Below are 121896 nucleotides of genomic sequence, written 5' to 3'. Positions count from 1 at the left end.
GACTTGTCTTACACCCATTCCAACCCTTGATGCTGAGTGACAAGCAGGGAGGCACTGGGTAGTACCATTTTATTAGCCCGATTATCAGACTGAAGCTGGCAGTCCACTCTGAGAGTGAGCGGGGTCTATGGTCAGGAACCAGGTTACCATCTTATAGTTTTTGGTATGACTCGGACATGGATTGATCCCCAACCTCCCAATGTCAGGGCGGACATTCTAACCACAAGGCCACTGAACTGGTCCTGCACCCATCGCAACACACCTGTTAGTTTGTCTGTCCCACCCATACATACAGTATGTGTTCATTGAAAAAGTTTACATGTGTTTAGTGCTGCTGTGAAAGCCGCCTGTTGCATACAGAGAATGTGGTCCGTATTTATGTCATGGAAAAGTGGAGATATTTTACTGAATACATTTTATGCCAGAACTTAAAAAAAGGTGCCCAGATGAACCCCCCCCCACGAAAATGCATTTTGTGTGCCATCTATGACTCTGTATGTGGATGGAATACATTAAATGTATTGAATATCAGTCATTCTAGGGCAAGTACAGGTACAACAAAGACAAGACATTCATAGTCAGCTGGCACGAAATGGCTGTGATGAAAGCGAGTAGAATTGGACACTTTAAAAAAAGGTGTGATATTGACACAATGACACCCCAACCCTTAGCCTGCATGCACATTACATGGTTTAATGAATGAACGTTATACCATCAGGAGCATATCGAAGAGGGGGTCTGCTTGGTTTTCTTCACTGTCAGGCAGTGTTGCTGGGTCTGCTCCCATCAATATGTTCCAGTCCAGAACAGCAGGCATCCTGGCAAATCTGTGTCACTCTGTGGGGATGTTTACAGGGAGCTGAATAAAGGAGTTAGTTGTCTGGCAAGATGATCAGCTCCAACATAGTAGGCTATATCTATCGATTCCATTCTTCATGTTTACATTAGCGTCAATAGCTAACCTTTGGTTTCTGATTGAATTATTAAGTTCGTATAACGTGATATCTTGTTATTTTATTTTACCCAAGTGCCGATCGAGTGATCTATTGCAAATTATACTTTGAGCTGGAGGGCACTTATATTATCAAATATTTTGTTTATACTCCTAAGTTACAAAACATTGAGCTAAATCGACATAACTTGGCACTGTGGTGGCTGCTAGGATACCGTTGACAACAATCGTAAAGCGTTTTTTTGTAGCACTTTCTGGCTGTCGTGAAAAACTATGACGAAGCCAAGCGATTATCTCGATCGTTGTTTTTTTCTCTACCCACTCTCAAATGTATAAAAAAAACAAAACAATCAAACAAACATACTCAGACAGTGGTTGAAACAAGTAACTAAGTACATTTACTGAAGTACTAATACTAAGTACACATTTGAGGTATTTTTTACTTTACTGGAGTATTTCCAATTTTCATAGCCATGGTTCACATGACGCTTGTATACAAGCGTCATGGTGCCGAGTCCCCCTGGTCTAAAGTTGTGTTCGATTTTTTCACATTGCCATCTCTCACATAAACATAAACGTTCAGATTTCAAATGTAAAGTGCTTACCACCGAGCCACGGATGTTACAAGGCGATGCGGACCGCCATGAGTACTCGTATCTCCCGTATTGTTAAATAAAAAGCATTTTAATCCCATCGCCGGCCATTTTCTCCAAATTGTCTCCGATACTTTCAACCATGCGACACTAATGGTTGGGAGGTGTATTGCACTCTGATACATTACAAAACCAAAATTTAAAAAAAAAGAAAATGGCCGGCGATGGGATTAAAATGCTTTTTATTGAACAATACGGGAGATACGGGTACTCATCGTGGTCCGCATCGCCTTGTAACATCCGTGGCTCGGTGGTAAGCACTTTATATTTGAAATCGTAACGTTTATGTTTATGTGAGAGATGGCAATGTGAAAAAATCGAACACAACTTTAGACCAGGGGGACTCGGCACCATGACTGTCATGGTATGACAGTCATGTTTCAGGGCTACAATTTTCAGTACTTTTACATCTACTCCACTACATCTCAGAGGCAAATATTGTACTTTTTACTCCACTACAATTACTTTTTCCACCACTGTTTGTGTCTAATAAAATATTTAATCAATCAAAAAATGAAAGTTCATTTCAGTTTTGTATGTTTCCGACAGCGGACACTCTTCAACTAGTGTTGCCATGTCGGCTTATTATAAGCGACTTTGGGCTTCTTTCTCTGTAAAGTTGCTTGTAAATATTGGTAGTTGCGGGTTGCGGTTTTTTGGGCTGGTTTATAATAGCTCCAATCGGAACCTCTCCCTCCGCTGTATAGCTCCGCGGAGGGAGAGGTTCTAAATGGGGCTAGGCTGGTTTCTAAAGTGTACTTGCTTATTTAGGCTTGTTTTCCCCCAAAAAAAGAAGTTTTGTGACAGGGAGCATTTGTGAATATTTAAAAAAAATATTCAAAATATTCCATATTTTATTGCAAGAGTTGGCATTGGCTATTTCAAATAGCCAATGCAGGCCTGGGTTTAAAGCAGGTTAAAAGCGCTCATGTGGCCTTCTTTTGGGCTTGTTTCCATAGACCTGGTTGCTTATTTCTCTCGCTTAAATCCGGCAACTCTGCTCTTCAACTCTGTACCGGAAGTGGTCGGTCGTCGTTGAATGTGCCAGCTTTAGCATTAGCATTAAGCACTAAAGTGGAATATCGACTGCAGATTTAATGCACTAACGTATGTTTTCTATACATTACATCATTCATATTTAAACTCCGATTCACTCATTATATCTTATGGAAGAAAGTGCGTGGCTAAAGAGAAACACAGATACGCCACATATGGGCAAGAAATGTTTGCTGTTAAAGTAACGGGTGTAGCTTTAAAGTCATCGTTAGCTCGCTTGCTAATTTGATATGTTAATGTGACTATTTATGTAATACATGTATGCAATAAGTTATAACGTACTTAATGTGATGTAATACCAGTTAACAAATGTCCAATGTTAGTTTGTACATTAGCTGGGTGGATACCAACTACGTTAGCTACTTATTACTATAGCAACCTGAACCTAGGCGTGTCAGGCTGCTAGCAGTCCAGCTGTCATTCCTGTCCATGTAGTCTTGTTTGATTGAATACTGTATTAACAGCAGTGGTGTAAAGTAACTAAGTACATTTACTCAAGTACTGTTCTTAAGTACAATCTTGAGGTACTTTTACTTTACTGGAGTATTTCCAATTGTCTATACTTTAACTTCTACTCCACTACATCTCAGAGGCAAATATTGTACTTTTACTCCACTACAATTATTTGAAAACTTTAGTTACTTTTCAGATATAAATTATTATATTATAAAACATACATTAACCACTTTAGCCCTATTTGAAAATAGCCGATCTACAAGCTCACAACTGCGACGCGTTGTGAGCTTGTAGATCTGCTATTTTCAAATATTTTAGTACTTTTACTTTTGATACTTTAAGTACATTTTGATGCCAATATTTTTGTACTTTTACTCAAGTAAATTTTGAATTCTGGACTTTTACTTGTATCATTCAGAATATTTTTATATTGCAGTATTGGTACTTTTACTTAAGTAAAGAATTTGAGTACTTTTTCCACCACTGATTAACAGTTTGCAAAAAAAGCACAGGAAAGTACAGTTCTATACAATAGGATGCTAAAAGGATTAAAGCCGGCTTTGACTTTTTTACAAGGGCCAGTCTCAGACTGGCTATAACTATGCACTTACCAGTCACCTGTAAGCTGATTGTATGACGTTCTGTATAGTAGTGTATATATATCTGTCTGTCTCTTATATGTCATCATGATTTGTGTGCGTGGGAACTCATTTTAAACAAGCTTAGTGCTTTATGAGTCATCCAGTTTAGTAGACCTTGTATTGTGAATTGTACTTCCATGTACTGTTTCTCATGTCTTACTAAATAAAGTGCATCAATCAATTATGCAGTGGTGGAAAAAGTACTCAAATGTTTTACTTAAGTAAAAGTATCGATACTGCAAAGTACAAGTACTCTGTTAAAAGTAAAAGTCCGGAATTCAAAATTTACCAGAGTAAAAGTATAAAAGTATTGGTATCAAAATGTACTTAAAGTACCAAAAGTAGAAAGTTGTCATTATGCAGAACGTCCCCATTTCACAAGTTTTCAAATGTATAAAATGTATATATTGTATATGAAAATAGCAGATCTACAAGTTCACAATGCATCGCGATGCCACATTGTGAGCTTGTAGATTGGCTATTTTCAAATTGCCGAAATGTATGGCTGAAGTGGTTAATGTATGTTTTGTTATAATATCGAACTCTACAAAGTAACTAGTAACTCAAGTTATTATTTCGTTTCTTGTAAGAAACTTACTTATGCGATGATATCCCATAAGTAAGTTTCTTACTACGAAACTAAGAAAACTGGGTTTACCTATTATTCTTTAGTTTCTTGTAAGAAACTTACTTATGGGATATCATCGCATAAGTAAGTTTCTTACTACGAAACTAAGAAAACTGGGGTTACCTACGACGTAACCCCTAGTTTTCGAATACTTTTAGTGAATTAAAAGTACAATATTTGCCTCAGATGTAGTGGAGAAGAAGTAAAAGTACTGAAAATAGGGATGGTGCTTTTTCCCCCTCACATGATCCATGTTTGTGATCAGTCTGCATTTGTAGTGGCATTCTGTTTGACTTTACAATGGAATTGCAGACAACATGGCTGCTGTGGCACTGAGACTTGTTATTCAGTAACTTCTTTTCTCTATTTTTGGACAGTGATCAATGAGGCCCTTGGTCTGCAATGGCTGTCGTGTCATGGAAGGAGATCTTGCTTTTGACTGGACTGGTGGTGGGGTGCTACTGGAACAGTTTGTCGTGCGGCTTTGTGTTTGATGATGTCTCAGCAATCCTTGACAATAAGGACTTGCGGCCCACAACCCCTCTTCGTAACCTGTTCCAAAATGACTTCTGGGGGACGCCTATGACTGAGGTAAACTACTTTCCCCTATGCATCATCATCACCAGTGCACACAGAGTCATAAGATGAAATGACTTGAATAATATTGTTTAGAATGATTATGGGACATTTGCATTAACGTTTTTGGTGCAAACTGTAAAGTATTGTACTATAACTAAAATGCATTTCAGAATGAAACTCATCACATAATTAAATGATCTCAATATGGCTTTGGAAGATATTCAATTAACCTTTTCCATGACGGCTTCAGAATACAGAAAATACTAGTGCAGGGCAGACCCATACTGTGTGTGTGTGTGTGTGTGTCCTAGAAGTTGCATGGCTGTGTAATGTGTTTGTGTTGTGTAGATGTGTTGGTGTTATAGAGTTGTGTTGATGTTGTGCTAGTGTTGTGTTAACAGTAAAGTACCACCCATTTCGAATACTGTCAGTGCACTGAATTGGACATTATCACGTTTAATCAGGCTATTGATTGGTCTAATCAAGAGATACTGACCTACCGACAGGGCTCAGTAGGTGTTTTGTCCGTCTCAAGCAAACTTGAGCCACGAGAGGCACCACCAAGCGAGCTAAAGCGAGCAAGTTGCCGCGACGAACGTTGTGAAGTTCGCTTGAGCCGACTCAGCGCCGTCCGAGTTACGTACTGATAGGCGTAAATCATGTTTTGGGGTGAGCGTTAGAGATACCGCAATCCGATTAACAGATCGGATATCGGCTCGATATCAACAAAAAAGTGTGGATCGGACTGCAGCGAAAATGACCGATCAAACGCTCCGATCTAAGTACTCCATTCCAGTAATCCGCTCCAGCACTTTGATCCTTCCCACTCCCAGCACGTTGGCTCCAGCATGCAGCGGCATGCAGAGGCCATGTGATCACACCACTGTTTGTTATTAGCACGGCTGGAGGCTAGCTCCAGCTCATAGCAGAGCTACAGTACGAGCAGAAAGCAGCGATGTCAGCCGTGTGGGAGTATTTCGTGTTAAAAGCCGACAAGGACCCAACAGCCCAGCGCAAATCGTGTCTAAAAGACGTCCCACGCGGTGGCAACGTCAATGTTCGGTATAACACGATCAACCCAATTAATCATCTTAAAAAACACCATAAAGACCTATATTCGGAATATCAAAAAGCTACAGATAAGAAAAAGCGACCACACGCTGACTCCCAACAACCAACGTTGGCAGAGACACTTGAAAAGCGTGAAAAACTCCCAAGAGAGAGCAAGAAGGCAAAATAAATAAAAGTGCTGTATGACCAACCACTGTCGGTGGTGAATAATGTCAGATTTAAACGCTTAATAGAGCACCTAGAGCCTCGCTACGATATGCCCAGCCGCAGTTATCACTGATACCGGCAGCCCCCAGATTCGTAAAGATGTGCGAGGTTTCCTGGCTGCATATGTGGAGAGTGCAGATGCAATTAGTTTCACGACCGACATCTGGAGTTCAGATGTAAGTCCGATGTCCTTATTGAGTCTGAGGGTTAGGGTTAGCTCACCCTGAAGAGAGCGGTGTTACATGCACCCGAGTTCAGAGGTTCACACACAGCTGATGCCATCACGGGTGCCATAATTCAAATGCTGCTTGAATGGAAGATCGACAAAAAGAAGGTCCATGTCATTTTAAGAGACAATGCCTCTAATATGAAAAAGGCTATGGATCAGTTAGGTGTGGGAAGCCTAGGATGCTTTGCTCACACTCTACAGCTCATAGTGCATAAAGGCCTTTTGTCACAGCGAGCTGTAAGTGAGTTAAATAAATATAAATATAAATTGCCATGCCATATCGGATCGGTATTAATCAAATCGGATCTGTTTTAATGCTGCCTGATCGGAATCGGATCAGTATTGAAAAATCTTGATCGCAGCACCGTTTAGCGTTAAATGTGGTGGGAACGTAAGCCGGTTCGTGTCCGGTTTGCTAGAAAGCACCAAGGTTCCAAGAATCTTGAACAGCACTGGTTCTAGTTTGGTGGAAAAGGGGCCTTTAAAACAGTGGATGCCATCATTATGAAATGGAAGGAGCTTGGAACCAGTCTCTTCCTAGAGACTTGATTCAAGACTTATGAGCTTGATACAGGGTGTTCCAGAAGTTTATACAATGTTTAGCTGGGTGGAAATAGCAGGCAGCTGGAAATAGTCGGTTGGTATAACGGGAGGGTGGACGGACTGGGGTGTTCCATAATGGCTAAAACGGTTTATCACGCGTTTTATTACAGATTTCTTGAAATTTGCAGCCAATCATAATAAACTAGTAAACATAATATGCTGATCACTGAACAACTTGGCCTCTATTGGTTTAAATGGGACTAATGGGGCAAACACAGTAACCTATAGCAGTAAGCAAATTATGTCATGTCCCATTTCCATTTTAGTTTTCATTGTTCTGTTGTAGTAAACACAAAATAAGTTACCCAGAAATGAGCACAGAGCATTTAGGCAGAGTTAGACCTGCCAAAATGCTTGAATGTGTCTTTGAACTCTACTGTGGCCAGACACATGCAACATTTGTCAACTGTCAAATACAAGCACAATGAGTCAACATTTCAACAAGACAGACAAACAGGTTCTAACACTCCAAATCAGCACAGTGAAGCAACTTGTAATAATCCCAAAATATAAAGTCATGTACATGTCTGCCATTGGATCATCAAACGTAACTTATTTTTTAAAGGGTTTTTAACAGTAGCCTCATGATGTGGGCAAAAGCAAAATACCAATGGTGTGGTCATGGTGAATAACTAAAACGAATAGGTCTATTAGAATTGTTGTAAATCTCTAGTGTGATTAAGCCACTCCTGAGTAAACACAATGCAGCACTTCTGGAGTTTATCAAACAGCATTTAAAGGACTCTTAAGCATGAGGAAAATATTATCTGGAACTCTTGGACTGAATGCCAAGCACTACGTCTGGTGAAAACCTGTACTGTTTATCATCTGGCTAATTGCATCCCTTGGGTGAAGCTTGGTACATCATACTGTACTATGGGGATGTTAATTGTTTCTCAGCAGCAGGGCCTGGAAGACTGGTCAAGAGTTAAGAAAAATGAACAGCCAAATACAGAGAGGTCCTTGAAGAAAACCTCTGTCAGAGTGCACACTACCTCAGACTGGGCAGAACATTCACCTTTTTGCACGACTATGACCCGAAGCACACAGCCTAGCCAACGCTGGAGTGTGGGACTTAATTCTTGGAATGTCCAATGAGTGGCCCAGTCAAAGCCCAGATTCTAACCCCACATTGAACATCTGTGGCGAGACCTGAACATCACAGTTCACCAAGCTGACAGAGCGTGAGATGAAGCATTTGAGAAACTTAACAAATGAAGGTGTGCAAAGCTGCTAGCTGCCTACACAATAATACTTGAAGCTAAAGGTGCCAAAAGTGCAGAATAAAGGGGCTGAGTACCGTTTTTTTCTTTTGTAAATTTGCAAAACAATTATAAATAGAGAAGCCGTCTGAATACCTTCTGAAGCCACTATCTATCACATATAATGCACCTTTCAGAAATCTTGAATGCATTGTTCTAAAAGTGACCTTGTTGAGGTAAATGAAATCTGGGCATGGAGGGTTGGGTGACTTCAGTCCAGACAAAATGTATGACTCCTGATAAACATTCAGTGGGGTTACCATGCCTCTGATAAGCTATGTTTACGAATCTCTACAGGAGCGCAGTCATAAATCCTATCGACCTCTGACTGTGCTCACCTTCCGGCTGAACTACGTCTTCAGTGAGCTGACCTCTGCCTCCTACCACTTGCTTAATGTGGTACTTCATGCCGTGGTGTGTGTGCTCTTCCTGCGGGTGTGTCGCCTATTCCTCGACAGGACCTCCAGCCTGGTGGCGGCGCTGCTGTTTGCTGTTCACCCAATCCACGCTGAAGCAGTAAGTGTTCATCTGATATGAAATGTTAATAGTCTACTACAGGCAACTTCTTTTGTCCTACAGCCGGGCACAGTGGCTGATGGATTACGGCAGTGGTTCCCATACTTTTCCGGGGTCAGGTCCCACTTGAAAATCTTTAAAGTATTCCGGCTTGGATCAATACATAGTGTACTTTAAGTTTCTATTGATCGGTATCGAAATGAACACCCATTTTAAGGTTTTAAAGAAAAAATACTGTAACATTTGTTTTACATACATTTGTTTTGTATTACTGTTATATTATCATTCAAATCTTACTGTTTTGCCAATTATTTGGGGTCCCACTGGCATCGTCCTGCTCCTCATGGCTCCACCAGTGGGCCCTTGGCCCATAGGTTGGGAATCGCTGGATTACAGAATTCACCAGCCACTTTCCAGGCCTATTTCTAGTCCAAATAGGCCAAACAGGACCCTTGGAGTGAGTGCTGCTGGTTACCTGCATAAGTGGTTTGTAACTTACTAGCAAAAAATGGTGTTTGGTTGGTGGCTAGTGGTTAATTTGGTCATTTCCCAACCTGTTTGTGACTGAACTTGGTCTGAACTCAGCATTCAGGTTTGTTTGATTATTGGAACTTGACCTTGTTCTCGTCCCCACGTTTCCCCACGTTTCTCTACGTTTCTCCCCCCCCCCCCCCCCCCCCACACACACGCACTTACACACTACCCCCAATTAGTACTTGTATTTCATCCCATTCAAGTCCGCTGAATTGATAACCAGACGGGCCCTGACCAGAGAGTTAGAAAAGACAAAGAAAACATTCTGCTTCCCAGGGGTGGAGCGCTATTCCTTTACACAGCAGCTTGTACAGCTTCGACACCCCACCCCACACCACCACCTCGCCCTGCCCCCACCCATGTCGTTGGTCTAATCTAAGTGCAGTCTCTCAGACCTTGAAAAAGAGATCATTTGCCTAACAAATGAGTCCTTAGACTTGTTCCAGCGAATGTCCTTCACATTATCTCCGTCTGGAATCTCGCTCTCAACGGATCATTTGTTTTTCATTTTATGCACAGAGCACTGAAGGTCCCTTCATGATAAAATACGGACAAAGAGCCTCCTGTGTGTCCCCCCACCACTCCCCCTCTGTCTTTTTTTCTGAACGGTTTTTGGTCGTCTCTCTGACTGGTGATGTTAATGTTAATTGTACTGACATCCTGAAATGCAATTATTTTGTTTACGGTATAGTCTCATAATCCAGAATGAGGAATGTGCTGATTGTGAGGTCTAATATCTAAATGATGCAAAAAACAGAGAGTGAGAATGTCATTTGCGGTCAAAATAATTTGGTTCAATTGATCACTCATAGTCGTCGGTGGGTTTCACATGCTCTTTCAGACTTATCATTATAACATTTTCCGACTTCCCTGGAAGTCAACCTGGAATAATGTCTATTGAAAAAGATGAGAGTTTGATTGAGTTCAGTCAAGCAATTTCACTGTAACATGGCAGAGATGGAATGGAGAATATCGTTGCTGTCAGATACAAACCTTGTATGCACATATTTCAAGTTATTGTTTTTTTCTAAACAAATTAATGCTCTACTTCGTCGTACATGAGTGTTGCAAAAAAGTTGAGATCTGTATTTGCCATGCAGTGAGAGTGAATGGAATCGCTACTTCTAGCTTCTCTCTCATGGAGAACAGAACAACAGATAAAGATGATCGACAGAAGTAAATTAAATTTGGCCCTCAAGAATCCATCTCCCCCTGAACGATGCTCGTGGCCCACTGTCTGCTAATGTGCATGACAAAGTTAAGAACCGTGGTGTCTTTTTGGACTCCTCATTGAATTAAAGCAAACCGATCAGTAGTGTTGTGGAGGGCAGCTTTTATCAACTCAGAACCATAGCTAAATTAAAGCCGATCTTACCACTCCAGGACCTAGAAACAGTTATCCATGCCTTCATTACCTCTCGATTGGACTACTACAGCTCCCTATACCTGGGAGTGACTCAATCCACTTTATCTCGCCTACAGATGGTTCAAAACGCAGCTGCTGGGATGTTAACTGGGACAAAAAAAAGTCTACACAGAACCCCTGTTCTAGCCAATTTGCTCTGGCTGCCAGTGAATTATAGAATCGATTTTAAAATTCTCCTTTTTCTTTTTTAACCCAAAATGGATTAGCTCCACAGTACATCGCTGACCTGCTAAAGCCATATCCTGCCCCCAGGGCACTCAGGTCATCATCTAAACAGCTCCTCTAAAGGCCTTTGCAGACAGGGTGCGATTTTTCGCACGGAAAAAACGGACATTTTTTGGGTGGTGTAGCCGCCCCTATAAGTGGGGTTGGGACACCTCATTAGTATTAGTTTCCTGCACTGTGATTGGCCCATTAGTAGACCCCTAGCTGTACTGTGATTGGCTGACTCTATTGGCTGACTCTATTCAGCACTGTGATTGGCTAGCGACACATGATGACATTAATAACCTATAAATAGGATTATGCACTTCCAAAAATTCATTTTTCATTCATTCACTATGATGACCACTGTGATGACCACACCGCCCACTTCACACTGGGTGTGATTTTTTTAAATGAACACATGGTTCTCAATGACCTCATGCACACCCCGTGCGGCGATGCGATGCGGCAAGGCGATGCGATGCGGCGAGGCGATGCGTTTTTTTTTCAATCGAACCCAGTTCGATTCGTGCGTCTTTTCGCATGCGGTAAAAACTGATTGACTAATCGCACCCTGTGTGCAAAGGCCTTTAGTCCCTCAAACTTGACTAAAAACAAAAGGCTTTCTCTGTAGCCGCCCCCAAACTTTGGAATAGTCTCCCATCCCACATTACACATTAACTCTAAAGACCCACCTCTTCTCCCTTGCTTTTAGTTCTGTGAAGATCCTTCCTTGGTTTATGTATTGTCCTTCCTCTACATACATTGTAATGTGTTTTCAATAATTCTTGAGAGATTTGTTCTGTCTGTGCATCTGTTTTTTATTGTTTTTTAGTTACTTGCTTACATTTTGCTTGTTTTCATGGCTATCATGATGATGCTGGTCATGCTTGATTGGAAAGCACTTTGGGTCAACGGCTGTTGTTTTTAAATCTGCTATATAAATAAAGATGAGTTGACTTGACTTCACAACATTTGGACTTACAGTATGATTATCATTTGGCCAGGTAGCTATACAACCCAAGATTCTTCTAACACAGTTCAAGACTGCTTTAAAGAAACATTTTCTGTGCATGTATGCTTCATTGTAGATAGGTGATATATTACTGGCCCAAAATTGAGGTATTGCGGTTAAATGGTTGATGCTTGACCCATTAAATTATAGGAATGACATTCCAATTTATGAATTTCATAAAAACAGGTGAAATTCTCCTTTTTAACACCATCCCTCCTTGTCCTCCTGCACTGTTTTATTCCACTTTCATCTCACAAGTGAACTATTAAAAATGTAATGTTTTATTTTCTTTGTTTACTGGTCAGTAGCAAGTGTTTACCTATACATTCTATACAAAGGCTACAGTACACAGATGCAAGAAAACGCATACGAAGCCCTTACGAGGTTTTATACATCAATCAATCAATCATGCAACCCAATGTTACAGATCATACAAAGAGATACGAGAGACAGTGTTACGATTATTCAGGGGAGAGACCTTTATCCAGGTCATTCTTCCTAACTATACAAGAATATCAGTCACCAGCTATACTGTATCTGGTAAAACATAAATGGAACATTTTGAAAATGGCAGTGGTCCAAAAGATGTAAAACATTAACCACTTGAACCCTAGCATCGCTATTTTGGGGGGAACGTTTGCCAAAAATAACAGATCAACAAGCTCACAGCACAACACGTTGTGTAGATCGGCTAGTTTTGACAGAGATTTGGTGGATTTGGAGTGAAACAAGAAATGACAAAGTCATAATATACCCGCTTGCGGCAGGCTGTTTTTGCCCCAATCTGCAGCACAAAATGTAAAAGTTGTCATCAAAATAAAATCTCAGCCATTCGAATGCAACAAAAATAACTCCACAGAGGTTCATTGGTTGGCTACCAATATAAAGTGTGTGTGTGTGTGTGTGTGTGGTGTGTACAATATCAATGATAGTGAAAATAATTGATCTACAATCTGACAGATCTGCTATTTTCACCAGCTGATATAGTTACTTCATAATGTAGCCTACCCTTACCCAAGTCAAAACTACAGTGTTTCACTTAGAAATGTATGAACAACTAAAATGACAAGACACACACACACACACACACCCAGGAGGACTGGTTGATAGTGTTGTATGCATTGTTCCTGGACAAAAGACCGGTGGTGACCAGTTAGTATTCATTTATGTATGAAAGAAATAAACTATTTTCACAATAAACTAAGTGAGTCCATAGAATACAGGTAGCGTAAGGGCAGTCATGTTAAAAACATCAACAGTGGTGGAAAAAGTACTGTAATGTTTTACTTAAGTAAAAGTATCAATACTGCAATGTAACCCTAACCCTTTATAAAAGTGAAGCTCACAACGTGTCTTTTGATTTCACTGTTTGAAACAGCTAGGCTTGAGTTGTAATGCATAACTGCAAGTTAGCCCTTTTGACTACTGGCTTAAATGAAAGAAAAACCCAAATGGGTCCATTTGGTTTCATTAATGTCTTTTGTAAATGAAGTATTCAATAAAACGTCATAATAAAAAATAGCAGATGTACAAGCTCACAAGGCGGCGATGCGTTGTGAGCTTGTAGATCTGATGATGATGTTGTGGGGACTGCGTTTGCCCCAACTCGTTTCACTCAACTCGCCGGTCTCTCCCCGCACCCGCCCCGCCCCCCGCTACTGAGACCGGGGGTAAAAAGGCAGGTCGCGTGAAAGGCAGTATTATGTTGAGAAAATAGGAAGTCATTACAGCACCATAACATGGTGAATAAATTTTGTTTTGGGATGTACAATACATGAAAATTACGAGAGTAATAACGCGACTTGCGTCGATAACTAATGGGGAGCGGACAGTAGCGCGCTTGGCTAAAAACAGTTAGTTAGTAACATCATACAAGCTAACTATTAGCCAAATTCGGCTAGCGCTCGGAGGACTGCATAGTCCCATAGCTTGGGAGGACGAGGCCGCCCGTTCAGAGTATGGGAAAGTATCCCATTGGCTTAAACGACAGCCAATGACGCAAATCTGTCGAACAAATCTGTCGAATGCAAATGAATCTGTCGAATGATGAGTCATAGGTCTGCCTCTGCATAGACCCGCCAGCTTTCAGCAAGCGGGTAAAAATAGTACAGTTGCAACTCAGGTTTGTTTTAGAGGGTTTAAGTGGTTAAATTCTTAATTGCAAACACTTGTTGATGGTAGCATTTTTTAACTAGCAGTTTCTTTACATTTACTTGGGTCTAATACCTGATGTATTATCAGTGGAGCAGGTCTGCATGTTTACAGTGTTCTTTTCACTTCTCAGTTGTCCCTGGCCCACACCTACGCAGCGCTTCCACTGCTACAAAACACTTTCAGTTCTGAACATTTCTGCATGCTTTTTCTGGAACTACGGAAACGGGTAGTTTTTGTGTCAAGTTCTTTGTAGAGTGCTCTGGTTGAAGTTGAGGCACATCGAACAGGGAAAGAAGAGTGCCTCTGGCAATTGGCTTTGGGAATAACAGTTCCATATTCAACCACCTGGGGGCAGTCCTCAAGTATACAAATACATGTGGCTAGTAGAAATTAGAATGTCTACAGCTATTTAGTTACCTGGCACCCTTATTTACCAACCTGTCTTCTTAGCTGGAGCAAAGTGTTTTATGGAAATTCGACTGAGATACATTGACTCAGATCATAGATTTCTGTTATCATTGTAATGGCTGTAACAGGTCACATTTCAAGTACTACTGACAGTACAAACTACTTTGCCAGTAGTTTGTACAATTAATTCTGTTTTACTACTTACAATACATTACTCCTACGCTTGCTATTATTGGTTCCACTGTTACCACTACTGCAACCATAACTAGTACTTCTATCAATACTGCTTCAAACACCACATCACCACATCTCAGCACCATCACTACTATTATGTATTACTCCTTCCACAACTTATACTACAGTACCAATTCTATTACTAGTACTTGCCACCCACCACTACTGTTACTTATTAACACATTCCATGCCAGACGTTAATCTCATAATGTACTCACCAGTGCCAACGTGTTATTGTTGTTTTTTTGTTTTTTTCACGTCGCCATAGAGTAGACCTTGTTAAAATCCATAAGATTGAGCTGTGCACTGTCTGTTTACATCGGCGACATCTCACTGAATCTACCAGTGAAAACCACATGTCAAACGGAGCTCCATGGTTGTAGTTAGAGCGGTTCACGTTAAACAGTGATATGCGAGGAGAAAAAACTACAGGAAAATAATTGAGTTTCAGTTTCGTCATTAGAACGAGGGCCGACGCGATCGGCAAAACCGGATCCCAAATAATTATGTTTACGGTCGTCAAACCGGAACCGGAAATGGATCAAAACATTCCGAAAGTGCACCTGGGGGGGGATCTACCCGAACCGCCGGTTCGCGTAGATCTATGCGATTGGCACGCTGCGGCTTTAAATATGTTCGCGTAGATCTACGCGATTGGCATTCAATGTGTTAATATTATACTACTTTGTATCCTTAGGTAACTGGTGTTGTTGGCCGAGCTGAGCTCCTCTCCTCTATCTTTCTGCTGGCTGCTTTCCTGGCCTACACCAGATCTACAAGCACAGACCACTCTATTGGTAAGTCTGTCTCCTCATCACTGCCATCTGTCATCAGACAGCCGTACCAACCATGCACCCTTGAATGCCAGTGCATACAGTAATGGCGAATCCACACAAGTAGCGGCAGTGATTTCTACCGTTGTTTTTTTCACTTCTTTTTTCGCTAAATAGTTGTGTAGTAGAAAGTGTCTGAAACACCACGTCACCTTCATTTGAATGCCTAGTTTACGGCTATTTCAGACCAAAGCGCTCTTCTGGTTGGCTGCCGCAGCTGTCTTTGAACTTCTCTCAACTTTGAGGAGGAGGTCGCTTCATCACCATAGACAATTGCACTGAACCTTGCCACATCCTCAAAACACAGAATGTAGGGATGGGTACCGACTAGAACCAGTTGCAATTTGGTACCGGCTCCTGACTGGTTTGAGTCAAATACTAAGGTCCTGGACAAATGGTGCTGCTGCTGTCTGTATTTTACAGATTCATTCAAGTGTTTAACAAACAAAGGCTTTACTGCGGTGTGACGGTCTGGTATACTAACAGTTTCCAAGGTGTATTTGAAGATCCATTTGAACAAGTTTCTATTTCTATCGTCTGTCCAAGAAAATCACACTGCCAACAGAGTTGAATCCAAAGAGATTGCGTCATAACGCAACAGTAGATAAAACCAACAATGGATTCTAGACGGCAATAAAGGAATATTTCACACCAGAAATAGCTTTCTATTCATTTCCCACCCAGTGAAGCCTTGAATTCATGGATAATTCCTTTACAGGGAATGGAGAAAATCAAAAAACGAAGAAAATGCTTGATGAATTGAAGAAAATAGGGGTCCAAGATGAACAACAGCAAAACTATATCAAAAATCAGTTTATAAACTCCTACACAGCTCTTACAGGTGTCATGTATCCAGTCATATCCTCAGTACTTCCATATTTCTTTTGCTCAAACTTTACTAAAACACTTCCGGTATAAACGTACATGACACATGGATTATACTGTGACAGTTGTGTGGGAGTTTATGAATGTATTATTATAATATAGTTTTACTGCTGTTAATCTTTTAACCCTGGGGGGTTAAGTATACTTTTAAGGTTCTTACACATGACCTGAACAAGCTTTGAATCATAGTTTTGCTACACTGAGAGCCTTGGTGCCAGGACTCGAGACTAACGGTGTCTTCTCGTCCAGGGGACGAAAAAATATATGTATTTGCGAGGAAAATGTGATGGGATGCAGTCTGAATGAAGATGTTTTTTTTTGCCGAAACTGTGCACATCATTGTCACTAAGCAAATAATGCACAACTCGAGACATGACCCTTGTTGAAGAATGGCATGTTTACAGAATGCTTAATAAAAGTTACTGCAGATGTAGTACTGGTCATACATTGAAGAGGATAAACACAGGAGAAAAAGATGAAGAACAACAGACAGACTGACAAACTTAGAACTGTATTAAACCCAAGTATGGCAACCCCTGAGTCTAAAGTAAGGACATATTTAGATCACAGAGGAGTAATGTTCTTCTATTGTTTATATAGTCAGCTGCTACTGTAGTTGGAGTTCTTCTAGTTAGACAGTGGGCTGCTTGGCAGCCAGCACCTGTCTTTTAGCCCCAAGACACGGCGCTCCCCTCTCTGTGTGTCTTTCGGGGTGGCACATGTTCCAATCAAAGCCAAGTTGAGCCGGGTTCACAATACAGGAATTTTAAAATCATAACCGATTCAAAAGTTGGACAGTTAAGTCATTGAGTAACGTTGCTCCATCAATAACAAAACAACATTCACAACCACCTGTAGGAGAGTTATGCTTTACTGTAATGTGATGATGTATTAAGGCTTAGGCTTTAGCCAACATGCAGGTTATATGGAAACAAATAGGCTAACGGCTATCTTTTGGTTCGTGCCTTTTTCAACAGCTACCATCGTTAGGTTGGCTCATCCATTACTTACCGGACCCTCTGCCTTCTGGGCATGTCCAAGTGAAAAAGTCACATGATATTTTACAGTTTATCCCCATTACATATGTCAAATGACAGAAACCACCAGTGGGCTCTACTTTCCCTAAGAGTTCTGTTTCCCCTGAGGGGTTTGTAATATACAGGTACAGTATATGTATCTCTCAGGCCAAGTAGGCAGAGCTATGAAAGCTCTGCCTATGCGAGACTAGAAGAACCAGAATAATAATACATAAATTATATATATATTTATATATATATATATATATATAAAAATACACACACATACTGCCATAAGGACCTGCCATAAGGAAGGGACTGCACACTCCAGAGAACAGAGATGGACAACTTGCTACTGCATTAAGTGATTTCGCCGTGGGCTTCGTCAGGTGCTATAGCACCTGACGAAGCTCAGGGCGAAACACATTGTGCTAATAAATCACTAAAAGCAGTAGTAAACTAAACTAACTGGTACCTACCTTGACGATCCATACTTAGAAGTACCACGATATATCGTTTTTTAGTTTTTTTAAAAAAACGGCATGGAATTTTACCCTCATACACACATGATTTAGTGCATTGCATCATTAAGCTGCCAATTTTGGCAGATCTGTCAGCTGATAGATTTCACATGCCATCTGGCTGTGCTCACGCAGACCAGCTTGTTTGAGTCGCTAAACCATATATTGACTACTTTAGTTTAACATCCTCACTTCACTGGCTCCCAGTGAATTTCATAATCATTTTAATCACATATAAAACATAGTCTGGCTCCTGACTATATTTGTGATTTATTGTTCCCTCTAGACTATACTATAGCCAAGTAAGACGTCTTAGATCCTCACATCAATGTATGCTTCACAATGAATTTCCCATTGGGTTAAATAAAGTCATCTGAATCTCCTGTTAGTCAATTCTACTGCTTAAGTCCAAGGTTGATTGTGCAAGGCACGTTTATTTGTATATCACATTTCAACGCCAAGGTAATTCACAATTCTTTACACAACATTAAGACAGCATGGGTCTGGTTGGCTGACACTCTGTCTCGCTGCATGGCAGCAGCAAAAAATGTAACTTCTCTTAACTTTGCCGCTCCACATTTAGCTGACTCTGTCTCCTGACGCAATGGGGAAAATGGTGGTCACTCCTCGCCATACTGTGTAGCTAATGCAAGGTGCTTTTTCAGAACGTAAAAGCAGCATACTGCTTCTTCAGTGAATTTGGCCATGTCTGTAGAATCAGCATCAAAGAATGTGTAAAGAACGTATGTGTGCAGACTACAAACTCATAGCACAACAGTTGTCCAATTGTCTTCAAACTTGCCACAAACATCGCTCATGGCTCTGGCTTGACAACCATTTACTTTCCCACCTTTACGTGTGTCTCCACTTCTAATAATCAATAAATGTTTACAATTTTCTCCCACATTTAGCCCTGTAGGCGGTGCAGACGCACAAACAGGTTTTCATTTAGCCGCCGAGGCGATATACTCTTGCCCTCTACTACGCATGCACCGGACTCGCACAACACACAGAACAAGCACCACTCAGCCATAGTAGTTGCGGTAGCTCCGTCTTCTACTGTTACTAGGGTTACATCCGAGACGTTGTGTGTGCTGGAAGTTTTTATTTGACTTTGTTAGCCTACTATTCCCACTGAGCCGAGGCAGCCAAGGGACATAAAATGCATGAGGAATTTTTCAAAAGCACGCTGTGCGTGTTGAACCGTGTTTGTAGAACCGTATAAATGATTTGTAGAACATTTAGTATCTCATGTAACTGTGTACATGGGCCCCGATTCACTAAGCAATTTACGGCATTTAAGACAATATTTTGCACGAAGAAAATTGTCTTAAATGCCGGTAAGATCAAAATATGGTCGTAAATTGCTTAGTGAATCGGGGCCATGGTCTTTTAGAAACATTAGCATAATATCCAGTTGTGTGCATAACATGTTACCATGAGGCTGGGTAAAAAATAAAAGTACAATTTCTTTAAGGTGCTGTTTCAAAGAACAGTTTGTGCAACATGGAAAGGTAAAAACTGCATATTCTCAATGGTTAAAAACCACCTCAGGTGACGCCACGCCAGGTAAATCTACATAAGGAAAGGTGAACATAATCTACATGAGGGGAGATAATCCAACATAGGAAAACTAGGCCAACATGAGGAAAGTATTCCAGCCTGTTGGCAGGCAGTGTTCATGCCTTGTCTGATGGTAGCCGGGTAGTGGTAATTGTATGTGGGTGACTGCGGATGGGTGCATGCATGTGTACATGCTTTCACCCACTGGCATGTCTTTGCATCTGTGTACATATCAAAGTAGTTAAATCTGGTGTCTGATAACATTTTCTGTATGCTGGCTCCTGATCCGTTCTGTTCTTTGGAAGTGTCATACTGTTCTGTATTTTGAACATTACAAAAACACTCGTGTTCAGGTGTGTTTGGAGAAATGCTTTGACTTGGCTCAGCGAAGCTCCTCGCAGGCGTTCTACAGCCTGGGAGTCGTGATTTCAAAGGCCGGGTCAGGTTTTGTTATTGGCTTTCTAGAGTCTTTGGACCAGCCAAAGTACCTCAGGAAATGTAAATGCATGTTTATGACTATGTATCCCTCAGAAAGAAAAGGGATTCCTAGAATAACTTTTCCTCATGCAAATTTTGTACAAAATATTGTGACTATAACATTTAACTGAAATGTGTCGTTGGTGGTGTAAGGTGGTGTAAAAGTGCTTGGTCAAAACTAAATGTTAAAAAGTTCTATATTTTGATTGTAATCATTGCTATAGAGGGCCCTATCTTCAGCGGCCATTGCGCCTTGCAACATTTTTGGGGTTAAAACAACTTAACAGTTTTGTGCAGAAATGTACAGTGCTAATGTTTTTCTCTGGTGTCCAGGCTGCATACTCACGTGTTATAACTTTTTTCTTGTCATTTTTCAGTTTGGACCCCCATCGCTTTGACTGTGGTCCTCGTGGCTGCAGCCACATTATGCAAAGAACAGGGAATCACAGTTGTTGGGATCTGTTGTGTTCATGAGGTGTTCGTTGCACAAGGGGTAAGGTTCATAACCTTAACAGTTTACAATGCTCACACTTTGCCATGTCTTCAACAACACATTTCAGAGGACCTTTGGGCTATACGGGGTCATTCAGAATTTTCACAACTGGCTTCCAGTACAATGTTTGTATTTATAAAGCACTGATGGCAAGCAGCTGTGTCTCTAGTTCCTGCTGCTGTCGGCCTCCAGCTTCTCAAACCAAACATGTCTTGGTGTTACATTTCACCACTATTTTCACACTCACTTCATGTGAACCTATCGCTGAACACAAAATAATCTCCGTCCCTGTGATATATCAGTTCATTTTTGTTTACGCATGGTACTGCCATTGTGCCAATTAGAGCAGTTTACCCAGCTTTGGTCTTGAGGTTCACGATGCAAGAAGTGTCTGACAGGTCTTCAGAAAGGACCTGGATGAGCCTTGCTTAATATGATGTGATTCAGTTACCCTCCTCCTAACTTGCATTTCTTCCCTTACAACATCGTCATCTCTGAATCCCTCTTATACTTCTGCAGCTGAGCTGGAATTATCCCCAAATAGATCTTTCTTTTCTGTACCTCTCCTAGTGTGCTCTCAGCTGTCTGTGGCAATATGAAGTGGAATGAACTAGCTTTCAGTTTCAAAACATACAGTAACATAAAATAAATCAAAACACAGGCTTCGATGAACACTGACTATTATGTATTTCTTGTCCTAGTTTACCCTGCCCATGCTTTTGGACACGCTTGTTCAAGTCCTGCGGGGTAAAGACGGTTTCCCCTACGCTGTTTTGCAAACACTGCTGAAGCTCATCGTACTTGTCATCAGCACCCTCCTGCTGGTCATTGTGAGGGTCCAGGTCATCCAGTCACAACTTCCTGTCTTCACCAGGTGGGCACCATCTTTTTATAATATCTCACTTGCCCAAATGATCCAAATGAGTGTTCCTCCTGCTCTAAACATTTTGCTGCAAAGTTTTAGGATTGTGTAACTGCTGTACACTCACCGATTGCTGTTTGAGATCTCATGCTGACTTTTGTTTTATTTTAGCTTTATATTGTCACATTATCTCACCTGTATTGTACTGATTTGATTCTCATGATTTTGTGATTGTTACGGCATGGCTCATCTGTAGGAGAGGGTCTGTGAGTGAGTCTGTGAGTCTGGGCCAAATCTCGCAAACTGCTGGACCGATCGGTTCCAAATGTCTTTTGAATTCTGCCAATAGGCCAAAGATGTAACTGTGAATTTCTTTCCACATATGTTTTATATTCTATTTAATATTTAACATTTTTAAACTTTAATTTTATAATTAAAGTCAATGGCAGTCGAATCGGGCTGAAACCTTTCCCAAATATAGAGTCATACGTCATACAGTACATCATAGATGACTGCATAGACAGGCCACATTATGTCCAAGATCCACATGGATGCCACGCTCTTGATTCCGTCTTATTACATCACTGCATCACATTATTTATGGTTATATTCCATCTTCCTATCTTTTGCTTTATACAAATAAACTGCACACAGCCTGTCAGCATATTGGCTGACTAGCTTGTGTACATGGTTGCTTCAAGTACATGGTTGCTTCAAGACCTGTGCTACTCGGAGCACAGGCCAGATAGAAAAAATTGACCTCATGTTGGCACTATACCAGGACAATGTAAATACTTTTGAATGGAGGTCCTTCTTTGGCCTACTGGGAGTGTGCGTTCAAAGTTTCTCAATGATGGGTCCAGCAATGCTTGTGGCATTATGTGTAAACATGCCCCTCCTGCAAAATTTGAAAGCCATCAACCATGACTACAGAGATAATGTGTGCCAATTTGGTTGAGGTTTGGACAACACTTGTAGGAGTAGCAGCAAAAACTGTTATGCAAAGAAAACGCAACATGGTGGAAAACTTGTCTGGTGGAAATGGGCGTGGCTTATTTGGGGAGTTCTGTAATGACCCAAGAAATCCAAGGGAAATATCATTTTGATTGTATGACCTACGGTTAAAAACATGAATTGTCCTGTTATAGTGCCACCATGAGGCCAATTTGAAACATGTAGGGCATCATTTCTTCCTTGGCCTAGTGGGAATTTGCATGCAAAGTTTCACGCCAATCAAACGCTGCATTCATGATTTGAGGCATTTTGCTCAAGACGGCTCACTACTGCAAACTTAAGATGCCAATCTTAGCCAATCAGGATAGAATATGAAAAATCTGACGGATCCATCTTGATCACATGACTATAGAGTTAATGTGTATTGTGTACTGATTTGAGTGATGTGTTTTGCACAGTATAACCTTACAAAGTTTTAAAGGAGAGACTGCAGGTTTCCCAAAACAAACTTATACGACTTACTCTAGGGCTAGCCTCTAGAGAGCATGTGCGTAAAGAACACTTCCAACAGCTGGGCTTGCTCCCCCTGGAAGCTAGGTTTGTACAACTCCAGCTCAATATGGTCCAAAACATCTACACTCACAGGGCCCCTGAGTATCTTATGGATTTCTTTTGTAGAAGTGGTGACATGCATGCCCAGAGCCAGCATTGCAGATCTGTACCCACCCAAGTGCAGAACGAATATGAGTAAATGCTCTTTTAGATGCAGTGGAACAGTTAATTGGAAGATGCTACTACTGCCCATAAAGGGCATCAGTACATAACTGGTTTAGGAAAAAGGTCAAATCATGGCTTCTAGATAGCGTTGCCGATTAGCACAGTTGTCTGTTTAATTTATTTATCTATGCTGTTATAAGATAGTTTTATAGGGCAGAGTTTTTAGAGTGGGCTTAGGGATGATGTATGTTCTTTGTTGTTATGTCTGTTTGTACAAGACCAAGGACCACAATAGAAATAAGTCTGACTTTATTATGTTTTCTTATCCTTGACATGTTATTTCAGTGAATGCATTGTATTGTACTTCTCTCTTTTAACATGGCCCATTACAACTGTGATTTATTGTGAAGCAAATGTATGTTGCACAAGGAAAACCTACGTTGTTTTAGGTCAAATTGTTTTATTTAAAATAATTTAGATTAATATTTTGTCTGAATTTATCTTTTGAATTTCTTCCCCCAGTCAATTAAATTGAGGCCTTAGATTTCGAACATGTTTACATACACATTTTAAAGGAAGGGTAAGTGGTATTTTTTGGTTAAAGCTAAAATGTTTTTGTTAAAAGGTTAAAGCACTATATTGTGATAGTAATCATTGCTAAAGACTTTTTGTTCGGTAGCATGGGTCTCTCCAGCGCTTTAATAAACAGAAAATGTTCAGGTGAGTGGCAAATCTTCAGCCAATCAGGATAGTGCCCATTTATCAGCTTAAATTTGATAGTGTTCCAGTTCCAATTTTGTATGCTCATTTCTTTGTCATCACTTAAAGGATCTACACCATGAAAAATAATAATAATATTTAATATCATATTGTTTATGTCCCTCAAACGTTTTTCAAAAGGTTTGAGCCTAAATCAAGCCTCAGATATACTCATTCCAACTAACTCCTCTCTGGCTTATAAAGCACTTTCACCTGCAATACCACATTGTCCTGTTTGGCACGGGCGCTATTGAGCCAGTTTGTATGCATGTTATCTCCTGGTTCTGTGTGGAAAAAGTAAAAAATAAGAATACGAAAAAATTGTACCGTGACGTGACGTCAGGGTGCAAATGAGTTTGGCCTGTTTTGAGACCAATTTACAGAAAACCCCAGATATGCTGTGAAAGCCTGAGTATTCAAACTGGTGTATTTTTGGGGATTGAAGAAACACACAAACACACAAAAAAGAAGAACAAGTTAAAATTCATGGTGTAGTCCCTTTAACTTGTTGTCTCCGCCAGGCCGAAAGGCATGGCGAGAGAGTATGTTTTACCCCCTGTCCGTCCGTCCGTCCGTCCGTCATTCTGTCATTCTGTCATTTTGTGTACAGCTAATCTCTGGCACAGTTGGCTTGATCGCAGCGAAACTGTGCACACACACTCCCTGGATGCCAGAGCAGAACCTCTGCCCCAAATTCTTCAAATGGGCCTGTTATAGCGCCACCAGGAGGCCGCTTTTTGCAAAACAATTTTTTTGACAGTACTCCTACAGATTTTATCCAAACATCACGCAAATCGGTACACAGTATCTCTATAGTCATGTGATCAACACGGATCTGTCCAATTTCCCATATTCCATCCTGATTGGCTAAGGTTGGCTTCCAAAGTTTGCAGGAGTGGCCCGTTCTGAACAAAATGCCACAAATCATTAATGCAGTGTCCGATTGCGTTGACACTTTGCACGCACATTCGCACTACGTTGAAGAACAAATGCCACCCTTTTAACATTGCCCTATTATAGCGCCACCAGGAGACCGATTTTGCAACACTTTTCTTTTTTATATTACTCCTACAAATTCAAACATCATGCAAATCGGTACCCATTGTCTCTATAGTCAAGTGATCAAGATTGTTCCATCCAATTTTTCATATTCCATCCTGATTGGCGAATTCCGAACATTGCTGCCCCACAATAACCTACATGACCTGTGTGAGTTCTCTCTCCTGATTGGATAAAATTGGTATCCCGACCTGAAAATGCATTTTCTGTTTAATCAAGAGCCGGAGGGACGGCGAGACCCCTGTTACTGAACAAACACTATACCAATGAGTACTATCAGATTCAGAATATAAAGGAATTTAACACTTATTTTAACAACAAAAAAATCACTTACCATACTTTTAAATGTGTATATGCATATTGATGAATACACCTGGTTCATATCGGGTAACATTTCAAAACCATTGTCTCTGCAGGCCTCTACGGTGCTAGCATTTCATGGGCATATGCCAGGAGGAATTCCTTTGTGCTAATGTGTTAAAAAAAGAAAAGATGCCATTGTTGACGTGTACTTGTGTACTTTGTAGCACGTACTTGTTTTTTTTTTAGCACTGTAATTCCTTTTCTCACGCGTTATTATTTCCTGATGAAATACTTTTGATTGTGTGACCCAGAGACGTAACTTAATCCCATCCTCTGAATGGCCTGGATTTAATTAATAATCAAACCAAGTTTCAAGTTGACTTTTTCCATGTTTTAAACATGGGAAAATGTACAGTATGTAACTAACATACTGGACCAGAGCTCCAGCAAAATAACTTTGACGAAACAACTTTTAAAAGCACTCTGCTTTAGCCAGGAGAAAATTCTTACAGATTGCAGCTTTAAATCATAAAACGTACAGATTGCAGATTTAACTCAAATGCACAAATACTAAGGTTACATTTAGTTACTATCTCAATCCTGTGTCAGACGTCAGCACAGTGCTGGCTTAATGCCAGGACATTACGTGCTGCAGCACTGGGAACCAAGCGGCAGAACAAACGTGAATAAAGCCTCAACTACCATGGAAAGACAGGCGAAATATTGAAACAATGGCTGCTGAGGAACCGGTAAAACAGTGAAACACTTTGGCACCCTGAATGTCAGGATCTCCATTGAAGTGTATCTTTATTCTGTGTGACAGCAGATTCCACTTACGCATGCCATAGCATTCCACACAGACACATCCGGGTGGCGTTTGAGATCACTGATCAAAGATGAAAGAGATTTACAATAGATGACCTCCCTAGATAATCTCTTATCACTAATCCAAAGGATGTCTTCAGATCGTATCAATGTTTGGAATTAGAGCAGTATAGTCATAACAGTGAGGAACGTTCAGACTGCCACCATCTCCATTGTGATTGATATCGATGACTTATGAAAAGGTCTCCAGACAGAGGTTGGGCTTGCTTGCTTCATGGTACGTCCTATAGTTTTGAAGCCACCAAGGGTCATCATTGTTGCAGTTTTTCCATTTACCACTAGTGTTTGTTTAATGTTCAAATGTGATACTCAGTTGTGGTTAATTCGTTTTCATATTGTTTAACTGGCGTTTCTTTAAATATATACTGTAAATAGTTTGTTAAAGTGCTGTATTTCTATATTGTCTTACCTGACAATGAAACAACCATGAAAGAACATTCCCCTACTAAAGCTGTTCTGGTAGTTACATTTTTTAAATCTAAAAACAGATGTATTTATTTATTTTTCATTCCCAGATCTATTTTTTATTTGCCGTATGCCCCCAGGATAATTTGGAGTCAGTCTGCCTTTAACCCTCTAAGGGCTGTGTCCACAGAAAGCGTGTTTGAGCTGCCTACTTTTGTGCCATTCATTTCTATGGTAAAGATACGCTGGAGCACTCCTCTTTGAGCGCCAAGCATCACATTTAAGAACTCTTAAGGGCGTCCAGAGTTTTTTTGTGGAGCATTTTGGGGGCATCAAGCTAAAAATGATTCAACTTTAGGGAGAGAAGCATCAATAGAGCACCGAAGTCTGCTCTACACGCACCCGAGCCCCCCCCCCCCCCCGTTCTTAATTTCTTAATTCACATAGACGTGATTGCTATCGCGGCATATAAGAACAGTGTTCCAGGGGCCGCCCTAGTGTAGCAGTTGGAGCACATGCCTTTCGTGCGGATGGTTGTGGGTTTGAGCCCTGCCTTGGGTCGACGTTAGCAAGGGCATGCGGTCGCAACGGGCTCCTAACGTCAAATCAAATGGGTTCAGATCAGATGTCCTGGACGGGAGTCTCTAGCCATAAAAACGGATGATGATAAGAACTGTGTTCCAAAAATAACAAATAAGCCCTGCGGTTTGACTCGTATGACTATGAAGCATCCACTGACGGTGAGAAAACGCTCATGTTACCGCCGCCAAATTAATTAGATTTTCGCCAGAAACACTTTTTTCGCCACCTCCCTGACATTAGAGCAGGACAATTTGTTTATTTTTGGACCACAATTCTCAAAATACACTTTCTGTGGACGCGGTTCCTTTACCCTATACATTTTCTACTTACATGTCCATGTTTTACAAGGCAAATTGACGGTTATTCTCTTGTGTTTCTTTGCTGTTTGAAGATTTGATAACCCGGCGGCGGTCAGCCCCACCCCCGCCAGACAGCTGACTTTTAACTACCTGCTTCCTGTAAACGCATGGCTTCTCTTGAACCCCTCGGAGCTCTGCTGTGATTGGACAATGGGCACCATACCGCTGGTGGAGTCACTGTCGGACCCCCGTAACCTGGCCACACTGGCCTTCTACACCATGCTGGGACTGCTGGCCTTCCACAGCCTGCGCTACAGACACAGCTCTGCTAAAACTGTCATCATGGTGAGAGAGGACGCCTCTTTTTACACATATCATTGATTTTATCCCCCTGTAACCGATACTCTAGTGAGGTAGTTATTTTAAATGAAATAGTTATTTTATAGCATTTCAAAGTCTGTTAACCCATTTAGGGCGGGAACCCCTATTTGTAACTATACCTTTCAAGACAGCCCTTTTGGGGTTGTTGTTGCTATGTACAGTATATAGCAACATACATTTTTTGTAATTTTTGAATAAATATTTGATGTTTTTTAGAAAACTTAGGTCAGGATTTAGAAGGCGTTTTTAGCATCTGCCTTAGTTCTAAATAGGTTAAGAGGCTCACCGATGATGAAAACCTGATTTTTCAAGTAGTTATAATAGGAATGTGCAAAAGTTAATCTTTCTAATGTACATTAATAGTAAGTGGGTTGTCTGAACCAAGGGTTCCCAAACCTTTCCATGCCGAGGACCCCAAATAGCCGTAGCCTCTAGCTGTGGCCCCCTATTGCGAAGTTACTTACTGTACATGTAAAAGATCAACACACACACACAACAAAACATTTAAATTACACTGGCAAATATGAAAAAAACTAACATACAGCTTCACATTTTTCATTTTTTATTAATGCAATTTAATTTACACCTGTGATGCCATGTCCAGTCTGCTCATCTGATTATTTTTCAACCCCCCAAACACGTTTCTATTATATTAAGCAAGTTTACATCCGATTGATCATGTTGAATTGGTGGTGGTGAGGAATTAAATGGGATCGGTTTGCTTTGCCCGTTTGCATATCCGTTCTAGAGAACCAGTGAATATGGAAACGGTCTGTGTGCCTGCGTGTGCATGTACAGTAGTGTGTGAAAACCAGGATTTCCACAGGTACTGCGGGAAAACCTGTTGATGCGAGCCGAGGTTAGGTGAGAGAGTTCTCTGTTTGGCTGTTCAGCCTCAGCAAATCAGCAGGGGAAGTGAAACGGAATTGAACAGTAAGCACAGGCAGATAGTAGTAATGGGCCGTGAAACAAAGTCCATGGCAAAGACCTTATTTCTATATAAAAGGTTTATAATATTTAACATTGTATTTTAAACTGGCATAATAATCATGAATTTAATTATTTGTGTGTGTAATTGTCTCCGCCAGGCCGAAAGGCATGTCCGTGTGTGTGTCCGTCCGTCCGTCATTCTGTCTGTGGACAGCTAATCTCCGGCACCGCTGGCTTGCTCGCAGTGAAACTGTGCACACACACTCCCTGGATGCCACAGTAGAACCTCTGCCCCAAATTTTTCACATGGGCCTTTTATAGCGCCACCAGGAGGCCGATTTGTGCAAAACATATTTTTTGACGGTACTCCTACAGATTGTGTCCAAAAATCCCGTAAATCGGTACACAGTATCTCTATAGTCATTAAACGAAACGGGTCTTTCAGATTTTTCATATACCATCCTGAATGGCTAAAAATGTCTTCCAAAGTTTGCAGGAGTGCTCCGTTTTGAACAAAATGCCTCAAATCATGAAGACAGCATGCAATTTCCTTGAAATTTTGCATGCATATTCCCACTATGCAGAGGAAGAAATGCCACTTGAAAATGTTCAAATCAGCCTCATGGTGGCGCTATAACAGGCCCATTCGTGTTTTTACCTATAACTGCACCGATCTGTGTAAAACTTTGTAAGCGCACTCCCTAGAGGTCAAGGAAAAACCATTGCCCTGCATTCTTCACATCTGCCTTTTAGAGCACCAGGAGGCCAACTTATGTAAAACACATTTCTGTATATTACTCCTTCCGATTTTATCCAAATTTCACGCAAATCGGTACACATGATCTGTATAGTCATGTGATCAAGACGGATGTGTTTGATTTTTCACATTCCATCCTGATTGGCTAAGATTGACATCTAAAGTTTGCAGTAGTGGCTTGTTTTGAACAAAATGCCGCAAATCATGAATGCAGCATCCGATTGCGGTCAAACTTTGCACGCACATTCACACTATGTTGAGGAGCAAATGCCACCCTTTTAACATTGGGCCACCAACATATAGCGCCACCAGCAGGTCTAATTGAGCAAAACAAGTTTTTTGAACAAAATGCCTCAAATCATGAATGCAGTGTCCGATTGCCGTGCAAGGCCTAAGAAGAAATGGCACCCTTTTCACATTGGCCTATTATAGCGCCACCAGGAGGCCACAATAACCTACCTGACCTGGCGGAGACCTGTGCTCCGAGGAGCACTTTTTCTAGTTGCAACTGCATTTAGATGCATTAGACACATAACCAATTGCGTGTTGCTGTGTTCAGCAACAGTGTTGTGTTTTGTTGTTCTGCTCTCTTGATTATGAGATGGAATCTGATTATTAACAAGACTAATGGTACTTCTTCATACATCACACGGTAATGGGAAAGCATGGCACCCTTTTTTCACCCTCTCCACTTCCATCTGACCCGCACCGGTACCACAGGGGTCTTTCCTACGTCAGCAGTACGAGGTCATTTTGGTAACCTTGCTTAGGTCTGTCAACAGCTGAAAGAAATGGAGCACTGCGACGGCTCAGCAAAAAAGAACTAATTTGAAATAGATGAGAGATAGACATGTTTTGTTCAGAATAAACCCTCAGGTAATCATAATGTTACAAGCTGTATAGCTGTGAAGTATAACAAAACACACCTGTATTCTTTGTTTATGCAGACGAACAAAACAAAACATTATCACTCTTTAGCATTGCCTAAATATGTTTCTTTCTCTTTTCAGCTATCCTCTTTCATTTATTTTTTCTCCTCTTTCTCGCCGTCTTCCACTCTTTGTGTGACTAAATTAACAGGTCTATTGTTAGACCTGTTAATCATCAACCTATATTTTTTACAGTGAGCCTTACCTCCTCCGATGTGCTTTAAAGCATGTCATTTCATCCACAGAGATGAAAATAACGTGTAAGATGATCACTGTTTAAATATAACTGGATTTAGAAGTTAGGTTGCTGGTAAATGGTCTGCCTTTTAAAATAGCATGTTTAGTCAAAGCATTACATGCACCCATCCAAAAGATTCACACAGCTTATTAGGCTAATAGTAGACCAGGATCAAACTCTTTTGTGTATTTGTATTCATGTTAATTTCATCCTTGGAATTCACAACTTGGAAAGTACTGTATGATCAATCTAAATGTTATAATTGTGTTATATGCACATATAACACAATTATAACACAGCATGTTGTAAGCAGGCTATTTTAATTATCTTTTTGAAAAGGCATACTTGAATGAATTGTCGTGACTGCATCATGCACACTACTGACCATATAGGCTATTTGTCTGGCCCCTGGCAGGCTGTCAATGTTTATTTAGTTTTAACTTTATTGTTTTATTTTGTGGTTCATTGTGCAGCAGCTTGTAACTATGTTTTGAAAGGTACTCTATAAATAAAGTTTACTTACTTAGAATGTGCTTCTTCAGCACCATGGAGAGAGGTATGAAAACTTACATATTCAGTAGTTTATATAATCTGCATTATATGAAACCTTTTTAGAAAATACATGGTTTACTTTTTCCACCCTCTATCATTTGCTGAAATGATGCTCCTAAAAGTTTAACCAAAATGAACCCGCGATTAATAAGGAAAAACACTCTCTCTCTCCCCCTCCTTCCCTCCCTCCCTGATGGCTAGTCAACTATTCTGACATATCCTTAAATGACACATGGAAGAAAAATACGAGTAGTTTCCAAAGATGTGGGAGATTATGTCTGCTATAGGGAGTTACTACGAAGCCCTTTAGGGTTTCTGGAAGTCCATACCGTGAAGCCTCAGAATTCCAGCCAATCAAAATTTCTCATGCATACTGTGTAGAAATGTGTATTGCATTGCATTCAGGCCCTGGAAAATATTTTGCTTTGCAGAAACATGTATTTGAAGATGTTTTGCCAGGTTGTAAACTGATAGACCACAGACAGTATGTAATTGAATAACCCTTCAGTTTGCTCCATTTTAAGGAGCTGAAAATGACCCTAATGTCACCTAATCAAATTTGTTTTTAAGCAAATTGTGCAGAGCATTTACCCTGATATCAGTGTGTTGCTTCCTTTACAATTAGGTCACCACAAGGCCTCCTTGTCTTCCTTCTCAACTTTCCCAATGTATGTTTTCTTTTTATCTTAGACAATCCCTCTTTCTTTTTCCTAACAACTTCTTAAATAATCATTCTAGGACTACAGCAATAATGTCCGGACAGTACTGACCCTCATATTTAACCACTTAGACCCTCTCTATTTAGTAAAACACACCTGAGTACTTGATGCAATCTTTTTTCCCTCTACACAAAATCTTTGCCAAACATACTCAATCTACAGTACAAGCTCAGCTTGTAGATCTGCTGTTTTTGGCTAATGTTCCCCCCAGAATATGGATGCTGGGGTTCAAGGGGTTAAAGGTTCTATGACATTCATTTTCACTTTTTAATTTTTTTATGTTCTTTTGGGGGGTTATATGACCTCAATTACACCCATTTTTGGGCGGTGAAACCGCCCCTATAAGTGAGATTTGGAAAAATGTACAAATATCTTGGGCAGTGAAACCGGCCCTAAAAGTGAGGTTTGGAAATTTGTACAATTATCCTGCGCTGTGATTGGCCAATCACAATCTATTCAGGACTGTGATTGGCCAGTCACATGACACATGTGCATAGCCCTATATAAGCAACCATAACTTAAAAAAAACCAAATTATTGTTTTTTTTAAGTTATGGTTTTGTCCATCATAAAGTGTGTTTTACAAAAGATAAATGTATTTATCTTTTGTACATGATTGATCGACTCCATTCAGTATTGTGATTAGCTAGCAAGACACATGCTGACACTAAGTGGCTCTTTCAGATCAAAGCATATATATTGGTTGACTCCATTCAGTATTGTGGTTAGCTAGGAAGACACCGCCCACTTCACACAGGGTGTGATTTTTTTTTTACTTTGAACATCCAGTGGATTTTCTGTGGTCTGGGGTTTTCTGAATAATTAGGCTGAAAAGTAATCTGAGCTTGGCCCTTCGGCAGTGAGGTCACAGCCGATTAATCCCGCCCACTCTCCTCCTCGCCCCTCCCCTCCCCTATCCTTTCCTTTGGGGGGGGGGGGGGGCGGAGCTCAGGCGATGATTGACAGGCAAAATCCCTCACCAGCGACACCCGCAGGCAAATATTTCTTTTTTCATTGCAGTTGAAAAGGCTTTAGAAATGTGAGAGAAAAACACCTGCTGATGGATCAATGGAGTGGAATTGTTTGTTAAAACTTTCTATACACGTTTGAAGGACCATGACAGAGACTTTTAATGTGTGGTAAAACTGAACGTCATGAAACCTTTAAAAGCCAGATTTGTTTGGTTCGGCCGATATATTGACCATTATGTGACTTGTGTTAGACCCGACCCGGCCCGGCCCACCCCGCCCCGCCAATACGGGCCTGGTTAGGGCCGTTTCTGTATTTGACCATCACAGACACATTTTGCACAGTGAATTTCACCCTAGACCATTGTGAGCATGTCTCAGCATGTGCGCTAGGCTAGCCTCCTAGCCTGCAGCTGCTGCATGCTGCTAGTCACGTGAGAACAACACCACACACACAGCACAGCAGCGCCAGCGGTGGAAAAAGTACTCAAATGTTTTACTTAAGTAAAAGTATCAATACTGCAATGTAGAAGTACTCTGTTACAAGTAAAAGTCCGGAATTCTAAATTTACTTGAGTAAAAGTACAAACATATTTGTATCAAAATATACTTAAAGTACCAAAAGTAGAAAGTACTCATTATGCAGAATGTCCAAAATCTTTTGAAATTTTCTATTTTCAAATAGCCAAAATGGGCTGAAGTGGATAATGTATATTTTGTAAAAAATAATCTAAATCTACAAAGTAACTAGTAACTTAAAGGGATATTTCACTTTCAAATAAAACTAGAAAATGTGCTCCTCGGAGCACAAGTCTCCGCCAGCAGACTATAGCAATTATATTATCATAGCAATAACTAATGAGATACAGTAGAGTAAAAGATATATACTGTAGTTAAATAAAAAGGTGTATTTCGTCATGGGTCCCTCTAGCCAATCAGAGACATTGATGTCAACATATTGACACGTATTAAGAGTTCGGCTTTGTTGTGGGATCATTTCAACTCTAGTCCTCTTCTAAGTTACAATTGTAGATGAGTATGCTTTCTTAGCTTTGGCCTTCTGCGCCTTTGCTTGACCAATGTTAGGTGTTCTCAGAGGGAAACACATACGCACAGACGGGTGACTTGGACTTACTGAAGGTACTGTTCCAATCAAGTCTGATTGATCCTGTTTTACCTCACTTTTGCCTTTGCTTGACCAATGTCAGGTGTTCTCAAAGGGACACACACACGCACGGACGGGTGATTTGGACTAGAAGATACTGTTCCAATCAAGACTGATTGATCCTGTCTTACCTCGCTTCAAAAACGTAAACGGCTTTTTGAAGTGACACACCTTTTTATTATAGGATTGTATTTCGTCATGCGTCCCTCTAGCCAATCAGAGACATTGATGTCAACATATTGACACGTATTAAGAGTTCGGCTTTGTTGTGGGATCATTTCAACTCTAGTCCTCTTCTACGTTACAATTGTAGATGAGTATGCTTTCTTAGCTTTGGCCTTCTGCGCCTTTGCTTGACCAATGTTAGGTGTTCTCAGAGGGAAACACACACGCACAGACGGGTGACTTGGACTTACTGAAGGTACTGTTCCAATCAAGTCTGATTGATCCTGTTTTACCTCACTTCAAAAAGTAGGGGCTTTTCGAAGTGACACACCTATTTATAGAATTTTATTTCGTCACGCGTCCCTCTAGCCAATCAGAGGCATTGGTGTCAACAAATTGACACGTGTCACGTGGAGCTTGCCCAATGTTAGCTTGGCTAACAATGTTTGCTCACACAAAGCGAAAACATATTCTCCACCTTCGGCGGAGACAATAAACATTAAAGGAATATATAAACTAGAAAAAGTGCTCCTCGGAGCACAGGTCTCCGCCAGGTCAGATAGGTTATTGTGGCCTCCTGTTGGTGGTATAATAGGCTAATGTGAAATGGGTGCCATTTCTTCGTAGGCCTTGCACAGCAATCGGACACTGCATTCATGATTTGAGGCATTTTGTTAAAAAAAATTGTTTTGCTAAATTAGACCTGCTGGTGGCGCTATAACAGGCAAATGTTAAAAGGGTAGCATTTGTTCCTCAACATAGTGTGACTGTGCGTGCAAAGTTTGCCCGTAATCGGACACTGCGTTCATGATTTGCGGTATTTTGTTCAAAACGGGCAACTGCTGCAAACTTTAGATGTGGATCTTAGCCAATCGGGATGGAATATGAAAAACTTAAACAGATCCGTGTTAATCACATGACTATAGAGATCATGTGTACTGATTTGCGTGAAATTTGGATAAAATCGGAAGGAGTAATGTAAAGAAATATGTTTTACATAAGTCGGCCTCCTGGTGGCGCTATAAAAGGCAGATGTGAAAATTGCAGGGCAAAGGTTTTTCTTTGACCTCTAGGGAGTGCACATACAAAGTTTTACACAGATTGGTGCAGTTATAGGTAAAAACACGAATCGGGCTGTTATAGCGCCACCATGAGGCTGATTAGAAAAATCTCAAGCGGTATTTCTTCCTCGGCATAGTGGGAATGTGCGTGCAAAGTTTCACGGAAATTGCATGCTGTGTTCATCATTTGAGGCATTTTGTTCAAAACAGAGCAGTCCTGCAAACTTTGGAAGCCATTTTTAGCCAATCAGGATGGAATATGAAAAATCTGAAACACCCGTTTCGTTTAATGACTATAGAGATACTGTGTACCGATTTGCGTGATGTTTGGACAAAATCTGTAGGAATACTGTGAAAAAATGTGTTTTGCAAAAAGAGTCCTCCTGGTGGCGCTATAACAGGGCCATGTGAAAAAATTGGGGCAGAGGTTTTGAATTGGCATCCAGGGAGTGTGTGTGCACAGTTTTGCTGCAATCAAGTCAAGGTGCGGGAGATTAGCTGTCCACAGACGGACAGACGGACGGACGGACAGGGGGTAAAACATACTCTCTCGCCATACCTTTCGGCCTGGCGGAGACAAAAATAAATGAAAAAAGTAATGGAAAAATCTCGGCCCCCCACGCATTAGAAGGACATTCTAATCCTTAAGGGGGCAGTGTTTTTTCCATTACTTTTTTCGTTTATTTTTCATATATATTTTATATATTTATTTTACAACAAAAGCCACACACAATTGTTGAATGATGGACAGCCAGAAGATAAAGGAAAATTTGCCTTGCGCTGCTTTATTTTGTCGTGCAATTTAATAGCTACCTAATATTTGTAGTTAGTTTTAATAAAACTACAAGTCCTTTTTAGTTTGATAGATGTGTGTTCTTGACTTCTTGTGGGTTTGTTTTTATTAGAGAGCAAGAGTGCAGCTGTTTGTGCATCAGAAATACATTGTAGGAGAAATTGAAGAGAAGCAGGGAGCGGTTTCAGGCAGAAAGATGCGCCGACCTTAGACAGCTCTTTGATTACGTCCGCTGCAATACCCCCATTCCCTGTCTGTATCTTCTATACAGAAATGAGGCAGAAGTATACTGCAACATTTCCACCTTGAACAGGCTGTGTAAAAGGGGATTTTGATTGTGGAACTTCATTAGCACCTTATGCATCAAACAGAGAGCATACAGATACATTTGGAGCAGACACAAATGTAATCTTTTAACGAATCATGAGCAGCTATTTTCAGTCAACCAGTCCTTGGAACAAGTGGACTGATTAACAAAAGAATCTCAGCATTGACGTGTGTGTGTGTGTGTGTGTGTGTGTGTGTGTGTGCGTGTGCGTGTGCGTGTGTGCGTGCGTGCGCAAGGAGTGAGTCGTGGGTGTTGAGATTAGTATCTGTTGTATAACAGGCCCTTGACTTTCTTAACAGTGAGGTCATTAAACTTTCTTGCACCAGTGCTCTGAGGCCTGCCTTTGAGAAAATTACACCACAAATCAACATAGAAATCAATTCTAATATTGACCTTGTCAGAGAGCCTTCCGTAAGGCATCAGTCTACTAAGCCTAGTTGCATGGGCCTACAGTACTTAAGCGAGAGATGTATACAGATGACTGAGATCACACATTCTTTCCTCCGCCTTATTTTCTTGATAGTCAGTGTGCCAAATCAACATTAAGTTTAATTTTGACACCACGTCAAAATAAAATATTTCCAACATATCTTGATTGTCCATCAACCTATAATTCCACTAACCTCTGTCTTGGTGTCTGTCTTGGTGTCTGTCCGTCTTGGTTGGGTCGACCGGCAGTTAGGTTTCGCTTTCGGTTTGCATGCTGCAGTTAGGTTTCGCTTTCGGGGGGGGGGGGGGGGGGGGGAACCGCGCGACAGGACGTGCAATAACCCCAAGTTTGCAACTACTTTCGCCTGCACCCTTCACCGGGTATGGTCTAGTATACATAACAACCTTTATTTTTTCCCTTCTTATTCTTTTGAAATATTTTCATTCACATCAGGATGTAATGATCATTAGACTCAGCAATACCCCGCCTATCTCCCAGACTCCCTCCCCAGTCAGAGTTCAGAGTTTGAATGAATGTAGAATTATGTGCAGGATATAATTAGCATACAGATGTGAGGAGACTTAATTAAATTGACTACATTTTGTTTTATATTTTATTTTAAAAGACAAATCCTCTCAAGAGCTCCAATGCCAGTGTTTACCCTCCCTTGTGCCAATGTTGGCACCCGTGCCTAAGGTTGCCTACCCCTGGTCTAACAGTATGCCAGTCATTGTATCTGACAAAAAAAAATATCCATTATTGCGTGTGAGATCTGACTGAGATCTGATTGATATAAGATTTACCACCTAGATCTCAACTCTTCTCAGAGAGGTGTTCTTTAACAAGTCCTTGCAGGATTGTTCACTCCCTAATGTGGTATTCTGCCATTCTTTTGTTGCAAGTTCGGAACACAGCTTATACAGCTCGATAAATTGTTGACATTAGCTTATTCACTGGTGAAGTGTTTTTAAAGCCAACTCAGTCATTTTGGTTTGAACTCATTTCAAACAATCCTTGTGTTCCAGATGGGTGACGACTGGTGGAAGAGGGTGTGTGTGAATTAATTATTTAGTGTAAAAGAAGCTAATAAAACTGAGTACTTACCTAGGCCTACTGTATGCCATGGTCATGTGTTCTATGTTGTTTTTTTTATCCAATCATTTTTAATAGCAGTAGAACAATCGATTTTGGTCAGTCATGCACATTCCTTCTAGTTATTAATACAAAATTGTTCACGTTTCGTCAAAACAAAATATTTATGCTGTGTAAGTGTTATTGTGTTGAAAAGACGTTCATGTTCTATAACACGTTTTAACAACTGCATGGAGCGGTATCACCGCTGTGGAGAAATATACTGAATGAAGGGATACATTGTTTTGTCCTGACTGATCGGCGTGATGACAACTAGGACAATGGGACAAAAACACACCCTATCCTTTAAGTATTTTATGTAGACTTTGACTAATCTTTATCCACAATTCTTTAAAAGAAGAATTGTGGAAGAACCTTCATACCAGTTCTTGTACCCACCTTTATTCTGCATTACTTATGTTATGGCACAATGACAAAACAAACTTTAAAGAAAATGGAGGTGGTTGTGACACGGTTGGCTCTAGTTTGAGGGCGGTAACTGTAGTAGGCTACCTAAGAGTTCCTAGAAACAATAAACTGAACTGGACTGACAACTCTGAGGCCCTCTATAGCACTGTTTCCCAAACAGTGGGTTGGGACCCATATGTGGTCGCAGACCAATTTTTATGGGTCGCGGGTAAATTAAATACCACTTAATTTTTATTTTCCTACATTTTGTTTTTAATATTTCAAAAGATTTTCAAAACATTCCCCCCAAAATTCTAAAAATATTGTACGGTAAAAACAAATTCCATTAAATATACAAATAATACAATACAAAGAATTCCATTAAATGTATATATATATAACGAAAAAACATCACATGGATGCACCTGGGACGTATCATCAGTGTTGTAGCCTGGGGTCATAGGATGTTTCGGGTCTCGCAACATACACCCTCGCCCAGGTGACCCAGCCAGGGTTGATCAAGCCCCGACTTACGTCCCAGGTAGCTACCCACGGTCAGTCCTAAATAGGGAAAGACAGGGCCACTCAATACGCTTGTCCGAAACTACTCTGCCAGGAATGGGGGAGAGGAGAGGCTCTGGCACGTGGAGGGACTAGGCTCTATGGATGGCCTCCTGGCCGGGCTGCTCCTCCGTCTCACCAGGTCCAGGACCTGAGCGTTGCACCAGACTACCCCGCTCCAAACATTTCATTCTGGTTACAAAGTTTCGGAACCACTGCTCTACAGGATGGGACAGAGTTAGAGCTGTGCTTCCTGAGGAGTCACAGGCGCAGGCTAACCTTTCAATGTATGCTGGTTGCAGGCTGTGGCAGATATTCTATAGTAGCCAATAACCTTCTCTTTTCTGTGATTTGTTGTGGGGTAACATCAACACCAGGGATGCCAACAAACGGAACAATATGGTGATAAATGGCAGCTCCGAAGTCGGAATTAAACTGGGTAGTCTGGGGGTGGTTGCAGAGGGGAGGATGAGGAGGAAGCAGGATGCTCTTGGGAATGAGGAGCACTTTCAGCCACAGACTCATCATTCCCGACACACCACAAAGGGACTTGAACAGTACTTTGTGCCAGTAGCCATCATTCTCCGAGCCCCATATGTTCTGTTATGTTCTTTGGGATTAGATTAAAGATTTTGTAGTTTATTTTTTAGAGTACACATTTTTTAGTTTTTCCAGTTTATTTTTTCGTTTTCCCTCAACATCGTAGAAGCAATAATAAACAATAGGGTTAGATGAAAGTATATTCATACAGCATTATATTAACTGGTGATGCATTTATATTTATTGATAGAATATACAGTACACATTCAGACCAAGTACTCATGTCTAGTGGCAGACTCTATTTGTGTGCTCGCTGCTGCAGCTCCCAGTACATTTCAACCTCCAATTTAACATTAATGGTGTGTATTGGTCAACATAACCCCACAACTCCCCACCCCCACACCCCATATCCCCCTCTCAACCCCCCCCCCCCCCCACACGCACGCACGCACAGGTGTGTAACTGATGACAATTAGGAGAATGGAAACATGTGCTCCCAATCGGATCAACCGGAGGCAAGTCTACATCCACACACAACACACACACAGAGATACCAAGTCAAACAGAGCACTGCCTGGGACCTTGACTGAATTTGTACTTGTTATACTACTATTTTTTGTTTTGAAGCAAGCCCACATAGTTTCTTCAGGTACAACATTTTTTAGTTATTTTCTATTCTTGTGTCTACTCTCAACTGTACTTTTTCAATGTTTACTCTCATTGCTGTTTCTGGTGTCGTAACTATTTGGTGGCTGTTTCACACACAGCAGCTATCTAGTCCTTACTTTTCTTTTAAACAGTTGAGTCATGTGTTTTCTTGAACAAAGTGTATATAGGCCTATATATCAGTCATTTTTGTATACTGTATGTGTCCAAAACCCCCTTATTTTTGTTGCCTATTAACATAGTCAAACCTTCTCAACTTACCTGGCAATTGTACCAAGCAGCGAGGATTTCACACACGCGCGCATGTGTGTGTGCGCACACACACACACACACACACACACACACACACACACACACACACACACACACACACACACAGATGGGTATAATCACTGAGGGAGGCACTAGAGGAAAGGCCATAGTGTCAACTAAATCAGTTGGGTTCATCCTGCAGTCTGCCTATTAGATTATGAGACATATTGTTTGCTAAATTGATACAGGCAACATCATGGGGGTTACACAAAATAGTTAGGGTTCATCGAAGAGTAGATAGCATCCTCCAGGCACTCTCAGCGGGGTTCCCACGGTCATGAAATATTTAGAAATTCAAAAAAACAGTTTTCCAGGCCTAGAAAAGGTTTGGAATTAACTGAATGTTTGGATATAATTTACATAGTTTTTGGCTATTGATTTTGTTCATGTTTTGTCCCAAAACATGTCTAGCATTACTTGAAAATACGTGTGGACTAATGTATACAGGAAGTCACGTGACAAAAATAATAGATCTACAAGCTAACAACGTGTTGCACCGTGATACGTTGTCAGCTTGTAGATGTCTAGAGGGCATTGATAGCACAAATGTTTATGAGTCTCATCATTGCTGCAGGCCTGGAAATGGGGTAAAATACTTTTAATACGTTTTGAAAATTCATTGTTAAAATGTGAATGTTAAGCATATCCGTCCGTTCGATTTTGAGATAACTTACACGTATGTGCTGGTGGGAATTTTGGCCTAATGTATATGTGTGTGTATGTATATGACATACTGTACGCCCCCTCTCTTGGCTTTCCCCGAGAATCCTCTCAAACCTGTCAACACGAAACACAGAAAACCAAGTCTCTGTAGGAAAGATTGTTATCTTGCATGTGACTGTAATCCCATAAAGCTCAAGGACATTTTAAACATCCAACATTCAGTTTATATATACTCCTGACTGAGTAGCTGCAGATCAGTGATAGGTTCTTGCCTGTAAAAAAAAAAAACCTGTATCTGCCCAAGCTTAATAAAAAAATGAAATAAAATCTAATCTATATATTATCCCTTGTTTCCTGCTGTAACGAGATCTGTGCTATCAACTTGCACAGCTTTTTTTAATCAGGGATTATATGTTGGCTAGATGCTATATACTGGGAAGTGGGGGGCGGTTGGCAGGCCTTCTACCAGAACCTTCATCACCTGCGACAGCGGCTCCGCTGTAGGGCCATTGCTATTCTCTGATTCTCTGCGGTTTATGTGAGTGAGGGTAGTATTGAGGAGGTCTTAAAAATGTTGAAATATTGCAATAGCCCACAAAGGAATTATAGTCCCAGTGATGTACCGTTTAAGTATCCAGAATTCACTGCCCATAACTTCTCGCAGAAAAATACAAGGATATCATGAGAAGAATGCAAGCAGAGGCGAGAGCAAGTAGCAAAGCATCTGCACCGTAAGAAAGCTGGAAGCGGAACAGAATTAGTTTCCCATGAGTTTTTTATGATCTACTATGAAGACGGCTACCTTTTTCATGTAGGCTAGGCTTGCACATCCTTTCAAAGCAGTGAGCGTGTGAACCTGTAAATTGGAACTGTTGCTTGGCCCACTGTCTTGTTGCAGTAGTTCTCAGGCTTTTAAACCTAAAGAACATACACAAAAAAACGTAACAAAGTGTCAGTAGGCATTCTTTGCTCTGCACCAGATCTTACATGTACTGTACAGTATCACCCAAGTTATCACTTTGGTGGTGGAATATTTAATGACTGATAAAACAAAATAAAAGTTATTTGTAAGTGATCTGTTTCATATACTGTATGAAGTGTATTTTGTCACTAACTTCAGTATAATTGATTCCATTAGAATTGTAATAGCTTATCAAGCAAAATCTGAATGCTTGTCTAGTCTACCTCTATCCATTATACTGCATATAATTACACACACAATCTTTCCTTTCACTTATCCACACAAAGTTCACTTCTGACAACGGGCAGCCTTGAACATCTTGAGCAACAGCTACATCACATCACTACCTCACTGCTTTGGACATCACTACCTCACTGCTTTGGACATGAACTATAAAGCCAGTTCTTTGGCTGTATTTTCTTTCCATTTGAGATGGAACTATCCAATACAGATTCCATCCAAGAGTTGGATACATTTTTTATAATTAATATTTTGGCGCTCTTGTTTTTTTTCCCTGTATACCAATTACCGCAATTGCTTCTATAACCCATAACTTCATGACTCAAATGCTTTGAAGAGTTTCATTCTTTATTTTAACATATTGGTTACATATGATTTGGCAGACGCTTGTAACTATATCAGTTACTTAGGAGTACTTTCATATAAAGCCTAGTACTAGTTTATTCAAATGATTTTGGCTGTCTTTTATGTTTGTTACATGTCAGACTCTGTGCTGTGACACTTTTTGGCCGAGGTATGCACTCTTGTAGGAGTGCAGTCTTTCTAATGTCATATTTGTCTCTGTTTCAGGCTCTGTCTTTGATTGTCCTGCCTTTTATTCCTGCATCCAACCTCTTCTTCCCTGTGGGGTTTGTCGTGGCAGAGAGAGTCCTTTATGTGCCAAGCATGGGCTTCTGTGTGCTTGTGGCACATGGGTTCAGGATTGTTTCACATAAAGGGTGAGTGCATGTCCTAAACTAGGCCACAGTACCATACAAATAGTAGGCTTCATCTGTGTACCCTGGACCTTGTAGTCTTCTAAAGGCCGGTATATGCTCCATCCGATGTCCGAATAATTTTCAGACAGTGTAGGTGTTAACTACAAAATGAGTGGAGTTATGGAAGGTTCATATGTTACAAACTTGTGAGGAGAGTAGAGGGGTCCAGACCCATTGAAAGAGAGTTAAAATACTATTTGATCTCACCGAGTGTTTTGCCTGCAGGTGGTCCAAAGGTCCACCGTGACCTGACTTCTTATTTTGAGCGCAATTTGTATTCATTTGTCTTTCTCCAATATATATATATATTCGCTACCTCTGCTACAACTTCATCCTCAGGGAAAACACTGTGCTGTGTACCATTTTATTTGTTCAGATGTGGCTATGGGATAAGATGAGCAAATGGCTTTGTGATATGTTAAGCCTATATATAGTTGGTTGGTTTGACTGACTGTACATGGGTATGTGCTCTGTGTGTGTGCTCAGTGTCAGAGAGAAGAAAGAGCAAGAAAGTGCATCTGGTATCGATAGTGCAGAAAATTAGTATTGAAACCATTTCAAATATTTTTTACAGATCGTGTATCTATTTTTAGTCACAAATGCGAGTGAAATGGTTACACTGTCGAGCTGAATAATGCATGAAAGGCTAATTTGTATTCTGCTTTTCCTTTGTAGACACCTGAAAAAGATCTCGTGGTTAATGATTGGAGTGCTTCTTACAACACATGCCATGAAAACCTTCAACAGGAACTGGGATTGGGAATCTGAGTACACACTGTTCACTTCAGCCCTGAAGGTGAGTTCAAAACCAGCTCCTCTGCGTGGCAAAACCTTTAACCACATGAACCCTAGCGTCCCTATTCCAACATTTGCCAAAAATGGATGTAGAAGGCAACACATTGTGAGCTTCTAGATCAGCTATCTCCGGCGAACAGATCGGGTGTAGACATCCTGCTGTATTGAGGGCCAGGGGTTAGACGTTTTAGATCCCATCCTCACCACTGACAGAAAGTTCAGGATCCAAGAGACACTCACCATTCATCAAGTGGAGCTGTCTGATTTTGTTAAAAGATGGGTGCAAAACAAATCGAGTAGTAGTAATAATAACGATAATAATATTTAATTCTATAGCACCTTCCTTAACTCATTGAGTGCCCAAATTATTAATATCTATTTCTGGCGTTTTTGGCCTTATTTGGTCGCTTCTTGAAGTAGCGTGTAATTGGTTGTTTGCATGCATGCTGTTTGCTTGTGGCCAAATTGTGACTTGCGTGTGAGAGCCTTGGGGGTCCCTGGAGACCTAGTGTGGTCTAGCACTGAGATTAATGGAGTGAAAAACGAAAGGGAAAGATGCAAACGAATTGTGTGTGTGCTTGCTTGTTGGTCGGAAACCTGGCAACCCTGGGCCTGTGCGGCTCCTCCTTTGCAGAGACACAGGCACGGTTTTAACTCGAATCGATAGTACAGCGTAGGACCCGGATGAACGGCAGAGACACACTGCCGAGGCACGTCCACGCATGCGCCTCTTTGCGAATTGTATTATAGGATAATTGGAAATGTACATTCCACACCCAACTGCTGCCTTAGGAGATTAACCAGATGAACCCTAGTGTCCTGTTCTTGGGTGAACATTTGCAGAAAATAGCAGACCTACAAGCTCACATTGTGTTGCATTGCAACTAGGGGTGTCAGAAAAAATTGTTTCGAATACAAATCGCGATTCTACTGTTGGACGATTCAGAATCGATTCTCATTTTAAAAAAAAGATCTTGGATTTACCTTTGTGTGTTTAGTTGATAAAACCTTTACAATTATAAAAGCTACGTAAATGTACTCTGCTCTCATGCCAGCAGACTGGAGTAGATCCTGAAATCCTATGTTTTGAATGGAGAATCGTTTTGAATGGAGAATCGTTTTGAATCGGAAAAAACCGTTTTTGAATCGGAGAAAAAAAAAGTTTTTGAATGGAGAATCGTTTGTTTTGAAAAAATCGGAAAAAATCGGAATCGTGACCCCAAGAATTGGAATCGAATCGTGAGATAGCAGAAGATTCACAGCCCTAATTGCAACGCATTTTAATGTTGTAGTTCAACTACTTTCGGCGAAGAGATTTGGTATAGAGGGACCAAGTATAGATCCCAGGGGGGCCCAGTCGAGTCAACAAAGTATAATTATAGAGTTGATGATTTTTGGTAAAAGTGCTTTTTAAAAGTGGTTACTGCGCTTGCTAACTTGAGATTTGGTTTGTCTGGCAGCCAGTGAAGTGTAGCTAAAACCAGGGTAATGTGTTCAGATCTCCTTTTATCAGTGATAAGTCTAGCTGCCGCATTCTGCACCAGCTGCAGGCAATGTAATGAGCCTTGGCTGAGACAGGAGTAAAGGGCCTTGCAGTAATCAAAACAAGATGCATTCTTGTTGCAGTCTTATTAACACATCGACCGCCAGAGGTTAATCTCATAATGTACTCACCAGTTGCAAGGTGTTTTTGTTGTTTTTTTGTTTTTTTCATGTCGCCATAGATCTTGTTAAAATCCTTAAGATTGAGCTCTACACGGTCTGTTTACATCCGCGAGATCTCCCTGTATCTCCCAGTGAAGATCGCGTGTCAAACGGGGCATCCATGTTGTAGTTAGAGCGGATTACGTTAAACAGTGAAATGCGAGGAGAAAAAACTACAGGAAGAGAATTGAGTTTCAGTTTCGTCTGTAGAATGGGAGCGGGCGTGATCGTCAAAACCGGATCCCAAATAATTCTATTTCCGGTCATCAAACCGGAAACGGAAGTGGATCCAAAAAATTCCGAAAGTGAACCCGGAAGTGAATAGCGCGAAAAGACCGTGGACCGTAGGGCTACGGTCTCGGCGCTTAACAGTTGGATTTAACGGACCGTAGGACTACGTTCTTGGCGGTTAATGTGTTAATAACTATTGCGGATTTGACTGGATAAATACAATCTTATTTTAGAGATGTTTCTCAGGTGCAAGAAGCATGATTGAACAACCCTCTTTTTGCAGCCGGTTTCACGTTGGCTAGTAGTGGTTGGTTACAGTAGATGGGAAAACAATTTGTTTCACATTGCACAAAATCTCAGATTACACAAAACATTTTTGTAGCATTCTAGTGACTTCAGGTCTAAAACTACACAGGAAAGTGAATGCTATTATGTATCATTTGCTTTTCATACTTTGTCAGGTGACGGGTGCGCTCCAACAGCGTTTGAGCGCACCTGCAGTATGATGCACACCTGTGATGGACTGTGTGCATGGCGCTGGCTATTAGGATTTTGTAAGGCAATTTTAAGTAGCACTGCCCTTTGTACACAAACGTTATTCACTTGGCATGGCTTAACTTGGTATTTTGGCATCTCAATATACAGGTGTAATGCAGGTAACTGTGGCTGACCTGGTTCTTTGGACGATGCATGTACTCTGGTTCGGCTCTGGCTCCCGAACCAACGACGGTGTCCTGCTCGTTCGACGCGAAACAGCCCTGGTCACTTGTTGCCAATGCACTTTGCCATCGGTGTATCAAAGAAATAATTTTCACATTTTGAAACTCTTAACAGGTCAACAAGAACAATGCCAAGCTGTGGAATAATGTTGGCCATGCTCTGGAGAACCAAAACAACTATGAAAAGGCCCTGCAGTATTTCCTGCAGGCCACCCGAGTCCAGCCAGGTAGGAGCTGCTCATCATCACACAGACAATCTGCAGAGCTTCAAAGTACCTTGGGGACATGATGATATCACACACACACACACACACACACACACACACACACACACACACACACACACACACACACACACACACACACACACACACACACACACACACACACACTTTATGTATTTATTCATTCATTCTGCGTCAGCGGCTACTTTGTAAGTGCTCCAAAAAGATTTTCATAATTATTTATTGTCTTGGCACAGTGCCGTTTTGATAGTGGGCAATCATCACTACATCAACAGGAAGATGTTATTCAACTAGTCTCATAGTTGTTGTTGCTGGCTGTGGCACATTTCATTATTCCAGGGGAGGTATGTGAGAATAAAATAACATCAGTCACACGCTGACTTACACCCCAGTTTACAAATTACGACCTGCTCTTTATAGGAATTGATTTTGATTGAGGTTATGGGACACTGGTGTTGCTTTTTATAATTTGTGTTTGTATTTATTTTTTCAAGTTTCAATAGCTACTTTGTTAGCTCCTCAAAACCTTCTTTTTTTTCTGACAAAGTGCCGTTTTGATAGCAATGCATCACTAGCTCAGCGTGAAGATGTTATTCAACTAGTCTCCTAACTGTTGTTGCTGGCTGCTATGGCACATTTCGCTATTCCAGGGGAGTCATGTCTATCTATGTCAGAAACACACAGAGTGTACAAATCATTGGAACCACGTGCTCTTTATATATCGTCACTGTCGGGCAGAAACCTTGTATCTCCATATTTCAACTTTTATTTATTTATTTTCCATAAATCAATGCCTTACTCCGACTTATGACAGTGTCGCCGCGAAAGTATCAAATATAGTAGCTCTACAAGCAATGTGTTGTGAGCTTGTAGATGTGCTAATTTGGGTATTTCCTGAACATGTTTTAAGTAAAAGTGAAAGTGGTGAAGTCTGTGTGGGTTTCATAAATATTGAACCAATGAAAAGTATTAATAAGAGTTTGTGACTAAATAATAAATCCATTGGAACAGGTTTTTTTTTTTTTCAATTTCCTGAAAAGTAACGGTTTCGGACATACAAGGTTTCCACCCGACAATGACGATGTCAAATACCACGTGAATTCAAGAGAAAGTGATCATCTCTCGGTGATTTCAGCATGTAGATCCACCTCAATCATTTAGAGGGAGGTGATGAAGATGCAGAAGAAATTCATTAAAAGTAAAACAAAAGATTCTTTGAGACTTCCAAATCACTCATTTAATTTGACTAACTTAATTGAACTGTTTTAGTTAAAGAAGCCAGACAGTTTCAATAATAAAAGGATCTGGTTGGAGGAAGCACGCCCACAGTCAAAACATCGCTTTTGTTGGGTCACCATCCACAAGTGTTTCCCTCAGATTAAGTATGTAAACACATTAACTTGATGAGGATTTCCTGGTTTTCTAATCGTCAAGCGTCACTTTCTACAGTAAATGTCATAACAACCACTTTCAGCGCTCAACTTTATTCATTTTCCAAACAAAGACAATGTTTTATTGAGAACTACACAGCATGCCATATTTTGTTTTTGTTTTTTCTCCTTGTTCGTATTGGCTCGTCTTGCTCAGCTCTTATGATTTATTATGTTGTTCCGTCCAAGACACCCTGTAAGCTAATTCCTATTTGGCAAGAGGACTGCATTTCAAACTACTTCCTTTGATCTGTTGTGAACCTTTGTTATTCTCCGTGTGGTGTTTGTGCAGATGATATCGGTGCTCATATGAACGTGGGAAGAACCTACAAGAACCTGAACAAGTCCAAAGAGGCCGAGGATTCCTACTTGATTGCCAAATCCCTCATGCCACAGGTGTGTCATGAAGTGTGTCACACAAGTGAAATGTTTGTTCTTGTCAAAAGTATTCAAATGTGTGCCTCACAAAAAAATTCTCCATCATCCAAAAATGACATGACGTTTATAGCATTTGATTTGACAACACAGTTGTTATTGTTATTGGTCTCCCTGGTTTGATGGTCCCTCTTTGACTGAACATTGATCACAGCATGCAGCTGTGCCATAAGCTAACTTTACCTTTTAAAGCTGTTGGCAAGTTGGCATTAATGTTACATGCTCATTGTCCTTTTCTGACCAAAGGTGAATTAAGATTTAAAGATACAAAGATATCTGTATCTTAGTCTAATTCTTATAAAGAGTAATGTTATTTCACAGCCTACCCCTTAAGAAAAGAGTGAAAAGCTTTCGTCTTCAGTAATGTTAATAAAAGCATAAGGTTACGGGTTCCATAATCTGTGTAGATCAATGTGTAAAACATGGTATTTATCACTAATTGGGTTAGGTTTCCTATTCCCCCGGGGACCACTTTTGTAGGGGTGCAACAGTTCATCGATTTAATCAAAATATTAATTGATTTGAATCAAATACATTTTCAAAATGGCAAAAATAGCAGATATATAGGCTCACGCGTTGTGAGCTTGTAGATTGACTATTTTCGTGTGACACTGTTGTACGACAATGTATAAAATAGGCCTTAACCACATGAACCCTAGCATCTATATTCTGGGGCAAACATTCTGTGAATTTAGGTGATCTACAAGCTCCCAACGCATCGCGACGCTGAAATTTTCACTGAAGAGATATGGTGTGGAGGGAAAAAAGGAGGGTACCTATAGACTTTGATTGATTGAATATTTTATTAGGCAAAAAATGTAAAACAGCACAGTTACATTTAAAATACTTTGTCTAACAGGTCCGTTCATTAAAGTCCTTGCGGACTTGTTTCCAATGAGGGCCTTGGTATTCAATTCATAGACATATATAGTGGCACCACAGTTCAAATATCATTACGAAAAAAAACAGAAAAAAAACCTCAGGGGGACCCTGGTCAATTAAGTATATAGGGGTCAAGTGGTTAGTCAGACTAATCAATTTAGTCGATGATTAAAAATATTAAAATTGGCAAATGGGAGCGGCCCGGGGGTCGGTCGGGGGAGGTCCATGGCTGTAGTAGTGCGTTCTCGTTACGCTCTAGAGACGGCACAGCAGTGCGCACTAGATGTAGGCTATACCCAAACATGTTGACATGTCAATCTTCCTTAAGAAAAAATATGTAGACTAACTAGCAGCAGTAGTCTTGGTCAGGCTGTGTGTGAGCCTGTTCCTTGCGCAGTTGAGCTAAGACTGCGCGTGATAAGATGCAAAGGAGCCTAAATGAACGTATCCTACTATTTTGATAAACATTCATTCTGTGCATTTCTCATTTCGGATTGGGTTTGTGGACCATCATAACTGTATTTCAGCCTTAGGCTACATAATATAAATACATAATTAAATCAATTAACTCAGTGCCAATGAAATAAAAAAAAAAGCGAACTGTGCCAGCAATATTTTTTTTTTTCAAAGTAAAAAAAAAGTGCTTAGGAAGCGAGATACAGCCTTTTTCCGTTATAAGTTAAACAAAGAGTGGATGGAGCTGCAAATCTTCAGATAATGATATCTTGGGTTCTTAAAAAAAAAAATCTATTTTTTTTATTTATTTTTTTAAACTCGGGATTTCTCGTTCTGGCACTGAGGGTATTCATAAAAAACTCGGGATAACTCGGGGCTTGGCACTGAGAGAGTTAAGAATAGATTTTTTTTTAGACTCGACTCCGACTCGTGGCTAAAGACTCGAGACTTGACTTGGACTCGACCCTCAAAGACTCGAGACTTGACTCGGACTCGAGGCCAAAGACTCGAGACTTGACTCGAGCTCAGAGACTCGTGGGCATCTCTGAATGGGAGGGTGGCTTTAAAAGGCTTTGGATAAAATAAATCGGCAATAAACAACAAAGTCATCATGTCATCGTTCTTAAACGTCCTCCCTTTTGAAACAGATCATTCCTGGTAAGAAGTATGCCACACGTGTGGCACCCAACCACTTGAACGTCTACATAAACCTGGCTAATCTGATCCGTGCCAATGACTCGCGGTTAGAAGAAGCCGATCAACTTTACCGACAAGCAATCAGCATGAGACCAGACTTCAAACAAGCCTACATCAGCAGGTAAGAATCTGAAGTATTTTATTCACACCTCCCCAGCCCTCTTTCCTCTGAATCTTATCCACTGTCCCTTATCTTCCTTTTCTTTCTTTCATGTACTCTTTTGTGTGGTGTGTGTGTGTGTGTGTGTGTGTGTGTGTGTGTGTGTGTGTGTGTGTGTGTGTGTGTGTGTGTGTGTGTGTGTGTGTATTTCTCAGGCTCTGCCCTGCCTTATCTGCTGGTTGTTGCATTCTTAAATTACCCTGTGTTGACTAACAACATTTAAGTACATTTGCTTTCATGCAACTTTACTTTAACTACAAAAGTGACTCTTGTTACCAATAATTTTATTCAGGTGTGCCTTATTGTGACAAAGCACATAATATTTCATGCTTAATTTTGTCCTCAAGGCTGTAGTTCCTGCACTGATCCTAGATGTACAGATCGAGTAACTAATCCTTAAATGCCTGAATGCCTGAAATTTACCACACAATTATAATATAATTCACAATTAAAGACTCCTAGTGGGTGCAAATAGCTGAGTTGTGGAGGGCAAGCTATTTACATCTGCGTATGAATAGTCACTCTGTTTTGTTTTTTATGGCACGGCTCTGCAGGAGTCTAGCCGTCTATAATTAGGGTTAATTTAGTCTGTCTGTGTTAGGGTTAAGTTAGTGTGTCTGTCTATCTGTGTCTGTGTCCGCAGATGATCTTGCAAACCCCTAGACCGATCAGCGCCAGATGTCTTGTGCACACTGCCAGTAGTCCTCAGAAATACCTCCACTTGTGTTTTTCCCATATACGTTTTATACTTTCATATTTAATTTTATAATGGAAGTCAACAAGGGTCAGCTTGGATAGAAGTCTTGCCCAAATTTGGAGTCACACATCACAAGATATGTCATAGGCGACTGACGTCATAGGCTGGTCATGTGATATCCAAGATCCCCATTGGAGCCATGCTCGTCCCATGTGGATCTAGGCTTACGGAACGGGCAGAAAACTGGTCGGATTAATGCAGGCAAGGTAGAATGGTATGAGGCAGGCAATAAGTACTCAATGGAAATGGGCACTCACTCACTCACTCACTCACTCACTCACTCACTCACTCACTCACACGCACACGCACACGCACGCACACCCACACAGCGATTGCAATACCCTGCCACACATTTGTCATTTGTTTAGGTGTGGTAAAAAAACAACAACACTAAACCAACAAAATGAAAGAGAAAACAGATAACCTATTGACCTCTGAACCTCCTGTCATTTGAACTTTGAACCCAGGGGTGAACTCCTCCTGAAGATGAACAAGCCCACGGAGGCGAGGGACGCCTACCTCCGAGCGCTGGAGCTGGACCGCACCAACGCCGACCTGTGGTACAACCTGGCCATTGTCAACATCGAGATGAAGGAGCCGTCGGAGGCCCTGAAGAACTTCAACCACGCCCTGGAGCTCAACCCACGCCACAAGCTGGCACTCTTCAACTCTGCCCTGCTCATGCAGGAATCCGGTGAGTGGGCTGGGGGGAGGTCTTGGACGCATAAAAGACTCAACCCTTTAGACTTGAACTAGTCAATATAGAGATCTTGGTTCAGGTATTGCAAAACAAACTCACTCAGGTCATGATTCTAATGAATGTGAATGTCAAGCATTTGTGTGGTTGCCAATTCTAGAGAAAGCACTATATAAATGCAGTCCAAGAATTAAGAGATTAATTATTTAACCAATAGTTAAATAAAGTAGCCACTTGACAGCAGCTTGCACACTCAGCACTAATAACCAGTTGATATCAACAAGCTCTGAGGCTGAGGCGTAGACCTGTTACGTTTTTGACACCTTCATAATATAGATGCTGGATTTTTACTCCTTTTTTATATCTGTACTTGCGTGTTACATACCAAAACTGGAAATTATTCCGTCTGGAAATTATACGTCTGTATAGACTCGGATGAGTCAGATGAGTTGCCTCGGGTTGACTGGGTCAATAATCTTTTTATTAATCCCCAAACTCATGTTAAAGCTTATTTTATTAAAGTTCATGTTAAAACAGAACAGTTGGTTTATCAGAATGATTATACTTGATTGTATAATTTGTCTCTGCACCTGTGTCACTATACATGTCAGGGACACCCATAAGAGACCATTTCTGTGGTTAGATTCATATGGAATTATTTAACTGTCGTAGGTGGGGAGATAACAGTAACGGAGCGAAACCTTCGAATAGCCATTCTTATACATTCTCTCATTGGGCTAGTCTGTTCCTCATTTGGCTGGGCACCCCTGGGGCTCCCCATTATATCCCACTTTGAGAACCACTGCTATACACAAATATGTGGCACTACTGGAAACACCCTAGTTAATAAGAACAGATCAAGGAAAGATAACAAGAAAGTTGCAACATAGTTCTGTCCTTTGACTGTAACCTTCTGTGAACCTTGTGGGCTGTGCTGGCTATGGTCCAGACCGGGGATTTTATACCATGCTTCATTGGTGTGATGTGGGAGTCAAAGTTTACAAAACCGGTTTATTCACAGCAGGTGTGACTGTGGTTACAGAAGGAGTAAGTTAAAAAAAAGGATCTCTGTGCCATGCCACTGTGCACATGCACTCTCCACTGCCACTGCATTCTCATTGCAGGTTAACCTGAGGGCACATCCTATGTTAGTGAACAGCTTTTACAGCTGTCACATACTCTCCTGAATAGAGCAAGTACATGCCTGTCCATGTGTATACAAACTTTTTTTTTAAATGGAAAGGTGAGTTATTAAGGCTGCAGCACAATTCTTACACGCTCCCCTTAACAAGATGCCATATCCACTAATCCAGTGAATCTCACCCTTTAGAATTTCAAGGACCCTCATTTTGATATGCATTAGGCCACGGACCCCCATTTGATACAATTTATTTCATCTCTGGGACCCCTATCTACAATGTAAAATCCAGTGTTCCAGCGTAGAGTTTTAATCAGGCTTAAATATTTTAGCCCGGCCCAACCCAGCCCGACAGAACGTCAGCCCGAGCCCGACCCAAAGCCCGATACATAATTGACAAATTGGGCCCAGCCCCGCCCGAAGCCCGACATTTTTCTAAACAAGCTTAATTGCTCCATGCAGCCTTTTTTCTCATTAAATCTTGGTAATTCGTTAAGAACAGGAGTCATTCTACACTTTTCCAACTGTCTTTATGATCTTGCCAACTTTGCCAGCTTTGGGTACACTGGCTTGTTGACCCTCCACCAGCAAAGAACATCTCTTTCATCAGCCATGACAGGCGTCTGGGCAATATACAGACACACCTCGTCAACTTCTCCCTCGTTAGCTCTCTGCTCATTTTCCCACTACGCAAACTCAGTGTCCGCATTTTGGGCAGGAGGTGTTCCCGCAGCCTAGTCTCCATCAGTGTCAACATCTGGTGGTGCTGCTGCAGGCATGGCCTGGAGAAGAGTGCCGGTATATGCATACACATGTTCCCTCTCCGATGGTGACATTATTCTCAGCTTTAAAAAAAATTCAGCTGAGAACCTCTATAGGTATTTAGTGACTTTGTGACAGTCATCAATTTTCAGGTGCGAGCCACTCTTGGTTTTCGTTAACGCGTGGCGGCTTGCTGGGCTGAGTCCATTGAGTGGGGTTGACAATGGCGTTTGAGTCTCTCATGCCAAAGGCACACAAGATTGAGTGTAGGATACTGATCTCCCTCGAGTTCCCTCTGTGCTTCGTAGAAAGGCCTCAGAAAGTCTACTAAAAATCTCAGTGTGTCCGGGGCTATTCTTTCGATCTGTTCACTCTCTCCTTGCGCTTCCAGTTTCTCATGAAGCTCATGGTAAATTGCCTGAACAGAGGTCAGTTTGAGGAAAACTGTACTGAACCGGGTGTCCACCATTTGCATCGGAGTTTTGGACAGTTGAGCTGCCAGCCCTGTCTGTTTAACATACCTCACTAACTCTTTAGCTGCATTAAGTGTCTCTCCTATAACGACAGCAACATCCTTCTTCAACTCTGCGACGTCAAGTCCATGGCCTAAGACTGTGTTGATTTCGTGGTCAATGTAATCGAGTCGGTGGTGTGGTCGCAGAGCCAGCACAATGTTTGCTCCCTGATCGCCGATCGGTAACACAATTCTCCTCAGAGAAGTAGCTTCAATGCCAAACTTTGTCGCTAGCTTGTTGACGATTTCCCGTCGGATATTGTCCCCAGTCTAGTGTTTTTGTCACAAGTTTCGTCTCCTCTGTTATGAAATGGCACGTGATCGTCAGATAACTTATCTTGTGGTAATCGTCGGGCCACACGCTAGCTTGTTGACGATTTCCCGTCAGTGTTTTTGTCACAAGTTTCATCTCTTCTGTTATGAAATGGCACGTGATCGTCTTCTGCCATGTCAGCACACCTCTTTGCAATTGTAACGTTGCGTGGCATGACTGAGCTAAGTGCAACTCTCCCATGTGCAGCCCCCAACTTAATGAGCTCTTGCGCAAGCTCTCCAAAGAGCTCTCCATTCACAATACTTAACGACCTAATATCTTTACAGCAAAAGCTGACACATTTCTCTGTCACATTTTGTTTCACTTTTGCAGGCATGGCTTTAGGGGTAGTTGTGAAAAACATTGCCGCACTTGGTTGACTTGCCTGGACTGGCATCCCCCCTTCACACCGATCTGTGTGCCTGCCAAGAGTTGAAGTCCCTGTTTTTCTGCTGCTGTGACACAACACAGTTTTGCAGCTTTTGCATTGCACAAAATCCACCTGATCATTGTTCCCGTCATGCACCTTGTCAAATTAGTTCCATACATCAGACCTTAGTATTTTGTTTTCTTGCAAAACTAAACCATAATCGCCAGATGACAGTCTCCTTTTCACTTCATCAGACAGATATTTCACCTTTGCCGCGCAGCCGTTTGCTATTGTTTCCCTGACACGTTCAGTTCAACGCTATTGGTCAAGGCAGGTCATGAGGGAGAGGGAAGGGGGGGTGGGGGCAGGCAGGACATGCACAGTCACACACACACACACACACACACACACACACACACACACACACACACACACACACACACACACACCACACACAACACACACACACACACACACACACACACACACACACACACACACACACACACACTGTCAAGCGCAGCTTACTACAGTCACAGAGACAGACAACATGATATACCGCGCTGCGCTTGTCAGCCTGCAACCGGATCTGACTAATTCGACAAATTGCTTATTGATCACATGACTATGTGTAGTCAGGAAAAAATAATGTTTTGCAGAAATTGGCCTCCTGGTGGCGATATAACAGGCCGATTCCAGGAAGTCTATATGCAAAGTTTCTGCTCACAGACGTACACACGGACGGACAGGGGCGAAAACATAGTCTCGGCCACGCTTTTGGCCTGGCGGAGACAATTTGTCATATGCATATACATTGGTTAAAAACATAACACCAGGTTTTGTTAGTCACTTACTGTAAGAGGGGATGAGGCTGTATTGGCACAAGAGCATATCAGAACCATCTCAACTCATTTTCATGCACACCAAATAACCATCCAAACTCAATACACTGTACATCCTACTATAATTGAGCACAATTCTGTCATCTAAGGGAATAGAGTGTGTATAGAGTACAGAAGTCCTGACGTCACTCGTTCATCCCCTGGGTCGCGGAAGTAATTTCTCTATGGAGAATAATATTGGGTCATCTTAGAATCGTCTCATATAAGAATTGTGGACCAACTGTCTTGGCGATATTGTCAGGGGGTGGCTCTGTATCGTTTATGATAGTCAGTCACTCATATTTGATACACTCTGTTTCTGGCGAAAATTTTACTAATTTGGCGGAAGTAACATTAACACCGTCAGTTAATGCTTCATATCCATAAGAGTCAAACCGCCGGGATCATTTGTTTATTTTTGGAACACAGTTCTTATTTGACGCAATATTAAACACGTCTATGGGAATTCAGAATGGGGGTAAAAAACGCGACCCAGGTAGGATGCGTAAATTACGTCATACTATCTTGCAACTGGCAGGCTTTCAATGTGCTATTTTCAGCACCATGGAGAGAGGCGTGAAAACATACACATTCAGTAGCCTATAACATACAGTATATAAAACTGTTGATAAAGAAACTGTCGACTTTTGCCACCCCCTAAGGGCCTACAGTATCGTTTACTGAAACGACTGTCAAAAGTTCAATCAAAAACAAATCTACTATTATTAATAAACATCTCTCTCTCTACTATAACAATTGTACCCAATGCCTTCCTGCTTGGTACCCATCAAGAGTTGGATTGGGATAGCCTGGCATGGCCAGACTAATATCACTGCGAAGATATTAGTCTGGAGTCTCTGTATGGAACCTGCATTTCCAAGGGGCGGAATAACAAAAATGCGCCTGGCGATAAACCCGCCCCATATTTGCATACTGGGCCCTGATTGGTTCCTCACTACTTTGGAGGGAGTGAAATTCAATCACAACTGAGCGGTGCCAGACCAAATCTCCCAAGGGCAATTTTGTTTTTGCAATGGCAGATTCGTCTGGTTTCCAGGCTAGGATTGGGGCTAAGTCACTGCGACATACTAGCATCATGTCCAGAGATAGGCTTCTGACCTATGGGCCACATGGCTCGGGATCCATTGGCTTTCAAGGCTACTTACTTTACTTACTACTCTCTCTCTCTCTCTCTCTCTCTGATAAAAATAGACGTAGGTGGAAAGCCTAGAGAAGGTTATGTCTATTTAATTTAACTAAGTAATTTAACTCAAACTAATTATGTTGTGCGTAGCATATTTGACTGTCAACTCTAACCTGCCCTGTTTCTGCGGATAAACCCCTGGGTCTCGTCGATTTCATTGTGAGCCACACATCACACATTTTTTTCCCACTGCTTTTAAAATGTTCTGCCAATTAAGTCATTATAGCAATTCCCAATTCCCCTGTGTATTCTAGTCCCTTGTCACTGCTAACTACAGTTGAACCTGTAGCAGAGACGATCACGCGTCTCCTCTGATACACGTGACGTCAAGGCCGCTTTTTTCACCTGGCAGTGATGAGTTTCACTGGGAGGATTCATCCTCATCACTCCCCACTGAACAGGCGCCCTGGCCAACCTGGAGGAGTCGCTGGTGCAGCGATGTACATCGTTGTGTTCATATGGACACCCTGCCAAGCCAGAGCCACCATGGAGGATTCTAACCCATAGCCTCTGTGGTGGTGGGCAGGAACTTTACCCGTTCTTCCTGGTCCATCTGTCATAGATGCTGCTTAGTGGTTCCACTGAATTGGAATCAACTACTGTACATTATCACGTGATTACAGGTGTAAAAGAATGGGTGAAATAATTTTGTGTTCTCTCTCAACATTGCAGTTGCAGGACGACTTACAATAGTTACGAATGAGAAAATGTAGAACAAAGGAACACGGAACAAGTCAAATAACAGGAAGGCAGTCAAATGAAATATACAACGTTCAATATACATAATGGTGCATGATTAGAATTTTGTAATGGAGAGATGGCACTACGGAAGGCAGAAAGGCTTCTTGAGCAGGTGGAAAACATGTCCAGTGCATAAAATCACAGTTTCATATGCATGGTTAAAGAAATGAAAAACAGATTATCAGGTATAAAATCACAACAAATAGCAGCAAGTTACAATCACAGTTTAATAGTTAAAGAGAAACGGCAATATAAAGCTCAATAAAGTGTTTGAGTCACCATCTCTTGTGCATGATATCAACTTTAAGTATATACATAACTCCTGGCGTATAACTGAAGAGGATGTGAGGACAATTCAAGTTTCCACAAGTAATTTCTTTACCGGGTGCACGGTTCAGAAGAGTTCGTTCAAAACGGAAGAATCACAAGCATTCACACATGTCCTTTAGATACCTTTTCTTTAATTAGGCACGGGCAGCATACAAATGCATCTTGTCAGAGTTTTCTTCACGCTGAGGTGTATATGATGATGACTGACCTGGTGTACCACTGATATCTTATTGCTAATTCTGACAATGTAATTATCCAAACCATGAAATGATGTTGAATATGAAGGAAAGCTGGCTGACTACTGATCAACCCCAAAAAACGTCAGCCATAATAGAGGAGTCTAATTACCAAAAAAGTTCAAATTACTAGATTGTAAAGATTGCGGTTGGAACAAACTAGCAAACTGTGCTTGTATATTTTTTTTCCAGTTCGCACATACCATATCTACTTTTATGGGAAAATAGGAATGAAATACTTGCACTGTAGAGGCCTTGTCCCTGATTTACACACGGTTGTGTGCCGTGTACCACATTGAAAATAGCAGTTGTACACACATACTGTACAATGTGTTGCATAGTGACACACTGTAAGCTGCTATTTTTGGTGTGCGACATCAGCACAGTATAAATGGCGCTTTGGTCTCAATATTTCCTCTATTGCTTGAATCAGGAGAAGCTGTCTCATAACATCACACCGGAAAAGCCAGATGTTGTTGGTGGGTGTTAGTGGGGTTTTTGGCCAGTGGAAAAGGGACTTGATATTGTTCTATGGAACAAGGAGTAGGTCAGTGCTAAAGTGAAATGGAAGGTTTGGTCTTTTTGTTATAGCCACATAAAGACTTTCTTTTTTTTTTTATTATCTTTGCTTGTATATGTCGACATCTTACTGTGTTCCTGGCTTTTCAAGTGCTGCTTGAACTCTGTTCACTACCTCAGTAGGACTAATACATATTTTGTAGCATTCGAGGGCCCTTCTACTTTATTTCTTCATTCACCTTAGTGGCCAATAAATGGTAGTCATAGGATTAAAGGCCTTTGCAGACAGGGTGCGATTTTTCGCACGGAAGAAACGGACAATATCATTTTTTAAAAGAACACATAGTTCTCTATGACCTCATGCACACCGGCTCCGAATTTGCCGTGGGGCAAGTGGCTGCGGCGGTGCGTTATTTTTTTTCTTCAATCGAACCCAGTTCGATTCGTGCGTCTTTTCCCATGCGGTAAAAACTGATTGACCAATCGCACCCTGTCTGCAAAGGCCTTAACTGTATTAGGTATGGCTGAACTGTTTAGTTTAAAACTATGTTTTGATCATTTAAAGCAGTGTGGTCAAGGATGTTGTCACAGAATTCTATAACTCCCTTTGACTCCAGTACCTTTACTAGGATGCCATACATTATTCTTTCAGAATGTTATGACTTTTAAATACACTGCTTTTATTGATTTCTAAAAGACTATTGTTTATAGTAGCTCTCCACACATTTCTGGATTCAGAGTAGGTGGCTTTTTCTTTTATCTTTTGTCTTATTTCTGTATTAGTAGGGCAACAGTCCACTACAGCCTTTAGTAACTGCAATGCTTCCATTCAACATGTGAAAAAGGTTTACAAAGTCACGCACATCCTCCCAACGATAAAAGAATAAATAAATAATAAAATACCAGGTGCTGGACAGAAGAACAGAAAATACTGTCCGCACTGGATCATGCTTCCATGGATATTTTGGGACCGTACCTATGTTCCCCAGGTTCTATGTTCCCCAGGTTCTATGTTCCCCTCCCCCCCAAAAAAAGGTTCTATGTTCCCCGGGTTCTATGTTCCCCGCTCAACCAAAAAAGGGTTCTATGTTCCCCACTCATCCCAAAAAAGGTTCTATGTTCCCCACTCAACCAAAAAAGGTTCTAAAAAAGGTTCTATGTTCCCCACTCAACCAAAAAAAGGTTCTATGTTCCCCGCTCACCCAAAAATTCAGGAAATGGTGAGACATTTAAAAAGGTTTAAATACTTGTATTTATACCCATTAGTTATTTGTAATTTTTCAGTTTTTAAAATGTCAAAATATCATGTTTTGAAAACTTCTTTGACATGACTCAAAATCTATTTAAGGGTGTCACGATACATTAATTTCACGGTACATATGATACGATACACGATATTGGGCTCACGATATCGATACGATATTATTATCATTTTTACTATCATCAACATTGGCCATCATCTTCAGTTTCAAAGTGCTTAATTTATAAAGCATATAAAAAAAGTTACAAAGTTTTTTACACACAAAAATAAATACAACTAGAAAAAGTGCTCCTCGGAGCACAGGTCTACGCCAGGTCAGGTACGTTATTGTGGCCTCCTGGTGGCGGTATAATAGGCCAATGTGAAAAGGGTGCCATTTCTTCCTAGGCCTTTCACAGCAATCGGACACTGCATTTATGATTTGTGGCATTTTGTTCCAAAAATGTGTTTTGCTAAATTAGACCTGCTGGTGGCGCTATAACAGGCCAATGTGAAATGGGTGGCATTTCTTCCTCGGCCTAGTGGGAATGTGCGTGTGAAATTTCACGGAAATTGCAAGCTGCGTTCATGATTCGAGGCATTTTGTTCAAAACGGACCAATCCTGCAAACTTTGGAAGCCAACCTTAGCCAATCAGGATGGAATATGGGAAATCGGACAGATCCGGGTTGATCACATGACTATAGAGATACTGTGTAACGATTTGCATGACGTTTGGATAAAATCTGTAGGAGTAATGTCAATAACAGGCCCATGTGAAAAATGTGGGGCAGAGGTTCTGAATTGGTATCGAGGGAGTGTGTGTGCACAGTTTCGCAGCGAGCGGGCCAATGGTGCCGGAGATTAGCTGGTAACACACGGACAGGACACACACACGGACGGACGGACGGACGGACGGACGGACGGACGGACGGACGGACGGACGGACGGACAGGGGGTAAAACATACTCTCTCGCCATGCCTTTCGGCCTGGTGGAGACAATTATGCAAGCTTAAAGGACAACCCATTTTCACCCATTTTCAACATATCTTCACTGTAATTGGTCCTCACCAATGCTTATTATATATGGTACAATTTTTGTCTACTCAGTCTGTTTCAGAGGAGGGCTGTGGACAGTTCAGAAAACCACCTACCAGTGACATCATCAATAGGGAATCCATGCTAATAGAAACTGCAGGCTTTCTATTCATGGAAAGTTAGCATGCTATAATGAAAGGCATTGTTCTCACGTTAATAAAAAAAATGTATATATGTTTAAACAAAATCTTGTTAAAAAAAACAAACCTGACGATGATGTCACTGGTAGGTGGTTTTCTGAAGTGTCCACAGCCGTCCTATATGTAACACAGACCAAGTAGATTTTTTTATACTCTTTTATCATGACCATTAGTGCAAACCAATTATATGAAGATAGGTTGAAAATTGGTGAAGTCAAATCTTAATGTAACAAATTATTACGTTATTATATTATGCAAAAACCCGTTATTGCTCTATCGCTCATGATTTTTTTACATTATGAGCTTTTATGACATTTAGTTTATTATATTATGAACTGTTATTACGCCGTTATTACATTATGAGTTGCTACAAGGTGCTCTATATCACCAAGATGGCCGCCAGGGGAAAGGGGTGGGCAAGTTTCTGATAGTAATTTCTCCCCATTATGTTCAGTTGTGTGTTCAGAGATGTTAGTAATTATTGGAAATTAAAAATGTATTTTTCCTGCATTTTTGGGTGAGCGGGGAACATAGAACCTTTTTTTTGTTAATGGGGAACATAGAACCTTTTTTGGGGTAAACGGGGAACATAGAACCTTTTTTTAGGTAAAAGGGGAACATAGAACCCAGGGAACATAGAACCTTTTTTGGTAAGTGGGGAACATAGAACCTTTTTTGCGGGGAACATAGAACCTGGGGAACATAGAACCTGGGGAACATAGGTACGGTCCCGATATTTTTATATCGTCGCAATCATGTTTTGCTGACTAGCGATTAACACTGTCATGTTAATCATGACAGTGTTGCTCAAAAATAGCCAATCTACAAGCTCACAACGCGTCGTGTTGTGACACGTTGTGAGCTTGTAGATCTGTCATATTCCCTTGTTTATTTTTTGGGGAAATATTGTCCTTAATGACATGGCCAATGTAGGGACGCCAGTGGTTATGCCTGTCTGTGGGTTTCATAAATATTTAACCAATTAAATAATAACCACAAGTTCTGTTTTACATCTCAGAAAAAGTAATAGTTTTGAACATTAAAGATTTCTGGCCAACAGCAATGATATGCTCCATGGATATTTATTATATTACCACCAAAGGTGATAACCTTTGGTAATAAATGTCCGGACTCTATTTTTCTGTCCTCACATTTCTTTCTGTTCAACACCTGGTATGTTATCATTTGGATGTGCGTGACTTTGAAAACCTTTTTCACATTGAAGCATTTAATGTATTATCTCTTGTTTAGTGGAATGTTTCCCCGGTAATTTTGCCATTAGAGTGAAAGAAAGAGCCACCAATTGAACATTTGGCCTGCCCATGGCTTTGATTTGGTGCAGATGGTACATTTGTGCATCTGTATTTATAGCCATGCTCTTCTCGTTTTAGAAATCTTGTGCAACTGTGTTTGCAACTTAAAGCACAAATTCCTGGGAGGGCCATAGCACATTGCAGAATATACCTGTACACTCAGACCAGTAGAGTAGACTATGCTATACAAACAGATCGAGCCCCCGTGTGTATAATGAGCTCAAATTATTTTTACCAGGCAGTGTATGAAAAGATGTTGCATTTTAATTATATAAATAAAGTTTTACCCCCATATATGGGTTCTTCTGATGACAGGCGAGGCCAGGTTCCGCCCAGAGGCCAACCGCCGCTTCCTCATCTATGTGGAGGAGGAGCCAGACGACGCCAACGGCTACTTTAACCTGGGCATGTTGGCCATGGACGCCAGTGAGAACGCTGCAGCAGAGCGGTGGATGCGCAAGGCCATCGGCCTGCAGGTGGGGTTCCGCAGCGCCCTCTTCAACCTGGCCCTCCTCTACTCGCAGTCCCACCGTGAGCTGGACGCGCTGCCCGTCCTGGATGAGCTCCTGCTGCACCACCCGGAGCATGTCAAGGGCCTCATCCTAAAAGGGGACATCCTGATGAACCACCAGAAGGACACGCGCGGCGCCAAGGCTTGCTTCGAGCGCATCCTGCACATGGATCCCACTAACGTGCAGGGGAAGCACAATCTGTGTGTGGTTTACTTTGAGGAGCGCGACCTGCCGCGCGCCGCACGCTGTTTGGAGGAGACGCTGGTGCTGGCGCCAAACGAAGAGTATGTGCGGCGCCACCTGAGCATCGTGCGCAACAAAATGGCGGCCATGAGCGCAGCGGGGGAGCCGCTTGGCCCAGCAGAGGGAGCCACCGTCCCACCAGCCCAGGAGGAGGAAGAGGAGGAGGAGGGGGAGGGGGAGGAGAGCGGGAAGATGAGGGGAAAGGAGCGGACGGAGGAAGTGGTCGAGGAGGATGGGAGGGGCGCCGCCAGTGCTGCGAAGGCGGCTGGGGAGGAGAAGAATGAGAGGAAATCCTCTACTGAGAGCCTGGGAGGCGTGGGCGCGGACCAATCAGAGCCTCCGGTTAGTGGCCAGGCTGACAAGCGGACTAAAAGCAAGTCCACTAAAGAGATTAAAGACATAGAGAAGAAAAGGGCGGCCGCCCTGAGGAGACTGGAAGAGATTGAGCGTATATTAAGTGGTGACTGACCCTGACGTTGTATTTTATGGCAGGACTTTTATAAAAACCCTCTTTGACTGATCCAGAATCAGACAGCAGATTGTTTTTTGTCTTTTGCTTTCCTCCTCAGTAGACCTACACACACACACACACACACACACACACACACACACACATACATACAAGCATCCTTTGATCAATTGCCCCTTTTTTCCCTTTGCTTTGGTTGCTATGTCGACAGGCCACTTTTATCGCCAGTCAGCAAAAGAAGGGATCTATACATGTAGCACATGTGTAATAAAACAAAAGAAGCACAAAGGCACTGCGATCGAATCTATTTAAAATGTATTACAGATGCAGGCAACAATGACTCTGCTTCATATGAATGTCTTGTTTTATTTGCATACCATAGTCCTAGTTATTTATGCTTCCGTTTGGCCCTGTGTGTAGTCATTGTTTATCACTGGATATTTTTTTCTATATGTGACTCACTCCTGTGCATAGTTATTGTTTTTAAAAATGGAATGATTGTATTTCAAACAATTAAAGGAAATGACGCTTTCTTTTAGCTTCCTCTCAAGGCAGGATGATATCAGTACTTATGCTACTCAGAATAACCCACATGGAACAGCAAAGGAGCTGTGTACACACAACACACACACACACACACACACACACACACACACACACACACACACACACACACACACACACACACACACACACACACACACACACACACACACACACACAGAAGAGAGAGAGCATAAAACCGGACAGCAGACATTACTTAACGTGTATTGATCTCTGTACTTCCTGCCCCATACATCCATGGTGTCTGTTCTCATTGCAATTTCATTGAAATCCCATTTAAAGACTGTTATCGCACTCAATTTGTCACCCAACCCCTTCTGTCTCCCCTTCTTCCACCATCTCACTGCAACCCTCTTCTAGACAGTTCTGCATTTCGTGTAGCAAAGAAGGACTTAAGTAGGTACTGTAATAATTATAAAAAATAATTAGAAAACTGTGTTCCTCAAAGCGTAGATCTCTGCCAGGTCGGCTTGTCTACCCAGGGCAGTGTCAGTCGTGGGGCGCAGCGGGAAATATAGGTTGTACCATAGATTGCAAGCTTTCACATTTGTGGCACCCCCTATGGGCAGAAGAGAAAGCTCAACAGTGAGTTTCCGGAAATAACACTGCACTTCTTTTTCTCCATAGAGGATTTTATTTTTAGTGTCGTAACAATCCCATGCAGACTACCACGAGGCTCCTGGTTGTAAAACAATGCTGTATGCTCCTGCAGAAGCTACACTTTATGCAATTCAATCTAGTTTTAAGAAAAACATGTTTAATTTGCGACGCCATGGAGAAATACTCATCTCTGATTGGTGGTGCTCGCGTTGCTATGGAAATGTTACCGCTGCCCACCAAAGCGCAAATGTCATGTGTATCTTTTGTACTTCCTTGATCCCATAGCCCGGAGACAGGATCGTTAATCATTGCCGAAAATCACAAGTCAACTACAATATTTTACAGAAAAAAGTTAATGAAAGTGCTAAATTGCTTACAATGTAAACAAGTTAAAATAATAGTATTAATAAGACTATATGCATAGCACAGTATTTGCTGGATTGGCGTGATGGTCGATGGTCTCCTACATGTGCTCTCTGAGACTCAGGGCTGCACTGGTCATTCGCATTTACCGACCTCACAGCGCACAAAACGATCTCACTTTTATCCTTCTTCAGCTTGTTTCCCTCTGTTGGGTGTTGTAGTGAAATGGACAAACATGGAAGCCCAATACAGCAAAACATGTATGTCTTGATGTAGACATTTATGTATATTACATCAAGACATTTAAGTCTTGATGTAATGAATCCCTTTAAATTAGACTTACAAGCCTAATCAGTCATTTGTCGCACTACGGTAATGTATTGCAGACAGAAAGTACCTGGTTTGAAGTTTGAAAATTTGCTTGAAAATCTGTTACTTATACGATACAGTACGACAAAGTCTTTAATGTGAGATCCTGTGTTTGTGAATTTCTGGGTGTTTCCTGTCATGTTATCAGAATTTTTCCAACATTTCATTTATTTTACTGAATTGAATGCCTGTTATCACTCCAATGAAGAAAGATCCTGTTAAAAATCAGAAATACACACCAAGTAAACAAAACAAAAAACTCTAAAGACAACTAAAATCTAAATGCCCACAAGCCCTGGTATCTATCACCTGCTTTTATATAAGAATGGGCATGAGGCACCTTTTGCACTCCTCCATTTCACAGTGAGCACAGCATCACTCAGCAGAGTGGAAATTTGTTAGGATAGGATTGTTTTACTTGTTGGTCATTATGAGCTACTGTTGTTGATATCCATGGACTGTCCCTGATTGAGGGGAGGGGTCCACTTGCCATGTGCAATAATTGGTTACAGTGCTGTGAAACTCATTGCCAATGGGACACACTACTGATGGAAAGAAAGGATTAGGTTAAGGATCTGTTAAGTCAGTTTTCCTGTCTCCGCTGTGATCTGCAGCTCACAATGTGTTACGGAAGCAACGCGCTGTGAGTTTGTAGATCGGTTATTTTTGCCACGCGACACATACGATCATTACGATGTCTATAAATCGGGCTTGAACTGTTCCGTCTCTTTGCTAGGCATTGGTCTGAACTATGCTTAAACAGAAGATGTACATTACATGAAGCATCAGATGGGAAAGTTACATTTCAGAACTACAGTATACACTACAGTATTTTGTTCTCATCACTGAGTCCGTGAAAACATTGTGTATTATTCCTAAGTTAGGTTGTATGTACAGATGGTCATGTGCACACCACAGTATTATTCATTGTTTTGTACATGCACTGTGACATAATTGTATGTTGACCACTTTAAAATCCATGGTACATAATTTTGCCTCTGCTACTTTCAGTTTATGTACAGTAGGTGTCAATGTTTTGTTGTGGAATGTGTTGGAGATGTATTTTGAGTCAATGGGCGGGGCACTTTTTTTTCTCCCCATAAACATTAACCACTTGAACGCTGTATACTTTATTGACCGGAGTCCCCCAGGGGTCTACTGTATACTAGGCCCCCATCCGTTTTCCCCATCTACACCATTTGATGTCTTCACAGAGAATAGCTGATCTACAAGCTCACCAGTCGCATTGCGACTGGTGAGCTTGTAGATCTGCTATTTTCGCTGAAGGTTGGCCCCAGAATAGGGGGGCTATAGGGTACATGTGTTTAATGTCAGATTTACATGACTATTAGCCTTTCAAAATGGGTACAGATGTCAAGGAAGCAGTTGCTATATTGTGTGATTCACCGCAATGTGCTGAATGATTATGAATTAATTGATTTTGTATAATTAACAGTAATCAGTTACTTTTTTCTAACACTATAGCCCTTGACATTGGTGGTGGTGGTCAGGTGAGGTGTCCAGGCTGTCGAATAAAGGCAAAGTGACGACTGACCATTTCTGAGTTCTGCCTCATGTTTGTTGTTTATCTGTGTTGCACTGAATGTGTGCAGAAGTGGATTTCATTCAGGTGGGTTATGGAGTACAGATGGGTAGCCTCCTCGGCAGATACAGTACCTGCTTTTCTTTATGTAAATGTTTCTACCCACACTCGATTGAAATTGAAATTGTTTCTACTCTATCAGTTGTATTGAAAGTCTGTCTTAACAATGACATTCTCTATTTACTTTGACAGCAGTTTTCCTGCCGCACATGTCTATTTTGAGTTGGCACAAAAGCAGCTGATATTTTATTTAGTAAGAGAGGGTGTAAACCAGCTAATGGATGCATGAAAGCTTGCAAACAAAATGACTGTTAAAGCGACATCCAGGTCATTCGTAGATATGTTTACTGCCATCATCAAATCTTCCCATCTGGCATCTACCAGAGTTTATGACTGTGTGTGCAATGGTGACCTCAAGGTTAGGGGGTAGAGCTTAGGGCTGGAAGCCCCACACACACTCATGCACACCAAGGTGTCCTCGAGGAAGGCACTTAACCCCTGGGTCTATCGGTGGAGAAGGTATTTTGTGGGTTTAGGAAACTGTGGTTACTGAGCTGCTCCCAGCTCTGAGCATAAGATCATTATGAATCGAAAGCAAGCTGTAAATTGTGGTTTGTTCACCCAGATATTTTGATAGAAATCACATGCCCACTTTACTCCTGCATCTGCTTACAGAGACGGCAGAATCCAGGGAATCCATGTACTGTATGTCAGGCTACACAGTCAAATATTCTGTTAAATTTGGCTAGCAACAGAATTTCTCAGTGTGGCACTGTATACTGTAATTACTGGGATTACTTTGCTTCTCGATTACTGCACTCTGGATGACTAGCCACAGGTACAGTAAACCAGAAAGAATTCAAAGGGAAAAGTTTCAATTATCCAACAGCTCGCTGGCTGCATTAACATTAACGTCACCTCGATTGAAGGACTGCTTCATCTGTCAAACTGTCAGTCACAACCTGCTTTTCATGTAGTGCATGCATTGTAGCATGTGCGCATGATGCTTTAGGCTCTTTTGATCATAACCGAGGCGTGGAATTTCCTTTGACAGAACGTAGTAGGCCACCGGCAAAGTTTGGCATACAAATACATATTCCAGAGGTGTTTGCGTTTTTTACTCTTCAAACAGTCATGACCAGGGTGTATTTAGAGGAAGACAAAATGGATGTGTTTTCAAGAACTGTAAAATAATTAATTAATTTTTTTTATGTAAAGTATTTTTAAATTAATTTTAATACTTACCTTGACAATTCACCTTGCAGTATCTGGAATGTACTGTAGCATCTCAGAAAAATAAGTCTACATGCTAATGGTTTCTGTTTTTGACCTTGACTCTCTGAGGAGAGAACAGCAAAGCCTGTCTGAAATCCCATTGAAATGCATTTCAATGCAAAGAGGCTGAAATCAAGATGTAATACATCATCTCAAAACAGAAGAACACACACACATAGATGGTCATGTGCACACCACAGTATTATTCATTGTTTTGTACATGCACTGTGACATAATTGTATGTTGACCGCTTTAAAATTCATGGTACATAATTTTGCCTCTGCTACTTTCAGTTTTTGTACAGTACGTGTCAATGTTTAGTTGTTTTGTTTTGTTAACGTGTATTTGCAGAGCCACTAACTCCACAGGTCAGGGTGTACTGCATCAGTGGTTCTCAATATTTTCATGTCAAGGACTCCCAAATTGATATATATTTGGCTGTGAACTGCCATCTAAAAATTATTTGTGCCAGGGAAGCCCATAAGAGATTTGCTAAAAGTTTCAAAATGACTATTACAAATCTTCGTCTTCTGTTGGGGACCCCCTGGAACCCCCCTTAAGGACCCCTGGCAGTCCCCGGACCCCACACCAAATATTTGTGTTCCTTTAGTGGTGACGTTTTCATGTTGACCCAACCACACTACCTTGAGCGATACACAAAGTATTATTTGTTATGAATATTATGTTTGACCTTCACCAGGCTACTGTAGTTAGCAATTTGCATTTAACTCAAAATTCCAGCAATGCAAGCAAGCTTGTTCTGTCTGGTGCTGTTGAGACATGGTGGTGTGCTTTCATTAGTCTTCCATTATCACCACAGTAATCTCTCTCTCTTTCTCTTTTCTCTCTTTCTCTTTGTCTATCTGTGCTCTGATGATCGTGTGTGTCTCTCTCTCTCGCTCTCTCTCTCTGTGAATGCCTATGTACTGTACTGTATCCGACTATACCTACCCCGAGTTCAGTGTTGAGCCAACAGAATGGTCTTTGATGGGGCGACCGATGGCAGAGCCTGACAGTGAGTCCCCGGTCTGATTCCCAGTCCGTAGTCGGACATTTTGCAGTGTGTCACTCCCCGGCTTGCCGATGGCAGAGCCTGACAGTGAGTCCCCGGTCTGATTCCCAGTCCGTAGTCGGACATTTTGCCGAGTGTCACTCCCCGGCTCGCTCTCCCTGTTTCCTGTCTCTCTACACTGACTATAAAATAAAGGCAGAAAAGCTTCCCCAAATAAATAAAGAAAAAAGAAAAGAAATAAGGTCTTTCACGAAAAACACTTGTCTAGGGGGCAGGAGTATACTGTGAAATAGTGAATGAGGGAGTGTGGGGGAGGTAAGATAATTGCAGAGCAGGTAAAATGTTGCAGAGCAGGCTTTGCTGAGAAAGAGCAAGTGTTGGCTGTCACTTTAAACTTGATTAATACTCTGGGAGACAGTAGTAGCCTTAAGGTTAGAGCCCTAAGGTCACCTGTGTCAAATTTTTGGACTCCCTGGGTGTACAGTATAGGTATTTAAAGCAAACGTAGACCTGCACAGTGTTCAAAAGTAGCAGAGTATTAACGGAATGAGACTGTAGGCAAAACAGCATGGTTCAGCAGAACGTATAATTATGTGTATGCTCAGCAAACCTCTGGATGAAGGTCAGAAACATTAAATAACGCTGGTTCTCTGAGGAATTGTAAACCCATATTGGCTGTAGTCTGAATTGGATTTGTATTAATCGATTGACAGAAAATTTATCAAATGTCATTTTAGTAATCAATCGGTATAGTGATGAATCATGTGAATCATCACCTTATTTTACTGACATTTTCTTTTCTTAATGAAACTCAGAGGACAATCAAAAAAAAATATTTAGCTCATTTGGTTATGAAAATAAATGTTATTTCCTATGTGTCTCCCTGATAGCTAAAGCCCTTGAGTTATAAAGGCGGTCATTGTATGTTTAGGTACATTCCAAAACCATTGTCTTGCCTTAACCCACCTATGCTAAAATAGAAGCATGAAATAATACACAAACCAAAATAGACATGAGGTAAGTGGACTCCTGCCAGATTCCTGTTGGCTGCTATACTTCACAGACAAAGCACAGAAGAAAAAAAGGTCAAATGTATTTCTGTATTTTTTTACTTTGTATAAGAAACTAAGAAAATAAGCATATTTGTTTTTTTGATGCAGGTAACACTAATAAAAATGCATGTTTAAAAGGGGTAAAAAAATATACCCCATAATCATGTGAACTAAGCTTCAGACCTCCCAAAACAAACTGGTACGACTACTTCTCGGCCTTAAGACCATGACCAACTTAGTTCCAACACACTTTGCTAGTTTGGGTTGGCTCAAGGTAGAAGACAGGGTTAAGAAAATATCAATGGAAATTGTATTTAAGATAGTCAAAGAGACAGTACCCTCAATACCCTCATACCTGTCTAACTACTTCTCCAAAGTGAGTGACAACCACAGCCACAACACTAGAGGGAGCAACCATGATCTGGTACCACCCAAATTTAGAACAAACATGGTAAAATTCTCATTCTACTACTCTGCCACCAAAATGTGGAATGCCCTGACACTATCCATTAAAGGATGTGTATCACTGGTTTCTTTCAAAAATGTACCTGAAAAAACATCTACCAGGAGACCACAAGAGGAGTAAAGGTAAATTCCCATCGAAAGGAGGTGCCGTTCACTGCTGCCCCTTTTCCTTTTTCTCCTTTGTACTATAGTGTTTGTATTTGTTGATGATATGTATTATTGTGTTAATTGTTTATGCTATGTTGAATACTTGAATACATAGGACAACAACGGAAACAAGTCCCCAGGACTTTTTTGTGTTATCCTTTCAGCCTTAATGTCTTACTGTAACACGTGCTGTTTACTTTTCTGACTAATAAAGTATTCAATAAAAAAAAACCTATGGAGAACTATGGATTGTGTGAATTATGTTCATCTCCTCTCAACAGAGAAGGAATTCATATCCTCCCTCAGGGATCAATAAAGGTTCATCTTATCTTAGTTTCTGTGGTGGTGTGGTTGGGAGTTTTGTTGCTCACAGGGCAGATTATGTTGGGCAGCTGACGGTTACAAAATTGCTAATAAGTCAGATCCTCCCTAACGAAAGCAGTATGCAAATCTTTGCGCAGGCTTCAAAATGTTGGACAAATTGGCGCTTATACATTCTGGAGTGGGGCGATATTCTCTTATATATATTTTTAAACAATGTGTTTTCAAAACACTCTCATACGTACATAGATACACTCCACCATACCATACCTCAGTTAACTTCATATTGAACAGATACTGGTGGCAGAGGAATTCAAAGAAATGATAATAGCCTACATATACATTTTATTTGTTGTGCACTTTTCATTCGAAGTAAATTTCAGAGGTTACAAGATGAATATTAAACAAACCGCCGACAAAGATGAATGAAAAACAACAGTGAGTTGAGAAAAAAATGCTTTTGTTAAGAAAAGTGAAATGTATATTAAAATAGATCAAAACATCAAACCAAGTTAAGAAAAAAATTTTTGAGCGCTGCGGTGCTCTGAGATTGTCAGGGAGGGTATGGTATTCCACAGGCAAGGTGGGGGTGGGGGTGGGGGGGTGTAAGTGGGAGCACTTCCATGGAATGGATACACTGAAAGTCCTGCCTTGAGGAGATAAATGCATGGATGAGTTAATCCACACCTGGCAAATTCACAGTTTGACCGGGCTTGAGAGAGAAGGCGGCTTTACAGAGATGTTTGATGACAGCATCAGGTTCACTGTTGTGTATTTCATGGGAAATGTGTCAGCAGATTCCACTTTATCTTAGGGAAACTTCTCCCTGGGGAGAAATACAAAATAAATATGATTCAAGAAAGAAAGGCAGGTGCGCTTCCTCTGAATATGATACATATTGGGAAGAACTAGCTTAGAAAGAGGGAGAACTCCTTCTAACGCTATGGACCAGAGCTAGGGAAGAACCACACATTCATTACACAAAGCTCTTTCACTTTGAAGATTCCTTGAAGAATGACTTCAAGGGTTCATAAACCTTGGGAGTGCACTGACAAATCGATTCAAGGAACCGTTCGTGAATATTTGTTCAGAACCCTGAGGCAGAGTTGATGCTTGTTTACGTTGGCTGTAGCGAAAATGTTCACCTTTCTGTTCCAGGTTACAGGCAAGGGTCACGGGGTCATGCAACTTGCCCCATATCGAGTCTAAACTTTCACAGACAAGTGGAGGAAGCAAATGCGGAAGGAAGCACAACTGGCATGTGAACAAAGACAGTAGAGCTGGTCATTAACCACTTTCAACCTGGTTCCCCTATTTTGGGAATGTTAATATAGGCAAAAAAAACGTCATGGACAAAAAGCAGATAAAACACAGTCACATTGCAGTGTGTGAGCTTGTAAATATGCTATTTTCGTATTCATCTTAATGACGTAGTACTATAGGGCTTAATTGATTTTTTTAAAAGTCACTGGTTTGAATCCCTGGAGTGCTAAAGAAGCGTTAGTGATGTGAAAATGGAAAGTTGTCACCTATATGTCAGCTGTTTCACTGGAGTTGCTCAGTAGCCAGAAATAGACTACTGTGGATTTGCTGGGCGGGTCCAGGGCATGAGTATTTGTCATGACACAAGTGTGAAACACAGAGTTGCTGAAAAAGAGCCCACCCTTGTACTAGGAAGCCTGCATGTGTAACTTTGTGAGAGGGGCAGGGTGCAGGGAGAATGAGGGCTCTCTAAGCCCTTCCTGGACAAAAGGTTAGCCATTAATACATAGTAACGTAAATATTTTGATTTCCTGTTTATGATGACTTTGCATCCACTTTTTAGGTTGTATATATTCACACCATAAAGAAAAACAGAACAGAAACAAAAAACAACTTCCAATTTAGTTCCATACAATTTGTTGTTTTAGGAACTTAACCACTTAAACCCTCTATACTTCATTAACTGAATGATGCTTACTTGAATCGGGGCTGTACTTTGTCCAGTCTTTATTCCCTCTACACCAAATCTCTTCGCCGAACATAATCAATCTACAAGCTTGTGACAAGTTGTAAACACGTAGATCGGCTATTTTGGATAAAATAATAAACAATAAACGCTAGGGTACATGGTTACTGATTACAGTCTGTTAGTCTTATCCACATGTTTCACCATAGACTGCTGTCGTGGATGTATTTTTAAAAAAAAACTATTAATAACTTCATAAACAAACACTCAGAAACAAAGACACAAGAAACCATATCTTAAAGGATGAATGGTTATATTAATTATTGCAACAATGAAGACAAGACTTACACTGGCACAAAGGACCCTCAAGTGATTCCTGTAAAACTGCTCCTCACAACCAGCCCCTTATGCTGTCTGAAACCCCCATGTGACAACAAATTCCTCTCTGTATTGTCCGATTCTATTCATGAACCTATCTATAATCTGCTCTGACATCTATGTGCACTGACAACAGCACATGGTCGCGAACTTAGTAGCCTAGGTCAGAGGTCTACTGTAGGTCACAGGTCACTAGACACAAAGATTACTTCTCCAAAATAACTACACACTGGTGAATTCAATTATTATAATAATAACTCTGTGCTTACTCATACTTTCCTCGACACTGCTTTTGTTTTGTTTTGTACACACAATCGTTATTGGTTAAAATTGAAATAAGCCAATAAACCAGAGGTCAGCTGCACAGCTGTGCAAAGACCTTATTGTGAATAAGGCTAATTGCATCATCATTGACCCTTGTCTGCCGCTACACAACACACAACCAACAGGTTCCAACTAAGCCATCAAAGCATGATTATGCAAAGGAAAATAAGAACAGCCACATTTAACAAATATTTTGTTTGTTCAGCATTGAGACAAGTCTAATTGCAGGATACACAGTAATGGTGTTGTGATTAAAGCCATATGTGCAATGGTTAATCTATATGCAATACCGGTATATTGTGCAAATCTTTGATATGTGCAGGCGTGCATGTGTGTGTGTGTGTGTGTGTGTGTGTGTGTGTGTGTGTGTGTGTGTGTGTGTGTGTGTGTGTGTGTGTGTGTGTGTGTGTGTGTGTGTGTGTGTGTGTGTGTGTGTATGTGTGCGTGTGGAGAGGGGGGGGTTGGCCATGTCTTAAGAGGTGAACATTTTGCTGAGAATAGCCGACCAATGAGCTCACAATGCATTGCATTCGCGTTGTGAGCTTGTAGAACTGCTATTTTTGCCCAAGGAGATTTGGTGTAGAGGGAATAAAGGAGCAGACAAAGCCCTGGGAGACACTGGTTGATGAACCATTAAAATAAATGGTTCTTTTTAGAACCTTGGTCTGAAAGATTCTTTATATCATCTACTACTGTATATAGATTTAATTAACTTTTTACAGCAGAGTGGCTCTCCAGGGCATTGCAAACATATCTTATATATTTGAAATGCTAGTGTCACGACCCGGCCTCGGGGAGCCTAATTCGCAACATAAAATGGTCAACACAAGGTTAAATGTCCCAAAATACAGTGATTTATTATCTATTATCAACCCTGTTGTGGTTGTGGTTTACTTTTACAATGTTCATTTACCGGTTCCTTATATCATCTACGACGGTATATACATTTTATTTACTTTTTACAGCAGAGAGGCTCTCCAGAGCATTGCAGACATATGTTATTTTTTAAATGCTAGACATTACAATGTTCATTTATCGGTTCCTCATATCGTATATGCATTTAATTTACTTTTTACAACAGAGAGGCATTGAAAACATCTGGTTTTAAATGCTAGACATTTCATTTATAGGCCAATATTGTACAAAGTACTGGCAATACACAGTGTACAGCAGCAGCAGCTTCCTCCACTCGTGATGTCTTCACTGTTCAGTTCCTTTCTGTGACACCTTTTCAAAACTTCTCATTTTAAGACATTTCCATATAATTATATGATAAGAAACTGATATTGTTGTTTACATATGGAATATATATGTAAATATCAAAAGCTGTCCTTATCTGTTGCCCTACCTTTAATCTTGTGTTTCAACCCTGTTGTGGTTATACCCTGAATTTCCCTCCAGGGATGAATAAAGGTTTATTATTATCCTATCTTATTCACTAGCTGGCTTGCAAGCGTGGGCACGAAAGGCCTCATTTGAAATGTTTACTTTGTTTTTGTACTTTTGACCCACAGATGATGAGTTTCCAAGTTCAGATGAATGGGAGGCAAGCAAAACACATAACGGTAGTTATCACCTCCTCTCTCGGCCTCTGACAGGGCTTTCATGTGCTTGAGCAATGTGACTCCTCAACCCATCCTCTTTAAAGCTGTCTTTACCACTTGGGTGATGCTGACCACTGTGGCCTTATGTGGCGGAATTCACACCACAGCATAGCTCTTTGAAACCTCCAGGGATGAAAAGACAAGTATTTAGAAAAAAAATGTTTTGGTTGCAGCTGATTACATAAAAGAACTGTGTTTTGTGTAGTCCATGACTACACCAAGGTTTTTGACTTGGCTAAAGGTTTTAAACATTACCGTTTGGAGCTGGCTAGTAATACTAAGACGGAAATCGTGCCACTGTCTGTATTTCTGTAAGTAGAAGAGCAGTCTCAGTTCTGTGGTGTGGTTGAAAACCTGAGTGGTTTGATATGGGCCTATAATTGTTTTAACAGTGAGGTGTCTAAGTTGTTATTTTTTAAGAGTGGCTTGATGACTACTGTTTTCAGGGTCTGTGGGAAGCAACCTGATTGAAAAGATGTGTTGATAATTTGTATAAGATCTGAGGCCATGCATGCAATTTACAGTATATACAATACTACAAACCAGTACAATAAAATGGCAGATAATACACATACGTAAACAGTAAGCATAATGAGCATCAAATTACAATTACACAATGGCAAGAGATTGAGAAGATCACACAGCTGTGCATAAATTCTCTCCACAGCCTTTTGTTATGCCGCACACTGAATAGATCAAAGGGTTAGCGGTGTCCCACAAGGCAACCAGGGAAAAATACACACAGATTGTTCTTCCAATCATGAGATTGCGTGTGAATCGGATGTTTTCACATGTGGATGAGCGGCGTTAAAGCCTCGAACGGCTGATGGACTGATGGAATCACTTCAAACAAGGCTGTATACTATAAACTGAGTGGTGTACTGTAAATTAATTATGATCAGTTAACCTATCAAATGTGAAAAAAATCTATGCTGACATGTGGTGTAAATTAGGTCATGATTGTGTGGTGTAAATTAGATAATGATTGCCTGATAAGGTCGTATAAGGATGACTAGAAGACCATAGAGCCTCTAGCTCAGTGGTTTCTCAAAGTGGGGGTTCCAGTGGGTCCCCAGCTAAATGATTGATAGTCAGGAACCAAATGGATCCTTACCGGTCTGTAACTCTGAGAGTATACATGCAATTGCAAAATTGTAACATGCTAATGGACCTTTCTGGGTCCATTTTGTTCCATTTGTACACTCTCAAGGGAGAGACATTCCTCTGCTTTTGATATCCCCCTCTGGTCATTCATTTGTATCCCTGGGGGATATGTTTTATCCCTGCTTCTATCAGACTGAACTGAATACCTGCATATCCTTTTGGGAAATGTTGTCTGATTTATATTTTTTTGTCTGATAATTTAACAATACATTTTTTTTATGTCAGCCACATTAACCCTGGCATCCCTATTTTGGGCAATTCTTCAAAATTGTTTATTTTCCTTCAAATTTAAGAAATAGTGAAAAGGCAGCACAAGCTCACAACGTAAACATATAGATAGGCTATTTTCTGTATTTGTCATATGATGAAGTATATAGGGCCATCTTACTGCTGCCGCTTACCACTGGTTAAGAAAATGTCCACCCTCTGTTTTTTGTTTTGTTTTTGTTTAGTCTTACAAATTAAACCCTGCTTACAGGTTTCAGCTTTATCTTTTTCCATGCTAGGCGGCTCCGACAGAGTGCATACTCTGCTTTCATACAATGCTGAGGTAGGTATATGTAAAACAGCACCAAAACAATTCATCATGAAGTCACATACTGTACACATCCAATTAGGATGCATAACATGCAAAATAAATGTCCGCTTAATACAAGAAACTTTGTGCTTCTTTTTCTGTAAAGTTGCTTGTAATTATTGAATTGCCCTCCCTGCCCAGCTTCCCGAACACGGCCAATTGTATTTGTTGGAGTGCCCGGGCCAAGAACGAGGCATCACGGAGGATTCAAACCCCTACTGTCTGCTGTGCTGGTCAGGAACGTAACCCCTCCGCCACCAGAGTGTGTGAGATTCTTGAACAAAGGGTGCAAAGCTCAAAGAGGACGTTGAATCATGCTGTTAAAGCAGTAGCTCATCCACACAACCGGGCAGGAATTTCAGGCAGGCCACGAGAGGCCATGGCTGCCGTTGCCCCACAGTTTGTCCTTCTGCCCTTCAAAAAATTATCTGCCCTGATGCCACAGTGGCCTTAATGCCCAATCCACACTGCCCCCAGCTGATTTAACAGTTTGTCTCTTTCCTGTAGTCTTCACAGACATGAACTGTTCAGGACATGAACCGTTTGTGGTCAGAGAAGTACATATGCAACTGAACTAGGCCCTTGCAAGAGTGTAGATTGTCAAAAAGGATGACCAAAATAGTTACATCAAGGTCCTCTGCCAGGTGGACGTGACAAACAGAACATAAACTCACATGCACTAATCAGTCACACGCTATTTGGGCCAACAGTTACAGGACATAAGGTCAGCAGACAGAGTACAGAATTACAGTTATCTATTTCACGAATTCTTAACTCCTCCTCAGTTCTCATCCCCATTTTCAAACCAGTCCAGTGACTCTGAGTATGAACTTCTGAACTCCTTTTCAGGAGTTTGTACAAAAATGTATTTATTTCACTGATAGTTATACTTCATATTTAATACAAATTATTTCTTAACCCTTAAATTAAATGTATTATTTCAGTGGACTTAATATCAGTGTTTTATTTGATGGCCTTACCATCTTTGTGCCCTCAAAACATTTACAAGGCCAAAGACCAAGTGGCCTTGCCCCTAAAAAGATGATATTCCAGGCCTGCACACAACACACTTTTGGGAAACCGTTAGGCTACTAAGATTTCCTTTGGTAATATTAATCCTCCGCTAAACTCTACTATACCATGTGGTAGGAGCCCAGAAACAAAGCCGTAGTTATTATGTGGTCTTCCGTTCCATAGCGGTAAGATGGACCACTCAGCCAACAGTGACTCTCCTTTTTCATCTCATGACAGACAGACAGTCTCCGAGTCTGCTCAAAACCATTCAACCAAACAAACCCTAGCATCCCAATTTTGGGGTGAAAATGCAATGCAAATGCAACGCAAATGCAACGCGTTGTGAGCTTGTAGATCAGCTATTTTTGGCAAAGAGATGTGGTGTAGAGGGAAAGATAGACCCCTGGGGGACTACTAAGTGTATAGGGTTTAAGTGGTTAAGCTCAGTTCAGACCCTTCTGTTGTGTCTTTTTATTATTGTCTCTCACGCTTGGGGCTCTCTCTCCTATAAAATCTATACAGCTGCATAGGGGATAGCAGAATAAGGTACATTGGGTTGTGGTCCAGCCATTTCCTACACTCTCTGACTGACCACACACAATGGCTGTTTAAACAGTAGATCTGAAGCTAATCTGTCAATAAAAGTGGAATGTCAGTAAAATACCATTGGCCATGTGGTGCCTAATTGTCTGTCGCACTGAATCACATGAAACGGATATCAATGTATTTTGCCCTGAGCTGATAACAGACCCAATTTATTTGTTGACAAAAGGCCAACGGGCACACGGAGGCCATCTGCAACGTGCAGACAGGGATTTTCCGCTAAACCAATTGGTTTTCAACATCGGGATGAACAAACGACAGCTCAGTAGCTGCCCTCTGCTCCTAATTGTTAGGATGGGGCTAATGCAGAGGACACATTTCACGATGGGATCAGTAAAGGAAATGGTCTTGCATTTCTATACTATAGCATCTTTGTCCAAAGCGCTTTACAATGTGCATTACTGTACATTCCATAATAACCATGAAATGTACCAACCTCCTTATAGGGAGCATTTAGTGGTTCAGTGTCTTGCTCAAGGTCACTTCGACATAAAGATAGGAGGAGACGAGGATCGAACGAGGTACCCTCCAGTTCCAGCAGCTGAGCCACTGCCATCCATTATAACGTAATTTATCATACTACTGACGCTGCTTTCCCAAATATGGAGTTCCATACCGACATCATCAGTATGACGTCATCACTATGATGTCCCCCAGCCCTTCTTGTTTTGTCTTGTTACCAGATTGCTGAATGTTGTCAAATACACGTGCATGCACACACATAAGAGTTCCTTGATTGTATGAATACACAATTGACAGATCATTGTGCAATAGTTAATTTGTTACATGCATTACAACTCAGATAGCTCGAGTGTCATGTTTACTTGGACAGATGGAAGCGTGCTTTATTGAAAATAAATAATGCCCTTCAACGCAACAATACATTTCTTCTGGAAACAGTCAAACACGGTGCTTCATACAAATGGGTGTGCTGTACATTCACTACGGTTGTTTATTTAAGCTCCATTGGAAAACATGCACATTACAGGAACAAGCAAGAAACAAGTGTTTCAACATTGTTCTCATCAACCAACAAAGAAAACATCCTCTCTCAACCTCCGCCAGTCCATAACCCAAATCAGGCTGCTCAGTGGGCAAGTGGGTCTTTGAATGTGAGTGCATGCATAGTCAACTTACCTAGATAATCAGGTCTTAAAAAAAGACTGAACGCAAGTTGTGAAAGCATTTCTTTATTGACCAATGAGATAATGTGTGAGTCTAGTGTGGTGGCTATGTGCATGGGTTCCAGCAGATTGTGTGTGTGTGTGTGTGTGTGTGTGTGTGTGTGTGTGTGTGTGTGTGTGTGTGTGTGCGTGTGCGTGTGCTGTGTGCGTGTGTGTGTGTGTGTGTGTGTGTACGTGTGCATGTGCATGTGCAACTCCTGTATAGAAAGAGAAACGGCTTGGATGTCTGGCTAAACAGATAAAAGCAGTGGTGTGGGTGTGATTTTAGACTTTAATCTAAATTTGAATTCTCATTTTAACAAGGTCACAAGAACAAACACTAGGTGAAGACATCATATTAGACCATTTCTGGCGACTGTACCTGTATCTTGTAGAATTGATTTCAAAGCTATTATGTTAGTTTATAAGCACCAGCCAGAACACTCAGGCCTTCCTCCACCCTCCTCTTAGATCCCCAAAGTATTTAATAAAAACACTGGTGAGACCACCTTATTCTATGGCCCTAACTTGTTGATTAACCTACCATTTGAACTTAAAATGCAAGCTCTCTTGGTTTTTAAGAAGTCCTTTTTAATTTGGAATTTAATTAAACCACTTTTATGTCCATCGATGTCATTTTGTATATATCTTTAAACTATTATATCTCTTATTTCACTGTACTCATCGTCTTGCTCTAATACAGTAGCTTTAACTGGACTGTTTTTTTTTTATTTGCTAACTTTGTACTATTTTAACATTCATTTATTTGCTATGAAAGGTGTTATACAAATGTATTATTATTATGATTATTATATTTACCGTAGATTATAAATATTATTTTAATTTAGATCACATAGTTGGCTCCTAATGTAGAGCAAAATCAATCAAAGTACTTCTTATTGTTTACAAGGGTCTTAACGGTTTAGCTCCTTATTACATTTGACAAGCAAGATTATCTGAGAGTTCCAATTGGTTCATATTATAAACCAATCTGAACTCTCAGATCATCAGAGACTGGGCTCTAACTGTACCTAGAAAACAAGACGGGTTTAATTAGCCAACAGCCTGGCTCCCATGTGGATCTCAGACTTCATGTGGCCAGTCACGGAGGTAATTCTTTGGCCTACTGGCATTGTACACAAGACTTTTGGCACTGATCAGTACAGCAGCTCCGGACAAACAGAAAGACAGATCCTCTTATTATATGTATTATTATTATTATTATTATTATTATTACCCTTATTATTATTATTATTATTATTATTATTATTATTATTATTATATGTATTATTATATGTATTATTATTATTACTATTGTTATCATCATCATCATCATCATCATCATTATTATCATCATTATTATTATTGATGGCTGGCCTGGTCTCCAAAGCCACGCCCTAAAAATAATCTGGTGAACGTGCATTTAGTCACTATGGTCCAATTCTCTAAAACAAATTGCCTGAGACCCTGAGATACTAGGTAACTTCGCAGATCTGTGTTTGTACCATACTGTATAAAAAGAATGGACAGCGTTACGCCCCTAGACTCTACAGACCGTAAATGAATCCGATTGTTCCATAGAGGTATAATATAACTAGAGGGCGGATTGCCCCGCCCCCAGCTATAATTTCAATGAATGTGCTCAGTGGCGTTTTGAAGCACCCGGAAACCTGCCGGAAGTAGAATTATTGGTTCGATTTTGACCACCCATAGAGTTATGAGCATGCGCACTAGTGTCCTTTTTGCGTTCTACGGCAGCCCGTGTGTCAAGGATTGAACGCGAGATATTTATTAAATACACTCGAGATGCATATTTATATGTAAATGCATATGTATGTATGTATAATATGTTTACATATTTATATGTATAAATATAAATATCTCTCAGTATGTTTTGCGCGTGCATGTATTTCTCCCCGCCTGCAGTTCCAGCTTTGGCCACTGGGGTGGCAGCTTCATTGTTTCTCAGCAACTCTGGGGGCTTGGATTGTTCAGCAATTTCAAATCCGCCATCTTTCAATATCGCGTCATATCCTGCAGAATGACACCAGACCATTATTGGTTGGGTAGCTTGTCAATCAAAAGCGGGGGCGGGGAATGAATGCTATTGGTTGTGTAGCTTGTCAATCAAATCATCCCGCCCCTCCTAGAGCGTAACCTACTTCATCGTCAATTTTAAAATAAATGGGACCATAGTTTAACAAAACGCATATCATGATGATTGAAAGGAGACTTTAAACTAGCGACTGGAAGCATATAGTATTTATGACAATTTTTATTAAGGTAAGAAAATCTAGTCTAAAGTTTGTCAAAAACCCATCCGCTTGCGTTAAGATAAATTCTTTCTGACACCAGCAGGGGTAAAACAGCTAAACTACAGGCCATTCATATGAACTGTCTCTTCCGTATTGGAGTCAATGTAAAAATCTCAAGCTGGCCCCTTGGTTTGTACACACACACTCCCCCCTCCCCTCTCTGACAGGGATCAAAGTGATTGCTGTCTCTGATGCTTTCATTGATTAGAGAGAGCACTAACGAGGTTGACACTTTTATGGCCCTATCAATCAACTCAATGCACAACCCCTATGAAGTTCAGAGGGATCAATTAAGAGCTCCGGCCCCTCCCCCCACAGACTTTTTAGTCCCTGTGTTACGGGTCCCAAGCTAGGTCGGGTACCACATAACAGGATTTATTTTTTGCGAACAAGCCCAAGTGGAGCTTACTATGAAACCGTGCTCGGGTTGTGTGTGGCTCTGTCTGTGTGTGGCTCTGTGTGCACTGCCTGTGTGCAGCCGCGCCCCCATGTGACTCACGCTCTCATTGGCTGCTGACAGATCTCAGAGTGGAGCTTACTATGAAACCAACCCGATCGCCCCCCAAACACGGTGAAATAGCATGGATTGACAAACGGCAATTCCGTGCATAGATGACTAGGAACTCCGAAACTCTGTGCATAGGAGAACCATATCCCCCCCCATTAACTTCAATACGAGGCGGAGGCAGTCACGTGACTTTCTCTCTACGCTCTCCCCATCACGGTGAAATAACACGGATTACAAGTCCGTAAATACACAACATAACAATTTAAAAAAGACAAAAAAAAAATAGGGCTGCGTTCGCTTCCCGCATTCGCGCGTCTTACTTGTGGTTCACTGCCTCAGTCTCTGAAAAACAGAGTAAACAATCACAGGAATGAGGACATGAACCTGTTCACTTGCATTCCTAATTTTCCTCTCATTTATTCACAATAATACAATCAAATAGCACAATAAATCAACATTTCCCCATTCTGCAATAATGTCTTTTTTTTTAACAAAGTCCATAGCACCTTCAAGGTGAGCATGAAATGTGTGTACAGTTCTCTTTCTTTTCCAGGTTAAGTATATAATGTGGATGTGACTGTGTGTGTGTGTGTGTGTGTGTGTGTGTGTGTGTGTGTGTGTGTGTGTGTGTGTGTGTGTGTGTGTGTGTGTGTGTGTGTGTGTGTGTGTGTGTGTGTGTGTGTGTGTGTGTGTGTGTGTGTGTGTGTGTTTCCAGGTAGGTATGGCATGTATGTGTGTGGGTGAATATGTGTTGAATGTGTTGGTGTTTACAAGTGAGTATGGAATACTCCCTTAAAATACATTAGCATATTTCCACTTTCAACGTTCACAATATAACCATTTGGCTTCAATATCTCCATTAAACCTCATAGTCATCACATCACAATGAAATAAATTCAAAGGCCATTTGTCAGCATTTGTACTGGTCCCATATAGCTACCATCACATAGTGCAATTAGTTCAACATCAAGTTGCATCTGATATAAAATCAAGGATCAGTCTCTGTGCAACATAAAGCCACATTCTTTAGCGTAAAGCTATTTTAAGTAGTTGACTGTTGTCTTTTCAAAACATCTGACACATCATCACATAGGGAATATTAATTAGAGTGGAGCATATTCAAATACACTCAAACTCAATAAATGCACTTTGCAATAAAGCCATTAATCAATAATAAAGATAATGCACCCAAAATACTTCGAAAATATTAAGAGAGTAATAATAGAAAAATACCATGAATGTAAAATATCTGTTCATCACCTCAGCTCCAGGTAATGAAATAAAACAAAGTTAGCTGAACCTTAGGAGTTAAGTTAATATGGTTTTCACGGTGTACTGACCTGAAAAACAGAGTAAACAATCACAGGAATGAGGACATGAACCTGTTCACCTGTTACTAATTTTCCTCTGAAGGAAAGGGGGGAGGCACCCAGACCTTAAAGGGGAGCCTTAGGCAACACCTGCTACACACACAAAGGTTCCGCTTCTCATCCCAAGTGACCTACAGTGAATTACTACTGATATTATTTTGGTTGGTGACCATAGGAATAATACAAATAATAAAAGTACTGGACAATACTTAAAAAAAAAAAAAAAGTGCATTCACATTTTCCAAAAAATAGTTACTTCACAAAGTTGCTTCACATTTGTGAGGATATCACACCTGTGTGTGATACCTGTGTGCGTGCGTGCGTGCGTGAGTGAGAGAGGTTGTGGGGTGGGGTGGGGGTCTAAATCATATTAATGTGGAATTGTGGATGAATGTTTTAAAAAAAAAACGTTTTAAAACTTTAATTTTACACTGGAAGTCAATAGACGGGTGGCTTGAGCAGAAACCATTCCCAAATAGGGAGGTGCCTAACATCACAGTGGTGATGTCATTGTGCTGACATCATAGATGAATAATGTCATAGACTGGCCAAAGTACTTTGTGCCTATTTCAATTGCGCACTATTCTAGGCAATGTTGGGTACCCCAGGTACTATACAGTAACTTAACTTGACTTGTCCACACCTTCACTTTATCGCCCTACAAAGGCTGGGAGAGAGAGCCAAGGTCGGCCTGTTGGAGACAGGATCACAACATCCCCATATCTGTATTTGTTTGATGATGCCACTGGGAGAACTGGAGCTTTTACCTCCAGCACCTAAGGGCAAGACAGCCAAAGAAGGTATCACTTCAGCCGGTCTAGATGAAACTGTGATCTGCTCTTCAGTGATACCACGAAATTCAGAGACTGTCATCAGAAAAGGGTTGAAGAGGAAAGCAGACACCACTACCTCAACGATCACAACCAGCATAAACGACCCACCGCAAGGTAAGCCGAGATGTGAAAGCACAGGCCGAGCCATCAAGCCTCCTCAGAAGGACATGGAAGAAGTTGAGATGAGGTTCAAAGGGTGTAAACCGAGTGAGCAGCTCAAGTGTTGCAATGTCGTCCTGAAAGAAATGCTCTATAAGAAACATGCAGCCTACGCTTGGCCTTTCTACGAGCCTGTTGATGCTGAGGCTCTACAGCTACATGACTACCATGACATCATTGAATACCCCATGGATCTTAGCTGTGTAAAAAAAAAGATGGATGGACGTGAGTACATGGATGCACAGGCCTTTGCTGCAGATGTTCGACTCATTTTCTCGAATTGCTACAAGTATAACCCCCCTGATCATGAGGTTGTTGCAATGGCTAGAAAACTACAGCTTGTGTTTCAGGAGAAGTTTTCCAAGATGCCAGTCAAACCTGTAGAATTGAACTCACCAGCAGGTGCCACAGTCACTAAGTGTGCAGCCTTAAGTGGTACCAGTGTCAACTCCAGTTTGGGCAGCTCCGGCTTGGAGGGGGTGAGCGACAGCCGACTGGCTGACTTGCAGGGGCAGGTGGGCGCAGAACAGCTCAAATCCACCCATGTACAGCTTGCCGCACTTTCTCAGGCTCCTGTGAGTAAACCAAAGAAGAAAAAAGAAAAAGAGAGGAAAACGGATGCCAAAAACAGTGAAGGCAACCCGGAAGAGGACAAGAAGGAAAAAGTAGAAAAGCAGGGTCAACAGAGGAGTTCCTCCAGAGAAGTCAACAGCAGTGGCTCCAGACAACAGAAGAAAACCAGGGGCCATGATTCACATGGTGAAGCTTTGCCCATGACGTATGATGAGAAACGCCAGCTGAGCCTGGACATTAACCGACTACCTGGTGGGAATCTGGACGGTGTGGTGCACATTGTCCATACTCGAGAACCACCATTAAGCCATGATTCCAACCCAGATGAGATTGAGATTGACTTTGAGACACTCAGTTCGCCAACACTGCGTGAACTTGAGCGATATGTCAAGCTGTGTTTACATAAAAAGAGCAGTAACTGCAGCAGCAGTTCCAGTGGTTCAGACTGTCACTCTAAGGAGCACTTTGATGTAGCCTACAGAGTTTAGAGTTTGTTTCCAAAATGTCAAACAAATCGGAACATGTTGATTTCAGAGTAGTGTGTACCCAAGACAATGCACCCCTAAAATTAATCATTTTTAAAATGTGTTTATTGATTTGACATTTGACAGTATGAGTTGTTTGACTGCTGGCGGTCTTGACTCTTGTGAGGTTTGATGTCATACGTTATTAAAACATTTAAAATCTTTTACTTAGTTGACTGGATTCCCAAGGGCTCTATGCTACAGTAGATGTTTGCACTCTACACTAAATATCAAAGATATTTAGACACCATTGCATTGCGACATAATATGATGGTGTTAATTGCAATGGTGCAATTATTGTGAGCTGCCAGCCGTAGCTTAGTGGGTAGAGAGGCAGTCTGGTAATCAGATGGTCACCCCTTGTCGAAGTGTCGAAGTGTCCCTGAGCAAGACATTTAACCCCTAACTGCTGGCCAGAGCGGCGTGCTCATCATAACCATTTGAGTTGCTGTTGAACAGCCGCTGGGTGAAGCTCAAACTGAATTACTGAATTATACGGTATCCAAATTTGTCTTACTGTATGTTTGTATGCACTTGTGCTAGAGCTTGGCAATATGACTTAAAAGTGTTTTCACAATATTTATGGACCAAATGTTGACATTAATTCCATCTCCATATTGTTGCTTGGAAAGTGCAGTAAATCTCATTCTTAATCTCCGTCCGTTGTGTTTTAAACAGAATATACTGTAGGTAAAAAAAAAAATCAGTCAATAAAAGAATATACACTAGCATATTGGAGAATTACCCTGCCCTATCTAACCAAATAATGAAAAGGCAGGTGTCAATGTAAAAGCTCTTATTATCTATCTGAGGTTCTATGTAATCATGAAACCTGGCGATGTAAAGTGGTTTCAGCCATTAACGCTATGCCAGGTTGTCATCGTGGCTTAACAGGTTGGGGCATGTACGGGATGCACAGTAGATTTAACTTTCAAATGTATTAGAAAACATCATTGCATAAAAGTATAAATTATGATATTTCTTACAGATCAAAAAAAGAAAAACATAAATCAAACACATTAAAAAAATAACATCAAACGGTGAAAAGTGTACCATAACGTCTAAGGTTCTTATAAGGGTGTATAAGCACAATGCATGCATAAACATGTACAAATGTTATGTAACTCAATAATACACGTTAATGCAAATAAAGCCGTCCATACAGGCAGTTTCCAATGTTGTGACTATCTCCCGCATGCTGGGACAGAGCAGAGACATAGCAGAGCGCAATCGTCCCAACACCAGACATTAAACAGTCTCCAAAATGTCCTGTAAACTCCCAGTATATTGCTGGATTCACAGCAGCGACGGATCAAGCAACAGTAGGCACAGGAGGTGGGAAAAGATAACGCTACCAAACAACAGATCTGAATCCTAATGTTGATTCTAGTATGTTCTTGGTGTTCTCAGAAGCTGGATTCTCTGTCGGCGACATGGGGAGGATTAAGGGACCCACAAAGGGGATTAGTAATCTGCTGGTTTTGGAAGCACAGCAAGTTCAAATGCACAACAACCTCAAAAGTTTGCCTTTCATAATCTGTCTACGCTTTTATCTGCAATGAAAATATGTAGGGGGAAAAAATACAAACCCGCTTAGATGGTTTCCTATGTTTGCGCATTTACACTGTGAAAAAGCCTTTCACATTTTTGCTTTAAAATTCATAAGTTTTATCACATTGATATAATGAAAAGCAATGTGCAATCTTAAATGACATTATATCACTGCTCTGAGTGGGCAATTACTGTAGTTCAAACCAACAGGGTTTGGTGGCAAACCTACATAAACAGATCTTGGCTAAACAACTCAGTATCAGATGTGTTTTTGACATAGGCCTATTATCTCTGTTAGCAAAAGGGGAAATAGTTTGTTGTATTTATTTACGTCATCATATGGCCTGGGACAGTTCAGTTTCTAATAGTAAATATTTGCTGTTATCCCTGACAAAACAAAACGATAGCTGGACCATGACAGGCAAAGGTCCTCAGACTGGACTGGAATCTCCATCCATGTACATTATACTGTACAGTATCATGTGTCTGCTCCCTTACCTGTTAAACACATAACACCATGAGCACATGAAGCCTAGCGTCCCTATTCTGAGCATGTCATGATAGGCAAACATTTGGCAAAAATAGACCCACAGTACAAGCTATCAACGTGTCCCAATGTGACATGTGATGTGAGCTTGTAGATAGGCTATTTATGACAAAGAGATTGGGTGTCGATGGAAAAACGGAGGGGGCCCAAGTCAACGAAGTAGGGTTTAACGGTTTAGTGATGTCCAATGATGCATTGGACATGATTCATGCAGAAGGCCATATGAAAAGTCAAATCTATGAGCAGTCTATTATCAGTCAGGCACAGAAAATGTTAAACTACCTTATGGCTAGACACTAGAACACTGGAATTCCATAACCGTAAGTAACCCATCCACATTACAAGCCTTTGGCATTGATCACATTTCATCTTCCATAAGAGAACTTGATAGACAAAGAAAACCTAACCAACAGGAAGCCTTTTGGATTGATGAACTACAGTCTACTAAACACCCAGGCCTGGGTTTAAATACTCCTTTTTTTGTGAACAATGAACATCCATTGTTTATGAACATTTGTTTGTTTGTGGTCAACACCATTGCCATTGTTTGTATTCAGTTGTAGTATAATTCTGTGTTGATGAATACTGAAGACCAAAACGATTGTTTGTATTGCCTTTGTATTTCCCAGATTGTTTGTATTGCCCAGCTTTGGGGAATGTGGGTCAAATCCATCTGTTGGAGCTCTCTAATCTACACCACTACACTATTATTCCCCCCGTTTTTTTGGGTCATTTCAATGGAGAAATGCCATTTAGTGACGTCATAATACATAATGCCATTCTAGTGAATGGTAATGCCATTCTAGTGACGTAATATGATGTCATTTTATTATGACCCTACTATAACACTACTAACACTATCAATACTCAATACCAGCAACATTCTTAGCGATCCCACACTGTTTCTTCAGGAACAGTACTTTCTAATTATTATTATTACAGTTATAATGTATTATTTTATACAATTAATAGCAGTTATAATGTATTATTCTGCACTGCAGCGATTGGACCCCGGGCCGACACTCCAGTTGTCGAGCTTTCTGTCCTCCCAGTGCCCCTTCAGCCACCAGACCCCTGTTCTGTCCTCCCAGTGCCCCTTCAGCCACCAGACCCCTGTTCTGTCCTCCCAGTGTCCCTTCAGCCACCAGACCAGTGCTCTCCTCTCCCTATGCCCCTGTCTCAGTGTCCTCTGCCCCCGTCCCTGTGTCCTGACACTCTGGATCAAATCTGTCCTGAAACCTCACTTTTATGAAGCTGCCTTTATTCCCCAAATGTTTAATCCTATATTGTGTCCTTTTGAAATAGCTGCGTCATGTTTTTTGCTCTATTTCTTGTTATCTGATGTGTTTTGATTATCTGTGAAGCACGTTTTTATTATGATTATTATTATTGTGGGATCGCTTTAGCGATCCCACAATAATAAACATACTGTACATCTAGCCATATACTCACTGTTACTATGTACATGTATTCATATAGATTGATACTTTATTCATATACTCTGTGTTGTTAGACTTTACATAATATTCATACATTTTCTGTAATGTTGATAGACAATGTACATTTATATTTGACAGACTGTACATATGTTCACTTATTCAGAGATCCCGTGCAGATAGAGCCAGCAGCTCAGTATTTTAATACTAACTCTGTTTGGTTCTTGACTCTTACCTGTACCTCTTCTGCTTCATAGGTACTGTTGATCCTGCTTTGACACCTTAGTTTACCTCCAGGATCAATAAAGGCTTATCTTATAGACATCCTGACAAGCTGAATGTGCTTTGTAAATTAAGTTATACCAGCTCTAAGAAAAAGATCACAGACTCGGGTGACATCATGACATCTTTATTACACTTTACTTGTGCTCCTCAAAAGAGACACATACTTTCATTTTTTGTCTTTTTGTCGGTAAGAGCCACACAGAACATCTCAAAGTCACAAGTAACTTGAAGGAGAACAAGAACCATTCCTTCATGAGCAATCTTTCCTCTTCATCCATGCCATCAGACAACCTCAGTTCTTTCACGGTTGCTATGCGGTCTTCACTGTCCATCTCAATGACACTTGGCAGGTTAAAGTTGCCTTCAAATGATTGGTGCTTGCACCACCTTGCTGCCTCTAGGATGTCCCTTAGGAGAACATCTGCTACCTTGAATAAAATGGAAGAATATTAGGATTACAGCCTCACTGGGTTCTCAAGCCCAATTACACCCCACTTTCACAATACAGACATATCTATACCTACATATTATATGTTGGCATGCATCAAGCCTTCAGCATTGCAAACTACATACCCAGTTCCCTCATAGCCATATTCCCATATTCCCAGATCATATGGGTTTCAGCATCATCTACAAAGAAAACAGATTTTAAGTCAACGTCTAGAGATGTGTGTACAAGAATGCACCTAGAATATACAATATCTATTCGTGCTGTCATACTCCCTCTGTGAGGGAATGAAGTCCTCTTCTACGTCATCCTGAAATATGTTGGGGTGGGCGGTTAAGACTTTAAACATTTAATCTTGTTTAAGACTCAGTCATCATATTACACCTACCTTTTTTCTTCGTTTTGTTCTCGCCACCTTTTGCGACCTTGCAATCACTCTTCTTCAGACCTGTGAGTGAATCACATGCACATTCCTTACATTCAACATGAAAATATATTCATGTCAGTCTGGCTACAGTTAAATAAGCATTTTTAAGGCTGCAAATCAAAGGTTTTTATCATAGCCAAGACACTTACGACATGGGAAAGTTCTGAAGGAGAACCACACACCACCATCACCTAAATTACTGCATGTTTTCCTTTGACAAAGAAAATCACACAATTAGGATATGAAAAAGTATATGCACTAGTGATGAGTTCATTTTATAATGTATACATACCTCCGTGAAATCACACTGTGCTCCCATGACCATGTATGTACTGTACAGAGCATACTGTCAGTTAAGAAATAGGTTATCTTTATAGGTTGTTAACTTTATGAATTATAATAGTAATAGTATCACCCCCCCCACCCCCACAAAAGTCAGATCTTGTGAGGTCCATGTTATTCATATTATGCTACAGTAGGTGTTCAGTTGCATCTTTAGTCTTATCCTAGACCTGCTCTAGGTGGGGAACAAAATAAAAAAATTAAAACTAGAAAAAGTGCTCCTCGGAGCACAGGTCTCCGCCGGGTCAGGTAGGTTATTGTGGGCCAGCAATGTTCGGAATTCGCTAACCAGGATGGAATATGAAAGATCGGACAGAACCATCTTGATCCCTTGACTATAGAGATAATGTGTACCGATTTGCATGATGTTTGGACAAAATTTGTATGAGTAATATAAAAAAGAAAAGTGTTGCAAAAATGTGCTTCCTGGTGGCGCTATAATAGGGCAATGTTAAAAGGGTGGCATTTGTTCCTCACTGTAGTGCAAATGTGTGTGCAAAGTTTCACCCAATCGAACGCTGCGTGCATCATTTGCGACATTTTGTTCAAAACGGGCCACTCCTGCAAACTTTAGATGTCAATCTTAGCCAATCAAGATGGAATATGATAAATCAAACAGATCTGTCTTGATCACATGACTATAGACATCATGTGTACCGATTGAAATTTGCATAAAGTCTGAAGGCTTAATATCAAAAAGATTGTTTTACATAAGTCTGTGGCGCTATAAAAGTCAAATGTGAAAAATGCAGGGCAAAGTGTCACGGTCTGCCTCCCCACAGTCACCACTTCGGCCACTCCCACTTTCCATTCCTGCTCTCAGTCCTAGTTACACACCTGCCCTCACTCCCTCATCAGCCCAGCGGTGCCCTGCCCTTTGCCAACCTGTGAACACTTCTCTAATCAACCTGCTGCCTATAAAGCTGGACTCATTCCACCTACACATTGTCAGTACATACCTTGACGTTCTTGTGAGCTGCCTTGGACTTTCATGCTCATTGCTTCGTGCCTTGTTGAAGGTTTGCGTTTCCTGTTTATTGATTATTGACTATGTGTTGCTGTAAGCTAAAAACACTGCCTTAATAAATCTGTGAATTGAAACTATTCTGCTTGTGGTTCTGCATTTTGGGTTCAGTCATTCTGCATTCCTGACACAAAGGCTTTTCCTTGGCCTCTAGAGTGTGCATACAAAGTTTTACACAGATCGGTGCAGTTATAGGTAAAAACACGAATCGACCTGTTATAGCGCCACCATGAGGCTGATTTGAAACATTTCAAGAGGCATTTCTTCCTCAGCCAAGTGAGATGTGTGTGGAAAATTTCACGGAAATTGCAAGCTGTGTTCATGATTTGAGGCATTTTGTTCAAAACGGAGCACTCCTGCAAACTTTGGAAGCCAATTTTAGCCAATCAGGATGAAATATGAAAAATCTTTTGTTTGGTTTGATGACTATAGAGATACTGTGTACTGATTTGCGGGATGTTTGGACAAAATCTGTAGGAGTACTGTCAAAAAATGTGTTTTGCACAAATCAGCCTCCTGGTGGCGCTATAAAAGGCCCATGTGAAAAATGTGGGGTAGAGGTTCTGCTCTGGCATCCAGGGAGTGTGTGTGTGTGTGCACAGTTTTGCTGCGATCAAGCCAACGGTGCCAGAGATTAGCAGTACACAGACTGAATGACACACACACAGACACACGGACGGACAGGGGGCAAAACATACTCTCGCCATGCCTTCCAGCCTGGTGGAGACTATTATAGTTGATACAGCGTTACCATCATTTTAACCACTTTATATATCTCTCAAGTCATCCCTGTAAATAACCTTTTCATTCACGGCACCCCTGAATAACATTGTTACTTTATAGCACCTTACATTTATGTCAAATTACGCTACGCAAATATGTAAATCTTTCCCCCTAAGATACAGTGTCACAGTGAAAACTTGAGAGAATAATTCCTTTTGGAGTTAGGACAGATTGACGTTATACTTGACGTTTAACCACTTGAACCCCACCATCCCTATTCTGGGGGGAATATTAGCCAAACATAACCGATCTACAAGCTCACAACGTGTCGCAAGGTCCGTTTTACTAATTAAATCTAGAGGGTCTAAGTGGTTAAACTGAAGTGATATTGATGAATTCCAAATATTAGTATCCTGCTGTGGCACCCCTGGACTTGTGTCACGGCCACCCACTTTGAGAAACCCTGCCCTGGAAGGTAGTTAGTGTGGTTGCCCGAATGGGCAACCAGACTATAGTACTCTACCGACTTTATTCCACTAGATAAACTTTATTTCAGGCTGCTACTCCTCCCACAGTTTATTTTTCCCAATTTAGTGCCATATGTCAAAATGACCGGCCTCACCGGGAATCGTGCGCTTGTACTTTGCTAAGAGATTGGTTACATAGTTTAATTGATATTGATTTATTAGTGCATTAAATGTCCCCATCCACTTTGATGGAAAAGTGAAAAAACTCAAATTCAAGTATTTTTTTCTCAAAAACCGTAAGAGCTAGAGTTACAAGACTTGGAGGGGAGGTTCATAATTTAGTGAGAAATTATTAAAAGAAATTATATCATTCGGCCACATGGTGGCGCTATAACAGCCCCCTTTGCGTTTTGGCCTATAACTCTTGAACCGTAGGTCGTAGAATAATTTTTCCCTAGATTCCTTGGGTCATGACGCAACTCCCCATATAGGCCACGCCCATTTGCGTCAGGATAGATTTTCCGCCATTTAGAATTTTCTTCAAAACACACTTTTAGCTCCTCCTCCCACATATTTTCTCCAAATTTCACAAAAATCGGTACACATGATCTCTGGACCCATGCAATAATCTGGAGTGAAACAGAATTTTGATAGTCCATACCGTTAGTCCGTAAATGGCTTCCAAAGTTAGAGGGAGGGGCCCGTTTTACAAAAAAGGCCACACATCACGAACGAAACGTCCAGTCAATCCCAAATTTGAATCACATGTCAAGGGTGGTTTACTCAACAAATCCCCAAAATGTAACCGTTTGATGCAAAAACCTTATGTTGGGGGGATCAATCCTCTCAAAATGAAACGCAAGTGATCTCAGGAGTTGTGACGCTAAGAGATTGGTTAAATAGTTTAATTTATATTGATTTATTAGTGCATTAAATTTCCCCATCCACTTTAATGGAAAAGTAAAAAAACTCAAATTCAAGTATTTTTTGCTCTGAAACCGTAAGAGCTAGAGTTACCAGATTTGGTGGGGAGGTTCATGATTTAGTCCGAAATTATAAAAAAAAACACATTACACCAGTCGGCCTCATGGTGGCGCTATAACAGCCCCCTTTACGTTTTGGCCTATAACTCTTGAACCGTAGGTCATAGAATAAAAATATGAAAAAAAAAACTTCAAACCGCATCTCCTCCCAAAGCATTTCCACTTTGATCCATAGGGGGCGCCACAAATGCACAAAATGTAACCGTTTGATGCAAAAACATGATTTTTGGGGGGATCAGTTCTCTCAAAAAGAAAAGCCAGGGATCTCAGGAGTGACATGACGATGCATTTGTGGGAGGGGCCTGTTTCTTTAGTGGGAGGGGCCTATTTCCTAAAATCAAAATGGCACGTATCGCTAACGCGCAACTTCCGACGGTACTCCTCCCGGCGTATTCCTCGCGTCCCAGCGGCCGCGACACGCGACCGCCGTCGGCGCAACCACACTTTGCAATTTCCCAGAATTGCGACGCGTCTAGTTAGTTATTGCTCCACACTCCCTAGGAGCAGGGAGGGAGGGGGGGCGGGCTTTTTAAGTCCTCCAATTGTCTCCCCCCCCCCCCACACACACACACACACAGTCTCTGCAATGTTTTGGAAGTAAAAGATCAAAATAAACAACTCATAATATAACGTTACTCCAGATGAACGTTGAGTAGAGTTGTCAGTGTTTACCAGAGTGGTGAAAGCTGCTAAAACACAAACGTGTGCATTTTCTCCATCTGACCAAACTGAGGTGAGTTTCTGCAGGTGACATAGCTTAGCTAATTAGCTGCTTAGCATTAAAGGAATTGATGGAATTGTGTGTAATTATTTTCATAATAATTTTATTTTACTTGGTAAAGCAACAACTAGTCAGGATGCAGCATTGTTGTGTTGTGTGATGTGAAGTGAATATGTTGTATTGTTGAGCCGTGTTTGATTGTGATGCTAAGACAGGCTACAGTATGCAGGCCTAGTCAGTGGTGTAAACTAAAGTAATAAGTACATGTACTCAAGTACTATACAATCTTGAGGAGCTTTTACTGTACTGGAGTATTTTAATCAATACTTTCACTTCTCCACTACATTCCAGAGACAAATATTTTACTTCTACTCCACTACAATTATTTGAAAACTTTAGTTACTAGTTACTTTGTAGATTTGGATTATTACAAAACATACCACTTCAGCCCTATAGCCCATATAGTTTGGCCATTTGAAAATAGCCGATCTACAAGCTCACAACGTGTCACATCGTAACACGTTGTGCATAATGAGTACTTTTACTTTTGGCACTTTAAGTATATTTTGATGCCAATACTTTTGTACTTTTACTCAAGTACATTTTTAATACCAGACTTGTACTTGTAATAGAGTATTTCTAAACTGTTGTATTGGTACTTTTACTCAAGTAAAGAATTTGAGTACTTTTTACACCACTGGGCCTAGTAAACCACTTTACACATTCACCAGGATTCTGGATGGCTTGGTTCCAGGCTTAACATAATTTATAAAAATGTTTTTCTGAAATCTAAAATTAATGGGTTTGACACCACAACATGGGCGCCACTGCTATGCCCTTTAAGTGTATACAGGTTATTTGCACATTTATAAAGTTACAATTTAATGACTTTAATACTAAATCGGCCAAATATTATGTAAAAAGAGGCAAACATTGTGATATCGGCCGATCTTCAAGCTCATGTATACTTATACTAGGTGTATGCTGTGACAGGATACAGTATACATACTAGGCTGTGTGTTATGACAGGATTCAGTATACGTATACTAGGCTGTATGTCGTGACAGGATACAGTATACGTGTACTAGGCTGTATGTTGTGACAGGATACAGTATACGTATACCAGGCTGTATGTTGTGACAGGATATACAAGGCTGTATGTTGTGACAGCATACAGTATCGTATATGTGGCTCTCGGTTACTTGAATGAATCTTTCTTTCTTTTTTTCTTTCAGATACTCGAGGCTGGCAGAGGTGTTGCAGGGGGGACACCCCCCTCTTCATTATAAGCCTGGACTATGCATTAAGACATCAGTGGAGGAGGGGAGCAAGAACTGGGCTTCACAACTACAACTAGGAGGTCTAGATGGCTCCCTGATGTAGTCTTTTTTTAAATTTTATAAACACACACACACACACACACCCCACACACACACCCGCCCATACACCCACACACACACATACTGTACATATGACGATGCAGATGACATCTGCATCGTCAATGCCCAGAAGACTGAGGTTCTCACCTACAGTGTAACACCCTCCCAGACCATCCACCTCTAATAAAGTACTGGTGAAGCTAACCAGATGTACGGAGGATGGAGATGGCGGGAGTCGCCGCTGGAAGGCTCATCCGAGGATGCCCTGCCCTAGAGAACGAGATCTGGAGATCTTTCTCTATCCATGGGTTTGTTTGCATGAGGGATTCCTCCGAAGACTTGGTCCGCACGGTCGAACGGCCGAAGACCTCGTCCTTCTCGGGGTTTCCCCTGAAGACGGCTGATGAAGACGGCTCAAAGTAGGAACCTCTTTAGGACTGTCACGATTATGACATTTTACTTGGCGATTTATTGTCGCTCAAATAATTGCGATTAACGATTTAAATGTGTATCTGTTGTGCTCTGTCGTACACTGAACTTTGTAACATTATTAATAAAAAATGGTTTGGCTTTTTAGGCTTCATAAACAAAAGGTGCACAGGGAAGATATGACAAATAACTTGCATAATTCAATAACTTTATACTTAAAAAAAACATGAAATTCAGTGTAACGTTAGTTCATGTAGACACGGAAGGCAGAATGTTTATATACTTCATTCATACTCCCCGTACCCCCCCATTCGCTAACAAGCTTATTCAGTTGTACTCCTTTAAGGCATACGTTCAACCCCTTGTCATTCTCATTTGCTACAAGCTAACTCACTCACGCCCTCATACCCACAGTGCATCTCAGGCGGTTCATTTAAGCAGCCTCTGTTCTCTGTTCATTCTATGTGCGTGGCTGTCAGTGCCGGTTGTACAGCTGTAGGTTTTCAAATTCCTTGGTTTCCGAACCAATGCATTTTGCTAGCTGCTGCGAGCTGCCATCTGCTACTTATCTACGGTTTGTGTGCTGCTCTACGATATTTTGGTGCTATATGAGATGATATGCTAATGATGCTGACTTTTAACACTGCTACAGCAGCCAATGCTTCTTCTATTATTGCTGCTAACACTACTGTGCTCATAGCTCAAAGCTAATACAGCATGCTTGCTGCCCATGTACAGTAGAAGCTTGGTTGTAGGCTACTCCCTTTTTACCATGTGGAAAGCTGGAATTGTTTGTAGCTTAAAGCTAACATAGCATGCTGCGGCATGTAGAATCTTTGTTGTTATACAGCACTGCACAGTTAGCATGCTTGCTTCCCATGTGGAAAAATTGAATTGTTTGTAGCTTAAAGCTAACATAGCATGTTTGTTGCCATGTAAAAGCTGTGATTGTTTGTTCAACACTACACAGTTAACACAGCAGGCTTGCTTTCCATGTAGGCTACTCCCCTTTACCTCATCAGGTAATGGAACTTGGCTATTTTAGATTATTATTATTATTGTTTACTTAAGGTATAGAAGTAATGGAGCTATTTTTGGGCCAAATCTTTTTCCAAAATAAGTACTGCTTCTAAGTTCTAATGCTGTTCTGCTGAGGCACTCTTGACTCTGGGAATACCCACAATGGTGCAGGGCCATCTAGTTGGCTCTGAAGCTTCAAGCAGAGCTTCCAACAGTCGTATTGCTACTGCTTGCTCAAATGCTTTTATAATATGTTTATACTTATCAAGGCTGTCGTAGACAATCTGCGTGCAACGGGGTATAATATAAGACAAGAAGTCAAATTCAGACATGTACTCAAGCCAGGATAGGAAAACACAGCATGTGTATCAAATCAGTGTTGCCATGTCTGCTTATTATAAGCGACTTTGGGATTGTGTTCTGTAAGTCACAGCAAATATGATTACTGAACAGCGTTCATGTGAAGGAACCCCAGATTCATATGTAATCATGGTGCAAAAAATGTTTAATATTCTAAACATTTGTTTTGCGACTTGTTTTATAGACTTGGCCGCTTGTTTCTCTTACAATCTGGAAACACGGCGTGGTGGTGTCACGTGACTACTCCTTGGGAGTAATCAGGAAGTCTCATACAATACAGCAATGCATCTTGGGTACTGTAGTCTATGCAACTGACAGTCATATCATGGGGATCAGTTCAATGCTACCGTGTGAGAATAAGGTGAAAGGGCAAGGGTGTTTTCTTTCTTAACTGGTCATGTGCAGGCATTATGGCAGTGTAACTGTCATGTTAAATAGGTACACAACTATCATGGGATATTCAAGTTAATTTAATCCACTCAGTGAAGCTGTTTTTTCTGCATTCCTGTTCTATTCACTTAATCAACGCTCAAGTTCAGGTAACTATAATATGGGTGGATTAGTTTGCAGATGCTTAAATAGATAATTACTTCATCGTGGATTTGAAGTCTTGTGAAATGGGGCGATTGCTTCAATTGTAGTGGGTTGTCCTCCAGGGGGTGCCATTTAGAGGGCAAACAAAGGTTAAATCTGATTCTCAGATGCAGGTGGATTCATTAGTGCACTGAAGCTAATTTGCACGTTACTTCACTTTTAGCTAACCATGTCATTGTAAAGGGATATTCATTGCTTGAATTCACACTGCTTCTGTTTTTCGTTTCATGATTGACTGCTATTATGGTGATCCAAGGCTTTTGATGGCATGTCCTTCTTTCCATCACGGATGCCGGGAAGGTTCAGGTTGGGTTTCTGTTAGTTCTAAAGTGCGAGCTACTGATTCTACTACTAAAAGGGGCTGTTGTATATCATTATGTAGCATTGACACCGTACTGCTATTCAAGTCAAAAGCTTAACAGGTAATGTGAGGTAAGGATTGTAGTATATGTAAGAAGGGTTAATGGAAGTAGTTTGGAAGGAGAGCAGATAATGGTAGCTATTTCTATTCATTGTGGATTGAAGCTTGTGAATGGGGTGATTGTTTTAACTGTAATTATCTCTAGGGGGTGCCATTTAGAGGGCATACAAAGGTTAATCTGATTCTCTGCTGCTCAATTCCTATCAGCATTATGGATTGGATTCATTGTTTGATGAGATAACTTGCATGTTACCTTCACTTTTAGCGTAAACATGTCTTTGTAAAGGGATATTCATTCATTGCTTAAACTTATTCTGCTTCTGTTTTATGTTTCTTGAGCAACTGCCCATTATGGTGATCCAATTCTGACGATGGCATGAACTTCTGTCCATCATGGATGCTGGGAAGGTTCAGGTTGTGGGTTGCTGCCGGTCTTCATAACTACTTCAGCGATATGGTCATTGCCGAGCAGTTCTCAAGATCACCTTGGTGGTATAACTGGATCTACTTATGCCGAAGTCATGAGAGGCAGGTCATCATTAATCAAATCTAAATTTATTCTGGTTCAAGCTTACTGAAAGCCATGTCGGTTGCTCACTGCTGATCTGTGTAACCCACTCACACTGTTGTTCTAAAGGAAACAGCGTCCATAAAATCCAGGCGTATGTCAAATGGTATGGATCGTTTAATGATCTCGGACATTTAAGTATTCTGGGATGGTCGCTTTATATTGAACTTATTACATGGGTGTTTAAATCGCTCCATTCTACGTTGGGATTGTGATAGTGAAATTTTGTGAAAAGTTAATGCATGATTTGACTCAAAAGTAGCTTTGGATCACTCGGCTCATGTGTTGATGAACGCAGCTAGCTGCGAGAAGTTATGTAATTACTAAGCGGAGGAAAGAATCTTAACTAATGTAGATATTATTTGGAAGCAGGTTCTATCAGTATCTTATGGGTTTCTTAGATGTGGGGAATACATTTCTTGCATTGAAAGCTTTAACCCCTTGCATGACATTTCCATTCCTGTCTTCTCTTTCAGTCACATGTTTCAATTCCTCTTAAGCACTCTAAATCAGTTAATTATTCTTATGGAATATCAATTATTGTAAGAACTGATACCGCTTTATTCTAATGGAATATCAATTATTGTAAGAACTGATACCGCTTTTGTCCGTTCTCTTCTATGTCTCGCTACCTTCAACGGCGGTTAAATTCTGGGGGAGATGAACCTTGTTCGGATGTTGGGAGGGCCATGTCAAGGCTTGGTTCGCTGCCAGGAAGCAGGATGCCTTCAGATGTGGACCCAAGTTGTTCACTCCTTTCGGATTGGTGCTGCAACTCAGCATCATCTTTGGTTCCATCATTCACACTGAAAGCCATGGGTCGTTGGTCATCTGCTACTTATGAACGTTATATCCGTTAAATACGGATGAAATTCTCGCAGCTCAAAAAGTTATGAGTGTAAATGTATGATCAATTATGAAATTAATCAGGAGTTGCATAATTGATGTCATGTTAAGCATGTGCTCCTGCCAGAGCGCAGGTTGGGGGTCAGGTAAAACACTATAGCATTTGTCGTATTATGGTCTCACGCACGCTATAGTGTGGTATTATGATATTATGGTAACTTTATAGTATAGTTGGTCTTCATATTCTCAGTGGTTTAGGTTGGTAGACACAGTTAACCCAAGGTATCGGTCGTGTCTGGTTCACGAATACCTCACGTGGTGGTAGGCACGGTTAACCCAAGGTATTGGTCGTGTTTTGGTCTCACGTATACCTCACGTGGTAGGCTTTGACCAAGGTACCTCACGTGGTAGGCATTGACCAAGGTATTGGTCGTCACTAGAAATATAGCGTATTCCTTCTATATCAGGTCACCGTTCAGGCGAGCGGGATTTGCCTAAAGGGTTCGCATGGCTGCCATCATATAGAAGGAATTAGACAGTACCGTCTGTCTATACACTTGGTGTATTCCTTCTATATCAGGTCACCGTTCGGGCGAGCGGGACTTGCCTAAAGGGTTCGCATGGCTGCCATCATATAGAAGGAATTAGACAGTACAGTCTGTCTATACACATAGTTATTCATAATTTCATAGTTTATTTCCTTTAACATCAGAACACAGTTGTGTTTTGCCAAATGTGCATCTAATAGTTGCTGCAGCGCAGAATGTCGGCTTTAGATGTGAAGGGCATCATCGTATGCATTTAAAGGAAATGTGTCAGCGCTAAAAAAAGTTTATTTCCTTTAACATCAGAACACAGTGTGTTTTGCCAAATGTGCATCTAATAGTTGCTGCAGGCGCAGAATGTCGGCTTTTAGATGTGAAGGGCATCATCGTATGCATTTAAAGGAAACGTGTCAGCGCTGACACTCACATAGTTAATTCATGTAAAATATTCATTTATATCAAATGGATTAAATGAAGTGCGTCACTTTGATGCTTTAACTGATAAACATTCTCATATAGGTTAAGGTGTGGCTCCGTATTGCTCACTGCAAGTGAGCGCGTGTTGGGGGTTGTGATGGAATGATCTGTGACATGTTTGCACAGGAATCTGTAATATCACATGAGCAGAGTCACACCGCCAAACTTTGGATGCAATATCATTGCACATATGGTAACAGCTATATGGTAATAAATGGTTAATGGTTCATTACGGTCTGGTTATTTCTGAGCTGAAGTGTCTAAATGAAATTCAGTGTAACGTTAGTTCATGTAGACACGGAAGGCAGAATGTTTATATACTTCATTCATACTCCCCGTACCCCCCCATTCGCTAACAAGCTTATTCAGTTGTACTCCTTTAAGGCATACGTTCAACCCCTTGTCATTCTCATTTGCTACAAGCTAACTCACTCACGCCCTCATACCCACAGTGCATCTCAGGCGGTTCATTTAAGCAGCCTCTGTTCTCTGTTCATTCTATGTGCGTGGCTGTCAGTGCCGGTTGTACAGCTGTAGGTTTTCAAATTCCCTCCACCTCCCCGGCCTCCTCCCTGTGGCTTTTAGTTCATATTGTTATTGGTTGATTCTGTGTTTGTACTGTGGTTCTATAGGTTGATTCTGTGTTGTACTGTGGTTCTATGATTCTGTGTATTGTACTCTGTGGTTCTATGATTCTGTGTATTGTACTGCGTTTTTGGATTGTACTATGTTGTGGTTGTTTAATTATGCATTGAAGGTTCAATGCTATGTTAAACTGTATTTTATGTTTCATGCTTTCTGTCTCTCCTCTGTCTCTCCCTCTCTCTTTTCCCCCGACACGGTCGAGGCAGAAGGCCGCCACCCTAGAGCCTAGGGTCTGCCTGACGTTTTCTCCCAGTTAAGAGGGAGTTTTTCGTTGCCACTGTCGCAAATTGCTTGCTCAGGGTGGGATCGTCGGGTCTCTTCTCTACATGTAAAGTGTTGAGACAACTTTGTGATTTGACACTTTAATTGAATTGAATGCTCTGCTCTGGGGGTTGTGATGGAATGATCTGTGACATGTTTGCACAGGAATCTGTAATATCACATGAGCAGAGTCACACCGCCAAACTTTGGATGCAATATCATTGCACATATGGTAACAGCTATATGGTAATAAATGGTTAATGGTTCATTACGGTCTGGTTATTTCTGAGCTGAAGTGTCTAAATGAACATATTTTTATGTTCGAAAACATATTAACATTTTTCAACATGGAAATGATTATGACGATTATTTTCCTTTGCTGGATGCTGCTGCTGCAGTTTGTGTTGTATGCTGTTCATGTCATGTGCTGATGTGGTTCAAGATGTAGCTCTGTTGGGGCACGGTGTGGCAGTGAAACATGTTCAGTGACTGCTTGTTTGTGGCTCTGGAATTGAAGTGAATCTAGATGTCGGCTGTGTTGTGGCTGTTATTGGAAGTGTGTGTGTGTGTGTGTGTGTGTGTGTGTGTGTGTGACTGAGAGAATTTGCATTAAATACTTTTTAGACATAGGCCTCTGTAAATCCGGGCCTGCACCTGGTCATTTGAAAGGTCACTTTTTGGTAGGTAACAAAAGGTCAAGGGGACTGTGTAAATCCTGGCCTGGACTTGTTCATTTGACCTTTCACACTAGTCACTGCAGCTACATTCATCAAGACAATCTACTTTTTCATTTAAAAGTTTAATAGACCAATTATTTGTTTACAAACATGTAATCAATTCCCAACAGATCCCCAAACCTGCTGTTTTGGGGTGCTGGTTTCACTTCATTGAACCTCCTCTTTTGTGTTTGCTAGTGGGGTGCGCCCGCCGCCCTCGCGAGACATATATACTTCATCGCGCAACGGTATTGCGCGCCGAGAACAGCTGACATACAAGCTCACAACTGCGTCGCGGATGCGACCACTGTGAGCTTGGAGGTCTGCTATTCTCGGCCGTTCTCTGCGCGCGACACCTTCACGGGACGGAGCATAAATTAGGATCAGCTGCGCGAGCCAAGCAGGTTCTGGTGCCATGATCATAGAGCGCTCCCTCCGTTCTTATGACAGCCACTGGAGGTGGGGTTTGGGGGACAACTGCTTTGAATTGTTATTATTGTTTACATACAACAGATTAGAAAGTTTTACATACAAGGATTATATATTTCAAGAGCGAGAGATCACAGTAAAAATCCTAAGCATTCTTCCTCCACACTGGGAGAAAAACAGCATCTGAAAGTCTGGGATGCATTTTTACATGTGACCACTTTAACATTGCATCTTATGAGCGGTGGGGTTCAGTTGGTGCCGGCCTGCGCGCGCATACTGGATCTTATCAGTGTGACGTAGTCTGTTAAGGCGTCTATAGGAAGAAGAAGAATTTCACAAAACAATTTTACAAAATGGTCAACTTAGCTTCATCAGCCACTTCGTTTTGAACAGTGGAAGGTTATTGACTCGAATCCAACGCTTATTTCCTTTATTTACTGGTATGATGCAGCTCAAGTGGGACACAAACACACCACCACCGCCTGTCATCGGCTTGGCCTTGGACTTTTGCTTTCCTTATAGACGTACCGGTACCTGTGGATTATATCAGTAAATAACCTTTGAGGACTGTTTGAACTTGACACTTGCCGATACTCTGCACCTCAATCTTCATGTACATGCACTGATTCATGCACTGCACTCTTCTTGCACTAATGTCTAGGAACAGTATATATAGACAATATTTTGGAGCAATAAAAAAAACTATAGACCAAATTTCCCACCCCACGTCAGCGGCTGCCCAATCTGGGAACCCAAAGCCAAATGAGAATGAAAAACAGTGCCCTCTGCTGTTTGTACTATCTCATCTTGGCTCTGGGCTAATGACAACGTGGCACCCGTGCGCAAAGGAAACCGGGGTTTTGGTCTGCCTTCAGCTTTCACTTCCGGTGTTGCCACTATTTTTTCATTCCCACTAACAATATTTCTACACGGAACACTAACACCACTTCTCGCAGAGAACATGGATCGTTTTGGTTATAAGCCCACTTGTTTCTATGATGAAAGAGTAAGTTAAAATGTGAATATCTTTCCGTGGTTTTGTCTGCTCCGCGGACGCTATTGTTAAATTAGTTTGGGTTTGTTTCGAGGGGGAAAGATCGACGGACATGTGAATCCCGCCCACTACATTTGATTGGGTAAAGCGTGGCCTGCTTCCTGATCTGAAGGCACGCCCACTTGTAGCCCAGTGCGTACATGTTATGACGAGCCTTCACGACAGATTCCAACGCAGAGCAGAATCTGTTCTTGAGAGATTAGCGGCTGCCAGACTAGTGGTACACCTCCTACTGGCTCCAAAACAGTATAGTGCACAAGGTGCAATACAGTATAAAAATGTAAACGGTTCTGGTGTAAGCAACTAATAATATCCCATTGCCTCAGCAGAATGAACAATCCTTCATTAATATGAGATCATTAAAATTAGCTAAAGTGTATTAAACGGTACGGCAGGATTAAAAAAAAATCATGAAAAAGTGAAAAAATGCTCCTCGGAGCACAGGTCTCCGGCAGGTCAGGTAGATTATTGTGGGCCAGCAATGTTGGGAATTTGCCAATCAGGCTGGAATGTGAAAAATCGGACGGATCGGACGGATCGGTCTTGATCACTTGACTAAAGAGATAATGCGTACCGACTTGCATGATGTTTGGACAACATTTGTAGGAGTAATATAAAAAAAATCGTCCTCCTGGTGTCGCTATAATAGGGCAATGTTGAAAGGGTGGCATTTGTTCCTCAACGTAGTGCGAACGTGCAATCGGATGCTGCGTGCATCATTTGCTGCATTTTGTTCAAAACGGGCCACTCCTGCAAACTTTGGATGTCGATCTTAGCCAATAGAATATGAAAATTCAAACAGATCCGTCTTCATCATATGACTATAGAGATCATGTACCGATTTACCGATTTGCGTGAAATTTGGATGAAATCTGAAGGAGTAATATCCAAAAATGTGTTTTACATAAGTCGGCCTCCTGGTGGTGCTATAAAAGGCAGATGTGAGAAATGCAGGGCAAAGGTTGTTCCTTGGCCTCTAGGGAGTGCACATACAAAGTTTTACACAGATCGGTGGAGTTATAGGTAAAAACATACCATGAGGCTGATTTTTAAAAAATCCTCAACTCCTAAAAGTGGCATTTCTTCCTCGGCCTAGTGGGAATGTCCGTGCAAAATTTCACGGAAGTTGCACGCTGTGTTCATGATTTGAGGTATTTTGTTCAAAACGGAGTACTCCTGCAAACTTTGGAAGCCATTCTTAGCCAATCAGGATAGAATATGAAAAATCTGAAAAACCTGTTTGGTTTAATGACTATAGAGATACTGTGTACCGATTTGAAAAATGTGGGGCAGAGGTTCTGAATTGGCATCCAGGGAGTGTGTGTGCACAGTTTTGCTGCGATCAAGCCAACGGTGCCGGAGATTAGCTGTTCACGGACGGACGGACGGACGGACGGACGGACGGACGGACAGACAGACAGGGTGCAAAACATACTCTCTCGCCATGCCTTTCGGCCTGGCGGAGACAATGATTCATGCCTATCTTGAGAAAAAGGGACAACTGAGATTTTTTTCATTACATTTTTTTATTAAGCCTGGGCAGATACAGGCTTTATGAATGATGACATTCAAAGAGCCTATCACTGATCTGCAGCTACTCATTGAGCTTTATGGGATTGCAGTCTCATGCTGAGGAGGTGTTTATTCAGTCATTTCTTAAAGGCAGGAACACTACTTGATGTAATATCTCCAACAACAACAGGGGGAAGGCTGTTGTTGTTATAGCAGAGTGGAGATAGCTCCTGTCCAGGGATTTGGTGTTGGACTTGGGAAGAGGGCATGGCTTGGTGGTACCCTCATGGTGGTTCGACCTAGGATGTGAGCTGGGGGTAGCAGTGATTTGAATCCTCTAGACAGCTGGGAGTGTGCATCTTGTAAAGAACAGTTGTAGCTGCAACTGATGACTCAGCTTTCTGATGGCATACAGCTTTAGGGCAAAGTCCTCATCCACCCCAAAGATTTTTAAAGCCTTTTTTTTTTATAATATCTAGCTGCCCCAAGAGTGGTCTGGGAGTTGAGTTTGAGTTTACTGTCTATGCAAAGACCCAGAACCTCCATCTGCTCACTGAGCTTGATTTTAGTGGTCCCAAAGAAGAGATCTGGGCGAGATGGATCCCTCTTTCTGGACAGGATCATAGCCTTGCACTTGCTGGGCTCGAAAGTGACCTTCCAGGCATCAGCCAGGAAGCTGCTCTCTGTTTGCCCTACTGCTACCATGTCTGTGACCCAGACGAGCTGTACATATTGCATGAATGGATCTAAACAAATGGTGTGTGCGATATTGCTTCTCTTCTCGCACAGATTTGCTTGTATGGCTTCTACGTTCCTATCCATATTTTAATGCATTTTATTATATTGACTTTTAATTTTACTAGGTACTGAGCGGTATTTTTTTTTTTTTTTTACAATAATAATAATAATCAGGCATGCAAACAGCCCCGAGGTGAAAAGGGTGACAACATGTTGTTGTTTTTTCGGGTCAGGTGTCACACTATTGCCCTATTTGGATTCAAAACGGCTATTGTAGCTGAAAAGCTACAAGTTCGCATATCTGAATAATGCAAAAACAGAATTATTTGTTTGCATTTGCTTTTTTTCTCCCCCATATATTTTTCATAATAAATTTTTTTTGTATCGTATCGAAATCGTATCGAAGTTGTGAGCCAAATATCGTATCGTATCGTTTGGTGAAATTAGTGTATCGGCACACCCCTAGTGATATTGCTTCTCTTCTCGCACAGATTTGCTTGTATGGCTTCTACGTTCCTATCCATATTTTAATGCATTTTATTATATTGACTTTTAATTTTACTAGGTACTGAGCGTAAAAACCTAGTTTACAAGAGATAACTGGCCTAGAGGGCAGCATCAAACTAAGATAACATCCAATTGTGTCCAGCTCAAGCTCCCTAAAGCTCCATTTATACTTGTCTCACCCTGAAAATAGCAGCTCTACAAGCAGTGCGACCTGTTGTAAGTTTGTACTGTCGGCTACGGTACTTTTGGTGCGACACACTGGCGTGCAAAATACAAGAAATGTATATGCAATGTCTATATTGTGTTAGGACCAATGATTATATACCTTGAGTTAATTGTGTAATTAAGCCTCAGCATGTACTGTAGTCCAGTGCTTTTTTGCCAGTTTGGAGTGGAGCAGTCTTTGAAGCAACAGTTTTTTGACCATTGCACAAGAAACAGTTAAGCAAGGTAAGCTAGAAACAAGTAAAGCATATTTTTTATGACAATTATTGTCTCTGTAAATTTATTGAAGCAAAAGGAGATACACTACATAAGGCTTAATACAACAAATACAGGAATATTAAAAAAAAAATCTCCAGGAGGGTACCAAGGGTTAATTTATGTTGTGTCCACATTCCAACTTTATCTATTTTATAAAAATGTAGCAGATGACATTGAATTATATTAAGGAGTGATTGGAATATTTTATATGAATTCCCTGACAATCTCTACTCATGCAACTGTGGAATGAAATGCCAGCTATGACGAATGTGCAAATATTATGGTACTGTATGATACATTACAATGATGTTTGATCATGCTACTACTTTGAGCAGAATTGAGATAGTTTTGTATAATTTTTATTGGCTTATATTAGCAGGATGAACCGATCCTGATTAATCCATTGACATTATTTTTGCATGATTTAAAAAAAAAGATTTATGATTAAATTATTATTATTTGATCACGGAATGACTGAGTATAACTGGCTAATATCTGGATACACCATGAAAAGAGAATGACGCATTGACTTTGATCTCAAAAGAAAGGCCCAAATGTGATAATAGCCCACAAATGTGATAATAGCCCTCAGGCTAACAAAGAACAGACCTATTACATAAGGGGGTTTCCACTCTGTCTGTGTATTTATACCATGCTGTTGGCTGTTGACCGTAGTGAACATTGAACAAGACTGGACATTAGTGGACAGGATCTTGTTAGCTCTTTAGTTTAAAAGCATGAGGCAAAATATGATACAAATAGTGATGCAACTATAAACAAAATTACATGGAAAAACTACAAATGTGTTCATTTAAGATTAAAAAAAGTTATGTAATCATAGACTAGATTTATTTAAACACAAAGTGTGTAATCAATGTTACAGGCGTTACGTTACGCTACCCCTCTTTTTGCTTCTAACAACAACTGTACCTTTACCCTGGGAACGAGAACAGTGCATGTGAGAGATTTCCACTTTGCACCCTGTAAAAATAAAATGTGTGTCCTTTCACTGCAAAGCATCACATTCATTTGCAGTGCACTTGTTTGACCTTTATACACAGAGGATGGACAAGAATAGCTTCTGTAGCCTGTATTCCCTTTGGAGAGACCCTCATTATACTCCACATGCATAATTGCCTCTGTTATTATTTGTTTTTTTAGTTTTTTCTTTGCATGGCTTAATGAGTACACAACGTTCTGGGTTCTGTTACTAAAACGTGGGAATCTTTTTTTTAATAAAAAATGAATAAATAAATAAATAAAACAGCAAAAAAACAATGGCCTGCTGACTGATCTGACTCAGCTCGAGTGCTGAGGAATGTTCCTGCTCTACTTTTTACACTTAATTGCACAGGAGTTTGTGCATTTAACCATTTGAAAGCCTTATCTACAGTAGCCTATACTATATGCAGATCCACAAGCTTGTAGATATGTGTTATTACATTTTTTCGTAGCGCCGTACAATGGAGGGCTATTTTGGAGAATTTCCACCTGTAAAGACATGCCCAAAATAGTGACACCAGTCGCTATTTTGTGTGAGGCTCTGTAGGAGGGGTTGGTCTGTTTGAGTGCGTGCGTGCGTGCGTGCATGCCTGCCTGCGTGAGTGCCTGTGTGCCTGCGTGCGTGCACAGAATGTTGTAACTACCAGCATTATTGTAGTAGGTCAGATTGTAGATGCATTTTGCAACTTCTGTGGCCATGTGCTCGATCACGATCATCAGGCTTGCATACAATAAGGCACTACCCCTGATGTAGTCTACCTGATGTAGTCTGCCTGACGGCCCCTCCTGTGAACAGCTGCCGGGAGAAGAGGCATTGGACCCGGCGCTCCTGCGGTGTGTCCGTCCACTGTCGGAGCAGCGGTGGGTGGACTTCCAGGCCCATGGGAGCGGCTGCGGAGGGCGCTCTGACACCGGGCGACGGTGCGAGACTGGGAACTTTGTTTATTTCCTTTGGTGGTCCAGCCTGGGACATACCCATGGACTGGTTGTTGGAGGGTTTCGACAGCTTGGGATGTCCAGAGGCGATGCAGAAGGGCTGGCAAAGTGTTGTGCTGTCTTTGCTATGGTTGGCGGAGATGCTGCTGCTTGTGCCCATGGAGTTCTGAGTGACATTCTTGTTGTATCGTGAAGACATGTGCCATGAGTTTGTGAATGTAACCTAACACTGCACCTGTAATGTTTGTGTCCCTGTGTGCTTTCCCTACGTGTGGACATGAATAAAATTGTTAATGTGTGTGTGTGTGTGTGTGTGTGTGTGTGTGTGTGTGTGTGTGTGTGTGTGTGTGTGTGTGTGTGTGTGTGTGTGTGTGTGTGTGTGTGTGTGTGTGTGTGTGTGTGTGTGTGTGTGTGTGTGTGTGTGTGTGACTTTGTGTCTGTATGGCCGGAGCTAATCTTGAAAAACACTATTCCGATCTGCACCAGCCAGTAGGTTAACTGAATACAAGAACGTTCGCCCCCAAACCTACTCAGCCCGGGTCAAATCCGACGACCTTGGAACGGTCGGACCCACGTATTTCGGGCCACCAAAACCTACTCGGCCCAGTCAAATCCGCTACCTCGGAACGGTTGGCACCACCAGGTATATCACAGAACCTACTCGGCCCGGGGATACAACGCATTCTCATTCCCAAGACGGCAAACGTTTGACGTCTCGGGGGTAAAGAGACTAGAGGGGGGCGATGATTTACGATTCTGTCCCTATCGGAACGTAACTCAAACAGTCAGCTGATTTTGCAACGTTCAGCACAGTGACTCGCTCACCTAATGGCTTGCTCAGCGGTGCCAGTTTTTTGCCTAACTAGTTCCTAACTTAATATTAGGGGCTGTAGTCTGTTCTCACCAAGCAGGCCAAGTGTTCTGTCTCGCTGGTGCCGAATGTTCTCACGAAGCATTTAGCAAAATAAACGGGGCCGACTAGATTTTGGGCCGACCGTTCCGGCGGTTACTGGTGAACTTAACTGGGGCGGCAGTGGCTCAGGGGTAGAGTAGCCGGGTAGAGTGAACTGGAAACCCCAAGGTTCCCAGTTCGATCCCGGGCTGGGGCGCTCCCCCAGAGTTACTGTCGAAGTGTCCTTGAGCAAGACGCTGAACCCCTAATTGCTCCCGATGAGCAGGTTGGTGCCTTGCATGGTTTCCTCCGCCATCGGTGTATGAATGTGTGTGTGAATGGGTGAATGGCACAATCAATGTAAAGCGCTTTGGATAAAAGCGCTATATAAATGCACCATTTACCATTTTTTTAGTACCTCGTGTCACAACCTCTGCCTCTGTCACAGTCACTGCCACCCCCATTTGGCCAGTACCCTGATTGTTACTTGTTTGACATGTGTTGCTCACCTCACCTGTTCCCATTCTCCCTAATTGCCAAGTCTACTTATAGACGAATCCACAGGCGCGCTGCCTGTAGCTGCCTGTAGGCGGCCATTGCTGCGGTGTCGCGTCCGCGGAGCGTTGACACCGCAGCAATGGCTGCGCCCAGGGCAGCGCTCCGTGGATTCGTGTATACCCTGTGATGTCTGCCTTTGTTTACTTGTTTGTCAGATTGCTCTGACAGTGTTTTGTGTTTAGCCCTGTGAAAGGTGTACTTGAGTTCCCAGTTCTCAAAGTCAAGAGTAAAGGTCCTTACACACCGGGGCGATTTTTTTCATGCGAATAATATGTTTTTTTTTAAAACCTTATAAAGTCAATGCAAGCTTCCACACCAGTTTCGCGGAGCGAAAAAAGCGTCTTTTAATTATTCGGAACGAGTCCGATATATTCGTATATTTGCATATTCGCCGGTGTGTAACCGCCTTAAGACCATTTAATTCCTTGTTTCCTGTGCCTGATTTCCGCATTTGGTCCTCACCTGGTTTTGAGACTCCTAACAGTACAAACAAGCTATAAGAATGGACCCTGTGGAATTCTCTCAATAGGCGCCGTTGTTTCACAAGGACTGCTTTTGGGCCAACATGAAACTCTTCTGGCCCAGTGGTTGATCGCCTCAGTCAGCTTGTCAATGCCGTCCAGGCCCTTGCCACCGCTCCCTCCTCTGCTGCTGATTATTTTGGGGGGTCGCGGCCTGAAAAAAGGTGGAGAATTGTCAACAAGACAATTGACGTCACAGGCTGCCAGTTTGAGATCCACATTGGAGCAACCCCGTTCCCATGCAGATGCCCATGTGGGGCAATCAAGTACAATCTAAAACTAATAAACTAACTAATCTACAATGAAAACGACTTGTTTTCATTTTGTTATAAAACTGTCAGACGGTACAAAAGGTGGTTAATTCATTATGGATCTGTCTCAAGCCACATTTTCTTGTAGACAGGGACAGACTGGAAGTCAACCAAGATGGAAATACTACTCTAAGGACCAAGAAAACAAGCCACAACCACAAAGAAAAATCAAAAAATGTACACTCTGGCGCCTCCATCTAATCTTAGCGTTGATTAGGCTAATGTCTACATTAGATCCAGTCACAACAAAAGTCTGTGGTCAGATTAAAAACAGTGTCTCTCCATTTCAGCCAATACCAAAACCCTTCACATAGCTGCTCCTTGTCACTGTGAAGCCAGTCATTTGAAAACTAGTTGCCAAGGAGGTCAACATTTGGGGGCCCATCTTAGAGAAAATAATTTATGTTAACCAGGTCCAGTGGTTGTTGATAATAATCAAAGTGCCTAGTACCAACAATACACACAAATATCCAGTACATATTGTACTATACTCTCTCTTCCCTTGGTTTCCTGTCTCTCTACACTGTCCTATCTGAAATAAAGCATAAAAATACCAGATAAATATATGTTTAACAGATCAAAGAGTTTCTGCGGTTCTGAAACGGGGTCTGAGCCAAGACCTATTTCTCTGGTGACACCATTTCAAATGATGGTGACTGTAAATCACAGCACACATCAAAACATTTTTCTTTCTGTCTGGCAAAACCTTGCATCTCCATGTGTATTTTATGTTTCTATGTTTTGTTTTGTTTTGTCATAAATGTATTATACTTCATCGTACTATGTTGCGCAAAAGTATAGCAGATTTACGAGATCAGCTATTTTCATCCACTGGAACACAGGTTATTTTTTCCATTGCCTGAAAAGTAATGGGTTTGGACATATAAGTTTTCCGCCGGACAGCTGCAATTTATTTAAATGTCAAAGTGCACATAAAACCATTTATCTAAATGGCTGTTTGTGCAAAACTGTCCAATGCTTTTGTACCCTTTGTCATAAAAAGAAAATGTTCTGTATGACAGAGACAATGCAAATGGATGACTATAAATAACAGACTAATACATTCCCTCCTGGCAAGTTTAGAGCAGGTGCCTTGAGCTGTTGTGCAATGGTCTAAAGCACAAGCTGATGTTCATACTCCGTGGTTTATATTACATAAAGCTAACAAGCCATGACATGCTAAATTAAGAGAGCCTCTTATTTTGAACTTTTATTTGCGTAGAAAGGTTTGCTGAACATGCATGCTATTTTCCAGCTCTGTTTCACATTTACATAATCACATCTGTGAGCTGCCAGTGTACAGTACCCATACTGTACTGCTGACTGGCAAACATCTCTACTGTAGCAGTTCCTTGCAAATGTGTTTCAGTATGATAATGAACATCGCAGTGATAAAAATAATTTATCGGGGTCAAGGCCAGCTCAGTAAGCTTTTGCCCAGATAGGAAGTGTCTTCAGTGAGATTAGAGAGTAACTAAGAGAAACTTCTGATGATAGCCCAGTTAGATAATTTCCATTTGTAGCCTCCACCAAAGGCACAGATCCTCTAAATTAAGATGATGAAGTAATGTATGATTCAATTAAGTCAAATGTATGAATGTCTAATATAAGTTTATTCCAATGTTTTAGACAATGATTTTAGATACAGTAAAAGTCAGGAATCTGAGGGTATAGCGAGGGAGAAAGACATTATTAGACGTTATGGCTCCAGCCGGAATCGAACCAGAGATGAGCCCCAGTTTACCTTAACTTTTAACCAGGTAAGACCCATTAAGGTCAAGGCTCTCTTTTCTAAAGCAGACCTGGTCAAGACAGAATTATGAAGGAAACATCAACACTGTCCTAAGATAGAGGAGGCAGGAGCACTCATATCTGCAGAGGATCACTTTATTGAGCACAAGACTGACATTGGCTGCACTATCGCCAGAGGAAAACGTCATTGAACGTTTCTCCAGATGTTTTTGGTCCACATTTTTACATTTTTGTTGCATTTCAACGTTTTGGTTTAGGGGTTAGGTTTAGGGGTTAGGGTTTAGGGTTAGGGTTAGGTTTAGGGTTCGTTAGTATGCAAAGTAAAATCGCCGATTTACCCTACATGGCTGTGGTGCACATCTGTGCACCACGTTCACATGCAACGTTTTTGGGATAAAAAAGGTTCTCACTGTACGTTTCTGCAAAACCTATGACAACGTTTTCTCTGGAGATCGGGCTGTTTCAGCAGACACAGTAATTTTCATAGCCTGATCAGGCTGTGAAGAAGGTTTCTGGTCCCAATAAAGTGACACTCCGAGTCTCTGCCTCCTATAGCATACAGTATTCATGAGTGAAGTTTCCTGGGTAAGATATCGGTTTCATACTGATATAGTGTAAGTTCAAGTTGAGCATCTTGACACTGGAAGAAAGCTGCTGAATCCCATGGGGGATACTCCTTTGATACTTTGTTCCAGAATAACACAGCTGAGGATAGAACAGATGTGATGTGTATAGTTGATGGCCCTTGCAGATGCTGGTACTATATATCACTGTACTGCATATCAATCTGTGCGTGCGTGCGTGCGTGCGTGCGTGCGTGCGTGCGTGCGTGCGTGCGTGCGTGCGTGCGTGCGTGCGTGCGTGCGTGCGTGCGTGCGTGCGTGCGTGCGTGCATGTGTGCGTGAGTGAGTGGGTGGGTGGTCAAATGTATGTATGTCTATGCCATTATTAAGGTATGTGCATGTGTGTGTGCATATTGTTTTTTGTGTTGTGCATGTCTGCATGGGTTTATGTGGGTGTGAATCCTGACGTTTTGACTTACTGACTGTACAGAGACGCGAGAAATTAGGAGATCCACACGCTTCAGCCAATCCACAAACAGGATGTTTATTTACTCTGGAGTTGAAACCCAAAGACACATCTGTTGATTGCTGTAAATGTTAAATGTTGACTGATGTCTGCGTCTTCATCCAAGGCAATTTATACTCTGATGATGCCGTATAGTAGAATCAAAACATTATCCTTGCACGAAAGGTGCAGTAAGTGATTTTCTTTTGTTAAAATAAGTGTTAAACAGGTCAATATTCTGATAGTAATCATTGCTATGGAGTGTTTGTTCAGTAACAGGGGTCAACCTGCTCTCCAGCTGATGTGTAAACTGTAAACAGAATACATTTTCAGGTTGGGATACCAATTTTATTAAATAATGAGAGAGAACTCATACAGGCTAAACAAGTGAAATTGGAAGTGATCACACGAATAAATGAGCAGACAAAATTGGACCTGGAACGCTATAAAATTTAAGCTGATCAATGGGTAGCCTACTCTCTCCTGATTGGCTGAATTTGGCAACCCACCTAAAATAAAGTTTATTAAAGAGCTGGAGAGACCGGGAGTCCCCTGTTACTGAACAAACAATCTATAACAATGATCACTATCAGAATATAGAGCTTTAATATTTTAACAAAAAAACGTTTTGTTTTAACCAAAAGATATCACTTACCCTACCATTAACAGGGTATTTCACTTTAAAACTCTTTTAAAGGCTTTTGTGTGCACAACGGACAATTTTTAAGTTGCTTGATTCAATATGATATTAGATTTATTCGATCAATCACTCCCCCCTCCTATATAAGCCCACATTCAACTTCAAATTCCATGTTAACCATGTTAGACTCATTGAAAACACATGTCCCTGCTTCTGGTGACTGATATTGTCCTTCTAATGCACAAGGTGTCCTTAATTTTTCAATTACTTTTTTTCAATTACTTTTTTTCAAAATAAAAAAGTAAAGAAATGTGCATACATTTGTGGATATCCAAAAAAAATAAAAAAATATTAAAGAAACATGCTTCTCAATTATACATTTAATTGAAAACATAATCAATAGAATAATCACTAAAGAAAACAATCAATGGTTGCAACCCTAAAAATGGATGATGCCTTAGTCTACAGTACATGGTTTGCCAGACCATGCGTAAATCAGTCTCAGGCCACACACTAGTCTCTCAAACTGCATCCAATATTAAAGAGATTCCATCCCATAAAAATTGAGAAGATGGAGCTGTCACCTGCTCTTCAGACCAGAAGGGTATTTGACCAATCACAACACAGTGTTCACGAAAATATATTTTAAAATATATTTAAAATATCTCTTAGAATTTCCATTTTGGCTAAGCAGCTTTCTAGCTATTTGTCTGTCTAATAAATCAAACCAAACCAAAAGAATAGAGAGAGGAGAGAAGAGATGAGCAGTGAAATAGGGGTGTGGGAAAGCCAAATTAAACTCACCTGGAGATAAAAAATCCTGTCCGCCCCAATTACGTCACTCCATTCCAGACTGATTACTGGATGGCCATTTACCTTTTACTGTAGGTCAAAACGGTGAAAGATTAATGTCTCCATGACCTTGAACTTTCACCATTTCAACCCAAAAGTTTTTTCAACCCAACCTTGGGATCACTGCCATCAAGAGTCAAGAAAATCCATTCGTATACACATAGTCACACAGAGATACATGGACAGGAGTGTTTATAGCGCCCTGCCACGCAGTGCTGCAGGCAGGGGGGAAAAAAGACTAGAATCCTCCATTGATCTGTCTTCCAGATGTCAACTGCTCTAATTAATTTACCAAGTGCAAACTTTAAAGTGGAACAGTTTGTCCTCTTAACCACTTACACCTCAGCTATTCAAAAATACCCAGCTCGGTGGCCTTGTGGTTAGAGTGTGTGTCTGCCCTGAGAATGGGAAGTCAGGGTTCAATCCCAGGCTGAGTCATAGCAAAGACTAACTAGAAAAAGCGCTCCTCGGAGCACAGGTCTCCGCCAGGTCAGGTAGGTTATTGTGGCCTCCTGGTGGCGCTATAATAAGCTAATATGAAAAGGGGCGCCATTTCTTCTTAAGCCTTGCACGGCAATCGGACACTGCATTCATTGTTCCAAAAATGTGTTTTGCTAAATTAGACCTGCTGGTGGCGCTATAACAGGCCAATGTGAAAAGGGTTCTTCCTCGGCCTGGTGGGAATGTGTGTGCAAAATTTCACAGAAATCGCACGTTGCGTTCATGATTTGAGGCATTTTGTTCAAAAAGACCTATTCAGCAAACTTTGGAAGCCAATGTTAGCCAATTAGAATGGAATATGAAATATCGGACACTTCCATCTTGATCACATGACTATAGAGATGCTGTGTACCGATTTGCGTGATTTTTGGACAGAATCTGAAGGAGTAATAGCAAAAATAATGTTTTACAAAAGTCAGCCTCCTGGTGGCGCTCTAAAAGGTAGATGCATGGCAAAGGTTTTTCCTTGGCCTCTAGGGAGAGTGCGTGCAAAGTTTCACGCAGATCGGTGCAGTTATGGGTAAAAACGCGAATCGGCCTGGTATAGTGCCACCATGAGGCTGATTTGAAAATTTTTAAGTGGCATTTCTTCCTCGGCATAGTGGGAATGTGCGTGCACATTTGAGATGCGTAGATGATTTGAGGCATTTTGTTCAAAACAAACCAATCCTGCAAACTTTGGAAGCCAATCTTAGCCAATCAGGATGGAATATGGAAAATTGGAATGATCCGTGTTGATCCCTTGACTAATTGGTACTGTGTACCAATTTGCGTGATGTTTGGATAAAATCTGTAGGAGTAATATTAAAAAAAATGTTTTGCACAAATCGGCCTCCTGGTGGCGCTATAACAGGCCCATGTGAAAAATTTGGGGCAGAGGTTCTGCTGTGGTATCCAGGGAGGTTCTGAATTGGCATCCAGGGAGTGTGTGTGCACAGTTTCGCAGCGAGCAGGCCAACGGTGCCGGAGATTAGCTGTTCACAGACAGATGGACACACGGACGGACACACACACGGACGGACACACACACGGACGGACACACACACGGACGGACACACACACACGGACGGACGGACAGGGTGCAAAACATACTCTCTCGCCATGCCTTTCGGCCCGGCTAGGGACCTAATGCCTCCCTGCTTGGCACTCAGCATTTGGGGTTGGATTGGGGGTAAGTCCCTGCAACATAGCGTCATGTGCAGGGGGTGTACTTGTATACTGTATCAAGCTTCCTCACAGAAACAAGAGATAGGCTCCTGACCTACAGTGTATGGGGCTACAGTACTTACTTAATTATTTGATAATAATAAGCCTATCTACAAGCCAATCTCTTGTAGATCTGGTATTTTGTTTTTATTCAGAAAATGAGTGATTCATATATATATATATATATATATATTTTTTAAAGATTTAGATTTTTCAACAACAAAAAAAATGTTTACCAAAAAATATCACCTACCCTACCTGAAGAGGCGATACCGGGCGCCAACCTTGATGGATCCATCAAGGCCAGCGCCCGGCATCGCTACTGTTAAGGAAACCTATTGTTAAAGTGTCAGCTAATTGAAGACTTTCAGTTCTCAATACACTCCCCCCCCCCCCCTTTGGAGTTGCCCAATAGACTTCCCCAGGAGACAAAACAAAACATGCTATATAGTGTACACAGAGCAGTGGGCTGAAAAGATCTGAACATATTTTATGGCAGAGACCCCCAGAAGAGAAGATTTGACTGTGTTAAACAAAATTCTAAATGACTCCAAATCTTTCATATTCTTTTCACAATGTTGTCACGATGTGACGTGTTGTGATCTTGTAGATCTGCTATTTTTGAATAGCTGAAGTATAATACAGGGTTAAAGTGGTTAAACAAATGTTGATGCTATAGTAACTAATTTAGCTGGGGACCGCCTGAAAGGTTGAGGTACTGTATTCTGGCGGTGGTCATTGCTGCGGAGCGTTTGTTCGGTCACGGGGGTCTCTCCGGCTCTTTGGTAGACAGAATATAGTACATTTTCAGGTAGGTGACACAATTTAAGCCAATCAGGAGAGAGCACTGAGGATGCGTTTTCTGTTTGGTGAAGAGCTGGAGAGACATGGGAGACTCCTTTTGCGGAACGGGCACTCTGTGGCGATGAGTGCTGTCAGAGTATAGAGCTATTTAACACTTATTTTGACCAGGGTAAATCACTTGCCCTACCTTTAATCCTTTTTTATTTTAATTTCTAATTTTCTATTATTGTTGTTGTTTTGGGTATTAACACTGTTATTGTTTTATTCTTGGTGTAGTTATTCATCTACAGACTGTCAAGCACCAAACAATGTTGTATTTTATGGTCTGATGTACAGTAGGTGTGTGGAGTCTATATTTGTATGCTGTTTGTGTTTGTTTTGTTTTTTCTTTGACATAAAATATAAAAATCTATAAAAAAAAAAAAATGAAAAAAAAATATATATATTAGATTTTTGTCTATAATAACATGCCCAAAATAAGGATGTTGGCATTAAAGTGGTTAACTATGGTCCACTTTGTAGACACTGTCATGTAAAAAAACAAAATAGATTCACTTTCTAATAAAGCATTTGGTGTAGTTTGAAGCCAACAGACTACAAAAAAACTTTGAGATGGAAAAAATAAACCGAAAATTCAATTACTCATTCAATTAAATACAATTTTCACTTGTTATGGCGTACTCAAAATAGGAACGCTAGGGTTCATATGGTTAATGTTAAGTGTCACATTTTTCCCAATATCAAATACTGTGTTGAGGAGCTCTTGACTCTTGGCTCTTATACTCTGCAGGGGAATGATTAAGTGCCTGGGTGAAGTCTGTGAGTCCCTGCTACCACTTGGCTGTTTAGTGAATTCCCACAATTGTTCTTACTGAGAGCTCCAAGTTGTTTGCTGACAACCGAGGCCAATGACCGGGCAGTTAAATATAGCTTTTCTCATGAAACACAAGGGAGTCATACCCTAACATGAGATTCCTGTTTGAGAAATAGAGATATTTATCAGCTATGTCTGCCTCTGTCATACTGAAGTGCATTATGGGCACTGCTGATTTTGTTATTGTAATTCTATCAAATATAAAGACTGAGATGTGTAGGCTAGAATTAATTTACCTTATAACTTTAAGAAGTAGCCCTACTCCCCTCTCCAATAACCCCCCCCCCCCTCAATCAATGAACAGCACATAATAAATAACACTTGTTATATATCTGTTAAAAAGAAATATAGTAAGTATGTCAGTAGGGCACTCTAATTTGTCATTACTGGCCGCTGTAAGTAAGCACACTATCTCTGTCAAGCAGGACAACATGCAATACATTTCTGATGCAGGTAGTTATTGTTTCGCATAATTTTGTTCCTATTAGGACACCCCCTTTTCTTTATAGCCTGTTTTCCAAAAATGTGCCCTGTTAAAATAAATGTTTCAATCAATTTTATTTGGGAAATAAGAAGCAGCATAAACACTGCTAGAAGAGGAAAATACACCTGTCCCCAATGAAAGACAAGAAATCTTTCTCAACTCCCTGAGCCAGGATCAGTCTTTCAGGCATCAAATGTAACAGATGTAACAAATATATAACTGTGTGTGTGTGTGTGTGTGTGTGTGTGTGTGTGTGTGTGTGTGTGTGTGTGTGTGTGTGTGTGTGTGTGTGTGTGTGTGTGTGTGTGTGTGTGTGTGTGTGTGTGTGTGTGTGTGTGCGTGT

The 121896-nt window shown here is 41.1% G+C and overlaps 1 protein-coding gene across 2 annotated transcripts; it reads left to right on the top strand.

Moving 5' to 3' along the window:
- Nucleotides 1-2614: 2614 nt before the first annotated feature.
- tmtc3 (transmembrane O-mannosyltransferase targeting cadherins 3) lies at nucleotides 2615-65056 on the top strand. Of its 2 annotated transcripts, none has more exons than XM_080437983.1 (14): nucleotides 2615-2712; nucleotides 4764-4977; nucleotides 8635-8853; nucleotides 15526-15625; nucleotides 20501-20616; nucleotides 21318-21490; nucleotides 27534-27786; nucleotides 42909-43057; nucleotides 43772-43892; nucleotides 46661-46772; nucleotides 48513-48616; nucleotides 50641-50810; nucleotides 52074-52300; nucleotides 63418-65056. In XM_080437983.1, exons 2-14 carry the CDS (start codon nucleotides 4789-4791, stop codon nucleotides 64323-64325), a joined length of 2841 nt encoding a protein of 946 aa, XP_080294109.1. In that variant the 5' UTR covers nucleotides 2615-2712; nucleotides 4764-4788; the 3' UTR covers nucleotides 64326-65056. The 2 variants fall into 2 exon arrangements, with proteins under 2 accessions (XP_080294109.1, XP_080294110.1); XM_080437984.1 differs by lacking the exon at nucleotides 2615-2712 and adding an exon at nucleotides 3618-3737.
- The last annotated feature ends 56840 nt before the right edge of the window (nucleotides 65057-121896 follow it).

The sequence above is a fragment of the Gymnoscopelus braueri genome, assembly GCF_963280865.1.
Source record: "Gymnoscopelus braueri genome assembly, chromosome: 9".
Lineage (NCBI taxonomy): Eukaryota > Metazoa > Chordata > Actinopteri > Myctophiformes > Myctophidae > Gymnoscopelus > Gymnoscopelus braueri.
This window is presented reverse-complemented; position numbering and strand designations above follow the sequence as displayed.

Excerpts from the sequence above, each read along its gene's own strand:
- tmtc3 (XM_080437983.1), top strand. The coding sequence starts at position 4,789 with ATGGCTGTCGTGTCATGGAAGGAGATCTTGCTTTTGACTGGACTGGTG. Across the intron at positions 21,491-27,533 it reads CAACTTCCTGTCTTCACCAG|ATTTGATAACCCGGCGGCGG; the intron begins GTGGGCACCATC and ends TGCTGTTTGAAG. Across the intron at positions 50,811-52,073 it reads AAACAAGCCTACATCAGCAG|GGGTGAACTCCTCCTGAAGA; the intron begins GTAAGAATCTGA and ends CTTTGAACCCAG.